Below are 142512 nucleotides of genomic sequence, written 5' to 3' on the forward strand. Positions count from 1 at the left end.
AGGCCTACCCACACAAGTGAGGTATCATTTTTATCGGGAGACTTGAGGGAACGCTGGGTGGAAGGAAATTTGTGGCTCCTCGCTGATTCCAGAACTTTCTTTCACCAAAATGTGAGAAAAATGAGTTTTTTTAGCTACATTTTGAGGTTTGCAAAGGATTCTGGGTAACAGAACCTGGTCGGAGCCCCAAAAGTCACCCCATCTTGGATTCCCCTAGGTCTCTAGTTTTCATAAATGCACAGGTTTGGTAGGTTTCCCTAGGTGCCGGCTGAGCTAGAGGCCAAAATCTACAGGTAGGCACTTTGCAAAAAAACACCTGTTTTCTTTTAAAAAATGTGATGTGTCCACGTTGCTTTTTGGGGCATTTCCTGTCACGGGCGCTAGGCCTACCCTCACAAGTGAGGTATAATTTTTATCGGGAGACTTGGGGGAACGTTGGGTGGAAGAAAATTTGTGGCTCCTCTCTGATTTCGGAACTTTCTGTCACCAAAATGGGAGGAAAATGTGTTTTTTTAGCCAAATTTTGAGGTTTACAAAGGATTCTGGGTAACAGAACCTGATCAGAGCCCCACAAGTCACCCCATTTTGGATTCCCCTAGGTCTCTAGTTTTAAAAAATGCACAGGTTTGGTAGGTTTCGCTAGGTGCCGGCTGAGCTAGAGGCCAAAATCTACAGGTAGGCACTTTGCCAAAAAACACCTCTGTTTTCTTTCAAAAAATGTGATGTGTCCACGTTGCGTTTTGGGGCGTTTCCTGTCGCAGGCGCTAGCCCTACCCACACTAGTGAGGTATCATTTTTATTGGAAGACTTGGGGGAACGCTGGGTGGAAGCAAATTTGTGGCTCCTCTCTGATTCCAAAACTTTCTGTCACCAAAATGTGAGGAAAATGTGTTTTTTTAGCCAAATTTTGAGGTTTGCAAAGGATTCTGGGTAACAGAACCTGGTCAGAGCCCCACAAGTCACCCTATCTTGTATTCCCCTTGGTCTCTAGTTTTCGAAAATGCACAGGTTTGATAGGTTTCCCCAGGTGCCGGCTGAGCAAGAGGCCAAAATCTACAGGTAGGCATTTTGCAAAAAACACCTCTGTTTTCTTTAAAAAAATTTGATGTGTCCACGTTGCATTTTGGGGTGTTTCCTGTCGCGGGCGCTAGGCCTACCCACACTAGTGAGGTACCATTTTTATCGGAAGACTTGGGGGAACGCTGGGTGGAAGGAAATTTGTGGCTCTTCTCTGATTCCAGAACTTTCTGTCACCACAATTTGAGGAAAATGTGTTTTTTTAGCCACATTTTGAGGTTTGCAAAGGATTCTGGGTAACAGAACATGGTCAGAGCCCCACAAGTCACCCTATCTTGAATTCCCCTAGGTCTCTAGTTTTCAAAAATGCACAGGTTTGATAGGTTTCCCTAGGTGCCAGCTGAGCTAGAGGCCAAAATCTACAGGTAAGCACTTTGCAAAAAACACCTCTGTTTTCATTAAAATAATGTGATGTGTCCACGTTGCGTTTTGGGGTGTTTCCTGTCGCGGGCGCTAGGCCTACCCACACAAGTGAGGTATAATTTTTATTGGAAGACTTGGGGGAACGCTGGGTGGAAGGAAATTTGTGGCTCCTCTCTGATTCCAGAACTTTCTGTCACCACAATTCGAGGAAAATGTGTTTTTTTAGCCAAATTTTGAGGTTTGCAAAGTATTCTGGGTAACAGAACATGGTCAGAGCCCCACAAGTCACCCTATCTTGTATTCCCCTAGGTCTCTAGTTTTCAAAAATGCACAGGTTTGATAGGATTCCCTAGGTGCCAGCTGAGCTAGATGCCAAAATCTACAGGTAGGCACTTTGCAAAAAACACCTCTGTTTTCTTTTAAAAAATGTGATGTGTCCACATTGCGTTTTGGGGCATTTCCTGTTGCTGGTGCTAGGCCTACCCACACAAGTGAGGTATCATTTTTATCGAGAGACTTGGGGGAACGCTGGGTGGAAGGAAATTTGTGGCTCCTCTCTGATTCCAGAACTTTCTGTCACCAAAATGTGAGGAAAATGTGTTTTTTTAGCCAAAATTTGGGGTTTGCAAAGGATTCTGGGTAACAGAACCTGGTCAGAGCCCCACAAGTTACCCCATCTTGGATTCCCCTAGGACTCTAGTTTTAAAAAATGCACAGGTTTGATAGGTTTCCCTAGGTTCCGGCTGTGCTAGAGGCCAAAATCTACAGGTAGGCACTTTGCAAAAAACACCTCTGTTTTCTTTAAAAAAATTTGATGTGCCCACGTTGCATTTTGGGGCGTTTCCTGTCGCGGGCGCTAGGCCTACCCACACTAGTGATGTATCATTTTTATCTGAAGACTTGGGGGAACGTTGGGTGGAAGGAAATTTGTGGCTCCTCTCTGATTCCAGAACTTTCTGTCACCAAAACGTGAGGAAAATGTGTTTTTTTAGCCAAATTTTGAGGTTTGCAAAGGATTCTGGGTAACAAAACCTGGTCAGAGCCCCACAAGTCACCCCATCTTGTATTCCCCTAGGTCTCTAGTTTTAAAAAATGCACAGGTTTGATAGGTTTCCCTAGTTGCCGGCTGAGATAGAGGCCAAAATCTACAGGTAGGCACTTTGCAAAAACACCTCTGTTTTCTTTCAAAAAATGCGATGTGTCCACGTTGCGTTTTGGGGCGTTTCCTGTTCGCGGGCGCTAGGCCTACCCACACTAGTGAGGTATAATTTCTAATGGAAGACTTGGGGGAACGCTGGGTGGAAGGAAATTTGTGGCTCCTCTCTGATTCCCGAACTTTCTGTCACCACAATTTGAGGAAAATGTGTTTTTTTAGCCACATTTTGAGGTTTGCAAAGGATTCTGGGTAACAGAACATGGTCAGAGTCCCACAAGTCACCCTATCTTGTATTCCCCTAGGTCTCTAGTTTTCAAATATGCACAGGTTTGATAGGTTTCCCTAGATGCCAGCTGAGCTAGAGGCCAAAATCTACAGGTAAGCACTTTGCAAAAAACACCTCTGTTTTCTTTTAAAAAATGTGATGTGTCCACATTGCATTTTGGGGCATTTCCTGTTGCTGGTGCTAGGCCTACCCACACAAGTGAGGTATCATTTTTATCGAGAGACTTGGGGGAACGCTGGGTGGAAGGAAATTTGTGGCTCCTCTCTGATTCCAGAACTTTCTGTCACCAAAATGTGAGGAAAATGTGTTTTTTTAGCCAAATTTTGATGTTTGCAAAGGATTCTGGGTAACAGAACCTGGTCAGAGCCCCACAAGTTACCCCATCTTGGATTCCCCTAGGTCTCTAGTTTTAAAAAATGCACAGGTTTGATAGGTTTCCTTAGGTGCCGGCTGAGCTAGAGGCCAAAATCTACAGGTAGGCACTTTGCAAAAAACACCTCTGTTTTCTTTAAAAAAATGTGATGTGTCCACATTGCATTTTGGGGCGTTTCCTGTCGCGGGCGCTAGACCTACCCACACTAGTGAGGTATCATTTTTATCGGAAGACTTGGGGGAACGCTGGGTGGAAGGACATTTGTGGCTCCTCTCTGATTCCAGAACTCTCTGTCACCAAAACGTGAGGAAAATGTGTTTTTTTAGCCAAATTTTGAGGTTTGCAAAGGATTCTGGGTAACAGAACCTGGTCGGAGCCCCACAAGTCACCCCATCTTGGATTCCCCTAGGTTTCTAGTTTTCTAAAATGCACAGGTTTGGTAGGTTTCCCTAGGTGCCGCCTGAGCTAGAGGCCAAAATCTACAGGTAGACACTTTGCAAAAAACACCTGTTTTCTTTCAAAAAATGTGATGTGTCCACGTTGCGTTTTCGGGCATTTCCTGTTGCGGGCGCTAGGCCTACCCACACAAGTGAGGTATCATTTTTATCGGGAGACTTAGGGGAACGCTGGGTGGAAGGACATGTGTGGCTCCTCTCTGATTCCAGAACTTTCTGTCACCAAAATGTGAGGAAAATGTGTTTTTTTAACCAAATTTTGAGGTTTGCAAAGGATTCTGGGTAACAGAACCTGGTCAGAGCCCCACAGGTCACCCTATCTTGTATTCCCCTAGGTCTCTAGTTTTCAAAAATGCACAGGTTTGATAGGTTTCCCTAGGTGCCGGCTGAGCTAGAGGCCAAAATCTACAGGTAGGCACTTTGCTAAAAACACCTCTGTTTTCTTTCAAAAAATGTGATGTGTCCACATTGCGTATGGGGGCATTTCCTGTTGCTGGCGCTAGGCCTACCCACACAAGTGAGGTATAATTTTTATCTGGAGACTTGGGGGAACGCTGGGTGGAAGGAAATTTGTGGTCCTCTCTGATTCCAGAACTTTCTGTCACCAAAATATGAGAAAAATTTGTTTTTTTAGCTACATTTTGAGGTTTGCAAAGGATTCTGGGTAACAGAACCTGGTCGGAGCCCCAAAAGTCACCCCATCTTGGATTCCCCTAGGTCTCTAGTTTTCATAAATGCACAGGTTTGGTAGGTTTCCCTAGGTGCCGGCTGAGCTAGAGGCCAAAATCTACAGGTAGGCACTTTGCAAAAAAACACCTGTTTTCTTTTAAAAAATGTGATGTGTCCACGTTGCGTTTTGGGGCATTTCCTGTCACGGGCGCTAGGCCTACCCTCACAAGTGAGGTATAATTTTTATCGGGAGACATGGGGGAACGCTGGGTGGAAGAAAATTTGTGGCTCCTCTCTGATTTCGGAACTTTCTGTCACCAAAATGGGAGGAAAATGTGTTTTTTTAGCCAAATTTTGAGGTTTACAAAGGATTCTGGGTAACAGAACCTGATCAGAGCCCCACAAGTCACCCCATCTTGGATTCCCCTAGGTCTCTAGTTTTAAAAAATGCACAGGTTTGGTAGGTTTCGCTAGGTGCCGGCTGAGCTAGAGGCCAAAATCTACAGGTAGGCACTTTGCCAAAAACACTTCTGTTTTCTTTAAAAAAATGTGATGTGTCCACGTTGCGTTTTGGGGCGTTTCCTGTCGCAGGCGCTAGCCCTACCCACACTAGTAAGGTATCATTTTTATTGGAAGACTTGGGGGAACGCTGGGTGGAAGGAAATTTGTGGCTCCTCTCTGATTCCAGAACTTTCTGTCACCAAAATGTGAGGAAAATGTGTTTTTTTAGCCAAATTTTGAGGTTTGCAAAGGATTCTGGGTAACAGAACCTGGTCAGAGCCCCACAAGTCACCCTATCTTGTATTCCCCTAGGTCTCTAGTTTTCGAAAATGCACAGGTTTGATAGGTTTCCCCAGGTGCCGGCTGAGCTAGAGGCCAAAATCTACAGGTAGGCACTTTGCAAAAAAACACCTCTGTTTTCTTTAAAAAAATGTGATGTGTCCACATTGCGTTTTGGGGCATTTCCTGTTTCTGGCGCTAGGCCTACCCACACTAGTGAGGTATCATTTTTATTGGAAGACTTGGGGGAACGCTGGGTGGAAGGAAATTTGTGGCTCCTCTCTGATTCCAGAACTTTCTGTCACCAAAAAGTGAGGAAAATGTGTTTTTTTAGCCAAATTTTGAGGTTTGCAAAGGATTCTGGGTAACAGAACCTGGTCAGAGCCCCACAAGTCACCCTATCTTGTATTCCCCTAGGTCTCTAGTTTTCAAAAATGCACAGGTTTGATAGGTTTCCCTAGGTGCCGGCTGAGCTAGAGGCCAAAATCTACAGGTAGGCACTTTGCAAAAAACACCTCTGTTTTCTTTCAAAAAATGTGATGTGTCCACATTGCGTATGGGGGCATTTCCTGTTGCTGGCGCTAGGCCTACCCACACAAGTGAGGTATAATTTTTATCGGGAGACTTGGGGGAACGCTGGGTGGAAGGAAATTTGTGGTCCTCTCTGATTCCAGAACTTTCTGTCACCAAAATGTGAGGAAAATGTGTTTTTTCAGCCAAGTTTTGAGGTTTGCAAAGGATTCTGGGTAACACAACCTGGTCAGAGCCCCACAAGTCACCCTATCTTGTATTCCCCTAGGTCTCTAGTTTTCAAAAATGCACAGGTTTGATAGGTTTCCCTAGGTGCCGGCTGAGCTAGAGGCCAAAATCTACAGGTAGGCACTTTGCAAAAAACACCTCTGTTTTCTTTCAAAAAATGTGATGCGTCCACATTGCGTTTTGGGGCATTTCCTGTTGCTGGCGCTAGGCCTACCCACACAAGTGAGGTATCATTTTTATCGGGAGACTTGAGGGAACGCTGGGTGGAAGGAAATTTGTGGCTCCTGTCTGATTCCAGAACTTTCTGTCACCAAAATATGAGAAAAATGTGTTTTTTTAGCTACATTTTGAGGTTTGCAAAGGATTCTGGGTAACAGAACCTGGTCGGAGCCCCAAAAGTCACCCCATCTTGGATTCCCCTAGGTCTCTACTTTTCATAAATGCACAGGTTTGGTAGGTTTCCCTAGGTGCCGGCTGAGCTAGAGGCCAAAATCTACAGGTAGGCACTTTGCAAAAAAACACCTGTTTTCTTTTAAAAAATGTGATGTGTCCACGTTGCGTTTTGGGGCATTTCCTGTCACGGGCGCTAGGCCTACCCTCACAAGTGAGGTATAATTTTTATCGGGAGACTTGGGGGAACGCTGGGTGGAAGAAAATTTGTGGCTCCTCTCTGATTTCGGAACTTTCTGTCACCAAAATGGGAGGAAAATGTGTTTTTTTAGCCAAATTTTGAGGTTTACAAAGGATTCTGGGTAACAGAACCTGATCAGAGCCCCACAAGTCACCCCATCTTGGATTCCCCTAGGTCTCTTATTTTAAAAAATGCACAGGTTTGGTAGGTTTCGCTAGGTGCCGGCTGAGCTAGAGGCCAAAATCTACAGGTAGGCACTTTGCCAAAAACACTTCTGTTTTCTTTCAAAAAATGTGATGTGTCCACGTTGCGTTTTGGGGCGTTTCCTGTCGCAGGCGCTAGCCCTACCCACACTAGTAAGGTATCATTTTTATTGGAAGACTTGGGGGAACGCTGGGTGGAAGGAAATTTGTGGCTCCTCTCTGATTCCAGAACTTTCTGTCACCAAAATGTGAGGAAAATGTGTTTTTTTAGCCAAATTTTGAGGTTTGCAAAGGATTCTGGGTAACAGAACCTGGTCAGAGCCCCACAAGTCACCCTATCTTGTATTCCCCTAGGTCTCTAGTTTTCGAAAATGCACAGGTTTGATAGGTTTCCCCAGGTGCCGGCTGAGCTAGAGGCCAAAATCTACAGGTAGGCACTTTGCAAAAAAACACCTCTGTTTTCTTTAAAAAAATGTGATGTGTCCACATTGCGTTTTGGGGCATTTCCTGTTGCTGGCGCTAGGCCTACCCACACTAGTGAGGTATCATTTTTATCGGAAGACTTGGGGGAACGCTGGGTAGAAGGACATTTGTGGCTCCTCTCTGATTCCAGAACTTTCTGTCACCAAAATGGGAGGAAAATGTGTTTTTTTAGCCAAATTTTGAGGTTTGCAAAGGATTCTGGGTAACAGAACCTGGTCGGAGCCCCAAAAGTCACCCCATCTTGGATTCCCCTAGGTCTCTAGTTTTCATAAATGCACAGGTTTGGTAGGTTTCCCTAGGTGCCGGCTGAGCTAGAGACCAAAATCTACAGGTAGGCACTTTGCAAAAAAACACCTGTTTTCTTTCAAAAAAGGTGATGTGTCCACGTTGCGTTTTGGGGCATTTCCTGTCACGGGCGCTAGGCCTACCCTCACAAGTGAGGTATAATTTTTATCGGGAGACTTGGGGGAACGCTGGGTGGAAGAAAATTTGTGGCTCCTCTCTGATTTCGGAACTTTCTGTCACCAAAATGGGAGGAAAATGTGTTTTTTTAGCCAAATTTTGAGGTTTGCAAAGGATTCTGGGTAACAGAACCTGATCAGAGCCCCACAAGTCACCCCATCTTGGATTCCCCTAGGTCTCCAGTTTAAAAAAATTCACAGGTTTGGCAGATTTCGCTAGGTGCCGGCTGAGCTAGAGGCCAAAATCTACAGGTAGGCACTTTGCCCAAAACAACTCTTTTTTCTTTAAAAAAATTTGATGTGTCCACGTTGCATTTTGAGGCATTTCTTGTCACGGGCGCTAGGCCTACCCACAAAAGTGAGGTATCATTTTTATCGGGAGACTTGGGGGAACGCTGGGTGGAAGGAAATTTGTGGCTCCTCCCTAATTCCAGAACTTTCTGTCACCAAAATGTGAGGAAAATGTGTTTTTTTAGCCAAATTTTGAGGTTTGCAAAGGATTCTGGGTGACAGAACCTGATCAGAGCCCCAAAAGTCACCCCATCTTGGATTCCCCTAGGTCTCTAGTTTTCAAAAATGCACAGGTTTGGTAGGTTTCCCTAGGTGCCGGCTGAGCTAGAGGCCAAAATCTACAGGTAGGCACTTTGACAAAAACAACTCTGTTTTCTTTAAAAAAATATGATGTGTCCACGTTGCATTTTGGGGCATTTCTTGTCGCGGGCGCTAGGCCTACCCACACAAGTGAGGTATCATTTTTATCGGGAGACTTGGGGGAACGCTGGGTGGAAGGAAACTTGTGGCTCCTCTCTGATTTCGGAACTTTCTGTCACCAAAATGGGAGGAAAATGTGTTTTTTTAGCCAAATTTTGAGGGGTACAAAGGATTCTGGGTAACAGAAGCTGATCAGAGCCCCACAAGTCACCCCATCTTGGATTCCCCTAGGTCTCTAGTTTTAAAAAATGCACAGGATTGGTAGGTTTCGCTAGGTGCCGGCTGAGCTAGAGGCCAAAATCTACAGGTAGGCACTTTGCCAAAAACACCTCTGTTTTCTTTAAAAAAATGTGATGTGTCCACGTTGCGTTTTGGGGCGTTTCCTGTCGCAGGCGCTAGCCCTACCCACACTAGTAAGGTATCATTTTTATTGGAAGACTTGGGGGAACGCTGGGTGGAAGGAAATTTGTGGCTCCTCTCTGATTCCAGAACTTTCTGTCACCAAAATGTGAGGAAAATGTGTTTTTTTAGCCAAATTTTGAGGTTTGCAAAGGATTCTGGGTAACAGAACCTGGTCAGAGCCCCACAAGTCACCCTATCTTGTATTCCCCTAGGTCTCTAGTTTTCGAAAATGCACAGGTTTGATAGGTTTCCCCAGGTGCCGGCTGAGCTAGAGGCCAAAATCTATAGGTAGGCACTTTGCAAAAAAACACCTCTGTTTTCTTTAAAAAAATGTGATGTGTCCACATTGCGTTTTGGGGCATTTCCTGTTGCTGGCTCTAGGCCTACCCACACTAGTGAGGTATCATTTTTATCGGAAGACTTGGGGGAACGCTGGGTGGAAGGACATTTGTGGCTCCTCTCTGATTCCAGAACTTTCTGTCACCAAAACGTGAGGAAAATGTGTTTTTTTAGCCAAATTTTGAGGTTTGCAAAGGATTCTGGGTAACAGAACCTGGTCGGAGCCCCACAAGTCACCCCATCTTGGATTCCCCTAGGTCTCTAGTTTTCTAAAATGCACAGATTTGGTAGGTTTCCCTAGGTGCCGGCTGAGCTAGAGGCCAAAATCTACAGGTAGACACTTTGCAAAAAACACCTGTTTTCTTTAAAAAATGTGATGGGTCCACGTTGCGTTTTGGGGCATTTCTTGTCGCGGGTGCTAGGCCTACCCACACAAGTGAGGTATCATTTTTATCGGGAGACTTGGGGGAACGCTGGGTGGAAGGAAATTGGTGGCTCCTCTCTGATTCCAGAACTTTCTGTCACCAAAATGTGAGGAAAATGTGTTTTTTTAGCCAAATTATGAGGTTTGCAAAGGATTCTGGGTAACAGAACCTGATCAGAGCCCCACATGTCTCCCCATATTGGATTCCCGTAGGTCTCTAGTTTTCAAAAATGCACAGGTTTGGTAGGTTTCCCTGGGTGCCGGCTGAGCTAGAGGCCAAAATCTACAGGTAGGCACTTTGCCAAAAACAACTCTGTTTTCTTTAAAAAAATGTGATGTGTCCACGTTGCGTTTTGGGGTGTTTCCTGTCGCGGGCGCTAGGCCTACCCACACAAGTGAGGTATCATTTTTATTGGAAGACTTGGGGGAACGCTGGGTGGAAGGAAATTTGTGGCTCCTCTCTGATTCCAGAACTTTCTGTCACCACAATTCGAGGAAAATGTGTTTTTTTAGCCAAATTTTGAGGTTTGCAAAGTATTCTGGGTAACAGAACATGGTCAGAGCCCCACAAGTCACCCTATCTTGTATTCCCCTAGGTCTCTAGTTTTCAAAAATGTACAGGTTTGATAGGATTCCCTAGGTGCCAGCTGAGCTAGATGCCAAAATCTACAGGTAGGCACTTTGCAAAAAACACCTCTGTTTTCCTTTAAAAAATGTGATGTGTCCACATTGCGTTTTGGGGCATTTCCTGTTGCTGGTGCTAGGCCTACCCACACAAGTGAGGTATCATTTTTATGGAGAGACTTGGGGGAACGCTGGGTGGAAGGAAATTTGTGGCTCCTCTCTGATTCCAGAACTTTCTGTCACCAAAATGTGAGGAAAATGTGTTTTTTTAGCCAGAATTTGGGGTTTGCAAAGGATTCTGGGTAACAGAACCTGGTCAGAACACCACAAGTTACCCCATCTTGGATTCCCCTAGGACTCTAGTTTTAAAAAATGCACAGGTTTGATAGGTTTCCCTAGGTTCCGGCTGTGCTAGAGGCCAAAATCTACAGGTAGGCACTTTGCAAAAAACACCTCTGTTTTCTTTAAAAAAATGTGATGTGCCCACGTTGCATTTTGGGGCATTTCCTGTCGCGGGCACTAGGCCTACCCACACTAGTGATGTATCATTTTTATCTGAAGACTTGGGGGAACGTTGGGTGGAAGGAAATTTGTGGCTTCTCTCTGATTCCAGAACTTTCTGTCAACAAAACTTTAGGAAAATGTGTTTTATTAGCCAAATTTTTAGGTTTGCAAAGGATTCTGGGTAACAGAACCTGGTCGGAGCCCCACAAGTCACCCCATCTTGGATTCCCCTAGGTCTCTAGTTTTCTAAAATGCACAGGTTTGGTAGGTTTCCCTAGGTGCCGGCTGAGATAGAGGCCAAAATCTACAGGTAGGCATTTTGCAAAAAACACCTCTGTTTTCTTTAAAAAAATGTGATGTGTCCACGTTGCATTTTGGGGCGTTTCCTGTCGCGGGCGCTAGGCCTACCCACACTAGTGAGGTACCATTTTTATCGGAAGACTTGGGGGAACGCTGGGTGGAAGGAAATTTGTGGCTCTTCTCTGATTCCAGAACTTTCTGTCACCAAAACGTGAGGAAAATGTGTTTTTTTAGCCAAATTTTGAGGTTTGCAAAGGATTCTGGGTAACAAAACCTGGTCAGAGCCCCACAAGTCACCCCATCTTGTATTCCCCTAGGTCTCTAGTTTTAAAAAATGCACAGGTTTGATAGGTTTCCCTATGTGCCGGCTGAGATAGAGGCCAAAATCTACAGTTAGGCACTTTGCAAAAAACACCTCTGTTTTCTTTAAAAAAATGTGATGTGTCCACGTTGCGTTTTGGGGCGTTTCCTGTTCGCGGGCGCTAGGCCTACCCACACTAGTGAGGTATCATTTTTATTGGAAGACTTGGGGGAACGCTGGGTGGAAGGAAATTTGTGGCTCCTCTCTGATTCCAGAACTTTCTGTCACCACAATTTGAGGAAAATGTGTTTTTTTAGCCACATTTTGAGGTTTGCAAAGGATTCTGGGTAACAGAACATGGTCAGAGCCCCACAAGTCACCCTATCTTGTATTCCCCTAGGTCTCTAGTTTTAAAAAATGCACAGGTTTGATAGGTTTCCCTAGGTGCCAGCTGAGCTAGAGGCCAAAATCTACAGGAAAGCACTTTGCAAAAAACACCTCTGTTTTCTTTAAAAAAATGTGATGTGTCCACATTGCATTTTGGGGCGTTTCCTGTCGCGGGCGCTAGACCTACCCACACTAGTGAGGTATCATTTTTATCGGAAGACTTGGGGGAACGCTGGGTGGAAGGACATTTGCGGCTCCTCTCTGATTCCAGAACTTTCTGTCACCAAAACGTGAGGAAAATGTGTTTTTTTTAGCCAAATTTTGAGGTTTGCAAAGGATTCTGGGTAACAGAACCTGGTCGGAGCCCCACAAGTCACCCCATCTTGGATTCCCCTAGGTCTCTAGTTTTCTAAAATGCACAGGTTTGGTAGGTTTCCCTAGGTGCCGGCTGAGCTAGAGGCCAAAATCTACAGGTAGACACTTTGCAAAAAACACCTGTTTTCTTTAAAAAAATGTGATGTGTCCACGTTGCGTTTTGGGGCATTTCCTGTTGCGGGCGCTAGGCCTACCCATACAAGTGAGGTATCATTTTTATCGGGAGACTTGGGGGAACGCTGGGTGGAAGGACATGTGTGGCTCCTCTCTGATTCCGGAACTTTCTGTCACCAAAATGTGAGGAAAATGTGTTTTTTTAGCCAAATTATGAGGTTTGCAAAGGATTCTGGGTAACAGAACCTGATCAGAGCACCACAAGTCACCCCATATTGGATTCCCCTAGGTCTCTAGTTTTAAAAAATGCACAGGTTTGATAGGTTTCCCTAGGTGCCAGCTGAGCTAGAGGCCAAAATCTACAGGTAAGCACTTTGCAAAAAACACCTCTGTTTTCTTTAAAAAAATGTGATGTGTCCACGTTGCGTTTTGGGGCGTTTCCTGACGCGGGCGCTAGCCCTACCCACACTAGTGAGGTATCATTTTTATTAGAAGACTTGGGGGAACGCTGGGTGGAAGGAAATTTGTGGCTCCTCTCTGATTCCAGAACTTTCTGTCACCAAAATGTGAGGAAAATGTGTTTTTTTAGCCAAATTTTGAGATTTGCAAAGGATTCTGGGTAACAGAACCTGGTCAGAGCCCCACAAGTCACCCTATCTTGTATTCCCCTAGGTCTCTAGTTTTCAAAAATGCACAGGTTTGATAGGTTTCCCTAGGTTCCGGCTGTGCTAGAGGCCAAAATCTACAGGTAGGCACTTTGCAAAAAACACCTCTGTTTTCTTTAAAAAAATGTGATGTGCCCACGTTGCATTTTGGGGCGTTTCCTGTCGCGGGCACTAGGCCTACCCACACTAGTGATGTATCATTTTTATCTGAAGACTTGGGGGAACGTTGGGTGGAAGGAAATTTGTGGCTTCTCTCTGATTCCAGAACTTTCTGTCAACAAAACTTTAGGAAAATGTGTTTTATTAGCCAAATTTTTAGGTTTGCAAAGGATTCTGGGTAACAGAACCTGGTCGGAGCCCCACAAGTCACCCCATCTTGGATTCCCCTAGGTCTCTAGTTTTCTAAAATGCACAGGTTTGGTAGGTTTCCCTAGGTGCCGGCTGAGATAGAGGCCAAAATCTACAGGTAGGCATTTTGCAAAAAACACCTCTGTTTTCTTTAAAAAAATGTGATGTGTCCACGTTGCATTTTGGGGCGTTTCCTGTCGCGGGCGCTAGGCCTACCCACACTAGTGAGGTACCATTTTTATCGGAAGACTTGGGGGAACGCTGGGTGGAAGGAAATTTGTGGCTCTTCTCTGATTCCAGAACTTTCTGTCACCAAAACGTGAGGAAAATGTGTTTTTTTAGCCAAATTTTGAGGTTTGCAAAGGATTCTGGGTAACAAAACCTGGTCAGAGCCCCACAAGTCACCCCATCTTGTATTCCCCTAGGTCTCTAGTTTTAAAAAATGCACAGGTTTGATAGGTTTCCCTATGTGCCGGCTGAGATAGAGGCCAAAATCTACAGTTAGGCACTTTGCAAAAAACACCTCTGTTTTCTTTCAAAAAATGTGATGTGTCCACGTTGCGTTTTGGGGCATTTCCTGTTCGCGGGCGCTAGGCCTACCCACACTAGTGAGGTATCATTTTTATTGGAAGACTTGGGGGAACGCTGGGTGGAAGGAAATTTATGGCTCCTCTCTGATTCCAGAACTTTCTGTCACCACAATTTGAGGAAAATGTGTTTTTTTAGCCACATTTTGAGGTTTGCAAAGGATTCTGGGTAACAGAACATGGTCAGAGCCCCACAAGTCACCCTATCTTGTATTCCCCTAGGTCTCTAGTTTTAAAAAATGCACAGGTTTGATAGGTTTCCCTAGGTGCCAGCTGAGCTAGAGGCCAAAATCTACAGGAAAGCACTTTGCAAAAAACACCTCTGTTTTCTTTAAAAAAATGTGATGTGTCCACATTGCATTTTGGGGCGTTTCCTGTCGCGGGCGCTAGACCTACCCACACTAGTGAGGTATCATTTTTATCGGAAGACTTGGGGGAACGCTGGGTGGAAGGACATTTGCGGCTCCTCTCTGATTCCAGAACTTTCTGTCACCAAAACGTGAGGAAAATGTGTTTTTTTTTAGCCAAATTTTGAGGTTTGCAAAGGATTCTGGGTATCAGAACCTGGTCGGAGCCCCACAAGTCACCCCATCTTGGATTCCCCTAGGTCTCTAGTTTTCTAAAATGCACAGGTTTGGTAGGTTTCCCTAGGTGCCGGCTGAGCTAGAGGCCAAAATCTACAGGTAGACACTTTGCAAAAAACACCTGTTTTCTTTAAAAAAATGTGATGTGTCCACGTTGCGTTTTGGGGCATTTCCTGTTGCGGGCGCTAGGCCTACCCATACAAGTGAGGTATCATTTTTATCGGGAGACTTGGGGGAACGCTGGGTGGAAGGACATGTGTGGCTCCTCTCTGATTCCGGAACTTTCTGTCACCAAAATGAGAGGAAAATGTGTTTTTTTAGCCAAATTATGAGGTTTGCAAAGGATTCTGGGTAACAGAACCTGATCAGAGCCCCACAAGTCACCCCATATTGGATTCCCCTAGGTCTCTAGTTTTAAAAAATGCACAGGTTTGATAGGTTTCCCTAGGTGCCAGCTGAGCTAGAGGCCAAAATCTACAGGTAAGCACTTTGCAAAAAACACCTCTGTTTTCTTTAAAAAAATGTGATGTGTCCACGTTGCGTTTTGGGGCGTTTCCTGTCGCGGGCGCTAGCCCTACCCACACTAGTGAGGTATCATTTTTATTAGAAGACTTGGGGGAACGCTGGGTGGAAGGAAATTTGTGGCTCCTCTCTGATTCCAGAACTTTCTGTCACCAAAATGTGAGGAAAATGTGTTTTTTTAGCCAAATTTTGAGATTTGCAAAGGATTCTGGGTAACAGAACCTGGTCAGAGCCCCACAAGTCACCCTATCTTGTATTCCCCTAGGTCTCTAGTTTTCAAAAATGCACAGGTTTGATAGGTTTCCCTAGGTGCCGGCTGAGCTAGAGGCCAAAATCTACAGGTAGGCACTTTGCAAAAAACACCTCTGTTTTCTTTAAAAAAGTGTGATGTGTCCACATTGCGTATGGGGGCATTTCCTGTTGCTGGCGCTAGGCCTACCCACACAAGTGAGGTATAATTTTTATCGGGAGACTTGGGGGAACGCTGGGTGGAAGGAAATTTGTGGCTCCTCATTGATTCCAGAACTTTCTGTCACCAAAATGTGAGGAAAATGTGTTTTTTCAGCCAAGTTTTGAGGTTTGCAAAGGATTCTGGGTAACACAACCTGGTCAGAGCCCCACAAGTCACCCTATCTTGTATTCCCCTAGGTCTCTAGTTTTCAAAAATGCACAGGTTTGATAGGTTTCCCTAGGTGCCGGCTGAGCTAGAGGCCAAAATCTACAGGTAGGCACTTTGCAAAAAACACCTCTGTTTTCTTTCAAAAAATGTGATGCGTCCACATTGCGTTTTGGGGCATTTCCTGTTGCTGGCGCTAGGCCTACCCACGCAAGTGAGGTATCATTTTTATCGGGAGACTTGAGGGAACGCTGGGTGGAAGGAAATTTGTGGCTCCTCGCTGATTCCAGAACTTTCTTTCACCAAAATGTGAGAAAAATGTGTTTTTTTAGCTACATTTTGAGGTTTGCAAAGGATTCTGGGTAACAGAACCTGGTCGGAGCCCCAAAAGTCACCCCATCTTGGATTCCCCTAGGTCTCTAGTTTTCATAAATGCACAGGTTTGGTAGTTTTCCCTAGGTGCCGGCTGAGCTAGAGGCCAAAATCTACAGGTAGGCACTTTGCAAAAAAACACCTGTTTTCTTTTAAAAAATGTGATGTGTCCACGTTGCGTTTTGGGGCATTTCCTGTCACGGGCGCTAGGCCTACCCTCACAAGTGAGGTATAATTTTTATCGGGAGACTTGGGGGAACGCTGGGTGGAAGAAAATTTGTGGCTCCTCTCTGATTTCGGAACTTTCTGTCACCAAAATGGGAGGAAAATTTGTTTTTTTAGCCAAATTTTGAGGTTTACAAAGGATTCTGGGTAACAGAACCTGATCAGAGCCCCACAAGTCACCCCATCTTGGATTCCCCTAGGTCTCTAGTTTTCAAAAATGCACAGGTTTGATAGGTTTCGCTAGTTGCCGGCTGAGCTAGAGGCCACAATCTACAGGTAGGCACTTTGCCAAAAAACACCTCTGTTTTCTTTCAAAAAATGTGATGTGTCCACGTTGCGTTTTGGGGCGTTTCCTGTCGCAGGCGCTAGCCCTACCCACACTAGTAAGGTATCATTTTTATTGGAAGACTTGGGGGAACGCTGGGTGGAAGCAAATTTGTGGCTCCTCTCTGATTCCAAAACTTTCTGTCACCAAAATTTGAGGAAAATGTGTTTTTTTAGCCAAATTTTGAGGTTTGCAAAGGATTCTGGGTAACAGAACCTGGTCAGAACCCCACAAGTCACCCTATCTTGTATTCCCCTTGGTCTCTAGTTTTCGAAAATGCACAGGTTTGATAGGTTTCCCCAGGTGCCGGCTGAGCTAGAGGCCAAAATCTACAGGTAGGCATTTTGCAAAAAACACCTCTGTTTTCTTTAAAAAAAATTGATGTGTCCACGTTGCATTTTGGGGCGTTTCCTGTCGCGGGCGCTAGGCCTACCCACACTAGTGAGGTACCATTTTTATCGGAAGACTTGGGGGAACGCTGGGTGGAAGGAAATTTGTGGCTCTTCTCTGATTCCAGAACTTTCTGTCACCACAATTTGAGGAAAATGTGTTTTTTTAGCCACATTTTGAGGTTTGCAAAGGATTCTGTGTAACAGAACATGGTCAGAGTCCCACAAGTCACCGTATCTTGTATTCCCCTAGGTCTCTAGTTTTCAAATATGCACAGGTTTGATAGGTTTCCCTAGGTGCCAGCTGAGCTAGAGGCCAAAATCTACAGGTAAGCACTTTGCAAAAAACACCTCTGTTTTCTTTTAAAAAATGTGATGTGTCCACATTGCATTTTGGGGCATTTCCTGTTGCTGGTGCTAGGCCTACCCACACAAGTGAGGTATCATTTTTATCGAGAGACTTGGGGGTACGCTGGGTGGAAGGAAATTTGTGGCTCCTCTCTGATTCCAGAACTTTCTGTCACCAAAATGTGAGGAAAATGTGTTTTTTTAGCCAAATTTTGAGGTTTGCAAAGGATTCTGGGTAATAGAACCTGGTCAGAGCCCCACAAGTTACCCCATCTTGGATTCCCCTAGGTCTCTAGTTTTAAAAAATGCACAGGTTTGATAGGTTTCCTTAGGTGCCGGCTGAGCTAGAGGCCAAAATCTACAGGTAGGCACTTTGCAAAAAACACCTCTGTTTTCTTTAAAAAAATGTGATGTGTCCACATTGCATTTTGGGGCGTTTCCTGTCGCGGGCGCTAGACCTACCCACACTAGTGAGGTATCATTTTTATAGGAAGACTTGGGGGAACGCTGGGTGGAAGGACATTTGTGGCTCCTCTCTGATTCCAGAACTTTCTGTCACCAAAACGTGAGGAAAATGTGTTTTTTTAGCCAAATTTTGAGGTTTGCAAAGGATTCTGGGTAACAGAACCTGGTCGAAGCCCCCACAAGTCACCCCATCTTGGATTCCCCTAGGTTTCTAGTTTTCTAAAATGCACAGGTTTGGTAGGTTTCCCTAGGTGCCGCCTGAGCTAGAGGCCAAAATCTACAGGTAGACACTTTGCAAAAAACACCTGTTTTCTTTCAAAAAATGTGATGTGTCCACGTTGCGTTTTCGGGCATTTCCTGTTGCGGGCGCTAGGCCTACCCACACAAGTGAGGTATCATTTTTATCGGGAGACTTAGGGGAACGCTGGGTGGAAGGACATGTGTGGCTCCTCTCTGATTCCGGAACTTTCTGTCACCAAAATGTGAGGAAAATGTGTTTTTTTAGCCAAATTATGAGGTTTGCAAAGGATTCTGGGTAACAGAACCTGATCAGAGCCCCACAAGTCACCCCATATTGGATTCCCCTAGGTCTCTAGTTTTAAAAAATGCACAGGTTTGATAGGTTTCCCTAGGTGCCAGCTGAGCTAGAGGCCAAAATCTACAGGTAAGCACTTTGCAAAAAACACCTCTGTTTTCTTTAAAAAAATGTGATGTGTCCACGTTGCGTTTTGGGGCGTTTCCTGTCGCGGGCGCTAGCCCTACCCACACTAGTGAGGTATAATTTTTATTGGAAGACTTGGGGGAACGCTGGGTGGAAGGAAATTTGTGGCTCCTCTCTGATTCCAGAACTTTCTGTCACCAAAATGTGAGGAAAATGTGTTTTTTTAGCAAAATTTTGAGGTTTGCAAAGGATTCTGGGTAACAGAACCTGGTCAGAGCCCCACAAGTCACCCTATCTTGTATTCCCCTAGGTCTCTAGTTTTCAAAAATGCACAGGTTTGATAGGTTTCCCTAGGTGCCGGCTGAGCTAGAGGCCAAAATCTACAGGTAGGCACTTTGCAAAAAACACCTCTGTTTTCTTTCAAAAAATGTGATGTGTCCACATTGCGTATGGGGGCATTTCCTGTTGCTGGCGCTAGGCCTACCCACACAAGTGAGGAATAATTTTTATCTGGAGACTTGGGGGAACGCTGGGTGGAAGGAAATTTGTGGTCCTCTCTGATTCCAGAACTTTCTGTCACCAAAATATGAGAAAAATGTGTTTTTTTAGCTACATTTTGAGGTTTGCAAAGGATTCTGGGTAACAGAACCTGGTCGGAGCCCCACAAGTCACCCCATCTTGGATTCCCCTAGGTTTCTAGTTTTCTAAAATGCACAGGTTTGGTAGGTTTCCCTAGGTGCCGCCTGAGCTAGAGGCCAAAATCTACAGGTAGACACTTTGCAAAAAACACCTGTTTTCTTTCAAAAAATGTGATGTGTCCACGTTGCGTTTTCGGGCATTTCCTGTTGCGGGCGCTAGGCCTACCCACACAAGTGAGGTATCATTTTTATCGGGAGACTTAGGGGAACGCTGGGTGGAAGGACATGTGTGGCTCCTCTCTGATTCCGGAACTTTCTGTCACCAAAATGTGAGGAAAATGTGTTTTTTTAGCCAAATTATGAGGTTTGCAAAGGATTCTGGGTAACAGAACCTGATCAGAGCCCCACAAGTCACCCCATATTGGATTCCCCTAGGTCTCTAGTTTTAAAAAATGCACAGGTTTGATAGGTTTCCCTAGGTGCCAGCTGAGCTAGAGGCCAAAATCTACAGGTAAGCACTTTGCAAAAAACACCTCTGTTTTCTTTAAAAAAATGTGATGTGTCCACGTTGCGTTTTGGGGCGTTTCCTGTCGCGGGCGCTAGCCCTACCCACACTAGTGAGGTATCATTTTTATTGGAAGACTTGGTTGAACGCTGGGTGGAAGGAAATTTGTGGCTCCTCTCTGATTCCAGAACTTTCTGTCACCAAAATGTGAGGAAAATGTGTTTTTTTAGCCAAATTTTGAGGTTTGCAAAGGATTCTGGGTAACAGAACCTGGTCAGAGCCCCACAAGTCACCCTATCTTGTATTCCCCTAGGTCTCTAGTTTTCAAAAATGCACAGGTTTGATAGGTTTCCCTAGGTGCCGGCTGAGCTAGAGGCCAAAATCTACAGGTAGGCACTTTGCAAAAAACACCTCTGTTTTCTTTCAAAAAATGTGATGTGTCCACATTGCGTATGGGGGCATTTCCTGTTGCTGGCGCTAGGCCTACCCACACAAGTGAGGTATAATTTTTATCTGGAGACTTGGGGGAACGCTGGGTGGAAGGAAATTTGTGGCTCCTGTCTGATTCCAGAACTTTCTGTCACCAAAATATGAGAAAAATGTGTTTTTTTAGCTACATTTTGAGGTTTGCAAAGGATTCTGGGTAACAGAACCTGGTCGGAGCCCCAAAAGTCACCCCATCTTGGATTCCCCTAGGTCTCTAGTTTTCATAAATGCACATGTTTGGTAGGTTTCCCTAGGTGCCGGCTGAGCTAGAGGCCAAAATCTACAGGTAGGCACTTTGCAAAAAAACACCTGTTTTCTTTTTAAAAATGTGATGTGTCCACGTTGAGTTTTGGGGCATTTCCTGTCAAGGGCGCTAGGCCTACCCTCACAAGTGAGGTATAATTTTTATCGGGAGACTTGGGGGAACGCTGGGTGGAAGAAAATTTGTGGCTCCTCTCTGATTTCGGAACTTTCTGTCACCAAAATGGGAGGAAAATGTGTTTTTTTAGCCAAATTTTGAGGTTTACAAAGGATTCTGGGTAACAGAACCTGATCAGAGCCCCACAAGTCACCCCATCTTGGATTCCCCTAGGTCTCTAGTTTTAAAAAATGCACAGGTTTGGTAGGTTTCGCTAGGTGCCGGCTGAGCTAGAGGCCAAAATCTACAGGTAGGCACTTTGCCAAAAACACTTCTGTTTTCTTTAAAAAAATGTGATGTGTCCACGTAGCGTTTTGGGGCGTTTCCTGTCGCAGGCGCTAGCCCTACCCACACTAGTAAGGTATAATTTTTATTGGAAGACTTGGGGAAACGCTGGGTGGAAGGAAATTTGTGGCTCCTCTCTGATTCCAGAACTTTCTGTCACCAAAATGTGAGGAAAATGTGTTTTTTTAGCCAAATTTTGAGGTTTGCAAAGGATTCTGGGTAACAGAACCTGGTCAGAGCCCCACAAGTCACCCTATCTTGTATTCCCCTAGGTCTCTAGTTTTCGAAAATGCACAGGTTTGATAGGTTTCCCCAGGTGCCGGCTGAGCTAGAGGCCAAAATCTACAGGTAGGCACTTTGCAAAAAAACTCCTCTGTTTTCTTTAAAAAAATGTGATGTGTCCACATTGCGTTTTGGGGCATTTCCTGTTTCTGGCGCTAGGCCTACCCACACTAGTGAGGTATCATTTTTATTGGAAGACTTGGGGGAACGCTGGGTGGAAGGAAATTTGTGGCTCCTCTCTGATTCCAGAACTTTCTGTCACCAAAATGTGAGGAAAATGTGTTTTTTTAGCCAAATTTTGAGGTTTGCAAAGGATTCTGGGTAACAGAACCTGGTCAGAGCCCCTCAAGTCACCCTATCTTGTATTCCCCTAGGTCTCTAGTTTTCAAAAATGCACAGGTTTGATAGGTTTCCCTAGGTGCCGGCTGAGCTAGAGGCCAAAATCTACAGGTAGGCACTTTGCAAAAAACACCTCTGTTTTCTTTAAAAAAATGTGATGTGTCCACATTGCGTATGGGGGCATTTCCTGTTGCTGGCGCTAGGCCTACCCACACAAGTGAGGTATAATTTTTATCGGGAGACTTGGGGGAACGCTGGGTGGAAGGAAATTTGTGGTCCTCTCTGATTCCAGAACTTTCTGTCACCAAAATGTGAGGAAAATGTGTTTTTTCAGCCAAGTTTTGAGGTTTGCAAAGGATTCTGGGTAACAGAACCTGGTCAGAGCCCCACAAGTCACCCTATCTTGTATTCCCCTAGGTCTCTAGTTTTAAAAAATGCACAGGTTTGATAGGTTTCCCTAGGTGCCGGCTGAGCTAGAGGCCAAAATCTACAGGTAGGCACTTTGCAAAAAACACCTCTGTTTTCTTTCAAAAAATGTGATGCGTCCACATTGCGTTTTGGGGCATTTCCTGTTGCTGGCGCTAGGCCTACCCCACAAGTGAGGTATCATTTTTATCGGGAGACTTGAGGGAACGCTGGGTGGAAGGAAATTTGTGGCTCCTGTCTGATTCCAGAACTTTCTGTCACCAAAATATGAGAAAAATGTGTTTTTTTAGCTACATTTTGAGGTTTGCAAAGGATTCTGGGTAACAGAACCTGGTCGGAGCCCCAAAAGTCACCCCATCTTGGATTCCCCTAGGTCTCTAGTTTTCATAAATGCACAGGTTTGGTAGGTTTCCCTAGGTGCCGGCTGAGCTAGAGGCCAAAATCTACAGGTAGGCACTTTGCAAAAAAACACCTGTTTTCTTTTAAAAAATGTGATGTGTCCACGTTGCGTTTTGGGGCATTTCCTGTCACGGGCGCTAGGCCTACCCTCACAAGTGAGGTATAATTTTTATCGGGAGACTTGGGGGAACGCTGGGTGGAAGAAAATTTGTGGCTCCTCTCTGATTTCGGAACTTTCTGTCACCAAAATGGGAGGAAAATGTGTTTTTTTAGCCAAATTTTGAGGTTTACAAAGGATTCTGGGTAACAGAACCTGATCAGAGCCCCACAAGTCACCCCATCTTGGATTCCCCTAGGTCTCTTATTTTAAAAAATGCACAGGTTTGGTAGGTTTCGCTAGGTGCCGGCTGAGCTAGAGGCCAAAATCTACAGGTAGGCACTTTGCCAAAAACACTTCTGTTTTCTTTCAAAAAATGTGATGTGTCCACGTTGCGTTTTGGGGCGTTTCCTGTCGCAGGCGCTAGCCCTACCCACACTAGTAAGGTATCATTTTTATTGGAAGACTTGGGGGAACGCTGGGTGGAAGGAAATTTGTGGCTCCTCTCTGATTCCAGAACTTTCTGTCACCAAAATGTGAGGAAAATGTGTTTTTTTAGCCAAATTTTGAGGTTTGCAAAGGATTCTGGGTAACAGAACCTGGTCAGAGCCCCACAAGTCACCCTATCTTGTATTCCCCTAGGTCTCTAGTTTTCGAAAATGCACAGGTTTGATAGGTTTCCCCAGGTGCCGGCTGAGCTAGAGGCCAAAATCTACAGGTAGGCACTTTGCAAAAAAACACCTCTGTTTTCTTTAAAAAAATGTGATGTGTCCACATTGCGTTTTGGGGCATTTCCTGTTGCTGGCGCTAGGCCTACCCACACTAGTGAGGTATCATTTTTATCGGAAGACTTGGGGGAACGCTGGGTAGAAGGACATTTGTGGCTCCTCTCTGATTCCAGAACTTTCTGTCACCAAAATGGGAGGAAAATGTGTTTTTTTAGCCAAATTTTGAGGTTTGCAAAGGATTCTGGGTAACAGAACCTGGTCGGAGCCCCAAAAGTCACCCCATCTTGGATTCCCCTAGGTCTCTAGTTTTCATAAATGCACAGGTTTGGTAGGTTTCCCTAGGTGCCGGCTGAGCTAGAGACCAAAATCTACAGGTAGGCACTTTGCAAAAAAACACCTGTTTTCTTTCAAAAAAGGTGATGTGTCCACGTTGCGTTTTGGGGCATTTCCTGTCACGGGCGCTAGGCCTACCCTCACAAGTGAGGTATAATTTTTATCGGGAGACTTGGGGGAACGCTGGGTGGAAGAAAATTTGTGGCTCCTCTCTGATTTCGGAACTTTCTGTCACCAAAATGGGAGGAAAATGTGTTTTTTTAGCCAAATTTTGAGGTTTGCAAAGGATTCTGGGTAACAGAACCTGATCAGAGCCCCACAAGTCACCCCATCTTGGATTCCCCTAGGTCTCCAGTTTAAAAAAATTCACAGGTTTGGCAGATTTCGCTAGGTGCCGGCTGAGCTAGAGGCCAAAATCTACAGGTAGGCACTTTGCCCAAAACAACTCTTTTTTCTTTAAAAAAATGTGATGTGTCCACGTTGCATTTTGGGGCATTTCTTGTCACGGGCGCTAGGCCTACCCACAAAAGTGAGGTATCATTTTTATCGGGAGACTTGGGGGAACGCTGGGTGGAAGGAAATTGGTGGCTCCTCCCTAATTCCAGAACTTTCTGTCACCAAAATGTGAGGAAAATGAGTTTTTTTAGCCAAATTTTGAGGTTTGCAAAGGATTCTGGGTGACAGAACCTGATCAGAGCCCCAAAAGTCACCCCATCTTGGATTCCCCTAGGTCTCTAGTTTTCAAAAATGCACAGGTTTGGTAGGTTTCCCTAGGTGCCGGCTGAGCTAGAGGCCAAAATCTACAGGTAGGCACTTTGACAAAAACAACTCTGTTTTCTTTAAAAAAATATGATGTGTCCACGTTGCATTTTGGGGCATTTCTTGTCGCGGGCGCTAGGCCTACCCACACAAGTGAGGTATCATTTTTATCGGGAGACTTGGGGGAACGCTGGGTGGAAGGAAACTCGTGGCTTCTCTCTGATTTCGGAACTTTCTGTCACCAAAATGGGAGGAAAATGTGTTTTTTTAGCCAAATTTTGAGGGGTACAAAGGATTCTGGGTAACAGAACCTGATCAGAGCCCCACAAGTCACCCCATCTTGGATTCCCCTAGGTCTCTAGTTTTAAAAAATGCACAGGATTGGTAGGTTTCGCTAGGTGCCGGCTGAGCTAGAGGCCAAAATCTACAGGTAGGCACTTTGCCAAAAACACCTCTGTTTTCTTTCAAAAAATGTGATGTGTCCACGTTGCGTTTTGGGGCGTTTCCTGTCGCAGGCGCTAGCCCTACCCACACTAGTAAGGTATCATTTTTATTGGAAGACTTGGGGGAACGCTGGGTGGAAGGAAATTTGTGGCTCCTCTCTGATTCCAGAACTTTCTGTCACCAAAATGTGAGGAAAATGTGTTTTTTTAGCCAAATTTTGAGGTTTGCAAAGGATTCTGGGTAACAGAACCTGGTCAGAGCCCCACAAGTCACCCTATCTTGTATTCCCCTAGGTCTCTAGTTTTCGAAAATGCACAGGTTTGATAGGTTTCCCCAGGTGCCGGCTGAGCTAGAGGCCAAAATCTATAGGTAGGCACTTTGCAAAAAAACACCTCTGTTTTCTTTAAAAAAATGTGATGTGTCCACATTGCGTTTTGGGGCATTTCCTGTTGCTGGTTCTAGGCCTACCCACACTAGTGAGGTATCATTTTTATCGGAAGACTTGGGGGAACACTGGGTGGAAGGACATTTGTGGCTCCTCTCTGATTCCAGAACTTTCTGTCACCAAAACGTGAGGAAAATGTGTTTTTTTAGCCAAATTGTGAGGTTTGCAAAGGATTCTGGGTAACAGAACCTGGTCGGAGCCCCACAAGTCACCCCATCTTGGATTCCCCTAGGTCTCTAGTTTTCTAAAATGCACAGATTTGGTAGGTTTCCCTAGGTGCTGGCTGAGCTAGAGGCCAAAATCTACAGGTAGACACTTTGCAAAAAACACCTGTTTTCTTTAAAAAATGTGATGGGTCCACGTTGCGTTTTGGGGCATTTCTTGTCGCGGGTGCTAGGCCTACCCACACAAGTGAGGTATCATTTTTATCGGGAGACTTGGGGGAACGCTGAGTGGAAGGAAATTGGTGGCTCCTCTCTGATTCCAGAACTTTCTGTCACCAAAATGTGAGGAAAATGTGTTTTTTTAGCCAAATTATGAGGTTTGCAAAGGATTCTGGGTAACAGAACCTGATCAGAGCCCCACATGTCTCCCCATATTGGATTCCCCTAGGTCTCTAGTTTTCAAAAATGCACAGGTTTGGTAGGTTTCCCTAGGTGCCGGCTGAGCTAGAGGCCAAAATCTACAGGTAGGCCCTTTGCCAAAAACAACTCTGTTTTCTTTAAAAAAATGTGATGTGTCCACGTTGCGTTTTGGGGTGTTTCCTGTCGCGGGCGCTAGGCCTACCCACACAAGTGAGGTATCATTTTTATTGGAAGACTTGGGGGAACGCTGGGTGGAAGGAAATTTGTGGCTCCTCTCTGATTCCAGAACTTTCTGTCACCACAATTCGAGGAAAATGTGTTTTTTTAGCCAAATTTTGAGGTTTGCAAAGTATTCTGGGTAACAGAAATGGTCAGAGCCCCACAAGTCACCCTATCTTGTATTCCCCTAGGTCTCTAGTTTTCAAAAATGCACAGGTTTGATCGGATTCCCTAGGTGCCAGCTGAGCTAGATGCCAAAATCTACAGGTAGGCACTTTGCAAAAAACACCTCTGTTTTCCTTTAAAAAATGTGATGTGTCCACATTGCGTTTTGGGGCATTTCCTGTTGCTGGTGCTAGGCCTACCCACACAAGTGAGGTATCATTTTTATGGAGAGACTTGGGGGAACGCTGGGTGGAAGGAAATTTGTGGCTCCTCTCTGATTCCAGAACTTTCTGTCACCAAAATGTGAGGAAAATGTGTTTTTTTAGCCAAAATTTGGGGTTTGCAAAGGATTCTGGGTAACAGAACCTGGTCAGAGCACCACAAGTTACCCCATCTTGGATTCCCCTAGGACTCTAGTTTTAAAAAATGCACAGGTTTGATAGGTTTCCCTAGGTTCCGGCTGTGCTAGAGGCCAAAATCTACAGGTAGGCACTTTGCAAAAAACACCTCTGTTTTCTTTAAAAAAATGTGATGTGCCCACGTTGCATTTTGGGGCGTTTCCTGTCACGGGCACTAGGCCTACCCACACTAGTGATGTATCATTTTTATCTGAAGACTTGGGGGAACGTTGGGTGGAAGGAAATTTGTGGCTTCTCTCTGATTCCAGAACTTTCTGTCAACAAAACTTTAGGAAAATGTGTTTTATTAGCCAAATTTTTAGGTTTGCAAAGGATTCTGGGTAACAGAACCTGGTCGGAGCCCCACAAGTCACCCCATCTTGGATTCCCCTAGGTCTCTAGTTTTCTAAAATGCACAGGTTTGGTAGGTTTCCCTAGGTGCCGGCTGAGATAGAGGCCAAAATCTACAGGTAGGCATTTTGCAAAAAACACCTCTGTTTTCTTTAAAAAAATGTGATGTGTCCACGTTGCATTTTGGGGCGTTTCCTGTCGCGGGCGCTAGACCTACCCACACTAGTGAGGTACCATTTTTATCGGAAGACTTGGGGGAACGCTGGGTGGAAGGAAATTTGTGGCTCTTCTCTGATTCCAGAACTTTCTGTCACCAAAACGTGAGGAAAATGTGTTTTTTTAGCCAAATTTTGAGGTTTGCAAAGGATTCTGGGTAACAAAACCTGGTCAGAGCCCCACAAGTCACCCCATCTTGTATTCCCCTAGGTCTCTAGTTTTAAAAAATGCACAGGTTTGATAGGTTTCCCTATCTGCCGGCTGAGATAGAGGCCAAAATCTACAGGTAGGCACTTTGCAAAAAACACCTCTGTTTTCTTTCAAAAAATGTGATGTGTCCACGTTGCGTTTTGGGGCGTTTCCTGTTCGCGGGCGCTAGGCCTACCCACACTAGTGAGGTATCATTTTTATTGGAAGACTTGGGGGAACGCTGGGTGGAAGGAAATTTGTGGCTCCTCTCTGATTCCAGAACTTTCTGTCACCACAATTTGAGGAAAATGTGTTTTTTTAGCCACATTTTGAGGTTTGCAAAGGATTCTGGGTAACAGAACATGGTCAGAGCCCCACAAGTCACCCTATCTTGTATTCCCCTAGGTCTCTAGTTTTACAAAAATGCACAGGTTTGATAGGTTTCCCTAGGTGCCAGCTGAGCTAGAGGCCAAAATCTACAGGAAAGCACTTTGCAAAAAACACCTCTGTTTTCTTTAAAAAAATGTGATGTGTCCACATTGCATTTTGGGGCGTTTCCTGTCGCGGGCGCTAGACCTACCCACACTAGTGAGGTATCATTTTTATCGGAAGACTTGGGGGAACGCTGGGTGGAAGGACATTTGCGGCTCCTCTCTGATTCCAGAACTTTCTGTCACCAAAACGTGAGGAAAATGTGTTTTTTTAGCCAAATTTTGAGGTTTGCAAAGGATTCTGGGTAACAGAACCTGGTCGGAGCCCCACAAGTCACCCCATCTTGGATTCCCCTAGGTCTCTAGTTTTCTAAAATGCACAGGTTTGGTAGGTTTCCCTAGGTGCCGGCTGAGCTAGAGGCCAAAATCTACAGGTAGACACTTTGCAAAAAACACCTGTTTTCTTTAAAAAAATGTGATGTGTCCACGTTGCGTTTTGGGGCATTTCCTGTTGCGGGCGCTAGGCCTACCCATACAAGTGAGGTATCATTTTTATCGGGAGACTTGGGGGAACGCTGGGTGGAAGGACATGTGTGGCTCCTCTCTGATTCCGGAACTTTCTGTCACCAAAATGTGAGGAAAATGTGTTTTTTTAGCCAAATTATGAGGTTTGCAAAGGATTCTGGGTAACAGAACCTGATCAGAGCCCCACAAGTCACCCCATATTGGATTCCCCTAGGTCTCTAGTTTAAAAAAATGCACAGGTTTGATAGGTTTCCCTAGGTGCCAGCTGAGCTAGAGGCCAAAATCTACAGGTAAGCACTTTGCAAAAAACACCTCTGTTTTCTTTAAAAAAATGTGATGTGTCCACGTTGCGTTTTGGGGCGTTTCCTGTCGCGGGCGCTAGCCCTACCCACACTAGTGAGGTATAATTTTTATTAGAAGACTTGGGGGAACGCTGGGTGGAAGGAAATTTGTGGCTCCTCTCTGATTCCAGAACTTTCTGTCACCAAAATGTGAGGAAAATGTGTTTTTTTAGCCAAATTTTGAGATTTGCAAAGGATTCTGGGTAACAGAACCTGGTCAGAGCCCCACAAGTCACCCTATCTTGTATTCCCCTAGGTCTCTAGTTTTCAAAAATGCACAGGTTTGATAGGTTTCCCTAGGTGCCGGCTGAGCTAGAGGCCAAAATCTACAGGTAGGCACTTTGCAAAAAACACCTCTGTTTTCTTTAAAAAAATGTGATGTGTCCACATTGCGTATGGGGGCATTTCCTGTTGCTGGCGCTAGGCCTACCCACACAAGTGAGGTATAATTTTTATCAGGAGACTTGGGGGAACGCTGGGTGGAAGGAAATTTGTGGCTCCTCTCTGATTCCAGAACTTTCTGTCACCAAAATGTGAGGAAAATGTGTTTTTTCAGCCAAGTTTTGAGGTTTGCAAAGGATTCTGGGTAACACAACCTGGTCGGAGCCCCACAAGTCACCCTATCTTGTATTCCCCTAGGTCTCTAGTTTTCAAAAATGCACAGGTCTGATAGGTTTCCCTAGGTGCCGGCTGAGCTAGAGGCCAAAATCTACAGGTAGGCACTTTGCAAAAAACACCTCTGTTTTCTTTCAAAAAATGTGATGCGTCCACATTGCGTTTTGGGGCATTTCCTGTTGCTGGCGCTAGGCCTACCCACACAAGTGAGGTATCATTTTTATCGGGAGACTTGAGGGAACGCTGGGTGGAAGGAAATTTGTGGCTCCTCGCTGATTCCAGAACTTTCTTTCACCAAAATGTGAGAAAAATGTGTTTTTTTAGCTACATTTTGAGGTTTGCAAAGGATTCTGAGTAACAGAACCTGGTCGGAGCCCCAAAAGTCACCCCATCTTGGATTCCCCTAGGTCTCTAGTTTTCATAAATGCACAGGTTTGGTAGGTTTCCCTAGGTGCCGGCTGAGCTAGAGGCCAAAATCTACAGGTAGGCACTTTGCCAAAAACACCTCTGTTTTCTTTCAAAAAATGTGATGTGTCCACGTTGCGTTTTGGGGCGTTTCCTGTCGCAGGCGCTAGCCCTACCCACACTAGTAAGGTATCATTTTTATTGGAAGACTTGGGGGAACGCTGGGTGGAAGCAAATTTGTGGCTCCTCTCTGATTCCAAAACTTTCTGTCACCAAAATGTGAGGAAAATGTGTTTTCGTTTAGCCAAATTCTGAGGTTTGTAAAGGATTCTGGGTAACAGAACCTGGTCAGAGCCCCACAAGTCACCCTATCTTGTATTCCCCTTGGTCTCTAGTTTTCGAAAATGCACAGGTTTGATAGGTTTCCCCAGGTGCCGGCTGAGCTAGAGGCCAAAATCTACAGGTAGGCATTTTGCAAAAAACACCTCTGTTTTCTTTATAAAAATTTGATGTGTCCACGTTGCATTTTGGGGCGTTTCCTGTCGCGGGCGCTAGGCCTACCCACACTAGTGAGGTACCATTTTTATCGGAAGACTTGGGGGAACGCTGGGTGGAAGGAAATTTGTGGCTCTTCTCTGATTCCAGAACTTTCTGTCACCAAAACGTGAGGAAAATGTGTTTTTTTAGCCAAATTTTGAGGTTTGCAAAGGATTCTGGGTAACAAAACCTGGTCAGAGCCCCACAAGTCACCCCATCTTGTATTCCCCTAGGTCTCTAGTTTTAAAAAATGCACAGGTTTGATAGGTTTCCCTAGGTGCCGGCTGAGATAGAGGCCAAAATCTACAGGTAGGCACTTTGCAATAAACACCTCTGTTTTCTTTAAAAAAATGTGATGTGTCCACGTTGCGTTTTGGGGCGTTTCCTGTCGCGGGCGCTAGGCCTACCCACACTAGTGAGGTATAATTTTTATTGGAAGACTTGGGGGAACGCTGGGTGGAAGGAAATTTGTGGCTCCTCTCTGATTCCAGAACTTTCTGTCACCACAATTTGAGGAAAATGTGTTTTTTTAGCCACATTTTGAGGTTTGCAAAGGATTCTGGGTAACAGAACATGGTCAGAGCCCCACAAGTCACCCTATCTTGTATTCCCCTAGGTCTCTAGTTTTAAAAAATGCACAGGTTTGATAGGTTTCCCTAGGTGCCAGCTGAGCTAGAGGCCAAAATCTACAGGTAAGCACTTTGCAAAAAACACCTCTGTTTTCTTTCAAAAAATGTGATGTGTCCACGTTGCGTTTTGGGGTGTTTCCTGTCGCGGGCGCTAGGCCTACCCACACAAGTGAGGTATAATTTTTATTGGAAGACTTGGGGGAACGCTGGGTGGAAGGAAATTTGTGGCTCCTCTCTGATTCCAGAACTTTCTGTCACCACAATTCGAGGAAAATGTGTTTTTTTAGCCAAATTTTGAGGTTTGCAAAGTATTCTGGGTAACAGAACATGGTCAGAGCCCCACAAGTCACCCTATTTTGTATTCCCCTAGGTCTCTAGTTTTCAAAAATGCACAGGTTTGATAGGATTCCCTAGGTGCCAGCTGAGCTAGATGCCAAAATCTACAGGTAGGCACTTTGCAAAAAACACCTCTGTTTTCTTTTAAAAAATGTGATGTCTCCACATTGCGTTTTGGGGCATTTCCTGTTGCTGGTGCTAGGCCTACCCACACAAGTGAGGTATCATTTTTATCGAGAGACTTGGGGGAACGCTGGGTGGAAGGAAATTTGTGGCTCCTCTCTGATTCCAGAACTTTCTGTCACCAAAATGTGAGGAAAATGTGTTTTTTTAGCCAAAATTTGGGGTTTGCAAAGGATTCTGGGTAACAGAACCTGGTCAGAGCCCCACAAGTTACCCCATCTTGGATTCCCCTAGGACTCTAGTTTTAAAAAATGCACAGGTTTGATAGGTTTCCCTAGGTTCCGGCTGTGCTAGAGGCCAAAATCTACAGGTAGGCACTTTGCAAAAAACACCTCTGTTTTCTTTAAAAAAATGTGATGTGCCCACGTTGCATTTTGGGGCGTTTCCTGTCGCGGGCGCTAGGCCTACCCACACTAGTGATGTATCATTTTTATCTGAAGACTTGGGGGAACGTTGGGTGGAAGGAAATTTGTGGCTCCTCTCTGATTCCAGAACTTTCTGTCACCAAAACGTGAGGAAAATGTGTTTTTTTAGCCAAATTTTGAGGTTTGCAAAGGATTCTGGGTAACAAAACCTGGTCAGAGCCCCACAAGTCACCCCATCTTGTATTCCCCTAGGTCTCTAGTTTTCAAAAATGCACAGGTTTGATAGGTTTCCCTAGGTGCCGGCTGAGATAGAGGCCAAAATCTACAGGTAGGCACTTTGCAAAAAACACCTCTGTTTTCTTTCAAAAAATGTGATGTGTCCACATTGCGTTTTGGGGCGTTTCCTGTTCGCGGGCGCTAGGCCTACCCACACTAGTGAGGTATAATTTCTAATGGAAGACTTGGGGGAACGCTGGGTGGAAGGAAATTTGTGGCTCCTCTCTGATTCCAGAACTTTCTGTCACCACAATTTGAGGAAAATGTGTTTTTTTAGCCACATTTTGAGGTTTGCAAAGGATTCTGGGTAACAGAACATGGTCAGAGCCCCACAAGTCACCCTATCTTGTATTCCCCTAGGTCTCTAGTTTTCAAAAATGCACAGGTTTGATAGGTTTCCCTAGGTGCCAGCTGAGCTAGAGGCCAAAATCTACAGGTAAGCACTTTGCAAAAAACACCTCTGTTTTCTTTTAAAAAATGTGATGTGTCCACATTGCATTTTGGGGCATTTCCTGTTGCTGGTGCTAGGCCTACCCACACAAGTGAGGTATCATTTTTATCGAAAGACTTGGGGGTACGCTGGGTGGAAGGAAATTTGTGGCTCCTCTCTGATTCCAGAACTTTCTGTCACCAAAATGTGAGGAAAATGTGTTTTTTTAGCCAAATTTTGAGGTTTGCAAAGGATTCTGGGTAACAGAACCTGGTCAGAGCCCCACAAGTTACCCCTTCTTGGATTCCCCTAGGTCTCTAGTTTTAAAAAATGCACAGGTTTGATAGGTTTCCTTAGGTGCCGGCTGAGCTAGAGGCCAAAATCTACAGGTAGGCACTTTGCAAAAAACACCTCTGTATTCTTTAAAAAAATGTGATGTGTCCACATTGCATTTTGGGGCGTTTCCTGTCGCGGGCGCTAGACCTACCCACACTAGTGAGGTATCATTTTTATCGGAAGACTTGGGGGAACGCTGGGTGGAAGGACATTTGTGGCTCTTCTCTGATTCCAGAACTTTCTGTCACCAAAACGTGAGGAAAATGTGTTTTTTTAGCCAAATTTTTAGGTTTGCAAAGGATTCTGGGTAACAGAACCTGGTCGGAGCCCCACAAGTCACCCCATCTTGGATTCCCCTAGGTCTCTAGTTTTCTAAAATGCACAGGTTTGGTAGGTTTCCTTAGGTGCCGGCTGAGCTAGAGGCCAAAATCTACAGGTAGACACTTTGCAAAAAACACCTGTTTTCTTTAAAAAAATGTGATGTGTCCACGTTGCGTTTTGGGGCATTTCCTGTTGCGGGCGCTAGGCCTACCCATACAAGTGAGGTATCATTTTTATCGGGAGACTTGGGGGAACGCTGGGTGGAAGGACATGTGTGGCTCCTCTCTGATTCCGGAACTTTCTGTCACCAAAATGTGAGGAAAATGTGTTTTTTTAGCCAAATTGTGAGGTTTGCAAAGGATTCTGGGTAACAGAACCTGATCAGAGCCCCACAAGTCACCCCATATTGGATTCCCCTAGGTCTCTAGTTTAAAAAAATGCACAGGTTTGATAGGTTTCCCTAGGTGCCAGCTGAGCTAGAGGCCAAAATCTACAGGTAAGCACTTTGCAAAAAACACCTCTGTTTTCTTTAAAAAAATGTGATGAGTCCACGTTGCGTTTTGGGGCGTTTCCTGTCGCGGGCGCTAGCCCTACCCACACTAGTGAGGTATCATTTTTATTAGAAGACTTGGGGGAACGCTGGGTGGAAGGAAATTTGTGGCTCCTCTCTGATTCCAGAACTTTCTGTCACCAAAATGTGAGGAAAATGTGTTTTTTTAACCAAATTTTGAGGTTTGCAAAGGATTCTGGGTAACACAACCTGGTCAGAGCCCCACAAGTCACCCTATCTTGTATTCCCCTAGGTCTCTAGTTTTCAAAAATGCACAGGTTTGATAGGTTTCCCTAGGTGCCGGCTGAGCTAGAGGCCAAAATCTACAGGTAGGCACTTTGCAAAAAACACCTCTGTTTTCTTTAAAAAAATGTGATGTGTCCACATTGCGTATGGGGGCATTTCCTGTTGCTGGCGCTAGGCCTACCCACACAAGTGACGTATAATTTTTATCGGGAGACTTGGGGGAACGCTGGGTGGAAGGAAATTTGTGGCTCCTCTCTGATTCCAGAACTTTCTGTCACCAAAATGTGAGGAAAATGTGTTTTTTCAGCCAAGTTTTGAGGTTTGCAAAGGATTCTGGGTAACACAACCTGGTCAGAGCCCCACAAGTCACCCTATCTTGTATTCCCCTAGGTCTCTAGTTTTCAAAAATGCACAGGTTTGATAGGTTTCCCTAGGTGCCGGCTGAGCTAGAGGCCAAAATCTACAGGTAGGCACTTTGCAAAAAACACCTCTGTTTTCTTTCAAAAAATGTGATGCGTCCACATTGCGTTTTGGGGCATTTCCTGTTGCTGGCGCTAGGCCTACCCACACAAGTGAGGTATCATTTTTATCGGGAGACTTGAGGGAACGCTGGGTGGAAGGAAATTTGTGGCTCCTCGCTGATTCCAGAACTTTCTTTCACCAAAATGTGAGAAAAATGTGTTTTTTTAGCTACATTTTGAGGTTTGCAAAGGATTCTGGGTAACAGAACCTGGTCGGAGCCCCAAAAGTCACCCCATCTTGGATTCCCCTAGGTCTCTAGTTTTCATAAATGCACAGGTTTGGTAGGTTTCCCTAGGTGCCGGCTGAGCTAGAGGCCAAAATCTACAGGTAGGCACTTTGCAAAAAAACACCTGTTTTCTTTTAAAAAATGTGATGTGTCCACGTTGCGTTTTGGGGCATTTCCTGTCACGGGCGCTAGGCCTACCCTCACAAGTGAGGTATAATTTTTATCGGGAGACTTGGGGGAACGCTGTGTGGAAGAAAATTTGTGGCTCCTCTCTGATTTCGGAACTTTCTGTCACCAAAATGGGAGGAAAATGTGTTTTTTTAGCCAAATTTTGAGGTTTGCAAAGGATTCTGGGTAACAAAACCTGGTCAGAGCCCCACAAGTCACCCCATCTTGTATTCCCCTAGGTCTCTAGTTTTCAAAAATGCACAGGTTTGATAGGTTTCCCTAGGTGCCGGCTGAGATAGAGGCCAAAATCTACAGGTAGGCACTTTGCAAAAAACACCTCTGTTTTCTTTCAAAAAATGTGATGTGTCCACGTTGCGTTTTGGGGCGTTTCCTGTTCGCGGGCGCTAGGCCTACCCACACTCGTGAGGTATCATTTTTATTGGAAGACTTGGGGGAACGCTGGGTGGAAGGAAATTTGTGGCTCCTCTCTGATTCCAGAACTTTCTGTCACCACAATTTGAGGAAAATTTGTTTTTTTAGCCACATTTTGAGGTTTGCAAAGGATTCTGGGTAACAGAACATGGTCAGAGCCCCACAAGTCACTCTATCTTGTATTCCCCTAGGTCTCTAGTTTTCAAAAATGCACAGGTTTGATAGGTTTCCCTAGGTGCCAGCTGAGCTAGAGGCCAAAATCTACAGGAAAGCACTTTGCAAAAAACACCTCTGTTTTCTTTAAAAAAATGTGATGTGTCCACATTGCATTTTGGGGCGTTTCCTGTCGCGGGCGCTAGACCTACCCACACTAGTGAGGTATCATTTTTATCGGAAGACTTGGGGGAACGCTGGGTGGAAGGACATTTGCGGCTCCTCTCTGATTCCAGAACTTTCTGTCACCAAAACGTGAGGAAAATGTGTTTTTTTAGCCAAATTTTGAGGTTTGCAAAGGATTCTGGGTAACAGAACCTGGTCGGAGCCCCACAAGTCACCCCATCTTGGATTCCCCTAGGTCTCTAGTTTTCTAAAATGCACAGGTTTGGTAGGTTTCCCTAGGTGCCGGCTGAGCTAGAGGCCAAAATCTACAGGTAGACACTTTGCAAAAAACACCTGTTTTCTTTAAAAAAATGTGATGTGTCCACGTTGCGTTTTGGGGCATTTCCTGTTGCGGGCGCTAGGCCTACCCATACAAGTGAGGTATCATTTTTATCGGGAGACTTGGGGGAACGCTGGGTGGAAGGACATGTGTGGCTCCTCTCTGATTCCGGAACTTTCTGTCACCAAAATGTGAGGAAAATGTGTTTTTTTAGCCAAATTATGAGGTTTGCAAAGGATTCTGGGTAACAGAACCTGATCAGAGCCCCACAAGTCACCCCATATTGGATTCCCCTAGGTCTCTAGTTTTAAAAAATGCACAGGTTTGATAGGTTTCCCTAGGTGCCAGCTGAGCTAGAGGCCAAAATCTACAGGTAAGCACTTTGCAAAAAACACCTCTGTTTTCTTTAAAAAAATGTGATGTGTCCACGTTGCGTTTTGGGGCGTTTCCTGTCGCGGGCGCTAGCCCTACCCACACTAGTGAGGTATCATTTTTATTAGAAGACTTGGGGGAACGCTGGGTGGAAGGAAATTTGTGGCTCCTCTCTGATTCCAGAACTTTCTGTCACCAAAATGTGAGGAAAATGTGTTTTTTTAGCCAAATTTTGAGGTTTGCAAAGGATTCTGGGTAACAGAACCTGGTCAGAGCCCCACAAGTCACCCTATCTTGTATTCCCCTAGGTCTCTAGTTTTCAAAAATGCACAGGTTTGATAGGTTTCCCTAGGTGCCGGCTGAGCTAGAGGCCAAAATCTACAGGTAGGCACTTTGCAAAAAACACCTCTGTTTTCTTTAAAAAAATGTGATGTGTCCACATTGCGTATGGGGGCATTTCCTGTTGCTGGCGCTAGGCCTACCCACACAAGTGAGGTATCATTTTTATCGGGAGACTTGGGGGAACGCTGGGTGGAAGGAAATTTGTGGCTCCTCTCTGATTCCAGAACTTTCTGTCACCAAAATGTGAGGAAAATGTGTTTTTTCAGCCAAGTTTTGAGGTTTGCAAAGGATTCTGGGTAACACAACCTGGTCAGAGCCCCACAAGTCACCCTATCTTGTATTCCCCTAGGTCTCTAGTTTTCAAAAATGCACAGGTTTGATAGGTTTCCCTAGGTGCCGGCTGAGCTAGAGGCCAAAATCTACAGGTAGGCACTTTCCAAAAAACACCTCTGTTTTCTTTAAAAAAATGTGATGCGTCCACATTGCGTTTTGGGGCATTTCCTGTTGCTGGCGCTAGGCCTACCCACACAAGTGAGGTATCATTTTTATCGGGAAACTTGAGGGAACGCTGGGTGGAAGGAAATTTGTGGCTCCTCGCTGATTCCAGAACTTTCTTTCACCAAAATGTGAGAAAAATGTGTTTTTTTAGCTACATTTTGAGGTTTGCAAAGGATTCTGGGTAACAGAACCTGGTCGGAGCCCCAAAAGTCACCCCATCTTGGATTCCCCTAGGTCTCTAGTTTTCATAAATGCACAGGTTTGGTAGGTTTCCCTAGGTGCCGGCTGAGCTAGAGGCCAAAATCTACAGGTAGGCACTTTGCAAAAAAACACCTGTTTTCTTTTAAAAAATGTGATGTGTCCACGTTGCGTTTTGGGGCATTTCCTGTCACGGGCGCTAGGCCTACCCTCACAAGTGAGGTATAATTTTTATCGGGAGACTTGGGGGAACGCTGGGTGGAAGAAAATTTGTGGCTCCTCTCTGATTTGGGAACTTTCTGTCACCAAAATGGGAGGAAAATGTGTTTTTTTAGCCAAATTTTGAGGTTTACAAAGGATTCTGGGTAACAGAACCTGATCAGAGCCCCACAAGTCACCCCATCTTGGATTCCCCTAGGTCTCTAGTTTTAAAAAATGCACAGGTTTGGTAGGTTTCGCTAGGTGCCGGCTGAGCTAGAGGCCAAAATCTACAGGTAGGCACTTTGCCAAAAACACCTCTGTTTTCTTTCAAAAAATGTGATGTGTCCACGTTGCGTTTTGGGGCGTTTCCTGTCGCAGGCGCTAGCCCTACCCACACTAGTAAGGTATCATTTTTATTGGAAGACTTGGGGGAACGCTGGGTGGAAGCAAATTTGTGGCTCCTCTCTGATTCCAAAACTTTCTGTCACCAAAATGTGAGGAAAATGTGTTTTTTTAGCCAAATTTTGATGTTTGCAAAGGATTCTGGGTAACAGAACCTGGTCAGAGCCCCAGAAGTCACCCTATCTTGTATTCCCCTTGGTCTCTAGTTTTCGAAAATGCACAGGTTTGATAGGTTTCCCCAGGTACCGGCTGAGCTAGAGGCCAAAATCTACAGGTAGGCATTTTGCAAAAAACACCTCTGTTTTCTTTAAAAAAATTTGATGTGTCCACGTTGCATTTTGGGGCGTTTCCTGTCGCGGGCGCTAGGCCTACCCACACTAGTGAGGTACCATTTTTATCGGAAGACTTAGGGGAAAGCTGGGTGGAAGGAAATTTGTGGCTCTTCTCTGATTCCAGAACTTTCTGTCACCAAAACGTGAGGAAAATGTGTTTTTTTAGCCAAATTTTGAGGTTTGCAAAGGATTCTGGGTAACAAAACCTGGTCAGAGCCCCACAAGTCACCCCATCTTGTATTCCCCTAGGTCTCTAGTTTTCAAAAATGCACAGGTTTGATAGGTTTCCCTAGGTGCCGGCTGAGATAGAGGCCAAAATCTACAGGTAGGCACTTTGCAATAAACACCTCTGTTTTCTTTAAAAAAATGTGATGTGTCCACGTTGCGTTTTGGGGCGTTTCCTGTCGCGGGCGCTAGGCCTACCCACACTAGTGAGGTATAATTTTTATTGGAAGACTTGGGGGAACGCTGGGTGGAAGGAAATTTGTGGCTCCTCTCTGATTCCAGAACTTTCTGTCACCACAATTTGAGGAAAATGTGTTTTTTTAGCCACATTTTGAGGTTTGCAAAGGATTCTGGGTAACAGAACCTGGTCAGAGCCCCACAAGTTACCCCATCTTGGATTCCCCTAGGACTCTAGTTTTAAAAAATGCACAGGTTTGATAGGTTTCCCTAGGTTCCGGCTGTGCTAGAGGCCAAAATCTACAGGTAGGCACTTTGCAAAAAACACCTCTGTTTTCTTTAAAAAAAATGTGATGTGCCCACGTTGCATTTTGGGGCGTTTCCTGTCGCGGGCGCTAGGCCTACCCACACTAGTGATGTATCATTTTTATCTGAAGACTTGGGGGAACGTTGGGTGGAAGGAAATTTGTGGCTCCTCTCTGATTCCAGAACTTTCTGTCACCAAAACGTGAGGAAAATGTGTTTTTTTAGCTAAATTTTGAGGTTTGCAAAGGATTCTGGGTAACAAAACCTGGTCAGAGCCCCACAAGTCACCCCATCTTGTATTCCCCTAGGTCTCTAGTTTTCAAAAATGCACAGGTTTGATAGGTTTCCCTAGGTGCCGGCTGAGATAGAGGCCAAAATCTACAGTTAGGCACTTTGCAAAAAACACCTCTGTTTTCTTTCAAAAAATGTGATGTGTCCACGTTGCGTTTTGGGGCGTTTCCTGTTCGCGGGCGCTAGGCCTACCCACACTAGTGAGGTATAATTTCTAATGGAAGACTTGGGGGAACGCTGGGTGGAAGGAAATTTGTGGCTCCTCTCTGATTCCAGAACTTTCTGTCACCACAATTTGAGGAAAATGTGTTTTTTTAGCCACATTTTGAGGTTTGCAAAGGATTCTGGGTAACAGAACATGGTCAGAGCCCCACAAGTCACCCTATCTTGTATTCCCCTAGGTCTCTAGTTTTCAAAAATGCACAGGTTTGATAGGTTTCCCTAGGTGCCAGCTGAGCTAGAGGCCAAAATCTACAGGTAAGCACTTTGCAAAAAACACCTCTGTTTTCTTTTAAAAAATGTGATGTGTCCACATTGCATTTTGGGGCATTTCCTGTTGCTGGTGCTAGGCCTACCCACACAAGTGAGGTATCATTTTTATCGAGAGACTTGGGGGTACGCTTGGTGGAAGGAAATTTGTGGCTCCTCTCTGATTCCAGAACTTTCTGTCACCAAAATGTGAGGAAAATGTGTTTTTTTAGCCACATTTTGAGGTTTGCAAAGGATTCTGGGTAACAGAACCTGGTCAGAGCCCCACAAGTTACCCCATCTTGGATTCCCCTAGGTCTCTAGTTTTAAAAAATGCACAGGTTTGATAGGTTTCCTTAGGTGCCGGCTGAGCTAGAGGCCAAAATCTACAGGTAGGCACTTTGCAAAAAACACCTCTGTTTTCTTTAAAAAAATGTGATGTGTCCACATTGCATTTTGGGGCGTTTCCTGTCGCGGGCGCTAGACCTACCCACACTAGTGAGGTATCATTTTTATCGGAAGACTTGGGGGAACGCTGGGTGGAAGGACATTTGTGGCTCTTCTCTGATTCCAGAACTTTCTGTCACCAAAACGTGAGGAAAATGTGTTTTTTTAGCCAAATTTTGAGGTTTGCAAAGGATTCTGGGTAACAGAACCTGGTCAGAGCCCCACAAGTCACCCTATCTTGTATTCCCCTAGGTCTCTAGTTTTCAAAAATGCACAGGTTTGATAGGTTTCCCTAGGTGCCGGCTGAGATAGAGGCCAAAATCTACAGGTAGGCACTTTGCAATAAACACCTCTGTTTTCTTTAAAAAAATGTGATGTGTCCACGTTGCGTTTTGGTGCGTTTCCTGTCGCGGGCGCTAGGCCTACCCACACTAGTGAGGTATAATTTTTATTGGAAGACTTGGGGGAACGCTGGGTGGAAGGAAATTTGTGGCTCCTCTCTGATTCCAGAACTTTCTGTCACCACAATTTGAGGAAAATGTGTTTTTTTAGCCACATTTTGAGGTTTGCAAAGGATTCTGGGTAACAGAACCTGGTCAGAGCCCCACAAGTTACCCCATCTTGGATTCCCCTAGGACTCTAGTTTTAAAAAATGCACAGGTTTGATAGATTTCCCTAGGTTCCGGCTGTGCTAGAGGCCAAAATCTACAGGTAGGCACTTTGCAAAAAACACCTCTGTTTTCTTTAAAAAAATGTGATGTGCCCACGTTGCATTTTGGGGCGTTTCCTGTCGCGGGCGCTAGGCCTACCCACACTAGTGATGTATCATTTTTATCTGAAGACTTGGGGGAACGTTGGGTGGAAGGAAATTTGTGGCTCCTCTCTGATTCCAGAACTTTCTGTCACCAAAACGTGAGTAAAATGTGTTTTTTTAGCCAAATTTTGAGGTTTGCAAAGGATTCTGGGTAACAAAACCTGGTCAGAGCCCCACAAGTCACCCCATCTTGTATTCCCCTAGGTCTCTAGTTTTCAAAAATGCACAGGTTTGATAGGTTTCCCTAGGTGCCGGCTGAGATAGAGGCCAAAATCTACAGGTAGGCACTTTGCAAAAAACACCTCTGTTTTCTTTCAAAAAATGTGATGTGTCCACGTTGCGTTTTGGGGCGTTTCCTGTTCGCGGGCGCTAGGCCTACCCACACTAGTGAGGTATAATTTCTAATGGAAGACTTGGGGGAACGCTAGGTGGAAGGAAATTTGTGGCTCCTCTCTGATTCCAGAACTTTCTGTCACCACAATTTGAGGAAAATGTGTTTTTTTAGCCACATTTTGAGGTTTGCAAAGGATTCTGGGTAACAGAACATGGTCAGAGCCCCACAAGTCACCCTATCTTGTATTCCCCTAGGTGTCTAGTTTTAAAAAATGCACAGGTTTGATAGGTTTCCCTAGGTGCCAGCTGAGCTAGAGGCCAAAATCTACAGGTAAGCACTTTGCAAAAAACACCTCTGTTTTCTTTTAAAAAATGTGATGTGTCCACATTGCATTTTGGGGCATTTCCTGTTGCTGGTGCTAGGCCTACCCACACAAGTGAGGTATCATTTTTATCGAGAGACTTGGGGGTACGCTTGGTGGAAGGAAATTTGTGGCTCCTCTCTGATTCCAGAACTTTCTGTCACCAAAATGTGAGGAAAATGTGTTTTTTTAGCCAAATTTTGAGGTTTGCAAAGGATTCTGGGTAACAGAACCTGGTCAGAGCCCCACAAGTTACCCCATCTTGGATTCCCCTAGGTCTCTAGTTTTAAAAAATGCACAGGTTTGATAGGTTTCCTTAGGTGCCGGCTGAGCTAGAGGCCAAAATCTACAGGTAGGCACTTTGCAAAAAACACCTCTGTTTTCTTTAAAAAAATGTGATGTGTCCACATTGCATTTTGGGGCGTTTCCTGTCGCGGGCGCTAGACCTACCCACACTAGTGAGGTATCATTTTTATCGGAAGACTTGGGGGAACGCTGGGTGGAAGGACATTTGTGGCTCTTCTCTGATTCCAGAACTTTCTGTCACCAAAACGTGAGGAAAATGTGTTTTTTTAGCCAAATTTTGAGGTTTGCAAAGGATTCTGGGTAACAGAACCTGGTCGGAGCCCCACAAGTCACCCCATCTTGGATTCCCCTAGGTCTCTAGTTTTCTAAAATGCACAGGTTTGGTAGGTTTCCTTAGGTGCCGGCTGAGCTAGAGGCCAAAATCTACAGGTAGACACTTTGCAAAAAACACCTGTTTTCTTTAAAAAAATGTGATGTGTCCACGTTGCGTTTTGGGGCATTTCCTGTTGCGGGCGCTAGGCCTACCCATACAAGTGAGGTATCATTTTTATCGGGAGACTTGGGGGAACGCTGGGTGGAAGAAAATTTGTGGCTCCTCTCTGATTTCGGAACTTTCTGTCACCAAAATGGAAGGAAAATGTGTTTTTTTAGCCAAATTTTGAGGTTTGCAAAGGATTCTGGGTAACAGAACCTGATCAGAGCCCCACAAGTCACCCCATCTTGGATTCCCCTAGGTCTCCAGTTTAAAAAAATTCACAGGTTTGGCAGATTTCGCTAGGTGCCGGCTGAGCTAGAGGCCAAAATCTACAGGTAGGCACTTTGCCCAAAACAACTCTTTTTTCTTTAAAAAAATGTGATGTGTCCACGTTGCATTTTGGGGCATTTCTTGTCACGGGCGCTAGGCCTACCCACAAAAGTGAGGTATCATTTTTATCGGGAGACTTGGGGGAACGCTGGGTGGAAGGAAATTGGTGGCTCCTCCCTAATTCCAGAACTTTCTGTCACCAAAATGTGAGGAAAATGTGTTTTTTTAGCCAAATTTTGAGGTTTGCAAAGGATTCTGGGTGACAGAACCTGATCAGAGCCCCAAAAGTCACCCCATCTTGGATTCCCCTAGGTCTCTAGTTTTCAAAAATGCACAAGTTTGGTAGGTTTCCCTAGGTGCCGGCTGAGCTAGAGGCCAAAATCTACAGGTAGGCACTTTGACAAAAACAACTCTGTTTTCTTTAAAAAAATATGATGTGTCCACGTTGCATTTTGGGGCATTTCTTGTCGCGGGCGCTAGGCCTACCCACACAAGTGAGGTATCATTTTTATCGGGAGACTTGGGGGAACGCTGGGTGGAAGGAAACTCGTGGCTCCTCTCTGATTTCGGAACTTTCTGTCACCAAAATGGGAGGAAAATGTGTTTTTTTAGCCAAATTTTGAGGGGTACAAAGGATTCTGGGTAACAGAACCTGATCAGAGCCCCACAAGTCACCCCATCTTGGATTCCCCTAGGTCTCTAGTTTTAAAAAATGCACAGGATTGGTAGGTTTCGCTAGGTGCCGGCTGAGCTAGAGGCCAAAATCTACAGGTAGGCACTTTGCCAAAAACACCTCTGTTTTCTTTCAAAAAATGTGATGTGTCCACGTTGCGTTTTGGGGCGTTTCCTGTCGCAGGCGCTAGCCCTACCCACACTAGTAAGGTATCATTTTTATTGGAAGACTTGGGGGAACGCTGGGTGGAAGGAAATTTGTGGCTCCTCTCTGATTCCAGAACTTTCTGTCACCAAAATGTGAGGAAAATGTGTTTTTTTAGCCAAATTTTGAGGTTTGCAAAGGATTCTGGGTAACAGAACCTGGTCAGAGCCCCACAAGTCACCCTATCTTGTATTCCCCTAGGTCTCTAGTTTTCGAAAATGCACAGGTTTGATAGGTTTCCCCAGGTGCCGGCTGAGCTAGAGGCCAAAATCTATAGGTAGGCACTTTGCAAAAAAACACCTCTGTTTTCTTTAAAAAAATGTGATGTGTCCACATTGCGTTTTGGGGCATTTCCTGTTGCTGGTTCTAGGCCTACCCACACTAGTGAGGTATCATTTTTATCGGAAGACTTGGGGGAACGCTGGGTGGAAGGACATTTGTGGCTCCTCTCTGATTCCAGAACTTTCTGTCACCAAAACGTGAGGAAAATGTGTTTTTTTAGCCAAATTGTGAGGTTTGCAAAGGATTCTGGGTAACAGAACCTGGTCGGAGCCCCACAAGTCACCCCATCTTGGATTCCCCTAGGTCTCTAGTTTTCTAAAATGCACAGATTTGGTAGGTTTCCCTAGGTGCCGGCTGAGCTAGAGGCCAAAATCTACAGGTAGACACTTTGCAAAAAACACCTGTTTTCTTTAAAAAATGTGATGGGTCCACGTTGCGTTTTGGGGCATTTCTTGTCGCGGGTGCTAGGCCTACCCACACAAGTGAGGTATCATTTTTATCGGGAGACTTGGGGGAACGCTGAGTGGAAGGAAATTGGTGGCTCCTCTCTGATTCCAGAACTTTCTGTCACCAAAATGTGAGGAAAATGTGTTTTTTTAGCCAAATTATGAGGTTTGCAAAGGATTCTGGGTAACAGAACCTGATCAGAGCCCCACATGTCTCCCCATATTGGATTCCCCTAGGTCTCTAGTTTTCAAAAATGCACAGGTTTGGTAGGTTTCCCTAGGTGCCGGCTGAGCTAGAGGCCAAAATCTACAGGTAGGCCCTTTGCCAAAAACAACTCTGTTTTCTTTAAAAAAATGTGATGTGTCCACGTTGCGTTTTGGGGTGTTTCCTGTCGCGGGCGCTAGGCCTACCCACACAAGTGAGGTATCATTTTTATTGGAAGACTTGGGGGAACGCTGTGTGGAAGGAAATTTGTGGCTCCTCTCTGATTCCAGAACTTTCTGTCACCACAATTCGAGGAAAATGTGTTTTTTTAGCCAAATTTTGAGGTTTGCAAAGTATTCTGGGTAACAGAACATGGTCAGAGCCCCACAAGTCACCCTATCTTGTATTCCCCTAGGTCTCTAGTTTTCAAAAATGCACAGGTTTGATCGGATTCCCTAGGTGCCAGCTGAGCTAGATGCCAAAATCTACAGGTAGGCACTTTGCAAAAAACACCTCTGTTTTCCTTTAAAAAATGTGATGTGTCCACATTGCGTTTTGGGGCATTTCCTGTTGCTGGTGCTAGGCCTACCCACACAAGTGAGGTATCATTTTTATGGAGAGACTTGGGGGAACGCTGGGTGGAAGGAAATTTGTGGCTCCTCTCTGATTCCAGAACTTTCTGTCACCAAAATGTGAGGAAAATGTGTTTTTTTAGCCAAAATTTGGGGTTTGCAAAGGATTCTGGGTAACAGAACCTGGTCAGAGCACCACAAGTTACCCCATCTTGGATTCCCCTAGGACTCTAGTTTTAAAAAATGCACAGGTTTGATAGGTTTCCCTAGGTTCCGGCTGTGCTAGAGGCCAAAATCTACAGGTAGGCACTTTGCAAAAAACACCTCTGTTTTCTTTAAAAAAATGTGATGTGCCCACGTTGCATTTTGGGGCGTTTCCTGTCACGGGCACTAGGCCTACCCACACTAGTGATGTATCATTTTTATCTGAAGACTTGGGGGAACGTTGGGTGGAAGGAAATTTGTGGCTTCTCTCTGATTCCAGAACTTTCTGTCAACAAAACTTTAGGAAAATGTGTTTTATTAGCCAAATTTTTAGGTTTGCAAAGGATTCTGGGTAACAGAACCTGGTCGGAGCCCCACAAGTCACCCCATCTTGGATTCCCCTAGGTCTCTAGTTTTCTAAAATGCACAGGTTTGGTAGGTTTCCCTAGGTGCCGGCTGAGATAGAGGCCAAAATCTACAGGTAGGCATTTTGCAAAAAACACCTCTGTTTTCTTTAAAAAAATGTGATGTGTCCACGTTGCATTTTGGGGCGTTTCCTGTCGCGGGCGCTAGACCTACCCACACTAGTGAGGTACCATTTTTATCGGAAGACTTGGGGGAACGCTGGGTGGAAGGAAATTTGTGGCTCTTCTCTGATTCCAGAACTTTCTGTCACCAAAACGTGAGGAAAATGTGTTTTTTTAGCCAAATTTTGAGGTTTGCAAAGGATTCTGGGTAACAAAACCTGGTCAGAGCCCCACAAGTCACCCCATCTTGTATTCCCCTAGGTCTCTAGTTTTAAAAAATGCACAGGTTTGATAGGTTTCCCTATCTGCCGGCTGAGATAGAGGCCAAAATCTACAGGTAGGCACTTTGCAAAAAACACCTCTGTTTTCTTTCAAAAAATGTGATGTGTCCACGTTGCGTTTTGGGGCGTTTCCTGTTCGCGGGCGCTAGGCCTACCCTCACTAGTGAGGTATCATTTTTATTGGAAGACTTGGGGGAACGCTGGGTGGAAGGAAATTTGTGGCTCCTCTCTGATTCCAGAACTTTCTGTCACCACAATTTGAGGAAAATGTGTTTTTTTAGCCACATTTTGAGGTTTGCAAAGGATTCTGGGTAACAGAACATGGTCAGAGCCCCACAAGTCACCCTATCTTGTATTCCCCTAGGTCTCTAGTTTTAAAAAATGCACAGGTTTGATAGGTTTCCCTAGGTGCCAGCTGAGCTAGAGGCCAAAATCTACAGGAAAGCACTTTGCAAAAAACACCTCTGTTTTCTTTAAAAAAATGTGATGTGTCCACATTGCATTTTGGGGCGTTTCCTGTCGCGGGCGCTAGACCTACCCACACTAGTGAGGTATCATTTTTATCGGAAGACTTGGGGGAACGCTGGGTGGAAGGACATTTGCGGCTCCTCTCTGATTCCAGAACTTTCTGTCACCAAAACGTGAGGAAAATGTGTTTTTTTAGCCAAATTTTGAGGTTTGCAAAGGATTCTGGGTAACAGAACCTGGTCGGAGCCCCACAAGTCACCCCATCTTGGATTCCCCTAGGTCTCTAGTTTTCTAAAATGCACAGGTTTGGTAGGTTTCCCTAGGTGCCGGCTGAGCTAGAGGCCAAAATCTACAGGTAGACACTTTGCAAAAAACACCTGTTTTCTTTAAAAAAATGTGATGTGTCCACGTTGCGTTTTGGGGCATTTCCTGTTGCGGGCGCTAGGCCTACCCATACAAGTGAGGTATCATTTTTATCGGGAGACTTGGGGGAACGCTGGGTGGAAGGACATGTGTGGCTCCTCTCTGATTCCGGAACTTTCTGTCACCAAAATGTGAGGAAAATGTGTTTTTTTAGCCAAATTATGAGGTTTGCAAAGGATTCTGGGTAACAGAACCTGATCAGAGCCCCACAAGTCACCCCATATTGGATTCCCCTAGGTCTCTAGTTTTAAAAAATGCACAGGTTTGATAGGTTTCCCTAGGTGCCAGCTGAGCTAGAGGCCAAAATCTACAGGTAAGCACTTTGCAAAAAACACCTCTGTTTTCTTTAAAAAAATGTGATGTGTCCACGTTGCGTTTTGGGGCGTTTCCTGTCGCGGGCGCTAGCCCTACCCACACTAGTGAGGTATAATTTTTATTAGAAGACTTGGGGGAACGCTGGGTGGAAGGAAATTTGTGGCTCCTCTCTGATTCCAGAACTTTCTGTCACCAAAATGTGAGGAAAATGTGTTTTTTTAGCCAAATTTTGAGATTTGCAAAGGATTCTGGGTAACAGAACCTGGTCAGAGCCCCACAAGTCACCCTATCTTGTATTCCCCTAGGTCTCTAGTTTTCAAAAATGCACAGGTTTGATAGGTTTCCCTAGGTGCCGGCTGAGCTAGAGGCCAAAATCTACACGTAGGCACTTTGCAAAAAACACCTCTGTTTTCTTTAAAAAAATGTGATGTGTCCACATTGCGTATGGGGGCATTTCCTGTTGCTGGCGCTAGGCCTACCCACACAAGTGAGGTATAATTTTTATCAGGAGACTTGGGGGAACGCTGGGTGGAAGGAAATTTGTGGCTCCTCTCTGATTCCAGAACTTTCTGTCACCAAAATGTGAGGAAAATGTGTTTTTTCAGCCAAGTTTTGAGGTTTGCAAAGGATTCTGGGTAACACAACCTGGTCGGAGCCCCACAAGTCACCCTATCTTGTATTCCCCTAGGTCTCTAGTTTTCAAAAATGCACAGGTTTGATAGGTTTCCCTAGGTGCCGGCTGAGCTAGAGGCCAAAATCTACAGGTAGGCACTTTGCAAAAAACACCTCTGTTTTCTTTCAAAAAATGTGATGCGTCCACATTGCGTTTTGGGGCATTTCCTGTTGCTGGCGCTAGGCCTACCCACACAAGTGAGGTATCATTTTTATCGGGAGACTTGAGGGAACGCTGGGTGGAAGGAAATTTGTGGCTCCTCGCTGATTCCAGAACTTTCTTTCACAAAAATGTGAGAAAAATGTGTTTTTTTAGCTTCATTTTGAGGTTTGCAAAGGATTCTGGGTAACAGAACCTGGTCGGAGCCCCAAAAGTCACCCCATCTTGGATTCCCCTAGGTCTCTAGTTTTCATAAATGCACAGGTTTGGTAGGTTTCCCTAGGTGCCGGCTGAGCTAGAGGCCAAAATCTACAGGTAGGCACTTTGCCAAAAACACCTCTGTTTTCTTTCAAAAAATGTGATGTGTCCACGTTGCGTTTTGGGGCGTTTCCTGTCGCAGGCGCTAGCCCTACCCACACTAGTAAGGTATCATTTTTATTGGAAGACTTGGGGGAACGCTGGGTGGAAGCAAATTTGTGGCTCCTCTCTGATTCCAAAACTTTCTGTCACCAAAATGTGAGGAAAAGGTGTTTTCGTTTAGCCAAATTCTGAGGTTTGTAAAGGATTCTGGGTAACAGAACCTGGTCAGAGCCCCACAAGTCACCCTATCTTGTATTCCCCTTGGTCTCTAGTTTTCGAAAATGCACAGGTTTGATAGGTTTCCCCAGGTGCCGGCTGAGCTAGAGGCCAAAATCTACAGGTAGGCATTTTGCAAAAAACACCTCTGTTTTCTTTATAAAAATTTGATGTGTCCACGTTGCATTTTGGGGCGTTTCCTGTCGCGGGCGCTAGGCCTACCCACACTAGTGAGGTACCATTTTTATCGGAAGACTTGGGGGAACGCTGGGTGGAAGGAAATTTGTGGCTCTTCTCTGATTCCAGAACTTTCTGTCACCAAAACGTGAGGAAAATGTGTTTTTTTAGCCAAATTTTGAGGTTTGCAAAGGATTCTGGGTAACAAAACCTGGTCAGAGCCCCACAAGTCACCCCATCTTGTATTCCCCTAGGTCTCTAGTTTTCAAAAATGCACAGGTTTGATAGGTTTCCCTAGGTGCCGGCTGAGATAGAGGCCAAAATCTACAGGTAGGCACTTTGCAATAAACACCTCTGTTTTCTTTAAAAAAATGTGATGTGTCCACGTTGCGTTTTGGGGCGTTTCCTGTCGCGGGCGCTAGGCCTACCCACACTAGTGAGGTATAATTTTTATTGGAAGACTTGGGGGAACGCTGGGTGGAAGGAAATTTGTGGCTCCTCTCTGATTCCAGAACTTTCTGTCACCACAATTTGAGGAAAATGTGTTTTTTTAGCCACATTTTGAGGTTTGCAAAGGATTCTGGGTAACAGAACATGGTCAGAGCCCCACAAGTCACCCTATCTTGTATTCCCCTAGGTCTCTAGTTTTAAAAAATGCACAGGTTTGATAGGTTTCCCTAGGTGCCAGCTGAGCTAGAGGCCAAAATCTACAGGTAAGCACTTTGCAAAAAACACCTCTGTTTTCTTTCAAAAAATGTGATGTGTCCACGTTGCGTTTTGGGGTGTTTCCTGTCGCGGGCGCTAGGCCTACCCACACAAGTGAGGTATAATTTTTATTGGAAGACTTGGGGGAACGCTGGGTGGAAGGAAATTTGTGGCTCCTCTCTGATTCCAGAACTTTCTGTCACCACAATTCGAGGAAAATGTGTTTTTTTAGCCAAATTTTGAGGTTTGCAAAGTATTCTGGGTAACAGAACATGGTCAGAGCCCCACAAGTCACCCTATCTTGTATTCCCCTAGGTCTCTAGTTTTCAAAAATGCACAGGTTTGATAGGATTCCCTAGGTGCCAGCTGAGCTAGATGCCAAAATCTACAGGTAGGCACTTTGCAAAAAACACCTCTGTTTTCTTTTAAAAAATGTGATGTCTCCACATTGCGTTTTGGGGCATTTCCTGTTGCTGGTGCTAGGCCTACCCACACAAGTGAGTATCATTTTTATCGAGAGACTTGGGGGAACGCTGGGTGGAAGGAAATTTGTGGCTCCTCTCTGATTCCAGAACTTTCTGTCACCAAAATGTGAGGAAAATGTGTTTTTTTAGCCAAAATTTGGGGTTTGCAAAGGATTCTGGGTAACAGAACCTGGTCAGAGCCCCACAAGTTACCCCATCTTGGATTCCCCTAGGACTCTAGTTTTAAAAAATGCACAGGTTTGATAGGTTTCCCTAGGTTCCGGCTGTGCTAGAGGCCAAAATCTACAGGTAGGCACTTTGCAAAAAACACCTCTGTTTTCTTTAAAAAAATGTGATGTGCCCACGTTGCATTTTGGGGCGTTTCCTGTCGCGGGCGCTAGGCCTACCCACACTAGTGATGTATCATTTTTATCTGAAGACTTGGGGGAACGTTGGGTGGAAGGAAATTTGTGGCTCCTCTCTGATTCCAGAACTTTCTGTCACCAAAACGTGAGGAAAATGTGTTTTTTTAGCCAAATTTTGAGGTTTGCAAAGGATTCTGGGTAACAAAACCTGGTCAGAGCCCCACAAGTCACCCCATCTTGTATTCCCCTAGGTCTCTAGTTTTCAAAAATGCACAGGTTTGATAGGTTTCCCTAGGTGCCGGCTGAGATAGAGGCCAAAATCTACAGGTAGGCACTTTGCAAAAAACACCTCTGTTTTCTTTCAAAAAATGTGATGTGTCCACGTTGCGTTTTGGGGCGTTTCCTGTTCGCGGGCGCTAGGCCTACCCACACTAGTGAGGTATAATTTCTAATGGAAGACTTGGGGGAACGCTGGGTGGAAGGAAATTTGTGGCTCCTCTCTGATTCCAGAACTTTCTGTCACCACAATTTGAGGAAAATGTGTTTTTTTAGCCACATTTTGAGGTTTGCAAAGGATTCTGGGTAACAGAACATGGTCAGAGCCCCACAAGTCACCCTATCTTGTATTCCCCTAGGTCTCTAGTTTTCAAAAATGCACAGGTTTGATAGGTTTCCCTAGGTGCCAGCTGAGCTAGAGGCCAAAATCTACAGGTAAGCACTTTGCAAAAAACACCTCTGTTTTCTTTTAAAAAATGTGATGTGTCCACATTGCATTTTGGGGCATTTCCTGTTGCTGGCGCTAGGCCTACCCACACAAGTGAGGTATCATTTTTATCGAGAGACTTGGGGGTACGCTGGGTGGAAGGAAATTTGTGGCTCCTCTCTGATTCCAGAACTTTCTGTCACCAAAATGTGAGGAAAATGTGTTTTTTTAGCCAAATTTTGAGGTTTGCAAAGGATTCTGGGTAACAGAACCTGGTCAGAGCCCCACAAGTTACCCCTTCTTGGATTCCCCTAGGTCTCTAGTTTTAAAAAATGCACAGGTTTGATAGGTTTCCTTAGGTGCCGGCTGAGCTAGAGGCCAAAATCTACAGGTAGGCACTTTGCAAAAAACACCTCTGTATTCTTTAAAAAAATGTGATGTGTCCACATTGCATTTTGGGGCGTTTCCTGTCGCGGGCGCTAGACCTACCCACACTAGTGAGGTATCATTTTTATCGGAAGACTTGGGGGAACGCTGGGTGGAAGGACATTTGTGGCTCTTCTCTGATTCCAGAACTTTCTGTCACCAAAACGTGAGGAAAATGTGTTTTTTTAGCCAAATTTTGAGGTTTGCAAAGGATTCTGGGTAACAGAACCTGGTCGGAGCCCCACAAGTCACCCCATCTTGGATTCCCCTAGGTCTCTAGTTTTCTAAAATGCACAGGTTTGGTAGGTTTCCTTAGGTGCCGGCTGAGCTAGAGGCCAAAATCTACAGGTAGACACTTTGCAAAAAACACCTGTTTTCTTTAAAAAAATGTGATGTGTCCACGTTGCGTTTTGGGGCATTTCCTGTTGCGGGCGCTAGGCCTACCCATACAAGTGAGGTATCATTTTTATCGGGAGACTTGGGGGAACGCTGGGTGGAAGGACATGTGTGGCTCCTCTCTGATTCCGGAACTTTCTGTCACCAAAATGTGAGGAAAATGTGTTTTTTTAGCCAAATTGTGAGGTTTGCAAAGGATTCTGGGTAACAGAACCTGATCAGAGCCCCACAAGTCACCCCATATTGGATTCCCCTAGGTCTCTAGTTTAAAAAAATGCACAGGTTTGATAGGTTTCCCTAGGTGCCAGCTGAGCTAGAGGCCAAAATCTACAGGTAAGCACTTTGCAAAAAACACCTCTGTTTTCTTTAAAAAAATGTGATGAGTCCACGTTGCGTTTTGGGGCGTTTCCTGTCGCGGGCGCTAGCCCTACCCACACTAGTGAGGTATCATTTTTATTAGAAGACTTGGGGGAACGCTGGGTGGAAGGAAATTTGTGGCTCCTCTCTGATTCCAGAACTTTCTGTCACCAAAATGTGAGGAAAATGTGTTTTTTTAACCAAATTTTGAGGTTTGCAAAGGATTCTGGGTAACACAACCTGGTCAGAGCCCCACAAGTCACCCTATCTTGTATTCCCCTAGGTCTCTAGTTTTCAAAAATGCACAGGTTTGATAGGTTTCCCTAGGTGCCGGCTGAGCTAGAGGCCAAAATCTACAGGTAGGCACTTTGCAAAAAACACCTCTGTTTTCTTTAAAAAAATGTGATGTGTCCACATTGCGTATGGGGGCATTTCCTGTTGCTGGCGCTAGGCCTACCCACACAAGTGACGTGTAATTTTTATCGGGAGACTTGGGGGAACGCTGGGTGGAAGGAAATTTGTGGCTCCTCTCTGATTCCAGAACTTTCTGTCACCAAAATGTGAGGAAAATGTGTTTTTTCAGCCAAGTTTTGAGGTTTGCAAAGGATTCTGGGTAACACAACCTGGTCAGAGCCCCACAAGTCACCCTATCTTGTATTCCCCTAGGTCTCTAGTTTTCAAAAATGCACAGGTTTGATAGGTTTCCCTAGGTGCCGGCTGAGCTAGAGGCCAAAATCTACAGGTAGGCACTTTGCAAAAAACACCTCTGTTTTCTTTCAAAAAATGTGATGCGTCCACATTGCGTTTTGGGGCATTTCCTGTTGCTGGCGCTAGGCCTACCCACACAAGTGAGGTATCATTTTTATCGGGAGACTTGAGGGAACGCTGGGTGGAAGGAAATTTGTGGCTCCTCGCTGATTCCAGAACTTTCTTTCACCAAAATGTGAGAAAAATGTGTTTTTTTAGCTACATTTTGAGGTTTGCAAAGGATTCTGGGTAACAGAACCTGGTCGGAGCCCCAAAAGTCACCCCATCTTGGATTCCCCTAGGTCTCTAGTTTTCATAAATGCACAGGTTTGGTAGGTTTCCCTAGGTGCCGGCTGAGCTAGAGGCCAAAATCTACAGGTAGGCACTTTGCAAAAAAACACCTGTTTTCTTTTAAAAAATGTGATGTGTCCACGTTGCGTTTTGGGGCATTTCCTGTCACGGGCGCTAGGCCTACCCTCACAAGTGAGGTATAATTTTTATCGGGAGACTTGGGGGAACGCTGGGTGGAAGAAAATTTGTGGCTCCTCTCTGATTTCGGAACTTTCTGTCACCAAAATGGGAGGAAAATGTGTTTTTTTAGCCAAATTTTGAGGTTTGCAAAGGATTCTGGGTAACAAAACCTGGTCAGAGCCCCACAAGTCACCCCATCTTGTATTCCCCTAGGTCTCTAGTTTTCAAAAATGCACAGGTTTGATAGGTTTCCCTAGGTGCCGGCTGAGATAGAGGCCAAAATCTACAGGTAGGCACTTTGCAAAAAACACCTCTGTTTTCTTTCAAAAAATGTGATGTGTCCACGTTGCGTTTTGGGGCGTTTCCTGTTCGCGGGCGCTAGGCCTACCCACACTCGTGAGGTATCATTTTTATTGGAAGACTTGGGGGAACGCTGGGTGGAAGGAAATTTGTGGCTCCTCTCTGATTCCAGAACTTTCTGTCACCACAATTTGAGGAAAATGTGTTTTTTTAGCCACATTTTGAGGTTTGCAAAGGATTCTGGGTAACAGAACATGGTCAGAGCCCCACAAGTCACTCTATCTTGTATTCCCCTAGGTCTCTAGTTTTCAAAAATGCACAGGTTTGATAGGTTTCCCTAGGTGCCAGCTGAGCTAGAGGCCAAAATCTACAGGAAAGCACTTTGCAAAAAACACCTCTGTTTTCTTTAAAAAAATGTGATGTGTCCACATTGCATTTTGGGGCGTTTCCTGTCGCGGGCGCTAGACCTACCCACACTAGTGAGGTATCATTTTTATCGGAAGACTTGGGGGAACGCTGGGTGGAAGGACATTTGCGGCTCCTCTCTGATTCCAGAACTTTCTGTCACCAAAACGTGAGGAAAATGTGTTTTTTTAGCCAAATTTTGAGGTTTGCAAAGGATTCTGGGTAACAGAACCTGGTCGGAGCCCCACAAGTCACCCCATCTTGGATTCCCCTAGGTCTCTAGTTTTCTAAAATGCACAGGTTTGGTAGGTTTCCCTAGGTGCCGGCTGAGCTAGAGGCCAAAATCTACAGGTAGACACTTTGCAAAAAACACCTGTTTTCTTTAAAAAAATGTGATGTGTCCACGTTACGTTTTGGGGCATTTCCTGTTGCGGGCGCTAGGCCTACCCATACAAGTGAGGTATCATTTTTATCGGGAGACTTGGGGGAACGCTGGGTGGAAGGACATGTGTGGCTCCTCTCTGATTCCGGAACTTTCTGTCACCAAAATGTGAGGAAAATGTGTTTTTTTAGCCAAATTATGAGGTTTGCAAAGGATTCTGGGTAACAGAACCTGATCAGAGCCCCACAAGTCACCCCATATTGGATTCCCCTAGGTCTCTAGTTTTAAAAAATGCACAGGTTTGATAGGTTTCCCTAGGTGCCAGCTGAGCTAGAGGCCAAAATCTACAGGTAAGCACTTTGCAAAAAACACCTCTGTTTTCTTTAAAAAAATGTGATGTGTCCACGTTGCGTTTTGGGGCGTTTCCTGTCGCGGGCGCTAGCCCTACCCACACTAGTGAGGTATCATTTTTATTAGAAGACTTGGGGGAACGCTGGGTGGAAGGAAATTTGTGGCTCCTCTCTGATTCCAGAACTTTCTGTCACCAAAATGTGAGGAAAATGTGTTTTTTTAGCCAAATTTTGAGGTTTGCAAAGGATTCTGGGTAACAGAACCTGGTCAGAGCCCCACAAGTCACCCTATCTTGTATTCCCCTAGGTCTCTAGTTTTCAAAAATGCACAGGTTTGATAGGTTTCCCTAGGTGCCGGCTGAGCTAGAGGCCAAAATCTACAGGTAGGCACTTTGCAAAAAACACCTCTGTTTTCTTTAAAAAAATGTGATGTGTCCACATTGCGTATGGGGGCATTTCCTGTTGCTGGCGCTAGGCCTACCCACACAAGTGAGGTATCATTTTTATCGGGAGACTTGGGGGAACGCTGGGTGGAAGGAAATTTGTGGCTCCTCTCTGATTCCAGAACTTTCTGTCACCAAAATGTGAGGAAAATGTGTTTTTTCAGCCAAGTTTTGAGGTTTGCAAAGGATTCTGGGTAACACAACCTGGTCAGAGCCCCACAAGTCACCCTATCTTGTATTCCCCTAGGTCTCTAGTTTTCAAAAATGCACAGGTTTGATAGGTTTCCCTAGGTGCCGGCTGAGCTAGAGGCCAAAATCTACAGGTAGGCACTTTCCAAAAAACACCTCTGTTTTCTTTAAAAAAATGTGATGCGTCCACATTGCGTTTTGGGGCATTTCCTGTTGCTGGCGCTAGGCCTACCCACACAAGTGAGGTATCATTTTTATCGGGAAACTTGAGGGAACGCTGGGTGGAAGGAAATTTGTGGCTCCTCGCTGATTCCAGAACTTTCTTTCACCAAAATGTGAGAAAAATGTGTTTTTTTAGCTACATTTTGAGGTTTGCAAAGGATTCTGGGTAACAGAACCTGGTCGGAGCCCCAAAAGTCACCCCATCTTGGATTCCCCTAGGTCTCTAGTTTTCATAAATGCACAGGTTTGGTAGGTTTCCCTAGGTGCCGGCTGAGCTAGAGGCCAAAATCTACAGGTAGGCACTTTGCAAAAAAACACCTGTTTTCTTTTAAAAAATGTGATGTGTCCACGTTGCGTTTTGGGGCATTTCCTGTCACGGGCGCTAGGCCTACCCTCACAAGTGAGGTATAATTTTTATCGGGAGACTTGGGGGAACGCTGGGTGGAAGAAAATTTGTGGCTCCTCTCTGATTTGGGAACTTTCTGTCACCAAAATGGGAGGAAAATGTGTTTTTTTAGCCAAATTTTGAGGTTTACAAAGGATTCTGGGTAACAGAACCTGATCAGAGCCCCACAAGTCACCCCATCTTGGATTCCCCTAGGTCTCTAGTTTTAAAAAATGCACAGGTTTGGTAGGTTTCGCTAGGTGCCGGCTGAGCTAGAGGCCAAAATCTACAGGTAGGCACTTTGCCAAAAACACCTCTGTTTTCTTTCAAAAAATGTGATGTGTCCACGTTGCGTTTTGGGGCGTTTCCTGTCGCAGGCGCTAGCCCTACCCACACTAGTAAGGTATCATTTTTATTGGAAGACTTGGGGGAACGCTGGGTGGAAGCAAATTTGTGGCTCCTCTCTGATTCCAAAACTTTCTGTCACCAAAATGTGAGGAAAATGTGTTTTTTTAGCCAAATTTTGAGGTTTGCAAAGGATTCTGGGTAACAGAACCTGGTCAGAGCCCCAGAAGTCACCCTATCTTGTATTCCCCTTGGTCTCTAGTTTTCGAAAATGCACAGGTTTGATAGGTTTCCCCAGGTACCGGCTGAGCTAGAGGCCAAAATCTACAGGTAGGCATTTTGCAAAAAACACCTCTGTTTTCTTTAAAAAAATTTGATGTGTCCACGTTGCATTTTGGGGCGTTTCCTGTCGCGGGCGCTAGGCCTACCCACACTAGTGAGGTACCATTTTTATCGGAAGACTTAGGGGAAAGCTGGGTGGAAGGAAATTTGTGGCTCTTCTCTGATTCCAGAACTTTCTGTCACCAAAACGTGAGGAAAATGTGTTTTTTTAGCCAAATTTTGAGGTTTGCAAAGGATTCTGGGTAACAAAACCTGGTCAGAGCCCCACAAGTCACCCCATCTTGTATTCCCCTAGGTCTCTAGTTTTCAAAAATGCACAGGTTTGATAGGTTTCCCTAGGTGCCGGCTGAGATAGAGGCCAAAATCTACAGGTAGGCACTTTGCAATAAACACCTCTGTTTTCTTTAAAAAAATGTGATGTGTCCACGTTGCGTTTTGGGGCGTTTCCTGTCGCGGGCGCTAGGCCTACCCACACTAGTGAGGTATAATTTTTATTGGAAGACTTGGGGGAACGCTGGGTGGAAGGAAATTTGTGGCTCCTCTCTGATTCCAGAACTTTCTGTCACCACAATTTGAGGAAAATGTGTTTTTTTAGCCACATTTTGAGGTTTGCAAAGGATTCTGGGTAACAGAACCTGGTCAGAGCCCCACAAGTTACCCCATCTTGGATTCCCCTAGGACTCTAGTTTTAAAAAATGCACAGGTTTGATAGGTTTCCCTAGGTTCCGGCTGTGCTAGAGGCCAAAATCTACAGGTAGGCACTTTGCAAAAAACACCTCTGTTTTCTTTAAAAAAAATGTGATGTGCCCACGTTGCATTTTGGGGCGTTTCCTGTCGCGGGCGCTAGGCCTACCCACACTAGTGATGTATCATTTTTATCTGAAGACTTGGGGGAACGTTGGGTGGAAGGAAATTTGTGGCTCCTCTCTGATTCCAGAACTTTCTGTCACCAAAATGTGAGGAAAATGTGTTTTTTTAACCAAATTTTGAGGTTTGCAAAGGATTCTGGGTAACACAACCTGGTCAGAGCCCCACAAGTCACCCTATCTTGTATTCCCCTAGGTCTCTAGTTTTAAAAAATGCACAGGTTTGATAGGTTTCCCTAGGTGCCGGGTGAGCTAGAGGCCAAAATCTACAGGTAGGCACTTTGCAAAAAACACCTCTGTTTTCTTTAAAAAAATGTGATGTGTCCACATTGCGTATGGGGGCATTTCCTGTTGCTGGCGCTAGGCCTACCCACACAAGTGACGTGTAATTTTTATCGGGAGACTTGGGGGAACGCTGGGTGGAAGGAAATTTGTGGCTCCTCTCTGATTCCAGAACTTTCTGTCACCAAAATGTGAGGAAAATGTGTTTTTTCAGCCAAGTTTTGAGGTTTGCAAAGGATTCTGGGTAACACAACCTGGTCAGAGCCCCACAAGTCACCCTATCTTGTATTCCCCTAGGTCTCTAGTTTTCAAAAATGCACAGGTTTGATAGGTTTCCCTAGGTGCCGGCTGAGCTAGAGGCCAAAATCTACAGGTAGGCACTTTGCAAAAAACACCTCTGTTTTCTTTCAAAAAATGTGATGCGTCCACATTGCGTTTTGGGGCATTTCCTGTTGCTGGCGCTAGGCCTACCCACACAAGTGAGGTATCATTTTTATCGGGAGACTTGAGGGAACGCTGGGTGGAAGGAAATTTGTGGCTCCTCGCTGATTCCAGAACTTTCTTTCACCAAAATGTGAGAAAAATGTGTTTTTTTAGCTACATTTTGAGGTTTGCAAAGGATTCTGGGTAACAGAACCTGGTCGGAGCCCCAAAAGTCACCCCATCTTGGATTCCCCTAGGTCTCTAGTTTTCATAAATGCACAGGTTTGGTAGGTTTCCCTAGGTGCCGGCTGAGCTAGAGGCCAAAATCTACAGGTAGGCACTTTGCAAAAAAACACCTGTTTTCTTTTAAAAAATGTGATGTGTCCACGTTGCGTTTTGGGGCATTTCCTGTCACGGGCGCTAGGCCTACCCTCACAAGTGAGGTATAATTTTTATCGGGAGACTTGGGGGAACGCTGGGTGGAAGAAAATTTGTGGCTCCTCTCTGATTTCGGAACTTTCTGTCACCAAAATGGGAGGAAAATGTGTTTTTTTAGCCAAATTTTGAGGTTTGCAAAGGATTCTGGGTAACAAAACCTGGTCGGAGCCCCAAAAGTCACCCCATCTTGGATTCCCCTAGGTCTCTAGTTTTCATAAATGCACAGGTTTGGTAGGTTTCCCTAGGTGCCGGCTGAGCTAGAGGCCAAAATCTACAGGTAGGCACTTTGCAAAAAAACACCTGTTTTCTTTTAAAAAATGTTATGTGTCCACGTTGCGTTTTGGGGCATTTCCTGTCACGGGCGCTAGGCCTACCCTCACAAGTGAGGTATAATTTTTATCGGGAGACTTGGGGGAACGCTGGGTGGAAGAAAATTTGTGGCTCCTCTCTGATTTGGGAACTTTCTGTCACCAAAATGGGAGGAAAATGTGTTTTTTTAGCCAAATTTTGAGGTTTACAAAGGATTCTGGGTAACAGAACCTGATCAGAGCCCCACAAGTCACCCCATCTTGGATTCCCCTAGGTCTCTAGTTTTAAAAAATGCACAGGTTTGGTAGGTTTCGCTAGGTGCCGGCTGAGCTAGAGGCCAAAATCTACAGGTAGGCACTTTGCCAAAAACACCTCTGTTTTCTTTCAAAAAATGTGATGTGTCCACGTTGCGTTTTGGGGCGTTTCCTGTCGCAGGCGCTAGCCCTACCCACACTAGTAAGGTATCATTTTTATTGGAAGACTTGGGGGAACGCTGGGTGGAAGCAAATTTGTGGCTCCTCTCTGATTCCAAAACTTTCTGTCACCAAAATGTGAGGAAAATGTGTTTTTTTAGCCAAATTTTGAGGTTTGCAAAGGATTCTGGGTAACAGAACCTGGTCAGAGCCCCAGAAGTCACCCTATCTTGTATTCCCCTTGGTCTCTAGTTTTCGAAAATGCACAGGTTTGATAGGTTTCCCCAGGTACCGGCTGAGCTAGAGGCCAAAATCTACAGGTAGGCATTTTGCAAAAAACACCTCTGTTTTCTTTAAAAAAATTTGATGTGTCCACGTTGCATTTTGGGGCGTTTCCTGTCGCGGGCGCTAGGCCTACCCACACTAGTGAGGTACCATTTTTATCGGAAGACTTAGGGGAAAGCTGGGTGGAAGGAAATTTGTGGCTCTTCTCTGATTCCAGAACTTTCTGTCACCAAAACGTGAGGAAAATGTGTTTTTTTAGCCAAATTTTGAGGTTTGCAAAGGATTCTGGGTAACAAAACCTGGTCAGAGCCCCACAAGTCACCCCATCTTGTATTCCCCTAGGTCTCTAGTTTTCAAAAATGCACAGGTTTGATAGGTTTCCCTAGGTGCCGGCTGAGATAGAGGCCAAAATCTACAGGTAGGCACTTTGCAATAAACACCTCTGTTTTCTTTAAAAAAATGTGATGTGTCCACGTTGCGTTTTGGGGCGTTTCCTGTCGCGGGCGCTAGGCCTACCCACACTAGTGAGGTATAATTTTTATTGGAAGACTTGGGGGAACGCTGGGTGGAAGGAAATTTGTGGCTCCTCTCTGATTCCAGAACTTTCTGTCACCACAATTTGAGGAAAATGTGTTTTTTTAGCCACATTTTGAGGTTTGCAAAGGATTCTGGGTAACAGAACCTGGTCAGAGCCCCACAAGTTACCCCATCTTGGATTCCCCTAGGACTCTAGTTTTAAAAAATGCACAGGTTTGATAGGTTTCCCTAGGTTCCGGCTGTGCTAGAGGCCAAAATCTACAGGTAGGCACTTTGCAAAAAACACCTCTGTTTTCTTTAAAAAAAATGTGATGTGCCCACGTTGCATTTTGGGGCGTTTCCTGTCGCGGGCGCTAGGCCTACCCACACTAGTGATGTATCATTTTTATCTGAAGACTTGGGGGAACGTTGGGTGGAAGGAAATTTGTGGCTCCTCTCTGATTCCAGAACTTTCTGTCACCAAAATGTGAGGAAAATGTGTTTTTTTAACCAAATTTTGAGGTTTGCAAAGGATTCTGGGTAACACAACCTGGTCAGAGCCCCACAAGTCACCCTATCTTGTATTCCCCTAGGTCTCTAGTTTTAAAAAATGCACAGGTTTGATAGGTTTCCCTAGGTGCCGGGTGAGCTAGAGGCCAAAATCTACAGGTAGGCACTTTGCAAAAAACACCTCTGTTTTCTTTAAAAAAATGTGATGTGTCCACATTGCGTATGGGGGCATTTCCTGTTGCTGGCGCTAGGCCTACCCACACAAGTGACGTGTAATTTTTATCGGGAGACTTGGGGGAACGCTGGGTGGAAGGAAATTTGTGGCTCCTCTCTGATTCCAGAACTTTCTGTCACCAAAATGTGAGGAAAATGTGTTTTTTCAGCCAAGTTTTGAGGTTTGCAAAGGATTCTGGGTAACACAACCTGGTCAGAGCCCCACAAGTCACCCTATCTTGTATTCCCCTAGGTCTCTAGTTTTCAAAAATGCACAGGTTTGATAGGTTTCCCTAGGTGCCGGCTGAGCTAGAGGCCAAAATCTACAGGTAGGCACTTTGCAAAAAACACCTCTGTTTTCTTTCAAAAAATGTGATGCGTCCACATTGCGTTTTGGGGCATTTCCTGTTGCTGGCGCTAGGCCTACCCACACAAGTGAGGTATCATTTTTATCGGGAGACTTGAGGGAACGCTGGGTGGAAGGAAATTTGTGGCTCCTCGCTGATTCCAGAACTTTCTTTCACCAAAATGTGAGAAAAATGTGTTTTTTTAGCTACATTTTGAGGTTTGCAAAGGATTCTGGGTAACAGAACCTGGTCGGAGCCCCAAAAGTCACCCCATCTTGGATTCCCCTAGGTCTCTAGTTTTCATAAATGCACAGGTTTGGTAGGTTTCCCTAGGTGCCGGCTGAGCTAGAGGCCAAAATCTACAGGTAGGCACTTTGCAAAAAAACACCTGTTTTCTTTTAAAAAATGTGATGTGTCCACGTTGCGTTTTGGGGCATTTCCTGTCACGGGCGCTAGGCCTACCCTCACAAGTGAGGTATAATTTTTATCGGGAGACTTGGGGGAACGCTGGGTGGAAGAAAATTTGTGGCTCCTCTCTGATTTCGGAACTTTCTGTCACCAAAATGGGAGGAAAATGTGTTTTTTTAGCCAAATTTTGAGGTTTGCAAAGGATTCTGGGTAACAAAACCTGGTCAGAGCCCCACAAGTCACCCCATCTTGTATTCCCCTAGGTCTCTAGTTTTCAAAAATGCACAGGTTTGATAGGTTTCCCTAGGTGCCGGCTGAGATAGAGGCCAAAATCTACAGGTAGGCACTTTGCAAAAAACACCTCTGTTTTCTTTCAAAAAATGTGATGTGTCCACGTTGCGTTTTGGGGCGTTTCCTGTTCGCGGGCGCTAGGCCTACCCACACTCGTGAGGTATCATTTTTATTGGAAGACTTGGGGGAACGCTGGGTGGAAGGAAATTTGTGGCTCCTCTCTGATTCCAGAACTTTCTGTCACCACAATTTGAGGAAAATGTGTTTTTTTAGCCACATTTTGAGGTTTGCAAAGGATTCTGGGTAACAGAACATGGTCAGAGCCCCACAAGTCACTCTATCTTGTATTCCCCTAGGTCTCTAGTTTTCAAAAATGCACAGGTTTGATAGGTTTCCCTAGGTGCCAGCTGAGCTAGAGGCCAAAATCTACAGGAAAGCACTTTGCAAAAAACACCTCTGTTTTCTTTAAAAAAATGTGATGTGTCCACATTGCATTTTGGGGCGTTTCCTGTCGCGGGCGCTAGACCTACCCACACTAGTGAGGTATCATTTTTATCGGAAGACTTGGGGGAACGCTGGGTGGAAGGACATTTGCGGCTCCTCTCTGATTCCAGAACTTTCTGTCACCAAAACGTGAGGAAAATGTGTTTTTTTAGCCAAATTTTGAGGTTTGCAAAGGATTCTGGGTAACAGAACCTGGTCGGAGCCCCACAAGTCACCCCATCTTGGATTCCCCTAGGTCTCTAGTTTTCTAAAATGCACAGGTTTGGTAGGTTTCCCTAGGTGCCGGCTGAGCTAGAGGCCAAAATCTACAGGTAGACACTTTGCAAAAAACACCTGTTTTCTTTAAAAAAATGTGACGTGTCCACGTTGCGTTTTGGGGCATTTCCTGTTGCGGGCGCTAGGCCTACCCATACAAGTGAGGTATCATTTTTATCGGGAGACTTGGGGGAACGCTGGGTGGAAGGACATGTGTGGCTCCTCTCTGATTCCGGAACTTTCTGTCACCAAAATGTGAGGAAAATGTGTTTTTTTAGCCAAATTATGAGGTTTGCAAAGGATTCTGGGTAACAGAACCTGATCAGAGCCCCACAAGTCACCCCATATTGGATTCCCCTAGGTCTCTAGTTTTAAAAAATGCACAGGTTTGATAGGTTTCCCTAGGTGCCAGCTGAGCTAGAGGCCAAAATCTACAGGTAAGCACTTTGCAAAAAACACCTCTGTTTTCTTTAAAAAAATGTGATGTGTCCACGTTGCGTTTTGGGGCGTTTCCTGTCGCGGGCGCTAGCCCTACCCACACTAGTGAGGTATCATTTTTATTAGAAGACTTGGGGGAACGCTGGGTGGAAGGAAATTTGTGGCTCCTCTCTGATTCCAGAACTTTCTGTCACCAAAATGTGAGGAAAATGTGTTTTTTTAGCCAAATTTTGAGGTTTGCAAAGGATTCTGGTTAACAGAACCTGGTCAGAGCCCCACAAGTCACCCTATCTTGTATTCCCCTAGGTCTCTAGTTTTCAAAAATGCACAGGTTTGATAGGTTTCCCTAGGTGCCGGCTGAGCTAGAGGCCAAAATCTACAGGTAGGCACTTTGCAAAAAACACCTCTGTTTTCTTTAAAAAAATGTGATGTGTCCACATTGCGTATGGGGGCATTTCCTGTTGCTGGCGCTAGGCCTACCCACACAAGTGAGGTATCATTTTTATCGGGAGACTTGGGGGAACGCTGGGTGGAAGGAAATTTGTGGCTCCTCTCTGATTCCAGAACTTTCTGTCACCAAAATGTGAGGAAAATGTGTTTTTTCAGCCAAGTTTTGAGGTTTGCAAAGGATTCTGGGTAACACAACCTGGTCAGAGCCCCACAAGTCACCCTATCTTGTATTCCCCTAGGTCTCTAGTTTTCAAAAATGCACAGGTTTGATAGGTTTCCCTAGGTGCCGGCTGAGCTAGAGGCCAAAATCTACAGGTAGGCACTTTCCAAAAAACACCTCTGTTTTCTTTAAAAAAATGTGATGCGTCCACATTGCGTTTTGGGGCATTTCCTGTTGCTGGCGCTAGGCCTACCCACACAAGTGAGGTATCATTTTTATCGGGAAACTTGAGGGAACGCTGGGTGGAAGGAAATTTGTGGCTCCTCGCTGATTCCAGAACTTTCTTTCACCAAAATGTGAGAAAAATGTGTTTTTTTAGCTACATTTTGAGGTTTGCAAAGGATTCTGGGTAACAGAACCTGGTCGGAGCCCCAAAAGTCACCCCATCTTGGATTCCCCTAGGTCTCTAGTTTTCATAAATGCACAGGTTTGGTAGGTTTCCCTAGGTGCCGGCTGAGCTAGAGGCCAAAATCTACAGGTAGGCACTTTGCAAAAAAACACCTGTTTTCTTTTAAAAAATGTGATGTGTCCACGTTGCGTTTTGGGGCATTTCCTGTCACGGGCGCTAGGCCTACCCTCACAAGTGAGGTATAATTTTTATCGGGAGACTTTGGGGAACGCTGGGTGGAAGAAAATTTGTGGCTCCTCTCTGATTTGGGAACTTTCTGTCACCAAAATGGGAGGAAAATGTGTTTTTTTAGCCAAATTTTGAGGTTTACAAAGGATTCTGGGTAACAGAACCTGATCAGAGCCCCACAAGTCACCCCATCTTGGATTCCCCTAGGTCTCTAGTTTTAAAAAATGCACAGGTTTGGTAGGTTTCGCTAGGTGCCGGCTGAGCTAGAGGCCAAAATCTACAGGTAGGCACTTTGCCAAAAACACCTCTGTTTTCTTTCAAAAAATGTGATGTGTCCACGTTGCGTTTTGGGGCGTTTCCTGTCGCAGGCGCTAGCCCTACCCACACTAGTAAGGTATCATTTTTATTGGAAGACTTGGGGGAACGCTGGGTGGAAGCAAATTTGTGGCTCCTCTCTGATTCCAAAACTTTCTGTCACCAAAATGTGAGGAAAATGTGTTTTTTTAGCCAAATTTTGAGGTTTGCAAAGGATTCTGGGTAACAGAACCTGGTCAGAGCCCCAGAAGTCACCCTATCTTGTATTCCCCTTGGTCTCTAGTTTTCGAAAATGCACAGGTTTGATAGGTTTCCCCAGGTACCGGCTGAGCTAGAGGCCAAAATCTACAGGTAGGCATTTTGCAAAAAACACCTCTGTTTTCTTTAAAAAAATTTGATGTGTCCACGTTGCATTTTGGGGCGTTTCCTGTCGCGGGCGCTAGGCCTACCCACACTAGTGAGGTACCATTTTTATCGGAAGACTTAGGGGAAAGCTGGGTGGAAGGAAATTTGTGGCTCTTCTCTGATTCCAGAACTTTCTGTCACCAAAACGTGAGGAAAATGTGTTTTTTTAGCCAAATTTTGAGGTTTGCAAAGGATTCTGGGTAACAAAACCTGGTCAGAGCCCCACAAGTCACCCCATCTTGTATACCCCTAGGTCTCTAGTTTTCAAAAATGCACAGGTTTGATAGGTTTCCCTAGGTGCCGGCTGAGATAGAGGCCAAAATCTACAGGTAGGCACTTTGCAATAAACACCTCTGTTTTCTTTAAAAAAATGTGATGTGTCCACGTTGCGTTTTGGGGCGTTTCCTGTCGCGGGCGCTAGGCCTACCCACACTAGTGAGGTATAATTTTTATTGGAAGACTTGGGGGAACGCTGGGTGGAAGGAAATTTGTGGCTCCTCTCTGATTCCAGAACTTTCTGTCACCACAATTTGAGGAAAATGTGTTTTTTTAGCCACATTTTGAGGTTTGCAAAGGATTCTGGGTAACAGAACCTGGTCAGAGCCCCACAAGTTACCCCATCTTGGATTCCCCTAGGACTCTAGTTTTAAAAAATGCACAGGTTTGATAGGTTTCCCTAGGTTCCGGCTGTGCTAGAGGCCAAAATCTACAGGTAGGCACTTTGCAAAAAACACCTCTGTTTTCTTTAAAAAAAATGTGATGTGCCCACGTTGCATTTTGGGGCGTTTCCTGTCGCGGGCGCTAGGCCTACCCACACTAGTGATGTATCATTTTTATCTGAAGACTTGGGGGAACGTTGGGTGGAAGGAAATTTGTGGCTCCTCTCTGATTCCAGAACTTTCTGTCACCAAAACGTGAGGAAAATGTGTTTTTTTAGCTAAATTTTGAGGTTTGCAAAGGATTCTGGGTAACAAAACCTGGTCAGAGCCCCACAAGTCACCCCATCTTGTATTCCCCTAGGTCTCTAGTTTTCAAAAATGCACAGGTTTGATAGGTTTCCCTAGGTGCCGGCTGAGATAGAGGCCAAAATCTACAGTTAGGCACTTTGCAAAAAACACCTCTGTTTTCTTTCAAAAAATGTGATGTGTCCACGTTGCGTTTTGGGGCGTTTCCTGTTCGCGGGCGCTAGGCCTACCCACACTAGTGAGGTATAATTTCTAATGGAAGACTTGGGGGAACGCTGGGTGGAAGGAAATTTGTGGCTCCTCTCTGATTCCAGAACTTTCTGTCACCACAATTTGAGGAAAATGTGTTTTTTTAGCCACATTTTGAGGTTTGCAAAGGATTCTGGGTAACAGAACATGGTCAGAGCCCCACAAGTCACCCTATCTTGTATTCCCCTAGGTCTCTAGTTTTCAAAAATGCACAGGTTTGATAGGTTTCCCTAGGTGCCAGCTGAGCTAGAGGCCAAAATCTACAGGTAAGCACTTTGCAAAAAACACCTCTGTTTTCTTTTAAAAAATGTGATGTGTCCACATTGCATTTTGGGGCATTTCCTGTTGCTGGTGCTAGGCCTACCCACACAAGTGAGGTATCATTTTTATCGAGAGACTTGGGGGTACGCTTGGTGGAAGGAAATTTGTGGCTCCTCTCTGATTCCAGAACTTTCTGTCACCAAAATGTGAGGAAAATGTGTTTTTTTAGCCAAATTTTGAGGTTTGCAAAGGATTCTGGGTAACAGAACCTGGTCAGAGCCCCACAAGTTACCCCATCTTGGATTCCCCTAGGTCTCTAGTTTTAAAAAATGCACAGGTTTGATAGGTTTCCTTAGGTGCCGGCTGAGCTAGAGGCCAAAATCTACAGGTAGGCACTTTGCAAAAAACACCTCTGTTTTCTTTAAAAAAATGTGATGTGTCCACATTGCATTTTGGGGCGTTTCCTGTCGCGGGCGCTAGACCTACCCACACTAGTGAGGTATCATTTTTATCGGAAGACTTGGGGGAACGCTGGGTGGAAGGACATTTGTGGCTCTTCTCTGATTCCAGAACTTTCTGTCACCAAAACGTGAGGAAAATGTGTTTTTTTAGCCAAATTTTGAGGTTTGCAAAGGATTCTGGGTAACAGAACCTGGTCAGAGCCCCACAAGTCACCCTATCATGTATTCCCCTAGGTCTCTAGTTTTCAAAAATGCACAGGTTTGATAGGTTTCCCTAGGTGCCGGCTGAGATAGAGGCCAAAATCTACAGGTAGGCACTTTGCAATAAACACCTCTGTTTTCTTTAAAAAAATGTGATGTGTCCACGTTGCGTTTTGGTGCGTTTCCTGTCGCGGGCGCTAGGCCTACCCACACTAGTGAGGTATAATTTTTATTGGAAGACTTGGGGGAACGCTGGGTGGAAGGAAATTTGTGGCTCCTCTCTGATTCCAGAACTTTCTGTCACCACAATTTGAGGAAAATGTGTTTTTTTAGCCACATTTTGAGGTTTGCAAAGGATTCTGGGTAACAGAACCTGGTCAGAGCCCCACAAGTTACCCCATCTTGGATTCCCCTAGGACTCTAGTTTTAAAAAATGCACAGGTTTGATAGATTTCCCTAGGTTCCGGCTGTGCTAGAGGCCAAAATCTACAGGTAGGCACTTTGCAAAAAACACCTCTGTTTTCTTTAAAAAAATGTGATGTGCCCACGTTGCATTTTGGGGCGTTTCCTGTCGCGGGCGCTAGGCCTACCCACACTAGTGATGTATCATTTTTATCTGAAGACTTGGGGGAACGTTGGGTGGAAGGAAATTTGTGGCTCCTCTCTGATTCCAGAACTTTCTGTCACCAAAACGTGAGGAAAATGTGTTTTTTTAGCCAAATTTTGAGGTTTGCAAAGGATTCTGGGTAACAAAACCTGGTCAGAGCCCCACAAGTCACCCCATCTTGTATTCCCCTAGGTCTCTAGTTTTCAAAAATGCACAGGTTTGATAGGTTTCCCTAGGTGCCGGCTGAGATAGAGGCCAAAATCTACAGGTAGGCACTTTGCAAAAAACACCTCTGTTTTCTTTCAAAAAATGTGATGTGTCCACGTTGCGTTTTGGGGCGTTTCCTGTTCGCGTTCGCTAGGCCTACCCACACTAGTGAGGTATAATTTCTAATGGAAGACTTGGGGGAACGCTGGGTGGAAGGAAATTTGTGGCTCCTCTCTGATTCCAGAACTTTCTGTCACCACAATTTGAGGAAAATGTGTTTTTTTAGCCACATTTTGAGGTTTGCAAAGGATTCTGGGTAACAGAACATGGTCAGAGCCCCACAAGTCACCCTATCTTGTATTCTCCTAGGTCTCTAGTTTTAAAAAATGCACAGGTTTGATAGGTTTCCCTAGGTGCCAGCTGAGCTAGAGGCCAAAATCTACAGGTAAGCACTTTGCAAAAAACACCTCTGTTTTCTTTTAAAAAATGTGATGTGTCCACATTGCATTTTGGGGCATTTCCTGTTGCTGGTGCTAGGCCTACCCACACAAGTGAGGTATCATTTTTATCGAGAGACTTGGGGGTACGCTTGGTGGAAGGAAATTTGTGGCTCCTCTCTGATTCCAGAACTTTCTGTCACCAAAATGTGAGGAAAATGTGTTTTTTTAGCCAAATTTTGAGGTTTGCAAAGGATTCTGGGTAACAGAACCTGGTCAGAGCCCCACAAGTTACCCCATCTTGGATTCCCCTAGGTCTCTAGTTTTAAAAAATGCACAGGTTTGATAGGTTTCCTTAGGTGCCGGCTGAGCTAGAGGCCAAAATCTACAGGTAGGCACTTTGCAAAAAACACCTCTGTTTTCTTTAAAAAAATGTGATGTGTCCACATTGCATTTTGGGGCGTTTCCTGTCGCGGGCGCTAGACCTACCCACACTAGTGAGGTATCATTTTTATCGGAAGACTTGGGGGAACGCTGGGTGGAAGGACATTTGTGGCTCTTCTCTGATTCCAGAACTTTCTGTCACCAAAACGTGAGGAAAATGTGTTTTTTTAGCCAAATTTTGAGGTTTGCAAAGGATTCTGGGTAACAGAACCTGGTCGGAGCCCCACAAGTCACCCCATCTTGGATTCCCCTAGGTCTCTAGTTTTCTAAAATGCACAGGTTTGGTAGGTTTCCTTAGGTGCCGGCTGAGCTAGAGGCCAAAATCTACAGGTAGACACTTTGCAAAAAACACCTGTTTTCTTTAAAAAAATGTGATGTGTCCACGTTGCGTTTTGGGGCATTTCCTGTTGCGGGCGCTAGGCCTACCCATACAAGTGAGGTATCATTTTTATCGGGAGACTTGGGGGAACGCTGGGTGGAAGGACATGTGTGGCTCCTCTCTGATTCCGGAACTTTCTGTCACCAAAATGTGAGGAAAATGTGTTTTTTTAGCCAAATTATTAGGTTTGCAAAGGATTCTGGGTAACAGAACCTGATCAGAGCCCCACAAGTCACCCCATATTGGATTCCCCTAGGTCTCTAGTTTTAAAAAATGCACAGGTTTGATAGGTTTCCCTAGGTGCCAGCTGAGCTAGAGGCCAAAATCTACAGGTAAGCACTTTGCAAAAAACACCTCTGTTTTCTTTAAAAAAATGTGATGTGTCCACGTTGCGTTTTGGGGCGTTTCCTGTCGCGGGCGCTAGCCCTACCCACACTAGTGAGGTATCATTTTTATTAGAAGACTTGGGGGAACGCTGGGTGGAAGGAAATTTGTGGCTCCTCTCTGATTCCAGACCTTTCTGTCACCAAAATGTGAGGAAAATGTGTTTTTTTAGCCAAATTTTGAGGTTTGCAAAGGATTCTGGGTAACAGAACCTGGTCAGAGCCCCACAAGTCACCCTATCTTGTATTCCCCTAGGTCTCTAGTTTTCAAAAATGCACAGGTTTGATAGGTTTCCCTAGGTGCCGGCTGAGCTAGAGGCCAAAATCTACAGGTAGGCACTTTGCAAAAAACACCTCTGTTTTCTTTAAAAAAATGTGATGTGTCCACATTGCGTATGGGGGCATTTCCTGTTGCTGGCGCTAGGCCTACCCACACAAGTGAGGTATAATTTTTATCGGGAGACTTGGGGGAACGCTGGGTGGAAGGAAATTTGTGGCTCCTCTCTGATTCCAGAACTTTCTGTCACCAAAATGTGAGGAAAATGTGTTTTTTCAGCCAAGTTTTGAGGTTTGCAAAGGATTCTGGGTAACACAACCTGGTCAGAGCCCCACAAGTCACCCTATCTTGTATTCCCCTAGGTCTCTAGTTTTCAAAAATGCACAGGTTTGATAGGTTTCCCTAGGTGCCGGCTGAGCTAGAGGCCAAAATCTACAGGTAGGCACTTTGCAAAAAACACCTCTGTTTTCTTTCAAAAAATGTGATGCGTCCACATTGCGTTTTGGGGCATTTCCTGTTGCTGGCGCTAGGCCTACCCACACAAGTGAGGTATCATTTTTATCGGGAGACTTGAGGGAACGCTGGGTGGAAGGAAATTTGTGGCTCCTCGCTGATTCCAGAACTTTCTTTCACCAAAATGTGAGAAAAATGTGTTTTTTTAGCTACATTTTGAGGTTTGCAAAGGATTCTGGGTAACAGAACCTGGTCGGAGCCCCAAAAGTCACCCCATCTTGGATTCCCCTAGGTCTCTAGTTTTCATAAATGCACAGGTTTGGTAGGTTTCCCTAGGTGCCGGCTGAGCTAGAGGCCAAAATCTACAGGTAGGCACTTTGCAAAAAAACACCTGTTTTCTTTTAAAAAATGTGATGTGTCCACGTTGCGTTTTGGGGCATTTCCTGTCACGGGCGCTAGGCCTACCCTCACAAGTGAGGTATAATTTTTATCGGGAGACTTGGGGGAACGCTGGGTGGAAGAAAATTTGTGGCTCCTCTCTGATTTCGGAACTTTCTGTCACCAAAATGGGAGGAAAATGTGTTTTTTTAGCCAAATTTTGAGGTTTACAAAGGATTCTGGGTAACAGAACCTGATCAGAGCCCCACAAGTCACCCCATCTTGGATTCCCCTAGGTCTCTAGTTTTAAAAAATGCACAGGTTTGGTAGGTTTCGCTAGGTGCTGGCTGAGCTAGAGGCCAAAATCTACAGGTAGGCACTTTGCCAAAAACACCTCTGTTTTCTTTCAAAAAATGTGATGTGTCCACGTTGCGTTTTGGGGCGTTTCCTGTCGCAGGTGCTAGCCCTACCCACACTAGTAAGGTATCATTTTTATTGGAAGACTTGGGGGAACGCTGGGTGGAAGCAAATTTGTGGCTCCTCTCTGATTCCAAAACTTTCTGTCACCAAAATGTGAGGAAAATGTGTTTTTTTAGCCAAATTTTGAGGTTTGCAAAGGATTCTGGGTAACAGAACCTGGTCAGAGCCCCACAAGTCACCCTATCTTGTATTCCCCTTGGTCTCTAGTTTTCGAAAATGCACAGGTTTGATAGGTTTCCCCAGGTGCCGGCTGAGCTAGAGGCCAAAATCTACAGGTAGGCATTTTGCAAAAAACACCTCTGTTTTCTTTAAAAAAATTTGATGTGTCCACGTTGCATTTTGGGGCGTTTCCTGTCGCGGGCGCTAGGCCTACCCACACTAGTGAGGTACCATTTTTATCGGAAGACTTGGGGGAACGCTGGGTGGAAGGAAATTTGTGGCTCTTCTTTGATTCCAGAAATTTCTGTCACCACAATTTGAGGAAAATGTGTTTTTTTAGCCACATTTTGAGGTTTGCAAAGGATTCTGGGTAACAGAACATGGTCAGAGCCCCACAAGTCACCCTATCTTGTATTCCCCTAGGTCTCTAGTTTTCAAAAATGCACAGGTTTGATAGGTTTCCCTAGGTGCCAGCTGAGCTAGAGGCCAAAATCTACAGGTAAGCACTTTGCAAAAAACACCTCTGTTTTCTTTCAAAAAATGTGATGTGTCCACGTTGCGTTTTGGGGTGTTTCCTGTCGCGGGCGCTAGGCCTACCCACACAAGTGAGGTATAATTTTTATTGGAAGACTTGGGGGAACGCTGGGTGGAAGGAAATTTGTGGCTCCTCTCTGATTCCAGAACTTTCTGTCACCACAATTCGAGGAAAATGTGTTTTTTTAGCCAAATTTTGAGGTTTGCAAAGTATTCTGGGTAACAGAACATGGTCAGAGCCCCACAAGTCACCCTATCTTGTATTCCCCTAGGTCTCTAGTTTTCAAAAATGCACAGGTTTGATAGGATTCCCTAGGTGCCAGCTGAGCTAGATGCCAAAATCTACAGGTAGGCACTTTGCAAAAAACATCTCTGTTTTCTTTTAAAAAATGTGATGTGTCCACATTGCGTTTTGGGGCATTTCCTGTTGCTGGTGCTAGGCCTACCCACACAAGTGAGGTATCATTTTTATCGAGAGACTTGGGGGAACGCTGGGTGGAAGGAAATTTGTGGCTCCTCTCTGATTCCAGAACTTTCTGTCACCAAAATGTGAGGAAAATGTGTTTTTTTAGCCAAAATTTGGGGTTTGCAAAGGATTCTGGGTAACAGAACCTGGTCAGAGCCCCACAAGTTACCCCATCTTGGATTCCCCTAGGACTCTAGTTTTAAAAAATTCACAGGTTTGATAGGTTTCCCTAGGTTCCGGCTGTGCTAGAGGCCAAAATCTACAGGTAGGCACTTTGCAAAAAACACCTCTGTTTTCTTTAAAAAAATGTGATGTGCCCACGTTGCATTTTGGGGCGTTTCCTGTCGCGGGCGCTAGGCCTACCCACACTAGTGATGTATCATTTTTATCTGAAGACTTGGGGGAACGTTGGGTGGAAGGAAATTTGTGGCTCCTCTCTGATTCCAGAACTTTCTGTCACCAAAACGTGAGGAAAATGTGTTTTTTTAGCCAAATTTTGAGGTTTGCAAAGGATTCTGGGTAACAAAACCTGGTCAGAGCCCCACAAGTCACCCCATCTTGTATTCCCCTAGGTCTCTAGTTTTCAAAAATGCACAGGTTTGATAGGTTTCCCTAGGTGCCGGCTGAGATAGAGGCCAAAATCTACAGGTAAGCACTTTGCAAAAAACACCTCTGTTTTCTTTTAAAAAATGTGATGTGTCCACATTGCATTTTGGGGCATTTCCTGTTGCTGGTGCTAGGCCTACCCACACAAGTGAGGTATCATTTTTATCGGGAGACTTGGGGGAACGCTGGGTGGAAGAAAATTTGTGGCTCCTCTCTGATTTCGGAACTTTCTGTCACCAAAATGGGAGGAAAATGTGTTTTTTTTAGCCAAATTTTGAGGTTTACAAAGGATTCTGGGTAACAGAACCTGATCAGAGCCCCACAAGTCACCCCATCTTGGATTCCCCTAGGTCTCTAGTTTTAAAAAATGCACAGGTTTGGTAGGTTTCGCTAGGTGCTGGCTGAGCTAGAGGCCAAAATCTACAGGTAGGCACTTTGCCAAAAACACCTCTGTTTTCTTTCAAAAAATGTGATGTGTCCACGTTGCGTTTTGGGGCGTTTCCTGTCGCAGGTGCTAGCCCTACCCACACTAGTAAGGTATCATTTTTATTGGAAGACTTGGGGGAACGCTGGGTGGAAGCAAATTTGTGGCTCCTCTCTGATTCCAAAACTTTCTGTCACCAAAATGTGAGGAAAATGTGTTTTTTTAGCCAAATTTTGAGGTTTGCAAAGGATTCTGGGTAACAGAACCTGGTCAGAGCCCCACAAGTCACCCTATCTTGTATTCCCCTTGGTCTCTAGTTTTCGAAAATGCACAGGTTTGATAGGTTTCCCCAGGTGCCGGCTGAGCTAGAGGCCAAAATCTACAGGTAGGCATTTTGCAAAAAACACCTCTGTTTTCTTTAAAAAAATTTGATGTGTCCACGTTGCATTTTGGGGCGTTTCCTGTCGCGGGCGCTAGGCCTACCCACACTAGTGAGGTACCATTTTTATCGGTAGACTTGGGGGAACGCTGGGTGGAAGGAAATTTGTGGCTCTTCTTTGATTCCAGAAATTTCTGTCACCACAATTTGAGGAAAATGTGTTTTTTTAGCCACATTTTGAGGTTTGCAAAGGATTCTGGGTAACAGAACCTGGTCAGAGCCCCACAAGTCACCCTATCTTGTATTCCCCTAGGTCTCTAGTTTTCAAAAATGCACAGGTTTGATAGGTTTCCCTAGGTGCCAGCTGAGCTAGAGGCCAAAATCTACAGGTAAGCACTTTGCAAAAAACACCTCTGTTTTCTTTCAAAAAATGTGATGTGTCCACGTTGCGTTTTGGGGTGTTTCCTGTCGCGGGCGCTAGGCCTACCCACACAAGTGAGGTATAATTTTTATTGGAAGACTTGGGGGAACGCTGGGTGGAAGGAAATTTGTGGCTCCTCTCTGATTCCAGAACTTTCTGTCACCACAATTCGAGGAAAATGTGTTTTTTTAGCCAAATTTTGAGGTTTGCAAAGTATTCTGGGTAACAGAACATGGTCAGAGCCCCACAAGTCACCCTATCTTGTATTCCCCTAGGTCTCTAGTTTTCAAAAATGCACAGGTTTGATAGGATTCCCTAGGTGCCAGCTGAGCTAGATGCCAAAATCTACAGGTAGGCACTTTGCAAAAAACATCTCTGTTTTCTTTTAAAAAATGTGATGTGTCCACATTGCGTTTTGGGGCATTTCCTGTTGCTGGTGCTAGGCCTACCCACACAAGTGAGGTATCATTTTTATCGAGAGACTTGGGGGAACGCTGGGTGGAAGGAAATTTGTGGCTCCTCTCTGATTCCAGAACTTTCTGTCACCAAAATGTGAGGAAAATGTGTTTTTTTAGCCAAAATTTGGGGTTTGCAAAGGATTCTGGGTAACAGAACCTGGTCAGAGCCCCACAAGTTACCCCATCTTGGATTCCCCTAGGACTCTAGTTTTAAAAAATTCACAGGTTTGATAGGTTTCCCTAGGTTCCGGCTGTGCTAGAGGCCAAAATCTACAGGTAGGCACTTTGCAAAAAACACCTCTGTTTTCTTTAAAAAAATGTGATGTGCCCACGTTGCATTTTGGGGCGTTTCCTGTCGCGGGCGCTAGGCCTACCCACACTAGTGATGTATCATTTTTATCTGAAGACTTGGGGGAACGTTGGGTGGAAGGAAATTTGTGGCTCCTCTCTGATTCCAGAACTTTCTGTCACCAAAACGTGAGGAAAATGTGTTTTTTTAGCCAAATTTTGAGGTTTGCAAAGGATTCTGGGTAACAAAACCTGGTCAGAGCCCCACAAGTCACCCCATCTTGTATTCCCCTAGGTCTCTAGTTTTCAAAAATGCACAGGTTTGATAGGTTTCCCTAGGTGCCGGCTGAGATAGAGGCCAAAATCTACAGGTAAGCACTTTGCAAAAAACACCTCTGTTTTCTTTTAAAAAATGTGATGTGTCCACATTGCATTTTGGGGCATTTCCTGTTGCTGGTGCTAGGCCTACCCACACAAGTGAGGTATCATTTTTATCGAGAGACTTGGGGGTACGCTGGGTGGAAGGAAATTTGTGGCTCCTCTCTGATTCCAGAACTTTCTGTCACCAAAATGTGAGGAAAATGTGTTTTTTTAGCCAAATTTTGAGGTTTGCAAAGGATTCTGGGTAACAGAACCTGGTCAGAGCCCCACAAGTTACCCCATCTTGGATTCCCCTAGGTCTCTAGTTTTAAAAAATGCACAGGTTTGATAGGTTTCCTTAAGTGCCGGCTGAGCTAGAGGCCAAAATCTACAGGTAGGCACTTTGCAAAAAACACCTCTGTTTTCTTTAAAAAAATGTGATGTGTCCACGTTGCGTTTTGGGGCGTTTCCTGTCGCGGGCTCTAGCCCTACCCACACTAGTGAGGTATCATTTTTATTGGAAGACTTGGGGGAACACTGGGTGGAAGGAAATTTGTGGCTCCTCTCTGATTCCAGAACTTTCTGTCACCAAAATGTGAGGAAAATGTGTTTTTTTAGCCAAATTTTGAGGTTTGCAAAGGATTCTGGGTAACAGAACCTGGTCAGAGCCCCACAAGTTACCCCATCTTGGATTCCCCTAGGTCTCTAGTTTTAAAAAATGCACAGGTTTGATAGGTTTCCTTAAGTGCCGGCTGAGCTAGAGGCCAAAATCTACAGGTAGGCACTTTGCAAAAAACACCTCTGTTTTCTTTAAAAAAATGTGATGTGTCCACGTTGCGTTTTGGGGCGTTTCCTGTCGCGGGCTCTAGCCCTACCCACACTAGTGAGGTATCATTTTTATTGGAAGACTTGGGGGAACGCTGGGTGGAAGGAAATTTGTGGCTCCTCTCTGATTCCAGAACTTTCTGTCACCAAAATGTGAGGAAAATGTGTTTTTTTAGCCAAATTTTGAGGTTTGCAAAGGATTCTGGGTAACAGAACCTGGTCAGAGCCCCACAAGTCACCCTATCTTGTATTCCCCTAGGTCTCTAGTTTTCAAAAATGCACAGGTTTGATAGGTTTCCCTAGGTGCCGGCTGAGCTAGAGGCCAAAATCTACAGGTAGGCACTTTGCAAAAAACACCTCTGTTTTCTTTCAAAAAATGTGATGTGTCCACATTGCGTATGGGGGCATTTCCTGTTGCTGGCGCTAGGCCTACCCACACAAGTGAGGTATAATTTTTATCTGGAGACTTGGGGGAACGCTGGGTGGAAGGAAATTTGTGGTCCTCTCTGATTCCAGAACTTTCTGTCACCAAAATGTGAGGAAAATGTGTTTTTTCAGCCAAGTTTTGAGGTTTGCAAAGGATTCTGGGTAACACAACCTGGTCAGAGCCCCACAAGTCACCCTATCTTGTATTCCCCTAGGTCTCTAGTTTTCAAAAATGCACAGGTTTGATAGGTTTCCCTAGGTGCCGGCTGAGCTAGAGGCCAAAATCTACAGGTAGGCACTTTGCAAAAAACACCTCTGTTTTCTTTAAAAAAATGTGATGCGTCCACATTGCGTTTTGGGGCATTTCCTGTTGCTGGCGCTAGGCCTACCCACACAAGTGAGGTATCATTTTTATCGGGAGACTTGAGGGAACGCTGGGTGGAAGGAAATTTGTGGCTCCTCGCTGATTCCAGAACTTTCTTTCACCAAAATGTGAGAAAAATGTGTTTTTTTAGCTACATTTTGAGGTTTGCAAAGGATTCTGGGTAACAGAACCTGGTCGGAGCCCCAAAAGTCACCCCATCTTGGATTCCCCTAGGTCTCTAGTTTTCATAAATGCACAGGTTTGGTAGGTTTCCCTAGGTGCCGGCTGAGCTAGAGGCCAAAATCTACAGGTAGGCACTTTGCAAAAAAACACCTGTTTTCTTTTAAAAAATGTGATGTGTCCACGTTGCGTTTTGGGGCATTTCCTGTCACGGGCGCAAGAACCTCACAAGTGAGGTATAATTTTTATCGGGAGACTTGGGGGAACGCTGGGTGGAAGAAAATTTGTGGCTCCTCTCTGATTTCGGAACTTTCTGTCACCAAAATGGGAGGAAAATGTGTTTTTTTAGCCAAATTTTGAGGTTTACAAAGGATTCTGGGTAACAGAACCTGATCAGAGCCCCACAAGTCACCCCATCTTGGATTCCCCTAGGTCTCTAGTTTTAAAAAATGCACAGGTTTGGTAGGTTTCGCTAGGTGCCGGCTGAGCTAGAGGCCAAAATCTACAGGTAGGCACTTTGCCAAAAACACCTCTGTTTTCTTTCAAAAAATGTGATGTGTCCACGTTGCGTTTTGGGGCGTTTCCTGTCGCAGGTGCTAGCCCTACCCACACTAGTAAGGTATCATTTTTATTGGAAGACTTGGGGGAACGCTGGGTGGAAGCAAATTTGTGGCTCCTCTCTGATTCCAAAACTTTCTGTCACCAAAATGTGAGGAAAATGTGTTTTTTTAGCCAAATTTTGAGGTTTGCAAAGGATTCTGGGTAACAGAACCTGGTTAGAGCCCCACAAGTCACCCTATCTTGTATTCCCCTTGGTCTCTAGTTTTCGAAAATGCACAGGTTTGATAGGTTTCCCCAGGTGCCGGCTGAGCTAGAGGGCAAAATCTACAGGTAGGCATTTTGCAAAAAACACCTCTGTTTTCTTTAAAAAAAATTGATGTGTCCACGTTGCATTTTGGGGCGTTTCCTGTCGCGGGCGCTAGGCCTACCCACACTAGTGAGGTACCATTTTTATCGGAAGACTTGGGGGAACGCTGGGTGGAAGGAAATTTGTGGCTCTTCTTTGATTCCAGAAATTTCTGTCACCACAATTTGAGGAAAATGTGTTTTTTTAGCCACATTTTGAGGTTTGCAAAGGATTCTGGGTAACAGAACATGGTCAGAGCCCCACAAGTCACCCTATCTTGTATTCCCCTAGGTCTCTAGTTTTCAAAAATGCACAGGTTTGATAGGTTTCCCTAGGTGCCAGCTGAGCTAGAGGCCAAAATCTACAGGTAAGCACTTTGCAAAAAACACCTCTGTTTTCTTTCAAAAAATGTGATGTGTCCACGTTGCGTTTTGGGGTGTTTCCTGTCGCGGGCGCTAGGCCTACCCACACAAGTGAGGTATAATTTTTATTGGAAGACTTGGGGGAACGCTGGGTGGAAGGAAATTTGTGGCTCCTCTCTGATTCCAGAACTTTCTGTCACCACAATTCGAGGAAAATGTGTTTTTTTAGCCAAATTTTGAGGTTTGCAAAGTATTCTGGGTAACAGAACATGGTCAGAGCCCCACAAGTCACCCTATCTTGTATTCCCCTAGGTCTCTAGTTTTCAAAAATGCACAGGTTTGATAGGATTCCCTAGGTGCCAGCTGAGCTAGATGCCAAAATCTACAGGTAGGCACTTTGCAAAAAACACCTCTGTTTTCTTTTAAAAAATGTGATGTGTCCACATTGCGTTTTGGGGCATTTCCTGTTGCTGGTGCTAGGCCTACCCACACAAGTGAGGTATCATTTTTATCGAGAGACTTGGGGGAACGCTGGGTGGAAGGAAATTTGTGGTCCTCTCTGATTCCAGAACTTTCTGTCACCAAAATGTGAGGAAAATGTGTTTTTTCAGCCAAGTTTTGAGGTTTGCAAAGGATTCTGGGTAACACAACCTGGTCAGAGCCCCACAAGTCACCCTATCTTGTATTCCCCTAGGTCTCTAGTTTTCAAAAATGCACAGGTTTGATAGGTTTCCCTAGGTGCCGGCTGAGATAGAGGCCAAAATCTACAGGTAGGCACTTTGCAAAAAACACCTCTGTTTTCTTTCAAAAAATGTGATGCGTCCACATTGCGTTTTGGGGCATTTCCTGTTGCTGGCGCTAGGCCTGCCCTCACAAGTGAGGTATCATTTTTATCGGGAGACTTGAGGGAACGCTGGGTGGAAGGAAATTTGTGGCTCCTCTCTGATTCCAGAACTTTCTGTCACCAAAATATGAGAAAAATGTGTTTTTTTAGCTACATTTTGAGGTTTGCAAAGGATTCTGGGTAACAGAACCTGGTCGGAGCCCCAAAAGTCACCCCATCTTGGATTCCCCTAGGTCTCTAGTTTTCATAAATGCACAGGTTTGATAGGTTTCCCTAGGTGCCGGCTGAGCTAGAGGCCAAAATCTACAGGTAGGCACTTTGCAAAAAAACACCTGTTTTCTTTTAAAAAATGTGATGTGTCCACGTTGCGTTTTGGGGCATTTCCTGTCACGGGCGCTAGGCCTACCCTCACAAGTGAGGTATAATTTTTATCGGGAGACTTGGGGGAACGCTGGGTGGAAGAAAATTTGTGGCTCCTCTCTGATTTCGGAACTTTCTGTCACCAAAATGGGAGGAAAATGTATTTTTTTAGCCAAATTTTGAGGTTTACAAAGGATTCTGGGTAACAGAACCTGATCAGAGCCCCACAAGTCACCCCATCTTGGATTCCCCTAGGTCTCTAGTTTTAAAAAATGCACAGGTTTGGTAGGTTTCGCTAGGTGCCGGCTGAGCTAGAGGCCAAAATCTACAGGTAGGCACTTTGCCAAAAACACTTCTGTTTTCTTTAAAAAAATGTGATGTGTCCACGTTGCGTTTTGGGGCGTTTCCTGTCGCAGGCGCTAGCCCTACCCACACTAGTAAGGTATCATTTTTATTGGAAGACTTGGGGGAACGCTGGGTGGAAGGAAATTTGTGGCTCCTCTCTGATTCCAGAACTTTCTGTCACCAAAATGTGAGGAAAATGTGTTTTTTTAGCCAAATTTTGAGGTTTGCAAAGGATTCTGGGTAACAGAACCTGGTCAGAGCCCCACAAGTCACCGTATCTTGTATTCCCCTAGGTCTCTAGTTTTCAAAAATGCACAGGTTTGATAGGTTTCCCTAGGTGCCGGCTGAGCTAGAGGCCAAAATCTACAGGTAGGCACTTTGCAAAAAACACCTCTGTTTTCTTTCAAAAAATGTGATGTGTCCACATTGCGTATGGGGGCATTTCCTGTTGCTGGCGCTAGGCCTACCCACACAAGTGAGGTATAATTTTTATCGGGAGACTTGGGGGAACGCTGGGTGGAAGGAAATTTGTGGTCCTCTCTGATTCCAGAACTTTCTGTCACCAAAATGTGAGGAAAATGTGTTTTTTCAGCCAAGTTTTGAGGTTTGCAAAGGATTCTGGGTAACACAACCTGGTCAGAGCCCCACAAGTCACCCTATCTTGTATTCCCCTAGGTCTCTAGTTTTCAAAAATGCACAGGTTTGATAGGTTTCCCTAGGTGCCGGCTGAGCTAGAGGCCAAAATCTACAGGTAGGCACTTTGCAAAAAACACCTCTGTTTTCTTTCAAAAAATGTGATGCGTCCACATTGCGTTTTGGGGCATTTCCTGTTGCTGGCGCTAGGCCTACCCACACAAGTGAGGTATCATTTTTATCGGGAGACTTGAGGGAACGCTGGGTGGAAGGAAATTTGTGGCTCCTCTCTGATTCCAGAACTTTCTGTCACCAAAATATGAGAAAAATGTGTTTTTTTAGCTACATTTTGAGGTTTGCAAAGGATTCTGGGTAACAGAACCTGGTCGGAGCCCCAAAAGTCACCCCATCTTGGATTCCCCTAGGTCTCTAGTTTTCATAAATGCACAGGTTTGGTAGGTTTCCCTAGGTGCCGGCTGAGCTAGAGGCCAAAATCTACAGGTAGGCACTTTGCAAAAAAACACCTGTTTTCTTTTAAAAAATGTGATGTGTCCACGTTGCGTTTTGGGGCATTTCCTGTCACGGGCGCTAGGCCTACCCTCACAAGTGAGGTATAATTTTTATCGGGAGACTTGGGGGAACGCTGGGTGGAAGAAAATTTGTGGCTCCTCTCTGATTTCGGAACTTTCTGTCACCAAAATGGGAGGAAAATGTGTTTTTTTAGCCAAATTTTGAGGTTTACAAAGGATTCTGTGTAACAGAACCTGATCAGAGCCCCACAAGTCACCCCATCTTGGATTCCCCTAGGTCTCTTGTTTTAAAAAATGCACAGGTTTGGTAGGTTTCGCTAGGTGCCGGCTGAGCTAGAGGCCAAAATCTACAGGTAGGCACTTTGCAAAAAAACACCTCTGTTTTCTTTAAAAAAATGTGATGTGTCCACATTGCGTTTTGGGGCATTTCCTGTTGCTGGCGCTAGGCCTACCCACACTAGTGAGGTATCATTTTTATCGGAAGATTTGGGGGAACGCTGGGTGGAAGGACATTTGTGGCTCCTCTCTGATTCCAGAACTTTCTGTCACCAAAATGGGAGGAAAATGTGTTTTTTTAGCCAAATTTTGAGGTTTGCAAAGGATTCTGGGTAACAGAACCTGGTCGGAGCCCCAAAAGTCACCCCATCTTGGATTCCCCTAGGTCTCTAGTTTTCATAAATGCACAGGTTTGGTAGGTTTCCCTAGGTGCCGGCTGAGCTAGAGACCAAAATCTACAGGTAGGCACTTTGCAAAAAAACACCTGTTTTCTTTCAAAAAAGGTGATGTGTCCACGTTGCGTTTTGGGGCATTTCCTGTCACGGGCGCTAGGCCTACCCTCACAAGTGAGGTATAATTTTTATCGGGAGACTTGGGGGAACGCTGGGTGGAAGAACATTTTTGGCTCCTCTCTGATTTCGGAACTTTCTGTCACCAAAATGGGAGGAAAATGTGTTTTTTAGCCAAATTTTGAGGTTTGCAAAGGATTCTGGGTAACAGAACCTGATCAGAGCCCCACAAGTCACCCCATCTTGGATTCCCCTAGGTCTCCAGTTTAAAAAAATTCACAGGTTTGGTAGATTTCGCTAGGTGCCGGCTGAGCTAGAGGCCAAAATCTACAGGTAGGCACTTTGCCCAAAACAACTCTTTTTTCTTTAAAAAAATGTGATGTGTCCACGTTGCATTTTGGGGCATTTCTTGTCACGGGCGCTAGGCCTACCCACAAAAGTGAGGTATCATTTTTATCGGGAGACTTGGGGGAACGCTGGGTGGAAGGAAATTTGTGGCTCCTCCCTAATTCCAGAACTTTCTGTCACCAAAATGTGAGGAAAATGTGTTTTTTTAGCCAAATTTTGAGGTTTGCAAAGGATTCTGGGTAACAGAACCTGATCAGAGCCCCAAAAGTCACCCCATCTTGGATTCCCCTAGGTCTCTAGTTTTCAAAAATACACAGGTTTGGTAGGTTTCCCTAGGTGCCGGCTGAGCTAGAGGCCAAAATCTACAGGTAGGCACTTTGACAAAAACAACTCTGTTTTCTTTAAAAAAATATGATGTGTCCACGTTGCATTTTGGGGCATTTCTTGTCGCGGGCGCTAGGCCTACCCACACAAGTGAGGTATCATTTTTATCGGGAGACTTGGGGGAACGCTGGGTGGAAGGAAACTTGTGGCTCCTCTCTGATTTCGGAACTTTCTGTCACCAAAATGGGAGGAAAATGTGTTTTTTTAGCCAAATTTTGAGGTTTACAAAGGATTCTGGGTAACAGAACCTGATCAGAGCCCCACAAGTCACCCCATCTTGGATTCCCCTAGGTCTCTAGTTTTAAAAAATGCACAGGATTGGTAGGTTTCGCTAGGTGCCGGCTGAGCTAGAGGCCAAAATCTACAGGTAGGCACTTTGCCAAAAACACCTCTGTTTTCTTTCAAAAAATGTGATGTGTCCACGTTGCGTTTTGGGGCGTTTCCTGTCGCAGGCGCTAGCCCTACCCACACTAGTAAGGTATCATTTTTATTGGAAGACTTGGGGGAACGCTGGGTGGAAGGAAATTTGTGGCTCCTCTCTGATTCCAGAACTTTCTGTCACCAAAATGTGAGGAAAATGTGTTTTTTTAGCCAAATTTTGAGGTTTGCAAAGGATTCTGGGTAACAGAACCTGGTCAGAGCCCCACAAGTCACCCTATCTTGTATTCCCCTAGGTCTCTAGTTTTCGAAAATGCACAGGTTTGATAGGTTTCCCCAGGTGCCGGCTGAGCTAGAGGCCAAAATCTACAGGTAGGCACTTTGCAAAAAAACACCTCTGTTTTCTTTAAAAAAATGTGATGTGTCCACATTGCGTTTTGGGGCATTTCCTGTTGCTGGCGCTAGGCCTACCCACACTAGTGAGGTATCATTTTTATCGGAAGACTTGGGGGAACGCTGGGTGGAAGGACATTTGTGGCTCCTCTCTGATTCCAGAACTTTCTGTCACCAAAACGTGAGGAAAATGTGTTTTGTTAGCCAAATTTTGAGGTTTGCAAAGGATTCTGGGTAACAGAACCTGGTCGGAGCCCCACAAGTCACCCCATCTTGGATTCCCCTAGGTCTCTAGTTTTCTAAAATGCACAGATTTGGTAGGTTTCCCTAGGTGCCGGCTGAGCTAGAGGCCAAAATCTACAGGTAGACACTTTGCAAAAAACACCTGTTTTCTTTAAAAAATGTGATGGGTCCACGTTGCGTTTTGGGGCATTTCTTGTCGCGGGTGCTAGGCCTACCCACACAAGTGAGGTATCATTTTTATCGGGAGACTTGGGGGAACGCTGGGTGGAAGGAAATTGGTGGCTCCTCTCTGATTCCAGAACTTTCTGTCACCAAAATGTGAGGAAAATGTGTTTTTTTAGCCAAATTATGAGGTTTGCAAAGGATTCTGGGTAACAGAACCTGATCAGAGCCCCACATGTCACCCCATATTGGATTCCCCTAGGTCTCTAGTTTTCAAAAATGCACAGGTTTGATAGGTTTCCCTAGGTGCCAGCTGAGCTAGAGGCCAAAATCTACAGGTAGGCACTTTGCCAAAAACAACTCTGTTTTCTTTAAAAAAATATGATGTGTCCACGTTGCATTTTTTGTCGCGGGCGCTAGGCCTACCCACACAAGTGTGGTATAATTTTTATCGGGATACTTGGGGGAACGCTGGGTGGAAGGAAATTTGTGGCTCCTCTCTGATTCCAGAACTTTCTGTCACCAAAACCTGAGGAAAATGTGTTTTTTTAGCCAAATTTTGAGGATTGCAAAGGATTCTGGAAACAGAACCTGGTCAGAGCCCCACAAGTCACCTCATCTTGTATTCCCCTAGGTCTCTAGTTTTCAAAAATGCACAGGTTTGATAGGTTTCCCTAGGTGCCAGCTGAGCTAGAGGCCAAAATCTACAGGTAAGCACTTTGCAAAAAACACCTCTGTTTTCTTTAAAAAAATGTGATGTGTCCACGTTGCGTTTTGGGGCGTTTCCTGTCGCGGGCGCTAGCCCTACCCACACTAGTGAGGTATCATTTTTATTAGAAGACTTGGGGGAACGCTGGGTGGAAGGAAATTTGTGGCTCCTCTCTGATTCCAGAACTTTCTGTCACCAAAATGTGAGGAAAATGTGTTTTTTTAGCCAAATTTTGAGGTTTGCAAAGGATTCTGGGTAACAGAACCTGGTCAGAGCCCCACAAGTTACCCCATCTTGGATTCCCCTAGGTCTCTAGTTTTAAAAAATGCACAGGTTTGATAGGTTTCCTTAAGTGCCGGCTGAGCTAGAGGCCAAAATCTACAGGTAGGCACTTTGCAAAAAACACCTCTGTTTTCTTTAAAAAAATGTGATGTGTCCACGTTGCGTTTTGGGGCGTTTCCTGTCGCGGGCTCTAGCCCTACCCACACTAGTGAGGTATCATTTTTATTGGAAGACTTGGGGGAACGCTGGGTGGAAGGAAATTTGTGGCTCCTCTCTGATTCCAGAACTTTCTGTCACCAAAATGTGAGGAAAATGTGTTTTTTTAGCCAAATTTTGAGGTTTGCAAAGGATTCTGGGTAACAGAACCTGGTCAGAGCCCCACAAGTCACCCTATCTTGTATTCCCCTAGGTCTCTAGTTTTCAAAAATGCACAGGTTTGATAGGTTTCCCTAGGTGCCGGCTGAGCTAGAGGCCAAAATCTACAGGTAGGCACTTTGCAAAAAACACCTCTGTTTTCTTTCAAAAAATGTGATGTGTCCACATTGCGTATGGGGGCATTTCCTGTTGCTGGCGCTAGGCCTACCCACACAAGTGAGGTATAATTTTTATCTGGAGACTTGGGGGAACGCTGGGTGGAAGGAAATTTGTGGTCCTCTCTGATTCCAGAACTTTCTGTCACCAAAATGTGAGGAAAATGTGTTTTTTCAGCCAAGTTTTGAGGTTTGCAAAGGATTCTGGGTAACACAACCTGGTCAGAGCCCCACAAGTCACCCTATCTTGTATTCCCCTAGGTCTCTAGTTTTCAAAAATGCACAGGTTTGATAGGTTTCCCTAGGTGCCGGCTGAGCTAGAGGCCAAAATCTACAGGTAGGCACTTTGCAAAAAACACCTCTGTTTTCTTTCAAAAAATGTGATGCGTCCACATTGCGTTTTGGGGCATTTCCTGTTGCTGGCGCTAGGCCTACCCACACAAGTGAGGTATCATTTTTATCGGGAGACTTGAGGGAACGCTGGGTGGAAGGAAATTTGTGGCTCCTCGCTGATTCCAGAACTTTCTTTCACCAAAATGTGAGAAAAATGTGTTTTTTTAGCTACATTTTGAGGTTTGCAAAGGATTCTGGGTAACAGAACCTGGTCGGAGCCCCAAAAGTCACCCCATCTTGGATTCCCCTAGGTCTCTAGTTTTCATAAATGCACAGGTTTGGTAGGTTTCCCTAGGTGCCGGCTGAGCTAGAGGCCAAAATCTACAGGTAGGCACTTTGCAAAAAAACACCTGTTTTCTTTTAAAAAATGTGATGTGTCCACGTTGCGTTTTGGGGCATTTCCTGTCACGGGCGCAAGAACCTCACAAGTGAGGTATAATTTTTATCGGGAGACTTGGGGGAACGCTGGGTGGAAGAAAATTTGTGGCTCCTCTCTGATTTCGGAACTTTCTGTCACCAAAATGGGAGGAAAATGTGTTTTTTTAGCCAAATTTTGAGGTTTACAAAGGATTCTGGGTAACAGAACCTGATCAGAGCCCCACAAGTCACCCCATCTTGGATTCCCCTAGGTCTCTAGTTTTAAAAAATGCACAGGTTTGGTAGGTTTCGCTAGGTGCCGGCTGAGCTAGAGGCCAAAATCTACAGGTAGGCACTTTGCCAAAAACACCTCTGTTTTCTTTCAAAAAATGTGATGTGTCCACGTTGCGTTTTGGGGCGTTTCCTGTCGCAGGTGCTAGCCCTACCCACACTAGTAAGGTATCATTTTTATTGGAAGACTTGGGGGAACGCTGGGTGGAAGCAAATTTGTGGCTCCTCTCTGATTCCAAAACTTTCTGTCACCAAAATGTGAGGAAAATGTGTTTTTTTAGCCAAATTTTGAGGTTTGCAAAGGATTCTGGGTAACAGAACCTGGTCAGAGCCCCACAAGTCACCCTATCTTGTATTCCCCTTGGTCTCTAGTTTTCGAAAATGCACAGGTTTGATAGGTTTCCCCAGGTGCCGGCTGAGCTAGAGGGCAAAATCTACAGGTAGGCATTTTGCAAAAAACACCTCTGTTTTCTTTAAAAAAATTTGATGTGTCCACGTTGCATTTTGGGGCGTTTCCTGTCGCGGGCGCTAGGCCTACCCACACTAGTGAGGTACCATTTTTATCGGAAGACTTGGGGGAACACTGGGTGGAAGGAAATTTGTGGCTCTTCTTTGATTCCAGAAATTTCTGTCACCACAATTTGAGGAAAATGTGTTTTTGTAGCCACATTTTGAGGTTTGCAAAGGATTCTGGGTAACAGAACATGGTCAGAGCCCCACAAGTCACCCTATCTTGTATTCCCCTAGGTCTCTAGTTTTCAAAAATGCACAGGTTTGATAGGTTTCCCTAGGTGCCAGCTGAGCTAGAGGCCAAAATCTACAGGTAAGCACTTTGCAAAAAACACCTCTGTTTTCTTTCAAAAAATGTGATGTGTCCACGTTGCGTTTTGGGGTGTTTCCTGTCGCGGGCGCTAGGCCTACCCACACAAGTGAGGTATAATTTTTATTGGAAGACTTGGGGGAACGCTGGGTGGAAGGAAATTTGTGGCTCCTCTCTGATTCCAGAACTTTCTGTCACCACAATTCGAGGAAAATGTGTTTTTTTAGCCAAATTTTGAGGTTTGCAAAGTATTCTGGGTAACAGAACATGGTCAGAGCCCCACAAGTCACCCTATCTTGTATTCCCCTAGGTCTCTAGTTTTCAAAAATGCACAGGTTTGATAGGATTCCCTAGGTGCCAGCTGAGCTAGATGCCAAAATCTACAGGTAGGCACTTTGCAAAAAACACCTCTGTTTTCTTTTAAAAAATGTGATGTGTCCACATTGCGTTTTGGGGCATTTCCTGTTGCTGGTGCTAGGCCTACCCACACAAGTGAGGTATCATTTTTATCGAGAGACTTGGGGGAACGCTGGGTGGAAGGAAATTTGTGGCTCCTCTCTGATTCCAGAACTTTCTGTCACCAAAATGTGAGGAAAATGTGTTTTTTTAGCCAAAATTTGGGGTTTGCAAAGGATTCTGGGTAACAGAACCTGGTCAGAGCCCCACAAGTTACCCCATCTTGGATTCCCCTAGGACTCTAGTTTTAAAAAATTCACAGGTTTGATAGGTTTCCCTAGGTTCCGGCTGTGCTAGAGGCCAAAATCTACAGGTAGGCACTTTGCAAAAAACACCTCTGTTTTCTTTAAAAAAATGTGATGTGCCCACGTTGCATTTTGGGGCGTTTCCTGTCGCGGGCGCTAGGCCTACCCACACTAGTGATGTATCATTTTTATCTGAAGACTTGGGGGAACGTTGGGTGGAAGGAAATTTGTGGCTCCTCTCTGATTCCAGAACTTTCTGTCACCAAAACGTGAGGAAAATGTGTTTTTTTAGCCAAATTTTGAGGTTTGCAAAGGATTCTGGGTAACAAAACCTGGTCAGAGCCCCACAAGTCACCCCATCTTGTATTCCCCTAGGTCTCTAGTTTTCAAAAATGCACAGGTTTGATAGGTTTCCCTAGGTGCCGGCTGAGATAGAGACCAAAATCTACAGGTAAGCACTTTGCAAAAAACACCTCTGTTTTCTTTTAAAAAATGTGATGTGTCCACATTGCATTTTGGGGCATTTCCTGTTGCTGGTGCTAGGCCTACCCACACAAGTGAGGTATCATTTTTATCGAGAGACTTGGGGGTACGCTGGGTGGAAGGAAATTTGTGGCTCCTCTCTGATTCCAGAACTTTCTGTCACCAAAATGTGAGGAAAATGTGTTTTTTTAGCCAAATTTTGAGGTTTGCAAAGGATTCTGGGTAACAGAACCTGGTCAGAGCCCCACAAGTTACCCCATCTTGGATTCCCCTAGGTCTCTAGTTTTAAAAAATGCACAGGTTTGATAGGTTTCCTTAAGTGCCGGCTGAGCTAGAGGCCAAAATCTACAGGTAGGCACTTTGCAAAAAACACCTCTGTTTTCTTTAAAAAAATGTGATGTGTCCACGTTGCGTTTTGGGGCGTTTCCTGTCGCGGGCTCTAGCCCTACCCACACTAGTGAGGTATCATTTTTATTGGAAGACTTGGGGGAACGCTGGGTGGAAGGAAATTTGTGGCTCCTCTCTGATTCCAGAACTTTCTGTCACCAAAATGTGAGGAAAATGTGTTTTTTTAGCCAAATTTTGAGGTTTGCAAAGGATTCTGGGTAACAGAACCTGGTCAGAGCCCCACAAGTCACCCTATCTTGTATTCCCCTAGGTCTCTAGTTTTCAAAAATGCACAGGTTTGATAGGTTTCCCTAGGTGCCGGCTGAGCTAGAGGCCAAAATCTACAGGTAGGCACTTTGCAAAAAACACCTCTGTTTTCTTTAAAAAAATGTGATGTGTCCACATTGCGTATGGGGGCATTTCCTGTTGCTGGCGCTAGGCCTACCCACACAAGTGAGGTATAATTTTTATCTGGAGACTTGGGGGAACGCTGGGTGGAAGGAAATTTGTGGTCCTCTCTGATTCCAGAACTTTCTGTCACCAAAATGTGAGGAAAATGTGTTTTTTCAGCCAAGTTTTGAGGTTTGCAAAGGATTCTGGGTAACACAACCTGGTCAGAGCCCCACAAGTCACCCTATCTTGTATTCCCCTAGGTCTCTAGTTTTCAAAAATGCACAGGTTTGATAGGTTTCCCTAGGTGCCGGCTGAGCTAGAGGCCAAAATCTACAGGTAGGCACTTTGCAAAAAACACCTCTGTTTTCTTTCAAAAAATGTGATGCGTCCACATTGCGTTTTGGGGCATTTCCTGTTGCTGGCGCTAGGCCTGCCCTCACAAGTGAGGTATCATTTTTATCGGGAGACTTGAGGGAACGCTGGGTGGAAGGAAATTTGTGGCTCCTCTCTGATTCCAGAACTTTCTGTCACCAAAATATGAGAAAAATGTGTTTTTTTAGCTACATTTTGAGGTTTGCAAAGGATTCTGGGTAACAGAACCTGGTCGGAGCCCCAAAAGTCACCCCATCTTGGATTCCCCTAGGTCTCTAGTTTTCATAAATGCACAGGTTTGGTAGGTTTCCCTAGGTGCCGGCTGAGCTAGAGGCCAAAATCTACAGGTAGGCACTTTGCAAAAAAACACCTGTTTTCTTTTAAAAAATGTGATGTGTCCACGTTGCGTTTTGGGGCATTTCCTGTCACGGGCGCTAGGCCTACCCTCACAAGTGAGGTATAATTTTTATCGGGAGACTTGGGGGAACGCTGGGTGGAAGAAAATTTGTGGCTCCTCTCTGATTTCGGAACTTTCTGTCACCAAAATGGGAGGAAAATGTATTTTTTTAGCCAAATTTTGAGGTTTACAAAGGATTCTGGGTAACAGAACCTGATCAGAGCCCCACAAGTCACCCCATCTTGGATTCCCCTAGGTCTCTAGTTTTAAAAAATGCACAGGTTTGGTAGGTTTCGCTAGGTGCCGGCTGAGCTAGAGGCCAAAATCTACAGGTAGGCACTTTGCCAAAAACACTTCTGTTTTCTTTAAAAAAATGTGATGTGTCCACGTTGCGTTTTGGGGCGTTTCCTGTCGCAGGCGCTAGCCCTACCCACACTAGTAAGGTATCATTTTTATTGGAAGACTTGGGGGAACGCTGGGTGGAAGGAAATTTGTGGCTCCTCTCTGATTCCAGAACTTTCTGTCACCAAAATGTGAGGAAAATGTGTTTTTTTAGCCAAATTTTGAGGTTTGCAAAGGATTCTGGGTAACAGAACCTGGTCAGAGCCCCACAAGTCACCCTATCTTGTATTCCCCTAGGTCTCTAGTTTTCAAAAATGCACAGGTTTGATAGGTTTCCCTAGGTGCCGGCTGAGCTAGAGGCCAAAATCTACAGGTAGGCACTTTGCAAAAAACACCTCTGTTTTCTTTCAAAAAATGTGATGTGTCCACATTGCGTATGGGGGCATTTCCTGTTGCTGGCGCTAGGCCTACCCACACAAGTGAGGTATAATTTTTATCGGGAGACTTGGGGGAACGCTGGGTGGAAGGAAATTTGTGGTCCTCTCTGATTCCAGAACTTTCTGTCACCAAAATGTGAGGAAAATGTGTTTTTTCAGCCAAGTTTTGAGGTTTGCAAAGGATTCTGGGTAACACAACCTGGTCAGAGCCCCACAAGTCACCCTATCTTGTATTCCCCTAGGTCTCTAGTTTTCAAAAATGCACAGGTTTGATAGGTTTCCCTAGGTGCCGGCTGAGCTAGAGGCCAAAATCTACAGGTAGGCACTTTGCAAAAAACACCTCTGTTTTCTTTCAAAAAATGTGATGCGTCCACATTGCGTTTTGGGGCATTTCCTGTTGCTGGCGCTAGGCCTACCCACACAAGTGAGGTATCATTTTTATCGGGAGACTTGAGGGAACGCTGGGTGGAAGGAAATTTGTGGCTCCTCTCTGATTCCAGAACTTTCTGTCACCAAAATATGAGAAAAATGTGTTTTTTTAGCTACATTTTGAGGTTTGCAAAGGATTCTGGGTAACAGAACCTGGTCGGAGCCCCAAAAGTCACCCCATCTTGGATTCCCCTAGGTCTCTAGTTTTCATAAATGCACAGGTTTGGTAGGTTTCCCTAGGTGCCGGCTGAGCTAGAGGCCAAAATCTACAGGTAGGCACTTTGCAAAAAAACACCTCTGTTTTCTTTAAAAAAATGTGATGTGTCCACATTGCGTTTTGGGGCATTTCCTGTTGCTGGCGCTAGGCCTACCCACACTAGTGAGGTATCATTTTTATCGGAAGATTTGGGGGAACGCTGGGTGGAAGGACATTTGTGGCTCCTCTCTGATTCCAGAACTTTCTGTCACCAAAATGGGAGGAAAATGTGTTTTTTTAGCCAAATTTTGAGGTTTGCAAAGGATTCTGGGTAACAGAACCTGGTCGGAGCCCCAAAAGTCACCCCATCTTGGATTCCCCTAGGTCTCTAGTTTTCATAAATGCACAGGTTTGGTAGGTTTCCCTAGGTGCCGGCTGAGCTAGAGACCAAAATCTACAGGTAGGCACTTTGCAAAAAAACACCTGTTTTCTTTCAAAAAAGGTGATGTGTCCACGTTGCGTTTTGGGGCATTTCCTGTCACGGGCGCTAGGCCTACCCTCACAAGTGAGGTATAATTTTTATCGGGAGACTTGGGGGAACGCTGGGTGGAAGAACATTTTTGGCTCCTCTCTGATTTCGGAACTTTCTGTCACCAAAATGGGAGGAAAATGTGTTTTTTAGCCAAATTTTGAGGTTTGCAAAGGATTCTGGGTAACAGAACCTGATCAGAGCCCCACAAGTCACCCCATCTTGGATTCCCCTAGGTCTCCAGTTTAAAAAAATTCACAGGTTTGGTAGATTTCGCTAGGTGCCGGCTGAGCTAGAGGCCAAAATCTACAGGTAGGCACTTTGCCCAAAACAACTCTTTTTTCTTTAAAAAAATGTGATGTGTCCACGTTGCATTTTGGGGCATTTCTTGTCACGGGCGCTAGGCCTACCCACAAAAGTGAGGTATCATTTTTATCGGGAGACTTGGGGGAACGCTGGGTGGAAGGAAATTTGTGGCTCCTCCCTAATTCCAGAACTTTCTGTCACCAAAATGTGAGGAAAATGTGTTTTTTTAGCCAAATTTTGAGGTTTGCAAAGGATTCTGGGTAACAGAACCTGATCAGAGCCCCAAAAGTCACCCCATCTTGGATTCCCCTAGGTCTCTAGTTTTCAAAAATACACAGGTTTGGTAGGTTTCCCTAGGTGCCGGCTGAGCCAGAGGCCAAAATCTACAGGTAGGCACTTTGACAAAAACAACTCTGTTTTCTTTAAAAAAATATGATGTGTCCACGTTGCATTTTGGGGCATTTCTTGTCGCGGGCGCTAGGCCTACCCACACAAGTGAGGTATCATTTTTATCGGGAGACTTGGGGGAACGCTGGGTGGAAGGAAACTTGTGGCTCCTCTCTGATTTCGGAACTTTCTGTCACCAAAATGGGAGGAAAATGTGTTTTTTTAGCCAAATTTTGAGGTTTACAAAGGATTCTGGGTAACAGAACCTGATCAGAGCCCCACAAGTCACCCCATCTTGGATTCCCCTAGGTCTCTAGTTTTAAAAAATGCACAGGATTGGTAGGTTTCGCTAGGTGCCGGCTGAGCTAGAGGCCAAAATCTACAGGTAGGCACTTTGCCAAAAACACCTCTGTTTTCTTTCAAAAAATGTGATGTGTCCACGTTGCGTTTTGGGGCGTTTCCTGTCGCAGGCGCTAGCCCTACCCACACTAGTAAGGTATCATTTTTATTGGAAGACTTGGGGGAACGCTGGGTGGAAGGAAATTTGTGGCTCCTCTCTGATTCCAGAACTTTCTGTCACCAAAATGTGAGGAAAATGTGTTTTTTTAGCCAAATTTTGAGGTTTGCAAAGGATTCTGGGTAACAGAACCTGGTCAGAGCCCCACAAGTCACCCTATCTTGTATTCCCCTAGGTCTCTAGTTTTCGAAAATGCACAGGTTTGATAGGTTTCCCCAGGTGCCGGCTGAGCTAGAGGCCAAAATCTACAGGTAGGCACTTTGCAAAAAAACACCTCTGTTTTCTTTAAAAAAATGTGATGTGTCCACATTGCGTTTTGGGGCATTTCCTGTTGCTGGCGCTAGGCCTACCCACACTAGTGAGGTATCATTTTTATCGGAAGACTTGGGGGAACGCTGGGTGGAAGGACATTTGTGGCTCCTCTCTGATTCCAGAACTTTCTGTCACCAAAACGTGAGGAAAATGTGTTTTGTTAGCCAAATTTTGAGGTTTGCAAAGGATTCTGGGTAACAGAACCTGGTCGGAGCCCCACAAGTCACCCCATCTTGGATTCCCCTAGGTCTCTAGTTTTCTAAAATGCACAGATTTGGTAGGTTTCCCTAGGTGCCGGCTGAGCTAGAGGCCAAAATCTACAGGTAGACACTTTGCAAAAAACACCTGTTTTCTTTAAAAAATGTGATGGGTCCACGTTGCGTTTTGGGGCATTTCTTGTCGCGGGTGCTAGGCCTACCCACACAAGTGAGGTATCATTTTTATCGGGAGACTTGGGGGAACGCTGGGTGGAAGGAAATTGGTGGCTCCTCTCTGATTCCAGAACTTTCTGTCACCAAAATGTGAGGAAAATGTGTTTTTTTAGCCAAATTATGAGGTTTGCAAAGGATTCTGGGTAACAGAACCTGATCAGAGCCCCACATGTCACCCCATATTGGATTCCCCTAGGTCTCTAGTTTTCAAAAATGCACAGGTTTGGTAGGTTTCCCTAGGTGCCAGCTGAGCTAGAGGCCAAAATCTACAGGTAGGCACTTTGCCAAAAACAACTCTGTTTTCTTTAAAAAAATATGATGTGTCCACGTTGCATTTTTTGTCGCGGGCGCTAGGCCTACCCACACAAGTGTGGTATAATTTTTATCGGGATACTTGGGGGAACGCTGGGTGGAAGGAAATTTGTGGCTCCTCTCTGATTCCAGAACTTTCTGTCACCAAAACCTGAGGAAAATGTGTTTTTTTAGCCAAATTTTGAGGATTGCAAAGGATTCTGGAAACAGAACCTGGTCAGAGCCCCACAAGTCACCTCATCTTGTATTCCCCTAGGTCTCTAGTTTTCAAAAATGCACAGGTTTGATAGGTTTCCCTAGGTGCCAGCTGAGCTAGAGGCCAAAATCTACAGGTAAGCACTTTGCAAAAAACACCTCTGTTTTCTTTAAAAAAATGTGATGTGTCCACGTTGCGTTTTGGGGCGTTTCCTGTCGCGGGCGCTAGCCCTACCCACACTAGTGAGGTATCATTTTTATTGGAAGACTTGGGGGAACGCTGGGTGGAAGGAAATTTGTGGCTCCTCTCTGATTCCAGAACTTTCTGTCACCAAAATGTGAGGAAAATGTGTTTTTTTAGCCAAATTTTGAGGTTTGCAAAGGATTCTGGGTAACAGAACCTGGTCAGAGCCCCACAAGTTACCCCATCTTGGATTCCCCTAGGTCTCTAGTTTTAAAAAATGCACAGGTTTGATAGGTTTCCTTAAGTGCCGGCTGAGCTAGAGGCCAAAATCTACAGGTAGGCACTTTGCAAAAAACACCTCTGTTTTCTTTAAAAAAATGTGATGTGTCCACGTTGCGTTTTGGGGCGTTTCCTGTCGCGGGCTCTAGCCCTACCCACACTAGTGAGGTATCATTTTTATTGGAAGACTTGGGGGAACGCTGGGTGGAAGGAAATTTGTGGCTCCTCTCTGATTCCAGAACTTTCTGTCACCAAAATGTGAGGAAAATGTGTTTTTTTAGCCAAATTTTGAGGTTTGCAAAGGATTCTGGGTAACAGAACCTGGTCAGAGCCCCACAAGTCACCCTATCTTGTATTCCCCTAGGTCTCTAGTTTTCAAAAATGCACAGGTTTGATAGGTTTCCCTAGGTGCCGGCTGAGCTAGAGGCCAAAATCTACAGGTAGGCACTTTGCAAAAAACACCTCTGTTTTCTTTCAAAAAATGTGATGTGTCCACATTGCGTATGGGGGCATTTCCTGTTGCTGGCGCTAGGCCTACCCACACAAGTGAGGTATAATTTTTATCTGGAGACTTGGGGGAACGCTGGGTGGAAGGAAATTTGTGGTCCTCTCTGATTCCAGAACTTTCTGTCACCAAAATGTGAGGAAAATGTGTTTTTTCAGCCAAGTTTTGAGGTTTGCAAAGGATTCTGGGTAACACAACCTGGTCAGAGCCCCACAAGTCACCCTATCTTGTATTCCCCTAGGTCTCTAGTTTTCAAAAATGCACAGGTTTGATAGGTTTCCCTAGGTGCCGGCTGAGCTAGAGGCCAAAATCTACAGGTAGGCACTTTGCAAAAAACACCTCTGTTTTCTTTCAAAAAATGTGATGCGTCCACATTGCGTTTTGGGGCATTTCCTGTTGCTGGCGCTAGGCCTACCCACACAAGTGAGGTATCATTTTTATCGGGAGACTTGAGGGAACGCTGGGTGGAAGGAAATTTGTGGCTCCTCGCTGATTCCAGAACTTTCTTTCACCAAAATGTGAGAAAAATGTGTTTTTTTAGCTACATTTTGAGGTTTGCAAAGGATTCTGGGTAACAGAACCTGGTCGGAGCCCCAAAAGTCACCCCATCTTGGATTCCCCTAGGTCTCTAGTTTTCATAAATGCACAGGTTTGGTAGGTTTCCCTAGGTGCCGGCTGAGCTAGAGGCCAAAATCTACAGGTAGGCACTTTGCAAAAAAACACCTGTTTTCTTTTAAAAAATGTGATGTGTCCACGTTGCGTTTTGGGGCATTTCCTGTCACGGGCGCAAGAACCTCACAAGTGAGGTATAATTTTTATCGGGAGACTTGGGGGAACGCTGGGTGGAAGAAAATTTGTGGCTCCTCTCTGATTTCGGAACTTTCTGTCACCAAAATGGGAGGAAAATGTATTTTTTTAGCCAAATTTTGAGGTTTACAAAGGATTCTGGGTAACAGAACCTGATCAGAGCCCCACAAGTCACCCCATCTTGGATTCCCCTAGGTCTCTAGTTTTAAAAAATGCACAGGTTTGGTAGGTTTCGCTAGGTGCCGGCTGAGCTAGAGGCCAAAATCTACAGGTAGGCACTTTGCCAAAAACACCTCTGTTTTCTTTCAAAAAATGTGATGTGTCCACGTTGCGTTTTGGGGCGTTTCCTGTCGCAGGTGCTAGCCCTACCCACACTAGTAAGGTATCATTTTTATTGGAAGACTTGGGGGAACGCTGGGTGGAAGCAAATTTGTGGCTCCTCTCTGATTCCAAAACTTTCTGTCACCAAAATGTGAGGAAAATGTGTTTTTTTAGCCAAATTTTGAGGTTTGCAAAGGATTCTGGGTAACAGAACCTGGTCAGAGCCCCACAAGTCACCCTATCTTGTATTCCCCTTGGTCTCTAGTTTTCGAAAATGCACAGGTTTGATAGGTTTCCCCAGGTGCCGGCTGAGCTAGAGGGCAAAATCTACAGGTAGGCATTTTGCAAAAAACACCTCTGTTTTCTTTAAAAAAATTTGATGTGTCCACGTTGCATTTTGGGGCGTTTCCTGTCGCGGGCGCTAGGCCTACCCACACTAGTGAGGTACCATTTTTATCGGAAGACTTGGGGGAACGCTGGGTGGAAGGAAATTTGTGGCTCTTCTTTGATTCCAGAAATTTCTGTCACCACAATTTGAGGAAAATGTGTTTTTGTAGCCACATTTTGAGGTTTGCAAAGGATTCTGGGTAACAGAACATGGTCAGAGCCCCACAAGTCACCCTATCTTGTATTCCCCTAGGTCTCTAGTTTTCAAAAATGCACAGGTTTGATAGGTTTCCCTAGGTGCCAGCTGAGCTAGAGGCCAAAATCTACAGGTAAGCACTTTGCAAAAAACACCTCTGTTTTCTTTCAAAAAATGTGATGTGTCCACGTTGCGTTTTGGGGTGTTTCCTGTCGCGGGCGCTAGGCCTACCCACACAAGTGAGGTATAATTTTTATTGGAAGACTTGGGGGAACGCTGGGTGGAAGGAAATTTGTGGCTCCTCTCTGATTCCAGAACTTTCTGTCACCACAATTCGAGGAAAATGTGTTTTTTTAGCCAAATTTTGAGGTTTGCAAAGTATTCTGGGTAACAGAACATGGTCAGAGCCCCACAAGTCACCCTATCTTGTATTCCCCTAGGTCTCTAGTTTTCAAAAATGCACAGGTTTGATAGGATTCCCTAGGTGCCAGCTGAGCTAGATGCCAAAATCTACAGGTAGGCACTTTGCAAAAAACACCTCTGTTTTCTTTTAAAAAATGTGATGTGTCCACATTGCGTTTTGGGGCATTTCCTGTTGCTGGTGCTAGGCCTACCCACACAAGTGAGGTATCATTTTTATCGAGAGACTTGGGGGAACGCTGGGTGGAAGGAAATTTGTGGCTCCTCTCTGATTCCAGAACTTTCTGTCACCAAAATGTGAGGAAAATGTGTTTTTTTAGCCAAAATTTGGGGTTTGCAAAGGATTCTGGGTAACAGAACCTGGTCAGAGCCCCACAAGTTACCCCATCTTGGATTCCCCTAGGACTCTAGTTTTAAAAAATTCACAGGTTTGATAGGTTTCCCTAGGTTCCGGCTGTGCTAGAGGCCAAAATCTACAGGTAGGCACTTTGCAAAAAACACCTCTGTTTTCTTTAAAAAAATGTGATGTGCCCACGTTGCATTTTGGGGCGTTTCCTGTCGCGGGCGCTAGGCCTACCCACACTAGTGATGTATCATTTTTATCTGAAGACTTGGGGGAACGTTGGGTGGAAGGAAATTTGTGGCTCCTCTCTGATTCCAGAACTTTCTGTCACCAAAACGTGAGGAAAATGTGTTTTTTTAGCCAAATTTTGAGGTTTGCAAAGGATTCTGGGTAACAAAACCTGGTCAGAGCCCCACAAGTCACCCCATCTTGTATTCCCCTAGGTCTCTAGTTTTCAAAAATGCACAGGTTTGATAGGTTTCCCTAGGTGCCGGCTGAGATAGAGGCCAAAATCTACAGGTAAGCACTTTGCAAAAAACACCTCTGTTTTCTTTTAAAAAATGTGATGTGTCCACATTGCATTTTGGGGCATTTCCTGTTGCTGGTGCTAGGCCTACCCACACAAGTGAGGTATCATTTTTATCGAGAGACTTGGGGGTACGCTGGGTGGAAGGAAATTTGTGGCTCCTCTCTGATTCCAGAACTTTCTGTCACCAAAATGTGAGGAAAATGTGTTTTTTTAGCCAAATTTTGAGGTTTGCAAAGGATTCTGGGTAACAGAACCTGGTCAGAGCCCCACAAGTTACCCCATCTTGGATTCCCCTAGGTCTCTAGTTTTAAAAAATGCACAGGTTTGATAGGTTTCCTTAAGTGCCGGCTGAGCTAGAGGCCAAAATCTACAGGTAGGCACTTTGCAAAAAACACCTCTGTTTTCTTTAAAAAAATGTGATGTGTCCACGTTGCGTTTTGGGGCGTTTCCTGTCGCGGGCTCTAGCCCTACCCACACTAGTGAGGTATCATTTTTATTGGAAGACTTGGGGGAACGCTGGGTGGAAGGAAATTTGTGGCTCCTCTCTGATTCCAGAACTTTCTGTCACCAAAATGTGAGGAAAATGTGTTTTTTTAGCCAAATTTTGAGGTTTGCAAAGGATTCTGGGTAACAGAACCTGGTCAGAGCCCCACAAGTCACCCTATCTTGTATTCCCCTAGGTCTCTAGTTTTCAAAAATGCACAGGTTTGATAGGTTTCCCTAGGTGCCGGCTGAGCTAGAGGCCAAAATCTACAGGTAGGCACTTTGCAAAAAACACCTCTGTTTTCTTTAAAAAAATGTGATGTGTCCACATTGCGTATGGGGGCATTTCCTGTTGCTGGCGCTAGGCCTACCCACACAAGTGAGGTATAATTTTTATCTGGAGACTTGGGGGAACGCTGGGTGGAAGGAAATTTGTGGTCCTCTCTGATTCCAGAACTTTCTGTCACCAAAATGTGAGGAAAATGTGTTTTTTCAGCCAAGTTTTGAGGTTTGCAAAGGATTCTGGGTAACACAACCTGGTCAGAGCCCCACAAGTCACCCTATCTTGTATTCCCCTAGGTCTCTAGTTTTCAAAAATGCACAGGTTTGATAGGTTTCCCTAGGTGCCGGCTGAGCTAGAGGCCAAAATCTACAGGTAGGCACTTTGCAAAAAACACCTCTGTTTTCTTTCAAAAAATGTGATGCGTCCACATTGCGTTTTGGGGCATTTCCTGTTGCTGGCGCTAGGCCTGCCCTCACAAGTGAGGTATCATTTTTATCGGGAGACTTGAGGGAACGCTGGGTGGAAGGAAATTTGTGGCTCCTCTCTGATTCCAGAACTTTCTGTCACCAAAATATGAGAAAAATGTGTTTTTTTAGCTACATTTTGAGGTTTGCAAAGGATTCTGGGTAACAGAACCTGGTCGGAGCCCCAAAAGTCACCCCATCTTGGATTCCCCTAGGTCTCTAGTTTTCATAAATGCACAGGTTTGGTAGGTTTCCCTAGGTGCCGGCTGAGCTAGAGGCCAAAATCTACAGGTAGGCACTTTGCAAAAAAACACCTGTTTTCTTTTAAAAAATGTGATGTGTCCACGTTGCGTTTTGGGGCATTTCCTGTCACGGGCGCTAGGCCTACCCTCACAAGTGAGGTATAATTTTTATCGGGAGACTTGGGGGAACGCTGGGTGGAAGAAAATTTGTGGCTCCTCTCTGATTTCGGAACTTTCTGTCACCAAAATGGGAGGAAAATGTATTTTTTTAGCCAAATTTTGAGGTTTACAAAGGATTCTGGGTAACAGAACCTGATCAGAGCCCCACAAGTCACCCCATCTTGGATTCCCCTAGGTCTCTAGTTTTAAAAAATGCACAGGTTTGGTAGGTTTCGCTAGGTGCCGGCTGAGCTAGAGGCCAAAATCTACAGGTAGGCACTTTGCCAAAAACACTTCTGTTTTCTTTAAAAAAATGTGATGTGTCCACGTTGCGTTTTGGGGCGTTTCCTGTCGCAGGCGCTAGCCCTACCCACACTAGTAAGGTATCATTTTTATTGGAAGACTTGGGGGAACGCTGGGTGGAAGGAAATTTGTGGCTCCTCTCTGATTCCAGAACTTTCTGTCACCAAAATGTGAGGAAAATGTGTTTTTTTAGCCAAATTTTGAGGTTTGCAAAGGATTCTGGGTAACAGAACCTGGTCAGAGCCCCACAAGTCACCCTATCTTGTATTCCCCTAGGTCTCTAGTTTTCAAAAATGCACAGGTTTGATAGGTTTCCCTAGGTGCCGGCTGAGCTAGAGGCCAAAATCTACAGGTAGGCACTTTGCAAAAAACACCTCTGTTTTCTTTCAAAAAATGTGATGTGTCCACATTGCGTATGGGGGCATTTCCTGTTGCTGGCGCTAGGCCTACCCACACAAGTGAGGTATAATTTTTATCGGGAGACTTGGGGGAACGCTGGGTGGAAGGAAATTTGTGGTCCTCTCTGATTCCAGAACTTTCTGTCACCAAAATGTGAGGAAAATGTGTTTTTTCAGCCAAGTTTTGAGGTTTGCAAAGGATTCTGGGTAACACAACCTGGTCAGAGCCCCACAAGTCACCCTATCTTGTATTCCCCTAGGTCTCTAGTTTTCAAAAATGCACAGGTTTGATAGGTTTCCCTAGGTGCCGGCTGAGCTAGAGGCCAAAATCTACAGGTAGGCACTTTGCAAAAAACACCTCTGTTTTCTTTCAAAAAATGTGATGCGTCCACATTGCGTTTTGGGGCATTTCCTGTTGCTGGCGCTAGGCCTACCCACACAAGTGAGGTATCATTTTTATCGGGAGACTTGAGGGAACGCTGGGTGGAAGGAAATTTGTGGCTCCTCTCTGATTCCAGAACTTTCTGTCACCAAAATATGAGAAAAATTTGTTTTTTTAGCTACATTTTGAGGTTTGCAAAGGATTCTGGGTAACAGAACCTGGTCGGAGCCCCAAAAGTCACCCCATCTTGGATTCCCCTAGGTCTCTAGTTTTCATAAATGCACAGGTTTGGTAGGTTTCCCTAGGTGCCGGCTGAGCTAGAGGCCAAAATCTACAGGTAGGCACTTTGCAAAAAAACACCTGTTTTCTTTTAAAAAATGTGATGTGTCCACGTTGCGTTTTGGGGCATTTCCTGTCACGGGCGCTAGGCCTACCCTCACAAGTGAGGTATAATTTTTATCGGGAGACTTGGGGGAACGCTGGGTGGAAGAAAATTTGTGGCTCCTCTCTGATTTCGGAACTTTCTGTCACCAAAATGGGAGGAAAATGTGTTTTTTTAGCCAAATTTTGAGGTTTACAAAGGATTCTGTGTAACAGAACCTGATCAGAGCCCCACAAGTCACCCCATCTTGGATTCCCCTAGGTCTCTTGTTTTAAAAAATGCACAGGTTTGGTAGGTTTCGCTAGGTGCCGGCTGAGCTAGAGGCCAAAATCTACAGGTAGGCACTTTGCAAAAAAACACCTCTGTTTTCTTTAAAAAAATGTGATGTGTCCACATTGCGTTTTGGGGCATTTCCTGTTGCTGGCGCTAGGCCTACCCACACTAGTGAGGTATCATTTTTATCGGAAGATTTAGGGGAACGCTGGGTGGAAGGACATTTGTGGCTCCTCTCTGATTCCAGAACTTTCTGTCACCAAAATGGGAGGAAAATGTGTTTTTTTAGCCAAATTTTGAGGTTTGCAAAGGATTCTGGGTAACAGAACCTGGTCGGAGCCCCAAAAGTCACCCCATCTTGGATTCCCCTAGGTCTCTAGTTTTCATAAATGCACAGGTTTGGTAGGTTTCCCTAGGTGCCGGCTGAGCTAGAGACCAAAATCTACAGGTAGGCACTTTGCAAAAAAAACACCTGTTTTCTTTCAAAAAAGGTGATGTGTCCACGTTGCGTTTTGGGGCATTTCCTGTCACGGGCGCTAGGCCTACCCTCACAAGTGAGGTATAATTTTTATCGGGAGACTTGGGGGAACGCTGGGTGGAAGAAAATTTTTGGCTCCTCTCTGATTTCGGAACTTTCTGTCACCAAAATGGGAGGAAAATGTGTTTTTTAGCCAAATTTTGAGGTTTGCAAAGGATTCTGGGTAACAGAACCTGATCAGAGCCCCACAAGTCACCCCATCTTGGATTCCCCTAGGTCTCCAGTTTAAAAAAATTCACAGGTTTGGTAGATTTCGCTAGGTGCCGGCTGAGCTAGAGGCCAAAATCTACAGGTAGGCACTTTGCCCAAAACAACTCTTTTTTCTTTAAAAAAATGTGATGTGTCCACGTTGCATTTTGGGGCATTTCTTGTCACGGGCGCTAGGCCTACCCACAAAAGTGAGGTATCATTTTTATCGGGAGACTTGGGGGAACGCTGGGTGGAAGGAAATTTGTGGCTCCTCCCTAATTCCAGAACTTTCTGTCACCAAAATGTGAGGAAAATGTGTTTTTTTAGCCAAATTTTGAGGTTTGCAAAGGATTCTGGGTAACAGAACCTGATCAGAGCCCCAAAAGTCACCCCATCTTGGATTCCCCTAGGTCTCTAGTTTTCAAAAATACACAGGTTTGGTAGGTTTCCCTAGGTGCCGGCTGAGCTAGAGGCCAAAATCTACAGGTAGGCACTTTGACAAAAACAACTCTGTTTTCTTTAAAAAAATATGATGTGTCCACGTTGCATTTTGGGGCATTTCTTGTCGCGGGCGCTAGGCCTACCCACACAAGTGAGGTATCATTTTTATCGGGAGACTTGGGGGAACGCTGGGTGGAAGGAAACTTGTGGCTCCTCTCTGATTTCGGAACTTTCTGTCACCAAAATGGGAGGAAAATGTGTTTTTTTAGCCAAATTTTGAGGTTTACAAAGGATTCTGGGTAACAGAACCTGATCAGAGCCCCACAAGTCACCCCATCTTGGATTCCCCTAGGTCTCTAGTTTTAAAAAATGCACAGGATTGGTAGGTTTCGCTAGGTGCCGGCTGAGCTAGAGGCCAAAATCTACAGGTAGGCACTTTGCCAAAAACACCTCTGTTTTCTTTCAAAAAATGTGATGTGTCCACGTTGCGTTTTGGGGCGTTTCCTGTCGCAGGCGCTAGCCCTACCCACACTAGTAAGGTATCATTTTTATTGGAAGACTTGGGGGAACGCTGGGTGGAAGGAAATTTGTGGCTCCTCTCTGATTCCAGAACTTTCTGTCACCAAAATGTGAGGAAAATGTGTTTTTTTAGCCAAATTTTGAGGTTTGCAAAGGATTCTGGGTAACAGAACCTGGTCAGAGCCCCACAAGTCACCCTATCTTGTATTCCCCTAGGTCTCTAGTTTTCGAAAATGCACAGGTTTGATAGGTTTCCCCAGGTGCCGGCTGAGCTAGAGGCCAAAATCTACAGGTAGGCACTTTGCAAAAAAACACCTCTGTTTTCTTTAAAAAAATGTGATGTGTCCACATTGCGTTTTGGGGCATTTCCTGTTGCTGGCGCTAGGCCTACCCACACTAGTGAGGTATCATTTTTATCGGAAGACTTGGGGGAACGCTGGGTGGAAGGACATTTGTGGCTCCTCTCTGATTCCAGAACTTTCTGTCACCAAAACGTGAGGAAAATGTGTTTTGTTAGCCAAATTTTGAGGTTTGCAAAGGATTCTGGGTAACAGAACCTGGTCGGAGCCCCACAAGTCACCCCATCTTGGATTCCCCTAGGTCTCTAGTTTTCTAAAATGCACAGATTTGGTAGGTTTCCCTAGGTGCCGGCTGAGCTAGAGGCCAAAATCTACAGGTAGACACTTTGCAAAAAACACCTGTTTTCTTTAAAAAATGTGATGGGTCCACGTTGCGTTTTGGGGCATTTCTTGTCGCGGGTGCTAGGCCTACCCACACAAGTGAGGTATCATTTTTATCGGGAGACTTGGGGGAACGCTGGGTGGAAGGAAATTGGTGGCTCCTCTCTGATTCCAGAACTTTCTGTCACCAAAATGTGAGGAAAATGTGTTTTTTTAGCCAAATTATGAGGTTTGCAAAGGATTCTGGGTAACAGAACCTGATCAGAGCCCCACATGTCACCCCATATTGGATTCCCCTAGGTCTCTAGTTTTCAAAAATGCACAGGTTTGGTAGGTTTCCCTAGGTGCCAGCTGAGCTAGAGGCCAAAATCTACAGGTAGGCACTTTGCCAAAAACAACTCTGTTTTCTTTAAAAAAATATGATGTGTCCACGTTGCATTTTTTGTCGCGGGCGCTAGGCCTACCCACACAAGTGTGGTATAATTTTTATCGGGATACTTGGGGGAACGCTGGGTGGAAGGAAATTTGTGGCTCCTCTCTGATTCCAGAACTTTCTGTCACCAAAACCTGAGGAAAATGTGTTTTTTTAGCCAAATTTTGAGGATTGCAAAGGATTCTGGAAACAGAACCTGGTCAGAGCCCCACAAGTCACCTCATCTTGTATTCCCCTAGGTCTCTAGTTTTCAAAAATGCACAGGTTTGATAGGTTTCCCTAGGTGCCAGCTGAGCTAGAGGCCAAAATCTACAGGTAAGCACTTTGCAAAAAACACCTCTGTTTTCTTTAAAAAAATGTGATGTGTCCACGTTGCGTTTTGGGGCGTTTCCTGTCGCGGGCGCTAGCCCTACCCACACTAGTGAGGTATCATTTTTATTGGAAGACTTGGGGGAACGCTGGGTGGAAGGAAATTTGTGGCTCCTCTCTGATTCCAGAACTTTCTGTCACCAAAATGTGAGGAAAATGTGTTTTGTTAGACAAATTGTGAGGTTTGCAAAGGATTCTGGGTAACAGAACCTGGTCAGAGCCCCACAAGTCACCCTATCTTGTATTCACCTAGGTCTCTAGTTTTCAAAAATGCACAGGTTTGATAGGTTTCCCTAGGTGCCGGCTGAGCTAGAGGCCAAAATCTACAGGTAGGCACTTTGCAAAAAACACCTCTGTTTTCTTTCAAAAAATGTGATGTGTCCACATTGCGTATGGGGGCATTTCCTGTTGCTGGCGCTAGGCCTACCCACACAAGGGAGGTATCATTTTTATCGGGAGACTTGGAGGAAAGCTGGGTGGAAGGAAATTTGTGGCTCCTCTCTGATTTCGGAACTTTCTGTCACCAAAATGGGAGGAAAATGTGTTTTTTTAGCCAAATTTTGAGGTTTGCAAAGGATTCTGGGTAACAGAACCTGGTCGGAGCCCCAAAAGTCACCCCATCTTGGATTCCCCTAGGTCTCTAGTTTTCATAAATGCACAGGTTTGGTAGGTTTCCCTAGGTGCCGGCTGAGCTAGAGGCCAAAATCTACAGGTAGGCACTTTGCAAAAAAACACCTGTTTTCTTTCAAAAAAGGTGATGTGTCCACGTTGCGTTTTGGGGCATTTCCTGTCATGGGCGCTAGGCCTACCCTCACAAGTGAGGTATAATTTTTATCGGGAGACTTGGGGGAACGCTGGGTGGAAGAAAATTTGTGGCTCCTCTCTGATTTCGGAACTTTCTGTCACCAAAATGGGAGGAAAATGTGTTTTTTTAGCCAAATTTTGAGGTTTGCAAAGGATTCTGGGTAACAGAACCTGATCAGAGCCCCACAAGTCACCCCATCTTGGATTCCCCTAGGTCTCCAGTTTAAAAAAATGCACAGGTTTGGTAGATTTCGCTAGGTGCCGGCTGAGCTAGAGGCCAAAATCTACAGGTAGGCACTTTGCCCAAAACAACTCTTTTTTCTTTAAAAAAATTTGATGTGTCCACGTTGCATTTTGGGGCATTTCTTGTCACGGGCGCTAGGCCTACCCACAAAAGTGAGGTATCATTTTTATCGGGAGACTTGGGGGAACGCTGGGTGGAAGGAAATTTGTGGCTCCTCCCTAATTCCAGAACTTTCTGTCACCAAAATGTGAGGAAAATGTGTTTTTTTAGCCAAATTTTGAGGTTTGCAAAGGATTCTGGGTGACAGAACCTGATCAGAGCCCCACAAGTCACCCCATCTTGGATTCCCCTAGGTCTCTAGTTTTCAAAAATGCACAGGTTTGGTAGGTTTCCTAGGTGCCGGCTGAGCTAGAGGCCAAAATCTACAGGTAGGCACTTTGACAAAAACAACTCTGTTTTCTTTAAAAAAATATGATGTGTCCACGTTGCATTTTGGGGCATTTCTTGTCGCGGGCGCTAGGCCTACCCACACAAGTGAGGTATCATTTTTATCGGGAGACTTGGGGGAACGCTGGGTGGAAGGAAACTTGTGGCTCCTCTCTGATTTCGGAACTTTCTGTCACCAAAATGGGAGGAAAATGTGTTTTTTTAGCCAAATTTTGAGGTTTACAAAGGATTCTGGGTAACAGAACCTGATCAGAGCCCCACAAGTCACCCCATCTTGGATTCCCCTAGGTCTCTAGTTTTAAAAAATGCACAGGTTTGGTAGGTTTCGCTAGGTGCCGGCTGAGCTAGAGGCCAAAATCTACAGGTAGGCACTTTGCCAAAAACACCTCTGTTTTCTTTCAAAAAATGTGATGTGTCCACGTTGCGTTTTGGGGCGTTTCCTGTCGCAGGCGCTAGCCCTACCCACACTAGTAAGGTATCATTTTTATTGGAAGACTTGGGGGAACGCTGGGTGGAAGGAAATTTGTGGCTCCTCTCTGATTCCAGAACTTTCTGTCACCAAAATGTGAGGAAAATGTGTTTTTTTAGCCAAATTTTGAGGTTTGCAAAGGATTCTGGGTAACAGAACCTGGTCAGAGCCCCACAAGTCACCCTATCTTGTATTCCCCTAGGTCTCTAGTTTTCGAAAATGCACAGGTTTGATAGGTTTCCCCAGGTGCCGGCTGAGCTAGAGGCCAAAATCTACAGGTAGGCACTTTGCAAAAAAACACCTCTGTTTTCTTTCAAAAAATGTGATGTGTCCACATTGCGTTTTGGGGCATTTCCTGTTGCTGGCGCTAGGCCTACCCACACTAGTGAGGTATCATTTTTATTGGAAGACTTGGGGGAACGCTGGGTGGAAGGAAATTTGTGGCTCCTCTCTGATTCCAGAACTTTCTGTCACCAAAATGTGAGGAAAATGTGTTTTTTTAGCCAAATTTTGAGGTTTGCAAAGGATTCTGGGTAACAGAACCTGGTCAGAGCCCCACAAGTCACCCTATCTTGTATTCCCCTAGGTCTCTAGTTTTCAAAAATGCACAGGTTTGATAGGTTTCCCTAGGTGCCGGCTGAGCTAGAGGCCAAAATCTACAGGTAGGCACTTTGCAAAAAACACCTCTGTTTTCTTTCAAAAAATGTGATGTGTCCACATTGCGTATGGGGGCATTTCCTGTTGCTGGCGCTAGGCCTACCCACACAAGTGAGGTATAATTTTTATCGGGAGACTTGGGGGAACGCTGGGTGGAAGGAAATTTGTGGTCCTCTCTGATTCCAGAACTTTCTGTCACCAAAATGTGAGGAAAATGTGTTTTTTCAGCCAAGTTTTGAGGTTTGCAAAGGATTCTGGGTAACACAACCTGGTCAGAGCCCCACAAGTCACCCTATCTTGTATTCCCCTAGGTCTCTAGTTTTCAAAAATGCACAGGTTTGATAGGTTTCCCTAGGTGCCGGCTGAGCTAGAGGCCAAAATCTACAGGTAGGCACTTTGCAAAAAACACCTCTGTTTTCTTTAAAAAAATGTGATGCGTCCACATTGCGTTTTGGGGCATTTCCTGTTGCTGGCGCTAGGCCTACCCACACAAGTGAGGTATCATTTTTATCGGGAGACTTGAGGGAACGCTGGGTGGAAGGAAATTTGTGGCTCCTCTCTGGTTCCAGAACTTTCTGTCACCAAAATATGAGAAAAATGTGTTTTTTTAGCTACATTTTGAGGTTTGCAAAGGATTCTGGGTAACAGAACCTGATCAGAGCCCCAAAAGTCACCCCATCTTGGATTCCCCTAGGTCTCTAGTTTTCAAAAATACACAGGTTTGGTAGGTTTCCCTAGGTGCCGGCTGAGCTAGAGGCCAAAATCTACAGGTAGGCACTTTGACAAAAACAACTCTGTTTTCTTTAAAAAAATATGATGTGTCCACGTTGCATTTTGGGGCATTTCTTGTCGCGGGCGCTAGGCCTACCCACACAAGTGAGGTATCATTTTTATCGGGAGACTTGGGGGAACGCTGGGTGGAAGGAAACTTGTGGCTCCTCTCTGATTTCGGAACTTTCTGTCACCAAAATGGGAGGAAAATGTGTTTTTTTAGCCAAATTTTGAGGTTTACAAAGGATTCTGGGTAACAGAACCTGATCAGAGCCCCACAAGTCACCCCATCTTGGATTCCCCTAGGTCTCTAGTTTTAAAAAATGCACAGGATTGGTAGGTTTCGCTAGGTGCCGGCTGAGCTAGAGGCCAAAATCTACAGGTAGGCACTTTGCCAAAAACACCTCTGTTTTCTTTCAAAAAATGTGATGTGTCCACGTTGCGTTTTGGGGCGTTTCCTGTTGCAGGCGCTAGCCCTACCCACACTAGTAAGGTATCATTTTTATTGGAAGACTTGGGGGAACGCTGGGTGGAAGGAAATTTGTGGCTCCTCTCTGATTCCAGAACTTTCTGTCACCAAAATGTGAGGAAAATGTGTTTTTTTAGCCAAATTTTGAGGTTTGCAAAGGATTCTGGGTAACAGAACCTGGTCAGAGCCCCACAAGTCACCCTATCTTGTATTCCCCTAGGTCTCTAGTTTTCGAAAATGCACAGGTTTGATAGGTTTCCCCAGGTGCCGGCTGAGCTAGAGGCCAAAATCTACAGGTAGGCACTTTGCAAAAAAACACCTCTGTTTTCTTTAAAAAAATGTGATGTGTCCACATTGCGTTTTGGGGCATTTCCTGTTGCTGGCGCTAGGCCTACCCACACTAGTGAGGTATCATTTTTATCGGAAGACTTGGGGGAACGCTGGGTGGAAGGACATTTGTGGCTCCTCTCTGATTCCAGAACTTTCTGTCACCAAAACGTGAGGAAAATGTGTTTTGTTAGCCAAATTTTGAGGTTTGCAAAGGATTCTGGGAGCCCCACAAGTCACCCCATCTTGGATTCCCCTAGGTCTCTAGTTTTCTAAAATGCACAGATTTGGTAGGTTTCCCTAGGTGCCGGCTGAGCTAGAGGCCAAAATCTACAGGTAGACACTTTGCAAAAAACACCTGTTTTCTTTAAAAAATGTGATGGGTCCACGTTGCGTTTTGGGGCATTTCTTGTCGCGGGTGCTAGGCCTACCCACACAAGTGAGGTATCATTTTTATCGGGAGACTTGGGGGAACGCTGGGTGGAAGGAAATTGGTGGCTCCTCTCTGATTCCAGAACTTTCTGTCACCAAAATGTGAGGTAAATGTGTTTTTTTAGCCAAATTATGAGGTTTGCAAAGGATTCTGGGTAACAGAACCTGATCAGAGCCCCACATGTCACCCCATATTGGATTCCCCTAGGTCTCTAGTTTTCAAAAATGCACAGGTTTGGTAGGTTTCCCTAGGTGCCAGCTGAGCTAGAGGCCAAAATCTACAGGTAGGCACTTTGCCAAAAACAACTCTGTTTTCTTTAAAAAAATATGATGTGTCCACGTTGCATTTTTTGTCGCGGGCGCTAGGCCTACCCACACAAGTGTGGTATAATTTTTATCGGGAGACTTGGGGGAACGCTGAGTGGAAGGAAATTTGTGGCTCCTCTCTGATTCCAGAACTTTCTGTCACCAAAACCTGAGGAAAATGTGTTTTTTTAGCCAAATTTTGAGGATTGCAAAGGATTCTGGTAACAGAACCTGGTCAGAGCCCCACAAGTCACCTCATCTTGTATTCCCCTAGGTCTCTAGTTTTCAAAAATGCACAGGTTTGATAGGTTTCCCTAGGTGCCAGCTGAGCTAGAGGCCAAAATCTACAGGTAAGCACTTTGCAAAAAACACCTCTGTTTTCTTTAAAAAAATGTGATGTGTCCACGTTGCGTTTTGGGGCGTTTCCTGTCGCGGGCGCTAGCCCTACCCACACTAGTGAGGTATCATTTTTATTGGAAGACTTGGGGGAACGCTGGGTGGAAGGAAATTTGTGGCTCCTCTCTGATTCCAGAACTTTCTGTCACCAAAATGTGAGGAAAATGTGTTTTGTTAGACAAATTTTGAGGTTTGCAAAGGATTCTGGGTAACAGAACCTGGTCAGAGCCCCACAAGTCACCCTATCTTGTATTCACCTAGGTCTCTAGTTTTCAAAAATGCACAGGTTTGATAGGTTTCCCTAGGTGCCGGCTGAGCTAGAGGCCAAAATCTACAGGTAGGCACTTTGCAAAAAACACCTCTGTTTTCTTTCAAAAAATGTGATGTGTCCACATTGCGTATGGGGGCATTTCCTGTTGCTGGCGCTAGGCCTACCCACACAAGTGAGGTATCATTTTTATCGGGAGACTTGGAGGAAAGCTGGGTGGAAGGAAATTTGTGGCTCCTCTCTGATTTCGGAACTTTCTGTCACCAAAATGGGAGGAAAATGTGTTTTTTTAGCCAAATTTTGAGGTTTGCAAAGGATTCTGGGTAACAGAACCTGGTCGGAGCCCCAAAAGTCACCCCATCTTGGATTCCCCTAGGTCTCTAGTTTTCATAAATGCACAGGTTTGGTAGGTTTCCCTAGGTGCCGGCTGAGCTAGAGGCCAAAATCTACAGGTAGGCACTTTGCAAAAAAACACCTGTTTTCTTTAAAAAAAGGTGATGTGTCCACGTTGCGTTTTGGGGCATTTCCTGTCACGGGCGCTAGGCCTACCCTCACAAGTGAGGTATAATTTTTATCGGGAGACTTGGGGGAACGCTGGGTGGAAGAAAATTTGTGGCTCCTCTCTGATTTCGGAACTTTCTGTCACCAAAATGGGAGGAAAATGTGTTTTTTTAGCCAAATTTTGAGGTTTGCAAAGGATTCTGGGTAACAGAACCTGATCAGAGCCCCACAAGTCACCCCATCTTGGATTCCCCTAGGTCTCCAGTTTAAAAAAATGCACAGGTTTGGTAGATTTCGCTAGGTGCCGGCTGAGCTAGAGGCCAAAATCTACAGGTAGGCACTTTGCCCAAAACAACTCTTTTTTCTTTAAAAAAATTTGATGTGTCCACGTTGCATTTTGGGGCATTTCTTGTCACGGGCGCTAGGCCTACCCACAAAAGTGAGGTATCATTTTTATCGGGAGACTTGGGGGAACGCTGGGTGGAAGGAAATTTGTGGCTCCTCCCTAATTCCAGAACTTTCTGTCACCAAAATGTGAGGAAAATGTGTTTTTTTAGCCAAATTTTGAGGTTTGCAAAGGATTCTGGGTGACAGAACCTGATCAGAGCCCCACAAGTCACCCCATCTTGGATTCCCCTAGGTCTCTAGTTTTCAAAAATGCACAGGTTTGGTAGGTTTCCCTAGGTGCCGGCTGAGCTAGAGGCCAAAATCTACAGGTAGGCACTTTGACAAAAACAACTCTGTTTTCTTTAAAAAAATATGATGTGTCCACGTTGCATTTTGGGGCATTTCTTGTCGCGGGCGCTAGGCCTACCCACACAAGTGAGGTATCATTTTTATCGGGAGACTTGGGGGAACGCTGGGTGGAAGGAAACTTGTGGCTCCTCTCTGATTTCGGAACTTTCTGTCACCAAAATGGGAGGAAAATGTGTTTTTTTAGCCAAATTTTGAGGTTTACAAAGGATTCTGGGTAACAGAACCTGATCAGAGCCCCACAAGTCACCCCATCTTGGATTCCCCTAGGTCTCTAGTTTTAAAAAATGCACAGGTTTGGTAGGTTTCGCTAGGTGCCGGCTGAGCTAGAGGCCAAAATCTACAGGTAGGCACTTTGCCAAAAACACCTCTGTTTTCTTTCAAAAAATGTGATGTGTCCACGTTGCGTTTTGGGGCGTTTCCTGTCGCAGGCGCTAGCCCTACCCACACTAGTAAGGTATCATTTTTATTGGAAGACTTGGGGGAACGCTGGGTGGAAGGAAATTTGTGGCTCCTCTCTGATTCCAGAACTTTCTGTCACCAAAATGTGAGGAAAATGTGTTTTTTTAGCCAAATTTTGAGGTTTGCAAAGGATTCTGGGTAACAGAACCTGGTCAGAGCCCCACAAGTCACCCTATCTTGTATTCCCCTAGGTCTCTAGTTTTCGAAAATGCACAGGTTTGATAGGTTTCCCCAGGTGCCGGCTGAGCTAGAGGCCAAAATCTACAGGTAGGCACTTTGCAAAAAAACACCTCTGTTTTCTTTCAAAAAATGTGATGTGTCCACATTGCGTTTTGGGGCATTTCCTGTTGCTGGCGCTAGGCCTACCCACACTAGTGAGGTATCATTTTTATTGGAAGACTTGGGGGAACGCTGGGTGGAAGGAAATTTGTGGCTCCTCTCTGATTCCAGAACTTTCTGTCACCAAAATGCGAGGAAAATGTGTTTTTTTAGCCAAATTTTGAGGTTTGCAAAGGATTCTGGGTAACAGAACCTGGTCAGAGCCCCACAAGTCACCCTATCTTGTATTCCCCTAGGTCTCTAGTTTTCAAAAATGCACAGGTTTGATAGGTTTCCCTAGGTGCCGGCTGAGCTAGAGGCCAAAATCTACAGGTAGGCACTTTGCAAAAAACACCTCTGTTTTCTTTCAAAAAATGTGATGCGTCCACATTGCGTTTTGGGGCATTTCCTGTTGCTGGCGCTAGGCCTACCCACACAAGTGAGGTATCATTTTTATCGGGAGACTTGAGGGAACGCTGGGTGGAAGGAAATTTGTGGCTCCTCTCTGGTTCCAGAACTTTCTGTCACCAAAATATGAGAAAAATGTGTTTTTTTAGCTACATTTTGAGGTTTGCAAAGGATTCTGGGTAACAGAACCTGGTCGGAGCCCCAAAAGTCACCACATCTTGGATTCCCCTAGGTCTCTAGTTTTCATAAATGCACAGGTTTGGTAGGTTTCCCTAGGTGCCGGCTGAGCTAGAGGCCAAAATCTACAGGTAGGCACTTTGCAAAAAAACACCTGTTTTCTTTTAAAAAATGTGATGTGTCCACGTTGCGTTTTGGGGCATTTCCTGTCACGGGCGCTAGGCCTACCCTCACAAGTGAGGTATAATTTTTATCGGGAGACTTGGGGGAACGCTGGGTGGAAGAAAATTTGTGGCTCCTCTCTGATTTCGGAACTTTCTGTCACCAAAATGGGAGGAAAATGTGTTTTTTTAGCCAAATTTTGAGGTTTACAAAGGATTCTGGGTAACAGAACCTGATCAGAGCCCCACAAGTCACCCCATCTTGGATTCCCCTAGGTCTCTTGTTTTAAAAAATGCACAGGTTTGGTAGGTTTCGCTAGGTGCCGGCTGAGCTAGAGGCCAAAATCTACAGGTAGGCACTTTGCCAAAAACACTTCTGTTTTCTTTAAAAAAATGTGATGTGTCCACGTTGCTTTTTGGGGCGTTTCCTGTCGCAGGCGCTAGCCCTACCCACACTAGTAAGGTATCATTTTTATTGGAAGACTTGGGGGAACGCTGGGTGGAAGGAAATTTGTGGCTCCTCTCTGATTCCAGAACTTTCTGTCACCAAAATGTGAGGAAAATGTGTTTTTTTAGCCAAATTTTGAGGTTTGCAAAGGATTCTGGGTAACAGAACCTGGTCAGAGCCCCCAAGTCACCCTATCTTGTATTCCCCTAGGTCTCTAGTTTTCAAAAATGCACAGGTTTGATAGGTTTCCCCAGGTGCCGGCTGAGCTAGAGGCCAAAATCTACAGGTAGGCACTTTGCAAAAAAACACCTCTGTTTTCTTTAAAAAAATGTGATGTGTCCACATTGCGTTTTGGGGCATTTCCTGTTGCTGGCGCTAGGCCTACCCACACTAGTGAGGTATCATTTTTATCGGAAGATTTGGGGGAACGCTGGGTGGAAGGACATTTGTGGCTCCTCTCTGATTCCAGAACTTTCTGTCACCAAAATGGGAGGAAAATGTGTTTTTTTAGCCAAATTTTGAGGTTTGCAAAGGATTCTGGGTAACAGAACCTGGTCGGAGCCCCAAAAGTCACCCCATCTTGGATTCCCCTAGGTCTCTAGTTTTCATAAATGCACAGGTTTGGTAGGTTTCCCTAGGTGCCGGCTGAGCTAGAGACCAAAATCTACAGGTAGGCACTTTGCAAAAAAACACCTGTTTTCTTTCAAAAAAGGTGATGTGTCCACGTTGCGTTTTGGGGCATTTCCTGTCACGGGCGCTAGGCCTACCCTCACAAGTGAGGTATAATTTTTATCGGGAGACTTGGGGGAACGCTGGGTGGAAGAAAATTTGTGGCTCCTCTCTGATTTCGGAACTTTCGGTCACCAAAATGGGAGGAAAATGTGTTTTTTTAGCCAAATTTTGAGGTTTGCAAAGGATTCTGGGTAACAGAACCTGATCAGAGCCCCAAAAGTCACCCCATCTTGGATTCCCCTAGGTCTCTAGTTTTCAAAAATACACAGGTTTGGTAGGTTTCCCTAGGTGCCGGCTGAGCTAGAGGCCAAAATCTACAGGTAGGCACTTTGACAAAAACAACTCTGTTTTCTTTAAAAAAATATGATGTGTCCACGTTGCATTTTGGGGCATTTCTTGTCGCGGGCGCTAGGCCTACCCACACAAGTGAGGTATCATTTTTATTGGGAGACTTGGGGGAACGCTGGGTGGAAGGAAATTTGTGGCTCCTCCCTAATTCCAGAACTTTCTGTCACCAAAATGTGAGGAAAATGTGTTTTTTTAGCCAAATTTTGAGGTTTGCAAAGGATTCTGGGTAACAGAACCTGATCAGAGCCCCAAAAGTCACCCCATCTTGGATTCCCCTAGGTCTCTAGTTTTCAAAAATACACAGGTTTGGTAGGTTTCCCTAGGTGCCGGCTGAGCTAGAGGCCAAAATCTACAGGTAGGCACTTTGACAAAAACAACTCTGTTTTCTTTAAAAAAATATGATGTGTCCACGTTGCATTTTGGGGCATTTCTTGTCGCGGGCGCTAGGCCTACCCACACAAGTGAGGTATCATTTTTATCGGGAGACTTGGGGGAACGCTGGGTGGAAGGAAACTTGTGGCTCCTCTCTGATTTCGGAACTTTCTGTCACCAAAATGGGAGGAAAATGTGTTTTTTTAGCCAAATTTTGAGGTTTACAAAGGATTCTGGGTAACAGAACCTGATCAGAGCCCCACAAGTCACCCCATCTTGGATTCCCCTAGGTCTCTAGTTTTAAAAAATGCACAGGATTGGTAGGTTTCGCTAGGTGCCGGCTGAGCTAGAGGCCAAAATCTACAGGTAGGCACTTTGCCAAAAACACCTCTGTTTTCTTTCAAAAAATGTGATGTGTCCACGTTGCGTTTTGGGGCGTTTCCTGTCGCAGGCGCTAGCCCTACCCACACTAGTAAGGTATCATTTTTATTGGAAGACTTGGGGGAACGCTGGGTGGAAGGAAATTTGTGGCTCCTCTCTGATTCCAGAACTTTCTGTCACCAAAATGTGAGGAAAATGTGGTTTTTTAGCCAAATTTTGAGGTTTGCAAAGGATTCTGGGTAACAGAACCTGGTCAGAGCCCCACAAGTCACCCTATCTTGTATTCCCCTAGGTCTCTAGTTTTCGAAAATGCACAGGTTTGATAGGTTTCCCCAGGTGCCGGCTGAGCTAGAGGCCAAAATCTACAGGTAGGCACTTTGCAAAAAAACACCTCTGTTTTCTTTAAAAAAATGTGATGTGTCCACATTGCGTTTTGGGGCATTTCCTGTTGCTGGCGCTAGGCCTACCCACACTAGTGAGGTATCATTTTTATCGGAAGACTTGGGGGAACGCTGGGTGGAAGGACATTTGTGGCTCCTCTCTGATTCCAGAACTTTCTGTCACCAAAACGTGAGGAAAATGTGTTTTTTTAGCCAAATTTTGAGGTTTGCAAAGGATTCTGGGTAACAGAACCTGGTCGGAGCCCCACAAGTCACCCCATCTTGGATTCCCCTAGGTCTCTAGTTTTCTAAAATGCACAGATTTGGTAGGTTTCCCTAGGTGCCGGCTGAGCTAGAGGCCAAAATCTACAGGTAGACACTTTGCAAAAAACACCTGTTTTCTTTAAAAAATGTGATGTGTCCACGTTGCGTTTTGGGGCATTTCTTGTCGCGGGTGCTAGGCCTACCCACACAAGTGAGGTATCATTTTTATCGGGAGACTTGGGGGAACGCTGGGTGGAAGGAAATTGGTGGCTCCTCTCTGATTCCAGAACTTTCTGTCACCAAAATGTGAGGAAAATGTGTTTTTTTAGCCAAATTATGAGGTTTGCAAAGGATTCTGGGTAACAGAACCTGATCAGAGCCCCACATGTCACCCCATATTGGATTCCCCTAGGTCTCTAGTTTTCAAAAATGCACAGGTTTGGTAGGTTTCCCTAGGTGCCAGCTGAGCTAGAGGCCAAAATCTACAGGTAGGCACTTTGCCAAAAACAACTCTGTTTTCTTTAAAAAAATATGATGTGTCCACGTTGCATTTTTTGTCGCGGGCGCTAGGCCTACCCACACAAGTGTGGTATAATTTTTATCGGGAGACTTGGGGGAACGCTGGGTGGAAGGAAATTTGTGGCTCCTCTCTGATTCCAGAACTTTCTGTCACCAAAACCTGAGGAAAATGTGTTTTTTTAGCCAAATTTTGAGGATTGCAAAGGATTCTGGTAACAGAACCTGGTCAGAGCCCCACAAGTCACCTCATCTTGTATTCCCCTAGGTCTCTAGTTTTCAAAAATGCACAGGTTTGATAGGTTTCCCTAGGTGCCAGCTGAGCTAGAGGCCAAAATCTACAGGTAAGCACTTTGCAAAAAACACCTCTGTTTTCTTTAAAAAAATGTGATGTGTCCACGTTGCGTTTTGGGGCGTTTCCTGTCGCGGGCGCTAGCCCTACCCACACTAGTGAGGTATCATTTTTATTGGAAGACTTGGGGGAACGCTGGGTGGAAGGAAATTTGTGGCTCCTCTCTGATTCCAGAACTTTCTGTCACCAAAATGTGAGGAAAATGTGTTTTGTTAGACAAATTTTGAGGTTTGCAAAGGATTCTGGGTAACAGAACCTGGTCAGAGCCCCACAAGTCACCCTATCTTGTATTCACCTAGGTCTCTAGTTTTCAAAAATGCACAGGTTTGATAGGTTTCCCTAGGTGCCGGCTGAGCTAGAGGCCAAAATCTACAGGTAGGCACTTTGCAAAAAACACCTCTGTTTTCTTTCAAAAAATGTGATGTGTCCACATTGCGTATGGGGGCATTTCCTGTTGCTGGCGCTAGGCCTACCCACACAAGTGAGGTATCATTTTTATCGGGAGACTTGGGGGAAAGCTGGGTGGAAGGAAATTTGTGGCTCCTCTCTGATTTCGGAACTTTCTGTCACCAAAATGGGAGGAAAATGTGTTTTTTTAGCCAAATTTTGAGGTTTGCAAAGGATTCTGGGTAACAGAACCTGGTCGGAGCCCCAAAAGTCACCCCATCTTGGATTCCCCTAGGTCTCTAGTTTTCATAAATGCACAGGTTTGGTAGGTTTCCCTAGGTGCCGGCTGAGCTAGAGGCCAAAATCTACAGGTAGGCACTTTGCAAAAAAACACCTATTTTCTTTCAAAAAAGGTGATGTGTCCACGTTGCGTTTTGGGGCATTTCCTGTCATGGGCGCTAGGCCTACCCTCACAAGTGAGGTATAATTTTTATCGGGAGACTTGGGGGAACGCTGGGTGGAAGAAAATTTGTGGCTCCTCTCTGATTTCGGAACTTTCTGTCACCAAAATGGGAGGAAAATGTGTTTTTTTAGCCAAATTTTGAGGTTTGCAAAGGATTCTGGGTAACAGAACCTGGTCGGAGCCCCAAAAGTCACCCCATCTTGGATTCCCCTAGGTCTCTAGTTTTCATAAATGCACAGGTTTGGTAGGTTTCCCTAGGTGCCGGCTGAGCTAGAGGCCAAAATCTACAGGTAGGCACTTTGCAAAAAAACACCTGTTTTCTTTAAAAAAAGGTGATGTGTCCACGTTGCGTTTTGGGGCATTTCCTGTCACGGGCGCTAGGCCTACCCTCACAAGTGAGGTATAATTTTTATCGGGAGACTTGGGGGAACGCTGGGTGGAAGAAAATTTGTGGCTCCTCTCTGATTTCGGAACTTTCTGTCACCAAAATGGGAGGAAAATGTGTTTTTTTAGCCAAATTTTGAGGTTTGCAAAGGATTCTGGGTAACAGAACCTGATCAGAGCCCCACAAGTCACCCCATCTTGGATTCCCCTAGGTCTCCAGTTTAAAAAAATGCACAGGTTTGGTAGATTTCGCTAGGTGCCGGCTGAGCTAGAGGCCAAAATCTACAGGTAGGCACTTTGCCCAAAACAACTCTTTTTTCTTTAAAAAAATTTGATGTGTCCACGTTGCATTTTGGGGCATTTCTTGTCACGGGCGCTAGGCCTACCCACAAAAGTGAGGTATCATTTTTATCGGGAGACTTGGGGGAACGCTGGGTGGAAGGAAATTTGTGGCTCCTCCCTAATTCCAGAACTTTCTGTCACCAAAATGTGAGGAAAATGTGTTTTTTTAGCCAAATTTTGAGGTTTGCAAAGGATTCTGGGTGACAGAACCTGATCAGAGCCCCACAAGTCACCCCATCTTGGATTCCCCTAGGTCTCTAGTTTTCAAAAATGCACAGGTTTGGTAGGTTTCCCTAGGTGCCGGCTGAGCTAGAGGCCAAAATCTACAGGTAGGCACTTTGACAAAAACAACTCTGTTTTCTTTAAAAAAATATGATGTGTCCACGTTGCATTTTGGGGCATTTCTTGTCGCGGGCGCTAGGCCTACCCACACAAGTGAGGTATCATTTTTATCGGGAGACTTGGGGGAACGCTGGGTGGAAGGAAACTTGTGGCTCCTCTCTGATTTCGGAACTTTCTGTCACCAAAATGGGAGGAAAATGTGTTTTTTTAGCCAAATTTTGAGGTTTACAAAGGATTCTGGGTAACAGAACCTGATCAGAGCCCCACAAGTCACCCCATCTTGGATTCCCCTAGGTCTCTAGTTTTAAAAAATGCACAGGTTTGGTAGGTTTCGCTAGGTGCCGGCTGAGCTAGAGGCCAAAATCTACAGGTAGGCACTTTGCCAAAAACACCTCTGTTTTCTTTCAAAAAATGTGATGTGTCCACGTTGCGTTTTGGGGCGTTTCCTGTCGCAGGCGCTAGCCCTACCCACACTAGTAAGGTATCATTTTTATTGGAAGACTTGGGGGAACGCTGGGTGGAAGGAAATTTGTGGCTCCTCTCTGATTCCAGAACTTTCTGTCACCAAAATGTGAGGAAAATGTGTTTTTTTAGCCAAATTTTGAGGTTTGCAAAGGATTCTGGGTAACAGAACCTGGTCAGAGCCCCACAAGTCACCCTATCTTGTATTCCCCTAGGTCTCTAGTTTTCGAAAATGCACAGGTTTGATAGGTTTCCCCAGGTGCCGGCTGAGCTAGAGGCCAAAATCTACAGGTAGGCACTTTGCAAAAAAACACCCCTGTTTTCTTTCAAAAAATGTGATGTGTCCACATTGCGTTTTGGGGCATTTCCTGTTGCTGGCGCTAGGCCTACCCACACTAGTGAGGTATCATTTTTATCGGAAGACTTGGGGGAACGCTGGGTGGAAGGACATTTGTGGCTCCTCTCTGATTCCAGAACTTTCTGTCACCAAAACGTGAGGAAAATGTGTTTTTTTAGCCAAATTTTGAGGTTTGCAAAGGATTCTGGGTAACAGAACCTGGTCGGAGCCCCACAAGTCACCCCATCTTGGATTCCCCTAGGTCTCTAGTTTTCTAAAATGCACAGATTTGGTAGGTTTCCCTAGGTGCCGGCTGAGCTAGAGGCCAAAATCTACAGGTAGACACTTTGCAAAAAACACCTGTTTTCTTTAAAAAATGTGATGTGTCCACGTTGCGTTTTGGGGCATTTCTTGTCGCGGGTGCTAGGCCTACCCACACAAGTGAGGTATCATTTTTATCGGGAGACTTGGGGGAACGCTGGGTGGAAGGAAATTGGTGGCTCCTCTCTGATTCCAGAACTTTCTGTCACCAAAATGTGAGGAAAATGTGTTTTTTTAGCCAAATTATGAGGTTTGCAAAGGATTCTGGGTAACAGAACCTGATCAGAGCCCCACATGTCACCCCATATTGGATTCCCCTAGGTCTCTAGTTTTCAAAAATGCACAGGTTTGGTAGGTTTCCCTAGGTGCCGGCTGAGCTAGAGGCCAAAATCTACAGGTAGGCACTTTGCCAAAAACAACTCTGTTTTCTTTAAAAAAATATGATGTGTCCACGTTGCATTTTTTGTCGCGGGCGCTAGGCCTACCCACACAAGTGAGGTATAATTTTTATCGGGAGACTTGGGGGAACGCTGGGTGGAAGGAAATTTGTGGCTCCTCTCTGATTCCAGAACTTTCTGTCACCAAAACCTGAGGAAAATGTGTTTTTTTAGCCAAATTTTGAGGTTTGCAAAGGATTCTGGTAACAGAACCTGGTCAGAGCCCCACAAGTCACCTCATCTTGTATTCCCCTAGGTCTCTAGTTTTCAAAAATGCACAGGTTTGATAGGTTTCCCTAGGTGCCAGCTGAGCTAGAGGCCAAAATCTACAGGTAAGCACTTTGCAAAAAACACCTCTGTTTTCTTTTAAAAAATGTGGTGTCCACGTTGCGTTTTGGGGTGTTTCCTGTCGCGGGCGCTAGCCCTACCCACACTAGTGAGGTATCATTTTTATTGGAAGACTTGGGGGAACGCTGGGTGGAAGGACATTTGTGGCTCCTCTCTGATTCCAGAACTTTCTGTCACCAAAACGTGAGGAAAATGTGTTTTTTTAGCCAAATTTTGAGGTTTGCAAAGGATTCTGGGTAACAGAACCTGGTCGGAGCCTCACAAGTCACCCCATCTTGGATTCCCCTAGGTCTCTAGTTTTCTAAAATGCACAGATTTGGTAGGTTTCCCTAGGTGCCGGCTGAGCTAGAGGCCAAAATCTACAGGTAGACACTTTGCAAAAAACACATGTTTTCTTTAAAAAATGTGATGTGTCCACGTTGCGTTTTGGGGCATTTCTTGTCGCGGGTGCTAGGCCTACCCACACAAGTGAGGTATCATTTTTATCGGGAGACTTGGGGGAACGCTGGGTGGAAGGAAATTGGTGGCTCCTCTCTGATTCCAGAACTTTCTGTCACCAAAATGTGAGGAAAATGTGTTTTTTTAACCAAATTATGAGGTTTGCAAAGGATTCTGGGTAACAGAACCTGATCAGAGCCCCACATGTCACCCCATATTGGATTCCCCTAGGTCTCTAGTTTTCAAAAATGCACAGGTTTGGTAGGTTTCCCTAGGTGCCGGCTGAGCTAGAGGCCAAAATCTACAGGTAGGCACTTTGCCAAAAACAACTCTGTTTTCTTTAAAAAAATATGATGTGTCCACGTTGCATTTTTTGTCGCGGGCGCTAGGCCTACCTACACAAGTGAGGTATAATTTTTATCGGGAGACTTGGGGGAACGCTGGGTGGAAGGAAATTTGTGGCTCCTCTCTGATTCCAGAACTTTCTGTCACCAAAACCTGAGGAAAATGTGTTTTTTTAGCCAAATTTTGAGATTTGCAAAGGATTCTGGTAACAGAACCTGGTCAGAGCCCCACAAGTCACCTCATCTTGTATTCCCCTAGGTCTCTAGTTTTCAAAAATGCACAGGTTTGATAGGTTTCCCTAGGTGCCAGTTGAGCTAGAGGCCAAAATCTACAGGTAAGCACTTTGCAAAAAACACCTCTGTTTTCTTTAAAAAAATGTGATGTGTCCACGTTGCGTTTTGGGGCGTTTCCTGTCGCGGGCGCTAGCCCTACCCACACTAGTGAGGTATCATTTTTATTGGAAGACTTGGGGGAACGCTGGGTGGAAGGAAATTTGTGGCTCCTCTCTGATTCCAGAACTTTCTGTCACCAAAATGTGAGGAAAATGTGTTTTGTTAGACAAATTTTGAGGTTTGCAAAGGATTCTGGGTAACAGAACCTGGTCAGAGCCCCACAAGTCACCCTATCTTGTATTCACCTAGGTCTCTAGTTTTCAAAAATGCACAGGTTTAATAGGTTTCCCTAGGTGCCGGCTGAGCTAGAGGCCAAAATCTACAGGTAGGCACTTTGCAAAAAACACCTCTGTTTTCTTTCAAAAAATGTGATGTGTCCACATTGCGTATGGGGGCATTTCCTGTTGCTGGCGCTAGGCCTACCCACACAAGTGAGGTATAATTTTTATCGGGAGACTTGGGGGAACGCTGGGTGGAAGAAAATTTGTGGCTCCTCTCTGATTTCGGAACTTTCTGTCACCAAAATGGGAGGAAAATGTGTTTTTTTAGCCAAATTTTGAGGTTTGCAAAGGATTCTGGGTAACAGAACCTGATCAGAGCCCCACAAGTCACCCCATCTTGGATTCCCCTAGGTCTCCAGTTTAAAAAAATGCACAGGTTTGGTAGATTTCGCTAGGTGCCGGCTGAGCTAGAGGCCAAAATCTACAGGTAGGCACTTTGCCCAAAACAACTCTTTTTTCTTTAAAAAAATTTGATGTGTCCACGTTGCATTTTGGGGCATTTCTTGTCACGGGCGCTAGGCCTACCCACAAAAGTGAGGTATCATTTTTATCGGGAGACTTGGGGGAACGCTGGGTGGAAGGAAATTTGTGGCTCCTCCCTAATTCCAGAACTTTCTGTCACCGAAATGTGAGGAAAATGTGTTTTTTTAGCCAAATTTTGAGGTTTGCAAAGGATTCTGGGTGACAGAACCTGATCAGAGCCCCACAAGTCACCCCATCTTGGATTCCCCTAGGTCTCTAGTTTTCAAAAATGCACAGGTTTGGTAGGTTTCCCTAGGTGCCGGCTGAGCTAGAGGCCAAAATCTACAGGTAGGCACTTTGACAAAAACAACTCTGTTTTCTTTAAAAAAATATGATGTGTCCACGTTGCATTTTGGGGCATTTCTTGTCGCGGGCGCTAGGCCTACCCACACAAGTGAGGTATCATTTTTATCGGGAGACTTGGGGGAACGCTGGGTGGAAGGAAACTTGTGGCTCCTCTCTGATTTCGGAACTTTCTGTCACCAAAATGGGAGGAAAATGTGTTTTTTTAGCCAAATTTTGAGGTTTACAAAGGATTCTGGGTAACAGAACCTGATCAGAGCCCCACAAGTCACCCCATCTTGGATTCCCCTAGGTCTCTAGTTTTAAAAAATGCACAGGTTTGGTAGGTTTCGCTAGGTGCCGGCTGAGCTAGAGGCCAAAATCTACAGGTAGGCACTTTGCCAAAAACACCTCTGTTTTCTTTAAAAAAATGTGATGTGTCCACGTTGCGTTTTGGGGCGTTTCCTGTCGCAGGCGCTAGCCCTACCCACACTAGTAAGGTATCATTTTTATTGGAAGACTTGGGGGAACGCTGGGTGGAAGGAAATTTGTGGCTCCTCTCTGATTCCAGAACTTTCTGTCACCAAAATGTGAGGAAAATGTGTTTTTTTAGCCAAATTTTGAGGTTTGCAAAGGATTCTGGGTAACAGAACCTGGTCAGAGCCCCACAAGTCACACTATCTTGTATTCCCCTAGGTCTCTAGTTTTCGAAAATGCACAGGTTTGATGGGTTTCCCCAGGTGCCGGCTGAGCGAGAGGCCAAAATCTACAGGTAGGCACTTTGCAAAAAAACACCTCTGTTTTCTTTCAAAAAATGTGATGTGTCCACATTGCGTTTTGGGGCATTTCCTGTTGCTGGCGCTAGGCCTACCCACACTAGTGAGGTATCATTTTTATCGGAAGACTTGGGGGAACGCTGGGTGGAAGGACATTTGTGGCTCCTCTCTGATTCCAGAACTTTCTGTCACCAAAACGTAAGGAAAATGTGTTTTTTTAGCCAAATTTTTAGGTTTGCAAAGGATTCTGGGTAACAGAACCTGGTCGTAGCCCCACAAGTCACCCCATCTTGGATTCCCCTAGGTCTCTAGTTTTCTAAAATGCACAGATTTGGTAGGTTTCCCTAGGTGCCGGCTGAGCTAGAGGCCAAAATCTACAGGTAGACACTTTGCAAAAAACACCTGTTTTCTTTAAAAAATGTGATGTGTCCACGTTGCGTTTTGGGGCATTTCTTGTCGCGGGTGCTAGGCCTACCCACACAAGTGAGGTATCATTTTTATCGGGAGACTTGGGGGAACGCTGGGTGGAAGGAAATTGGTGGCTCCTCTCTGATTCCAGAACTTTCTGTCACCAAAATGTGAGGAAAATGTGTTTTTTTAGCCAAATTATGAGGTTTGCAAAGGATTCTGGGTAACAGAACCTGATCAGAGCCCCACATGTCACCCCATATTGGATTCCCCTAGGTCTCTAGTTTTCAAAAATGCACAGGTTTGGTAGGTTTCCCTAGGTGCCGGCTGAGCTAGAGGCCAAAATCTACAGGTAGGCACTTTGCCAAAAACAACTCTGTTTTCTTTAAAAAAATATGATGTGTCCACGTTGCATTTTTTGTCGCGGGCGCTAGGCCTACCCACACAAGTGAGGTATAATTTTTATCGGGAGACTTGGGGGAACGCTGGGTGGAAGGAAATTTGTGGCTCCTCTCTGATTCCAGAACTTTCTGTCACCAAAACCTGAGGAAAATGTGTTTTTTTAGCCAAATTTTGAGGTTTGCAAAGGATTCTGGTAACAGAACCTGGTCAGAGCCCCACAAGTCACCTCATCTTGTATTCCCCTAGGTCTCTAGTTTTCAAAAATGCACAGGTTTGATAGGTTTCCCTAGGTGCCAGCTGAGCTAGAGGCCAAAATCTACAGGTAAGCACTTTGCAAAAAACACCTCTGTTTTCTTTAAAAAAATGTGATGTGTCCACGTTGCGTTTTGGGGTGTTTCCTGTCGCGGGCGCTAGCCCTACCCACACTAGTGAGGTATCATTTTTATTGGAAGACTTGGGGGAACGCTGGGTGGAAGGACATTTGTGGCTCCTCTCTGATTCCAGAACTTTCTGTCACCAAAACGTGAGGAAAATGTGTTTTTTTAGCCAAATTTTGAGGTTTGCAAAGGATTCTGGGTAACAGAACCTGGTCGGAGCCCCACAAGTCACCCCATCTTGGATTCCCCTAGGTCTCTAGTTTTCTAAAATGCACAGATTTGGTAGGTTTCCCTAGGTGCCGGCTGAGCTAGAGGCCAAAATCTACAGGTAGACACTTTGCAAAAAACACCTGTTTTCTTTAAAAAATGTGATGTGTCCACGTTGCGTTTTGGGGCATTTCTTGTAGCGGGTGCTAGGCCTACCCACACAAGTGAGGTATCATTTTTATCGGGAGACTTGGGGGAACGCTGGGTGGAAGGAAATTGGTGGCTCCTCTCTGATTCCAGAACTTTCTGTCACCAAAATGTGAGGAAAATGTGTTTTTTTAGCCAAATTATGAGGTTTGCAAAGGATTCTGGGTAACAGAACCTGATCAGAGCCCCACATGTCACCCCATATTGGATTCCCCTAGGTCTCTAGTTTTCAAAAATGCACAGGTTTGGTAGGTTTCCCTAGGTGCCGGCTGAGCTAGAGGCCAAAATCTACAGGTAGGCACTTTGCCAAAAACAACTCTGTTTTCTTTAAAAAAATATGATGTGTCCACGTTGCATTTTTTGTCGCGGGCGCTAGGCCTACCTACACAAGTGAGGTATAATTTTTATCGGGAGACTTGGGGGAACGCTGGGTGGAAGGAAATTTGTGGCTCCTCTCTGATTCCAGAACTTTCTGTCACCAAAACCTGTGGAAAATGTGTTTTTTTAGCCAAATTTTGAGGTTTGCAAAGGATTCTGGTAACAGAACCTGGTCAGAGCCCCACAAGTCACCTCATCTTGTATTCCCCTAGGTCTCTAGTTTTCAAAAATGCACAGGTTTGATAGGTTTCCCTAGGTGCCAGCTGAGCTAGAGGCCAAAATCTACAGGTAAGCACTTTGCAAAAAACACCTCTGTTTTCTTTAAAAAAATGTGATGTGTCCACGTTGCGTTTTGGGGTGTTTCCTGTCGCGGGCGCTAGCCCTACCCACACTAGTGAGGTATCATTTTTATTGGAAGACTTGGGGGAACGCTGGGTGGAAGGAAATTTGTGGCTCCTCTCTGATTCCAGAACTTTCTGTCACCAAAATGTGAGGAAAATGTGTTTTGTTAGACAAATTTTGAGGTTTGCAAAGGATTCTGGGTAACAGAACCTGGTCAGAGCCCCACAAGTCACCCTATCTTGTATTCACCTAGGTCTCTAGTTTTCAAAAATGCACAGGTTTGATAGGTTTCCCTAGGTGCCGGCTGAGCTAGAGGCCAAAATCTACAGGTAGGCACTTTGCAAAAAACACCTCTGTTTTCTTTCAAAAAATGTGATGTGTCCACATTGCGTATGGGGGCATTTCCTGTTGCTGGCGCTAGGCCTACCCACACAAGTGAGGAATCATTTTTATCGGGAGACTTGGGGGAACGCTGGGTGGAAGGAAATTTGTGGCTCCTCTCTGATTTCGGAACTTTCTGTCACCAAAATGGGAGGAAAATGTGTTTTTTTAGCCAAATTTTGAGGTTTGCAAAGGATTCTGGGTAACAGAACCTGGTCGGAGCCCCAAAAGTCACCCCATCTTGGATTCCCCTAGGTCTCTAGTTTTGATAAATGCACAGGTTTGGTAGGTTTCCCTAGGTGCCGGCTGAGCTAGAGGCCAAAATCTACAGGTAGGCACTTTGCAAAAAAACACCTGTTTTCTTTCAAAAAAGTTGATGTGTCCACGTTGCGTTTTGGGGCATTTCCTGTCACGGGCGCTAGGCCTACCCTCACAAGTGAGGTATAATTTTTATCGGGAGACTTGGGGGAACGCTGGGTAGAAGAAAATTTGTGGCTCCTCTCTGATTTCGGAACTTTCTGTCACCAAAATGGGAGGAAAATGTGTTTTTTTAGCCAAATTTTGAGGTTTGCAAAGGATTCTGGGTAACAGAACCTGATCAGAGCCCCACAAGTCATCCCATCTTGGATTCCCCTAGGTCTCCAGTTTAAAAAAATGCACAGGTTTGGTAGATTTCGCTAGGTGCCGGCTAAGCTAGAGGCCAAAATCTACAGGTAGGCACTTTGCCCAAAACAACTCTTTTTTCGTTAAAAAAATTTGATGTGTCCACGTTGCATTTTGGGGCATTTCTTGTCACGGGCGCTAGGCCTACCCACAAAAGTGAGGCATCATTTTTATCGGGAGACTTGGGGGAAAGCTGGGTGGAAGGAAATTTGTGGCTCCTCCCTAATTCCAGAACTTTCTGTCACCGAAATGTGAGGAAAATGTGTTTTTTTAGCCAAATTTTGAGGTTTGCAAAGGATTCTGGGTGACAGAACCTGATCAGAGCCCCACAAGTCACCCCATCTTGGATTCCCCTAGGTCTCTAGTTTTCAAAAATGCACAGGTTTGGTAGGTTTCCCTAGGTGCCGGCTGAGCTAGAGGCCAAAATCTACAGGTAGGCACTTTGACAAAAACAAGTCTGTTTTCTTTAAAAAAATATGATGTGTCCACGTTGCATTTTGGGGCATTTCTTGTCGCGGGCGCTAGGCCTACCCACACAAGTGAGGTATCATTTTTATCGGGAGACTTGGGGGAACGCTGGGTGGAAGGAAACTTGTGGCTCCTCTCTGATTTCGGAACTTTCTGTCACCAAAATGGGAGGAAAATGTGTTTTTTTAGCCAAATTTTGAGGTTTACAAAGGATTCTGGGTAACAGAACCTGATCAGAGCCCCACAAGTCACCCCATCTTGGATTCCCCTAGGTCTCTAGTTTAAAAAAATGCACAGGTTTGGTAGGTTTCGCTAGGTGCCGGCTGAGCTAGAGGCCAAAATCTACAGGTAGGCACTTTGCCAAAAACACCTCTGTTTTCTTTAAAAAAATGTGATGTGTCCACGTTGCGTTTTGGGGCGTTTCCTGTCGCAGGCGCTAGCCCTACCCACACTAGTAAGGTATCATTTTTATTGGAAGACTTGGGGTCACGCTGGGTGGAAGGAAATTTGTGGCTCCTCTCTGATTCCAGAACTTTCTGTCACCAAAATGTGAGGAAAATGTGTTTTTTTAGCCAAATTTTGAGGTTTGCAAAGGATTCTGGGTAACAGAACCTGGTCAGAGCCCCACAAGTTACCCCATCTTGGATTCCCCTAGGTCTCTAGTTTTAAAAAATGCACAGGTTTGATAGGTTTCCTTAGGTGCCGGCTGAGCTAGAGGCCAAAATCTACAGGTAGGCACTTTGCAAAAAAACACCTCTGTTTTCTTTCAAAAAATGTGATGTGTCCACATTGCGTTTTGGGGCATTTCCTGTTGCTGGCGCTAGGCCTACCCACACTAGTGAGGTATCATTTTTATCGGAAGACTTCGGGGAACGCTGGGTGGAAGGACATTTGTGGCTCCTCTCTGATTCCAGAACTTTCTGTCACCAAAACGTGAGGAAAATGTGTTTTTTTAGCCAAATTTTGAGGTTTGCAAAGGATTCTGGGTAACAGAACCTGGTCGGAGCCCCACCAGTCACCCCATCTTGGATTCCCCTAGGTCTCTAGTTTTCTAAAATGCACAGATTTGGTAGGTTTCCCTAGGTGCCGGCTGAGCTAGAGGCCAAAATCTACAGGTAGACACTTTGCAAAAAACACCTGTCTTCTTTAAAAAATGTGATGTGTCCACGTTGCGTTTTGGGGCATTTCTTGTCGCGGGTGCTAGGCCTACCCACACAAGTGAGGTATCATTTTTATCGGGAGACTTGGGGGAATGCTGGGTGGAAGGAAATTGGTGGCTCCTCTCTGATTCCAGAACTTTCTGTCACCAAAATGTGAGGAAAATGTGTTTTTTTAGCCAAATTATGAGGTTTGCAAAGGATTCTGGGTAACAGAACCTGATCAGAGCCCCACATGTCACCCCATATTGGATTCCCCTAGGTCTCTAGTTTTCAAAAATGCACAGGTTTGGTAGGTTTCCCTAGGTGCCGGCTGAGCTAGAGGCCAAAATCTACAGGTAGGCACTTTGCCAAAAACAACTCTGTTTTTAAAAAAAAATATGATGTGTCCACGTTGCATTTTTTGTCGCGGGCGCTAGGCCTACCCACACAAGTGAGGTATAATTTTTATCGGGAGACTTGGGGGAACGCTGGGTGGAAGGAAATTTGTGGCTCCTCTCTGATTCCAGAACTTTCTGTCACCAAAACCTGAGGAAAATGTGTTTTTTTAGCCAAATTTTGAGGTTTGCAAAGGATTCTGGTAACAGAACCTGGTCAGAGCCCCACAAGTCACGTCATCTTGTATTCCCCTAGGTCTCTAGTTTTCAAAAATGCACAGGTTTGATAGGTTTCCCTAGGTGCCAGCTGAGCTAGAGGCCAAAATCTACAGGTAAGCACTTTGCAAAAAACACCTCTGTTTTCTTTAAAAAAATGTGATGTGTCCACGTTGCGTTTTGGGGCGTTTCCTGTCGCGGGCGCTAGCCCTACCCCCACTAGTGAGGTATGATTTTTATTGGAAGACTTGGGGGAACGCTGGGTGGAAGGAAATTTGTGGCTCCTCTTTGATTCCAGAACTTTCTGTCACCAAAATGTGAGGAAAATGTGTTTTGTTAGACAAATGTTGAGGTTTGCAAAGGATTCTGGGTAACAGAACCTGGTCAGAGCCCCACAAGTCACCCTATCTTGTATTCACCTAGGTCTCTAGTTTTCAAAAATGCACAGGTTTGATAGGTTTCCCTAGGTGCCGGCTGAGCTAGAGGCCAAAATCTACAGGTAGGCACTTTGCAAAAAACACCTCTGTTTTCTTTCAAAAAATGTGATGTGTCCACATTGCGTATGGGGGCATTTCCTGTTGCTGGCGCTAGGCCTACCCACACAAGTGAGGTATCATTTTTATCGGGAGACTTGGGGGAACGCTGGGTGGAAGGAAATTTGTGGCTCCTCTCTGATTTCGGAACTTTCTGTCACCAAAATAGGAGGAAAATGTGTTTTTTTAGCCATATTTTGAGGTTTGCAAAGGATTCTGGGTAACAGAACCTGGTCGGAGCCCCAAAAGTCACCCCATCTTGGATTCCCCTAGGTCTCTAGTTTTCATAAATGCACAGGTTTGGTAGGTTTCCCTAGGTGCCGGCTGAGCTAGAGGCCAAAATCTACAGGTAGGCACTTTGCCAAAAAACACCTGTTTTCTTTCAATAAAGGTGATGTGTCCACGTTGCGTTTTGGGGCATTTCCTGTCACGGGCGCTAGGCCTACCCTCACAAGTGAGGTATAATTTTTATCGGGAGACCTGGGGGAACGCTGGGTGGAAGAAAATTTGTGGCTCCTCTCTGATTTCGGAACTTTCTGTCACCAAAATGGGAGGAAAATGTGTTTTTGTAGCCAAATTTTGATGTTTGCAAAGGATTCTGGGTAACAGAACCTGATCAGAGCCCCACAAGTCACCCCATCTTGGATTCCCCTAGGTCTCCAGTTTAAAAAAATGCACAGGTTTGGTAGGTTTCGCTAGGTGCCGGCTGAGCTAGAGGCCAAAATCTACAGGTAGGCACTTTGCCCAAAACAACTCTTTTTTCTTTAAAAAAATGTGATGTGTCCACGTTGCATTTTGGGGCATTTCTTGTCACGGGCGCTAGGCCTACCCACAAAAGTGAGGTATCATTTTTATCGGGAGACTTGGGGGAACGCTGGGTGGAAGGAAATTTGTGGCTCCTCCCTAATTCCAGAACTTTCTATCACCAAAATGTGAGGAAAATGTGTTTTTTTAGCCAAATTTTGAGGTTTGCAAAGGATTCTGGGTGACAGAACCTGATCAGAGCCCCACAAGTCACCCCATCTTGGGTTCCCCTAGGTCTCTAGTTTTCAAAAATGCACAGGTTTGGTAGGTTTCCCTAGGTGCCGGCTGAGCTAGAGGCCAAAATCTACAGGTAGGCACTTTGACAAAAACAACTCTGTTTTCTTTAAAAAAATATGATGTGTCCACGTTGCATTTTGGGGCATTTCTTGTCGCGGGCGCTAGGCCTACCCACACAAGTGAGGTATCATTTTTATCGGGAGACTTGGGGGAACGCTGGGTGGAAGGAAACTTGTGGCTCCTCTCTGATTCCAGAACTTTCTGTCACCAAAACCTGAGGAAAATGTGTTTTTTTAGCCAAATTTTGAGGTTTGCAAAGGATTCTGGGTAACAGAACCTGGTCAGAGCCCCACAAGTCACCTCATCTTGTATTCCCCTAGGTCTCTAGTTTTAAAAAATGCACAGGTTTGATAGGTTTCCCTAGGTGCCAGCTGAGCTAGAGGCCAAAATCTACAGGTAAGCACTTTGCAAAAAACACCTCTGTTTTCTTTCAAAAAATGTGATGTGTCCACGTTGCGTTTTGGGGCGTTTCCTGTCGCAGGCGTTAGCCCTACCCACACTAGTGAGGTATCATTTTTATTGGAAGACTTGGGGGAACGCTGGGTGGAAGGAAATTTGTGGCTCCTCTCTGATTCCAGAACTTTCTGTCACCAAAATGGGAGGAAAATGTGTTTTTTTAGCCAAATTTTGAGGTTTGCAAAGGATTCTGGGTAACAGGACCTGGTCAGAGCCCCACAAGTCACCCTATCTTGTATTCCCCTAGGTCTCTAGTTTTCGAAAATGCACAGGTTTGATAGGTTTCCCAGGTGCCGGCTGAGCTAGAGGCCAAAATCTACAGGTAGGCACTTTGAAAAAAACACCTCTGTTTTCTTTAAAAAAATGTGATGTGTCCACATTGCGTTTTGGGGCATTTCCTGTTGCTGGCGCTAGGCCTACCCACACAAGTGAGGTATAATTTTTATCGGGAGACCTGGGGGAACGCTGGGTGGAAGGACATTTGTGGCTCCTCTCTGATTCCAGAACTTTCTGTCACCAAAATGTGAGGAAAATGTGTTTTTTCAGCCAAATTTTGAGGTTTGCAAAGGATTCTGGGTAACACAACCTGGTCAGAGCCCCACAAGTCACCCTATCTTGTATTCCCCTAGGTCTCTAGTTTTAAAAAATGCACAGGTTTGATAGGTTTCCCTAGGTGCCAGCTGAGCTAGAGGCCAAAATCTACAGGTAAGCACTTTGCAAAAAACACCTCTGTTTTCTATCAAAAAATGTGATGTGTCCACGTTGCGTTTTGGGGCGTCTCCTGTCGCGGGCGCTAGCCCTACCCACACTAGTGAGGTATCATTTTTATTGGAAGACTTGGGGGAACGCTGGGTGGAAGGAAATTTGTGGATCCTCTCTGATTCCAGAACTTTCTGTCACCAAAATGTGAGGAAAATGTGTTTTTTTAGCTACATTTTGAGGTTTGCAAAGGATTCTGGGTAACAGAACCTGGTCGGAGCCCCAAAAGTCACTCCATCTTGGATTCCCCTAGGTCTCTAGTTTTAAAATATGCACAGGTTTGGTAGGTTTCCCTAGGTGCCGGCTGAACTAGAGCCAAAATCTACAGGTAGGCACTTTGACAAAAACAACTCTGTTTTCTTTAAAAAAATGTGATGTGTCCAAGTTGCATTTTGGGGCATTTCTTGTCACGGGCGCTAGGCCTACCCACAAAAGTGAGGTATCATTTTTATCGGGAGACTTGGGGGAACGCTGGGTGGAAGAAAATTTGTGGCTCCTCCCTAATTCCAGAACTTTCTGTCACCAAAATGTGAGTAAAATGTGTTTTTTTTAGCCACATGTTGAGGTTTGCAAAGGATTCTGGGTAACAGAACCTGGTCAGAGCCCCACAAGTTACCCCATCTTGGATTCCCCTAGGTCTCTAGTTTTAAAAAATGCACAGGTTTGATAGGTTTCCCTAGGTGCCGGCTGAGCTAGAGGCCAAAATCTATAGGAAGGCACTTTGCAAAAAACACCTCTGTTTTCTTTAAAAAAATGTGATGTGTCCACATTGCGTTTTGGGGCGTTTTCTGTCGCGGGCGCTAGGCCTACCCATACTAGTGAAGTATCATTTTTATTGGAAGACTTGGGGGAACGCTGGGTGGAAGGAAATTTGTGGCTCCTCTCTGATTCCAGAACTTTCTGTCACCAAAATGTAAGGAAAATGTGTTTTTTTAGTCAAAGTTTGAGGTTTGCAAAGGATTCTGGGTAACAGAACCTGGTCAGAGTCCCACAAGTCACCCCATCTTGTATTCCCCTAGGTCTCTAGTTTTCAAAAATGCACAGGTTTGATAGGTTTCCCTAGGTGCCGGTTGAGCTAGAAGCCAAAATCTACAGGTAGGCACTTTGCAAAAAACACCTCTGTTTTCTTTCAAAAAATGTGATGTGTCCACATTGCGTTTTGGGGCATTTCCTGTTGCTGGCGCTAGGCCTACCCACACAAGTGAGGTATCATTTTTATCGGGAGACTTGGGGGAATGCTGGGTGGAAGGAAATTTGTGGCTCCTCTCTGATTCCAGAACTTTCTGTCACCAAAATGTGAGGAAAATGTTTTTTTTAGCCACATTTTGAGGTTTGCAAAGGATTCTGGGTAACAGAACCTGGTCGGAGCCACACAAGTCACCCCATCTTGGAATCCCCTAGGTCTCTAGTTTTCAAAAATGCACAGGTTTGGTAGGTTTCCCTAGGTGCCGGCTGAGCTAGAGGCCAAAATCTACAGGTAAGCACTTTGCAAAAAACACCTCTGTTTTCTTTCAAAAAATGTGATGTGTCCACGTTGCGTTTTGGGGCGTTTCCTGTCGCAGGCGCTAGCCCTACCCACACTAGTGAGGTATCATTTTTATTGGAAGACTTGGGGGAACGCTTGGTGGAAGGAAATTTGTGGCTCCTCTCTGATTCCAGAACTTTCTGTCACCAAAATGTGAGGAAAATGTGTTTTTTTAGCCAAATTTTGAGGTTTGCAAAGGATTCTGGGTAACAGGACCTGGTCAGAGCCCCACAAGTCACCCTATCTTGTATTCCCCTAGGTCTCTAGTTTTCGAAAATGCACAGGTTTGATAGGTTTCCCCAGGTGCCGGCTGAGCTAGAGGCCAAAATCTACAGGTAGGCACTTTAAAAAAAACACCTCTGTTTTCTTTAAAAAAATGTGATGTGTCCACATTGCGTTTTGGGGCATTTCCTGTTGCTGGCGCTAGGCCTACCCACACAAGTGAGCTATAATTTTTATCGGGAGACCTGGGGGAATGCTGGGTGGAAGGACATTTGTGGCTCCTCTCTGATTCCAGAACTTTCTGTCACCAAAATGTGATGAAAATGTGTTTTTTCAGCCAAATTTTGAGGTTTGCAAAGGATTCTGGGTAACACAACCTGGTCAGAGCCCCACAAGTCACCTTATCTTGTATTCCCCTAGGTCTCTAGTTTTAACAAATGCACAGGTTTGATAGGTTTCCCTAGGTGCCAGCTGAGCTAGAGGCCAAAATCTACAGGTAAGCACTTTGCAAAAAACACCTCTGTTTTCTATCAAAAAATGTGATGTGTCCACGTTGCGTTTTGGAGCGTCTCCTGTCGCGGGCGCTAGCCCTACCCACACTAGTGAGGTATCATTTTTATTGGAAGACTTGGGGGAACGCTGGGTGGAAGGAAATTTGTGGCTCCTCTCTGATTCCAGAAGTTTCTGTCACCAAAATGTGAGGAAAATGTGTTTTTTTAGCCACATTTTGAGGTTTGCAAAGGATTCTGGGTAACAGAACCTGGTCAGAGCCCCACAAGTCACCCTATCTTGTATTCCCCTAGGTCTCTAGTTTTCAAAAATGCACAGGTTTGATAGGTTTCCCTAGGTGCCGGCTGAGCTAGAGGCCAAAATCTACAGGTAGGCACTTTGCAAAAAACACCTCTGTTTTCTTTCAAAAAATGTGATGCGTCCACATTGCGTATGGGGGCATTTCCTGTTGCTGGCGCTAGGCCTACCCACACAAGTGAGGTATAATTTTTATCGGGAGACTTGGGGGAACGCTGGGTGGAAGGAAATTTGTGGCTCCTCTCTGATTCCAGAACTTTCTGTCACCAAAATGTGAGGAAAATGTGTTTTTTCAGCCAAGTTTTGAGGTTTGCAAAGGATTCTGGGTAACACAACCTGGTCAGAGCCCCACAAGTGACCCTATCTTGTATTCCCCTAGGTCTCTAGTTTTCAAAAATGCACAGGTTTGATAGGTTTCCCTAGGTGCCGGCTGAGCTAGAGGCCAAAATCTACAGGTAGGCACTTTGCAAAAAACACCTCTGTTTTCTTTAAAAAAATGTGATGCGTCCACATTGCGTTTTGGGGCATTTCCTGTTGCTGGCGCTAGGCCTACCCACACTAGTAAGGAATCATTTTTATTGGGAGACTTGAGGGAACGCTGGGTGGAAGGAAATTTGTGGCTCCTCTCTGATTCCAGAACTTTCTGTCACCAAAATGTGAGGAAAATGTGTTTTTTTAGCCAAATTTTGAGGTTTGCAAAGGATTCTGGGTAACAGAACCTGGTCAGAGCCCCACAAGTCACCCTATCTTGTATTCCCCTAGGTCTCTAGTTTTCGAAAATGCACAGGTTTGATAGGTTTCCCCAGGTGCCGGCTGAGCTAGAGGCCAAAATCTACAGGTAGGCACTTTGCAAAAAAACACCTCTGTTTTCGTTCCAAAAATGTGATGTGTCCACATTGCGTTTTGGGGCATCTCCTGTTGCTGGCGCTAGGCCTACCCACACTAGTGAGGTATCATTTTTATCGGAAGACTTGGGGGGACGCTGGGTGGAAGGACATTTGTGGCTCCTCTCTGATTCCAGAACTTTCTGTCACCAAAACGTGAGGAAAATGTGTTTTTTTAGCCAAATTTTTAGGTTTGCAAAGGATTCTGGGTAACAGAACCTGGTCGGAGCCCCACAAGTCACCCCATCTTGGATTCCCCTAGGTCTCTAGTTTTCTAAAATGCACAGATTTGGTAGGTTTCCCTAGGTGCCGGCTGAGCTAGAGGCCAAAATCTACAGGTAGACACTTTGCAAAAAACACCTGTTTTCTTTAAAAAATGTGATGTGTCCACGTTGCGTTTTGGGGCATTTCTTGTCGCGGGTGCTAGGCCTACCCACACAAGTGAGGTATCATTTTTATCGGGAGACTTGGGGGAACGCTGGGTGGAAGGAAATTGGTGGCTCCTCTCTGATTCCAGAACTTTCTGTCACCAAAATGTGAGGAAAATGTGTTTTTTTAGCCAAATTATGAGGTTTGCAAAGGATTCTGGGTAACAGAACCTGATCAGAGCCCCACATGTCACCCCATATTGGATTCCCCTAGGTCTCTAGTTTTCAAAAATGCACAGGTTTGGTAGGTTTCCCTAGGTGCCGGCTGAGCTAGAGGCCAAAATCTACAGGTAGGCACTTTGCCAAAAACAACTCTGTTTTCTTTAAAAAAATATGATGTGTCCACGTTGCATTTTTTGTCGCGGGCGCTAGGCCTACCCACACAAGTGAGGTATAATTTTTATCGGGAGACTTGGGGGAACGCTGGGTGGAAGGAAACTTGTGGCTCCTCTCTGATTCCAGAACTTTCTGTCACCAAAACCTGAGGAAAATGTGTTTTTTTAGCCAAATTTTGGGGTTTGCAAAGGATTCTGGGTAACAGAACCTGGTCAGAGCCCCACAAGTCACCTCATCTTGTATTCCCTAGGTCTCTAGTTTTCAAAAATGCACAGGTTTGATAGGTTTCCCTAGGTGCCAGCTGAGCTAGAGGCCAAAATCTACAGGTAAGCACTTTGCAAAAAACTCCACTGTTTTCTTTAAAAAAATGTGATGTGTCCACGTTGCGTTTTGGGGTGTTTCCTGTCGCGGGCGCTAGCCCTACCCACACTAGTGAGGTATCATTTTTATTGGAAGACTTGGGGGAACGCTGGGTGGAAGGAAATTTGTGGCTCCTCTCTGATTCCAGAACTTTCTGTCACCAAAATGTGAGGAAAATGTGTTTTTTTAGCCAAATTTTGAGGTTTGCAAAGGACTCTGGGTAACAGGACCTGGTCAGAGCCCACAAGTCACCCTATCTTGTATTCCCCTAGGTCTCTAGTTTTCGAAAATGCACAGGTTTGATAGGTTTCCCCAGGTGCCGGCTGAGCTAGAGGCCAAAATCTACAGGTAGGCACTTTGCAAAAAAACACCTCTGTTTTCGTTCCAAAAATGTGATGTGTCCACATTGCGTTTTGGGGCATCTCCTGTTGCTGGCGCTAGGCCTACCCACACTAGTGAGGTATCATTTTTATCGGAAGACTTGGGGGGACGCTGGGTGGAAGGACATTTGTGGCTCCTCTCTGATTCCAGAACTTTCTGTCACCAAAACGTGAGGAAAATGTGTTTTTTTTAGCCAAATTTTTAGGTTTGCAAAGGATTCTGGGTAACAGAACCTGGTCGGAGCCCCACAAGTCACCCCATCTTGGATTCCCCTAGGTCTCTAGTTTTCTAAAATGCACAGATTTGGTAGGTTTCCCTAGGTGCCGGCTGAGCTAGAGGCCAAATCTACAGGTAGACACTTTGCAAAAAACACCTGTTTTCTTTAAAAAATGTGATGTGTCCACGTTGCGTTTTGGGGCATTTCTTGTCGCGGGTGCTAGGCCTACCACACAAGTGAGGTATCATTTTTATCGGGAGACTTGGGGGAACGCTGGGTGGAAGGAAATTGGTGGCTCCTCTCTGATTCCAGAACTTTCTGTCACCAAAATGTGAGGAAAATGTGTTTTTTTAGCCAAATTATGAGGTTTGCAAAGGATTCTGGGTAACAGAACCTGATCAGAGCCCCACATGTCACCCCATATTGGATTCCCCTAGGTCTCTAGTTTTCAAAAATGCACAGGTTTGGTAGGTTTCCCTAGGTGCCGGCTGAGCTAGAGGCCAAAATCTACAGGTAGGCACTTTGCCAAAAACAACTCTGTTTTCTTTAAAAAAATATGATGTGTCCACGTTGCATTTTTTGTCGCGGGCGCTAGGCCTACCCACACAAGTGAGGTATAATTTTTATCGGGAGACTTGGCGGAACGCTGGGTGGAAGGAAACTTGTGGCTCCTCTCTGATTCCAGAACTTTCTGTCACCAAAACCTGAGGAAAATGTGTTTTTTTAGCCAAATTTTGGGTTTGCAAAGGATTCTGGGTAACAGAACCTGGTCAGAGCCCCACAAGTCACCTCATCTTGTATTCCCTAGGTCTCTAGTTTTCAAAAATGCACAGGTTTGATAGGTTTCCCTAGGTGCCAGCTGAGCTAGAGGCCAAAATCTACAGGTAAGCACTTTGCAAAAAACTCCTCTGTTTTCTTTAAAAAAATGTGATGTGTCCACGTTGCGTTTGGGGTGTTTCCTGTCGCGGGCGCTAGCCCTACCCACACTAGTGAGGTATCATTTTTATTGGAAGACTTGGGGGAACGCTGGGTGGAAGGAAATTTGTGGGCTCCTCTCTGATTCCAGAACTTTCTGTCACCAAAATGTGAGGAAAATGTGTTTTTTTAGCCAAATTTTGAGGTTTGCAAAGGACTCTGGGTAACAGGACCTGGTCAGAGCCCCACAAGTCACCCTATCTTGTATTCCCCTAGGTCTCTAGTTTTCGAAAATGCACAGGTTTGATAGGTTTCCCCAGGTGCCGGCTGAGCTAGAGGCCAAAATCTACAGGTAGGCACTTTGAAAAAAACACCTCTGTTTTCTTTAAAAAAATGTGATGTGTCCACATTGCGTTTTGGGGCATTTCCTGTTGCTGGCGCTAGGCCTACCCACACAAGTGAGGTATAATTTTATCGGGAGACCTGGGGGAACGCTGGGTGGAAGGACATTTGTGGCTCCTCTCTGATTCCAGAACTTTCTGTCACCAAAATGTGAGGAAATGTGTTTTTTCAGCCAAATTTTGAGGTTTGCAAAGGATTCTGGGTAACACAACCTGGTCAGAGCCCCACAAGTCACCCTATCTTGTATTCCCCTAGGTCTCTAGTTTAAAAAAATGCACAGGTTTGATAGGTTTTCCCTAGGTGCCAGCTGAGCTAGAGGCCAAAATCTACAGGTAAGCACTTTGCAAAAAACACCTCTGTTTTCTATCAAAAAATATGATGTGTCCACGTTGCGTTTTGGGGCGTCTCCTGTCGCGGGCGCTAGCCCTACCCACACTAGTGAGGTATCATTTTTATTGGAAGACTTGGGGGAACGCTGGGTGGAAGGAAATTTGTGGCTCCTCTCTGATTCCAGAACTTTCTGTCACCAAAATGTGAGGAAAATGTGTTTTTTTAGCTACATTTTGAGGTTTGCAAAGGATTCTGGGTAACAGAACCTGGTCGGAGCCCCAAAAGTCACTCCATCTTGGATTCCCCTAGGTCTCTAGTTTTAAAAAATGCACAGGTTTGGTAGGTTTCCCTAGGTGCCGGCTGAGCTAGAGCCAAAATCTACAGGTAGGCACTTTGCCAAAAACAACTCTGTTTTCTTTAAAAAAATGTGATGTGTCCACGTTGCATTTTGGGGCATTTCTTGTCACGGGCGCTAGGCCTACCCACAAAAGTGAGGTATCATTTTTATCGGGAGACTTGGGGAACGCTGGGTGGAAGAAAATTTGTGGCTCCTCCCTAATTCCAGAACTTTCTGTCACCAAAATGTGAGGAAAATGTGTTTTTTTTAGCCACATGTTGAGGTTTGCAAAGGATTCTGGGTAACACAACCTGGTCAGAGCCCCACAAGTTACCCCATCTTGGATTCCCCTAGGTCTCTAGTTTAAAAAAATGCACAGGTTTGATAGGTTTCCCTAGGTGCCGGCTGAGCTAGAGGCCAAAATCTACAGGTAGGCACTTTGCAAAAAACACCTCTGTTTTCTTTAAAAAATGTGATGTGTCCACATTGCGTTTTGGGGCGTTTCCTGTCGCGGGCGCTAGGCCTACCCACACTAGTGAGGTATCATTTTTATTGGAAGACTTGGGGGAACGCTGGGTGGAAGGAAATTTGTGGCTCCTCTCTGATTCCAGAACTTTCTGTCACCAAAATGTAAGGAAAATGTGTTTTTTTAGTCAAAGTTTGAGGTTTGCAAAGGATTCTGGGTAACAGAACCTGGTCAGAGTCCCACAAGTCACCCTATCTTGTATTCCCCTAGGTCTCTAGTTTTCAAAAATGCACAGGTTTGATAGGTTTCCCTAGGTGCCGGTTGAGCTAGAGGCCAAAATCTACAGGTAGGCACTTTGCAAAAAACACCTCTGTTTTCTTTCAAAAAATGTGATGTTTCCACATTGCGTTTTGGGGCATTTCCTGTTGCTGGCGCTAGGCCTACCCACACTAGTGAGGTATCATTTTTATCGGAAGACTTGGGGGAACGCTGGGTGGAAGGACATTTGTGGCTCCTCTCTGATTCCAGAACTTTCTGTCACCAAAACGTGAGGAAAATGTGTTTTTTTAGCCACATTTTGAGGTTGCAAAGGATTCTGGGTAACAGAACCTGGTCGGAGCCCCACAAGTCACCCCATCTTGGATTCCCCTAGGTCTCTAGTTTTCTAGAATGCACAGATTTGGTAGGTTTCCCTAGGTGCCGGCTGAGCTAGAGGCCAAAATCTACAGGTAGACACTTTGCAAAAAACACCTGTTTTCTTTAAAAAATGTGATGTGTCCACGTTCCGTTTTGGGCATTTAAAGTCGCGGGTGCTAGGCCTACCCACACAAGTGAGGTATCATTTTTATCGGGAGACTTGGGGGAACGCTGGGTGGAAGGAAATTGGTGGCTCCTCTCTGATTCCAGAACTTTCTGTCACCAAAATGTGAGGAAAATGTGTTTTTTTAGCCAAATTATGAGGTTTGCAAAGGATTCTGGGTAACAGAACCTGATCAGAGCCCCACATGTCACCCCATATTGGATTCCCCTAGGTCTCTAGTTTTCAAAAATGCACAGGTTTGGTAGGTTTCCCTAGGTGCCGGCTGAGCTAGAGGCCAAAATCTACAGGTAGGCACTTTGCCAAAAACAACTCTGTTTTCTTTAAAAAAATATGATGTGTCCACGTTGCATTTTTTGTCGCGGGCGCTAGGCCTACCCACACAAGTGAGGTATAATTTTTATCGGGAGACTTGGGGGAACGCTGGGTGGAAGGACATTTGTGGCTCCTCTCTGATTCCAGAACTTTCTGTCACCAAAATGTGAGGAAAATGTGTTTTTTTAGCCAAATTATGAGGTTTGCAAAGGATTCTGGGTAACAGAACCTGATCAGAGCCCCACATGTCACCCCATATTGGATTCCCCTAGGTCTCTAGTTTTAAAAATGCACAGGTTTGGTAGGTTTCCCTAGGTGCCGGCTGAGCTAGAGGCCAACATCTACAGGTAGGCACTTTGCCAAAAACAACTCTGTTTTCTTTAAAAAAATATGATGTGTCCACGTTGCATTTTTTGTCGCGGGCGCTAGGCCTACCCACACAAGTGAGGTATAATTTTTATCGGGAGACTTGGGGGAACGCTGGGTGGAAGGAAATTTGTGGCTCCTCTCTGATTCCAGAACTTTCTGTCACCAAAACCTGAGGAAAATGTGTTTTTTTAGCCAAATTTTGAGGTTTGCAAAGGATTCTGGTAACAGAACCTGGTCAGAGCCCCACAAGTCACCTCATCTTGTATTCCCCTAGGTCTCTAGTTTTCAAAAATGCACAGGTTTGATAGGTTTCCCTAGGTGCCAGCTGAGCTAGAGGCCAAAATCTACAGGTAAGCACTTTGCAAAAAACACCTCTGTTTTCTTTAAAAAAATGTGATGTGTCCACGTTGCGTTTTGGGGTGTTTCCTGTCGCGGGCGCTAGCCCTACCCACACTAGTGAGGTATCATTTTTATTGGAAGACTTGGGGGAACGCTGGGTGGAAGGAAATTTGTGGCTCCTCTCTGATTCCAGAAGTTTCTGTCACCAAAATGTGAGGAAAATGTGTTTTGTTAGACAAATTTTGAGGTTTGCAAAGGATTCTGGGTAACAGAACCTGGTCAGAGCCCCACAAGTCACCCTATCTTGTATTCCCCTAGGTCTCTAGTTTTCAAAAATGCACAGGTTTGATAGGTTTCCCTAGGTGCCGGCTGAGCTAGAGGCCAAAATCTACAGGTAGGCACTTTGCAAAAAACACCTCTGTTTTCTTTAAAAAAATGTGATGTGTCCACATTGCGTATGGGGGCATTTCCTGTTGCTGGCGCTAGGCCTACCCACACAAGTGAGGTATCATTTTTATCGGGAGACTTGGGGGAACGCTGGGTGGAAGGAAATTTGTGGCTCCTCTCTGATTTCGGAACTTTCTGTCACCAAAATGGGAGGAAAATGTGTTTTTTTAGCCAAATTTTGAGGTTTGCAAAGGATTCTGGGTAACAGAACCTGGTCGGAGCCCCAAAAGTCACCCCATCTTGGATTCCCCTAGGTCTCTAGTTTTCATAAATGCACAGGTTTGGTAGGTTTCCCTAGGTGCTGGCTGAGCTAGAGGCCAAAATCTACAGGTAGGCACTTTGCAAAAAAA

The sequence above is a fragment of the Pleurodeles waltl genome, chromosome 3_1 (assembly GCF_031143425.1).
Source record: "Pleurodeles waltl isolate 20211129_DDA chromosome 3_1, aPleWal1.hap1.20221129, whole genome shotgun sequence".
Lineage (NCBI taxonomy): Eukaryota > Metazoa > Chordata > Amphibia > Caudata > Salamandridae > Pleurodeles > Pleurodeles waltl.